This window comes from Thunnus maccoyii, chromosome 16, assembly GCF_910596095.1.
Source record: "Thunnus maccoyii chromosome 16, fThuMac1.1, whole genome shotgun sequence".
In the NCBI taxonomy this organism is placed as follows: Eukaryota; Metazoa; Chordata; class Actinopteri; order Scombriformes; family Scombridae; genus Thunnus; species Thunnus maccoyii.
Genome location: NC_056548.1, coordinates 1,628,429 through 1,764,314, shown reverse-complemented (window position 1 = coordinate 1,764,314; position 135,886 = coordinate 1,628,429). Strand labels below are relative to the sequence as shown.

The 135,886-nt window shown below is 39.9% G+C and overlaps 2 protein-coding genes and 1 long non-coding RNA gene across 4 annotated transcripts; all 3 read right to left on the bottom strand.

Moving 5' to 3' along the window:
* Nucleotides 1-18,232: 18,232 nt before the first annotated feature.
* Nucleotides 18,233-22,526, bottom strand: LOC121881090. Of its 2 annotated transcripts, none has more exons than XR_006091696.1 (3): nucleotides 19,554-22,526; nucleotides 18,773-18,897; nucleotides 18,233-18,488 (listed from the first exon to the last, which is right to left on the bottom strand). It is a non-coding gene; the product is annotated as an uncharacterized LOC121881090 (long non-coding RNA). The 2 variants fall into 2 exon arrangements; XR_006091697.1 differs by having other exon boundaries at nucleotides 18,773-18,869.
* A 33,646-nt stretch (nucleotides 22,527-56,172) lies between these two features.
* Nucleotides 56,173-57,921, bottom strand: foxg1a (forkhead box G1a). Its single transcript, XM_042388601.1, has one exon. It carries the CDS (start codon nucleotides 57,711-57,713, stop codon nucleotides 56,418-56,420), a length of 1,296 nt encoding a protein of 431 aa, XP_042244535.1. The 5' UTR covers nucleotides 57,714-57,921; the 3' UTR covers nucleotides 56,173-56,417.
* A 12,659-nt stretch (nucleotides 57,922-70,580) lies between these two features.
* Nucleotides 70,581-132,246, bottom strand: sptbn5 (spectrin, beta, non-erythrocytic 5). The gene is made up of 79 exons (XM_042387806.1): nucleotides 132,184-132,246; nucleotides 131,313-131,480; nucleotides 130,544-130,660; nucleotides 129,621-129,775; nucleotides 129,291-129,519; nucleotides 127,078-127,164; nucleotides 126,868-126,975; nucleotides 126,609-126,693; nucleotides 124,769-124,902; nucleotides 124,460-124,680; nucleotides 122,990-123,128; nucleotides 122,304-122,438; nucleotides 122,032-122,120; nucleotides 120,870-121,023; nucleotides 119,644-119,847; nucleotides 118,521-118,727; nucleotides 118,070-118,238; nucleotides 116,933-117,078; nucleotides 116,618-116,827; nucleotides 116,333-116,485; nucleotides 114,986-115,116; nucleotides 114,609-114,860; nucleotides 113,984-114,059; nucleotides 112,309-112,520; nucleotides 111,050-111,299; nucleotides 110,804-110,943; nucleotides 110,507-110,606; nucleotides 109,790-109,960; nucleotides 109,405-109,569; nucleotides 108,336-108,425; nucleotides 108,094-108,230; nucleotides 106,976-107,162; nucleotides 106,611-106,720; nucleotides 106,354-106,444; nucleotides 106,089-106,205; nucleotides 105,517-105,674; nucleotides 104,648-104,780; nucleotides 103,257-103,402; nucleotides 102,908-103,022; nucleotides 102,708-102,818; nucleotides 101,644-101,823; nucleotides 101,360-101,563; nucleotides 101,118-101,267; nucleotides 100,933-101,037; nucleotides 100,042-100,230; nucleotides 99,729-99,884; nucleotides 98,629-98,820; nucleotides 98,442-98,537; nucleotides 97,256-97,377; nucleotides 96,307-96,421; nucleotides 96,105-96,218; nucleotides 95,870-95,991; nucleotides 95,132-95,294; nucleotides 94,834-95,022; nucleotides 94,513-94,590; nucleotides 94,179-94,351; nucleotides 93,510-93,600; nucleotides 93,101-93,247; nucleotides 92,714-92,851; nucleotides 91,724-91,891; nucleotides 91,035-91,123; nucleotides 90,640-90,826; nucleotides 88,921-88,989; nucleotides 88,640-88,783; nucleotides 88,295-88,491; nucleotides 87,965-88,169; nucleotides 87,588-87,767; nucleotides 87,340-87,495; nucleotides 86,165-86,382; nucleotides 85,614-85,803; nucleotides 85,352-85,528; nucleotides 83,379-83,486; nucleotides 81,917-83,284; nucleotides 80,771-80,839; nucleotides 79,853-79,936; nucleotides 79,643-79,734; nucleotides 78,519-78,635; nucleotides 73,426-73,619; nucleotides 70,581-72,363 (listed from the first exon to the last, which is right to left on the bottom strand). Exons 1-79 carry the CDS (start codon nucleotides 132,229-132,231, stop codon nucleotides 72,203-72,205), a joined length of 12,747 nt encoding a protein of 4,248 aa, XP_042243740.1. The 5' UTR covers nucleotides 132,232-132,246; the 3' UTR covers nucleotides 70,581-72,202.
* Between the last annotated feature and the right edge of the window lie 3,640 nt (nucleotides 132,247-135,886).

The window sequence follows — 135,886 nt, the reverse complement described above, 5'->3', positions numbered from 1 at the left end:
TACGACCTTTAATAACGTTGTAGTTACTACCAGCCAATATTGTGCTGCAAGATTTGATCTTATGGTGGAGAAAAAAAAACAATCAGGTTTAACTTAAATATGTTCATGAACAACATTTTCTCATTATGTTGAGTGAAAACGTGATTCAGCAGCATCACGCTTCTAGCAAAATGTATTTGCTGTTGTAATTTAGTCGTATATGGACAGAAGTCGAGGAGACAGAGTTGGGGACCACACGTTTCTTCCAAAGGATAAAAGTATCATAACTAAATCTATTCTTCTATCTATCTACACCTCTTGTACTCTTGAATAGTGTAGACAACAAGGTTCAAGTTAGTCTAAATGAGCACATGATTATTGGGATTATGACCGAACTTGGTGCACTCTGTATTGAGGAAGACCTTTAGTCTGGAGGCCTAGCTTAGCACAAACTACTAGCTTAGCACAAACTACTAGTTTAGCTCCATCCTGCCTCCATCAACTACAAAGCGATTTGATTTAAATGTTGTATTTTGTTTCATGAAAAGCAAGTTTTAGACCACTAAAGACAGCAGTGGAAGAAATATTCAGATCCTTTACTGCAGTAAAAGTACCAACACAGCAACGTAAAAATACTCCATTACAAGTAAAAGTCCTGCATGAAACATCCTCCCACAGTTAAAGTACAAAAGTATTATGAGCTTGATGTAGTTAAAGTATTGCAGTAAAAGTACATAAGTATTATGAGCTTGATGTAGTTAAAGTATTGCAGTAAAAGTACATAAGTATTATGGGCTTGATGTAGTTAAAGTATTGCAGTAAAAGTACATAAGTATTATGAGCTTGATGTAGTTAAAGTATTGCAGTAAAAGTAGTGGTTTGGTCCCTCTGACTGATATATTATTATATATGACATCATTAGATTATTAATAGTGAAGCATCAGTGTTAGAGCAGCATGTTACTGTTGTAGCTGCTGGAGGTGGAGCTAGTTTACACTACTTTATATACAGTTAGCTAGTTTAGTCCAGTGGTTCCCAACCTAGGGGTCGGGCCCCTCCAAAGGGTCAGCAGATAAATCTGAGGGGTGGTGAGATGATTAATGGGAGAGGAAAGAAGAAAAAACAAAGTTCTGATACACAAATCTGTTTTCAGTCTCTAATCTTTGATTTTTGCTGAAATATTGGATCATTTGAACATTTATTGAAATGAAAGCATGTGAGAAGTTTAGAGGGAAAAATCACTATTTGGTGGAGCTGTTAACAACTCATAGACATGTGAAATGTGACCCCCGACTACACACTGCTTTTTTTTTGACTAAAGGTGTGTCAGTATGAGAAAAAAGAAAGACAGACAGATCTAAAAAATGAAGGGAGGAGGAAGTAAACAAAGAGACAAAGAGATAAACAGTGACAGACTGTTGGAGAGTTGCTGAATTCCCTCGACCACCGACACACTAACAGAGACACACAAAGTGAACACACAGTGACACAGTGACATGATGTTTAATAGGAGACACACACTCAGATAAACCCCGGAGGCTGCAGGAGCTGTGGGGATTTGTTGCAGAAGTCTTTGTGTCTGTAAACTCAGCGAGGCTGTTGGGAAAACAGAAAACCCAGAGCTGTGAGTGACACACACACACACACACACACACACACACACACAGTTGAATGGACTAGAGACAGTATAGTAATAGTAGAAAACAACAGGGATGACTTTCTGTCCTGCATTTAACTGTGAATACTATAAAACCAAAAGAAGCTGCAATTAACAATTATTATGCTCACATCTTTAAATATTGCTTTTTGTCCACCCGACACCTAATTGGAGAAGATGGAACAAGCAAACGTTTTGTCATTTTTGCAAAATGCTGTAGCTGCTGATTCATTTTCCTTGTATCAACTGATCTATTGACTGGGTAACACTCTACTTTAAAGCTGTAAAAAGCCGCTGTACACTACCTGCTCAGCACCAAACGGCAAACAGACACAGTTAGCTGTAGACTAGCCTGGTGAACATAGTGGAGCATTTAGCAGCTAAAGAGCCAGATATTTCCCTCAGGAGTTGGTGGAGAGCAAAAACAGAAGCTAAAAGAGAGTGAATATTGGACTCACATTCACCAGGTGGACAGAAACACGACTCCACATGAATGATAATGTTGCTCCGTAAGTCCGTCACGTTAGTTTGTTTAGAAACGGCTCCAAAGTCTAATAACAGCATCACGTTTTCAGTCTCTGGAGAGTAGTTCTGTGTCTCAAATCACATACTTCTGTTAGTTCATGTAGTACACTGTGTACACTATGTACTTATTGGCGTAATGCGTGAATTTCTGCAGGGTAGTGTCGTCTCAAATTAAACACAGCCGTTGTGCACTTACCGGAAAGGACGATCGCAAATTAGCATTAGCTAGCGTTAGCATTCGCGTTATCGCTTCCAAATCATTACAGACTGCTAAATTAACCCAAAGAACATACTGATGGCTTATATCCGACAACAGCATAGTGGTGCTTAATGCTAAAAAACACATGTATAACTTAAATTTGTGTCATGTGGTGATGTTCACCGTAGTTACAACGTATTCGGCGCCATCTCCAGTTTGAAAAGTGGTCCCTCCCCTTCCGCTACGTAGTCAAGATGGCGACCATTGAGGGCGAGAAGTGTCCATAGTTCCACACTCAACTTTTTGACTGTTTTGAGTTCATTTTTCCATACTTCTCAGTGTGAACGCACTTATGCACTCAAAATGTTAAGTGCAAGTACAGAAGGATGCGATTTGAGACGCAGCATAGTTCTGTGTACGGCAGACGCTACTGAGCATGTGCAGGAACGCGGTTCTGTTTACAGCTTCACTAGCTTGTTGCGCTGCAGATCACAACCTCTGGACTTTGTACTGAACTTATTTGAGAAATTTACGGTGTAGTTTTGACGTTTTGTTTGAAACCATGATGGTGAATCTGCGGCAGAGTTACACATTGTGTTTACTTCTCAACACTTCTGGTTTCCTCACAGTCACTGATATAGCTGTAAAAACTTTTACTGGAGAAATTCATAAATTTGATAAATTATAAACCAAGATCTGAAGTTATTAAGAGTTTCATTTTACTCTGATTTCACATCTTTGTAAAGAGGACGTTCTGCTGGTTTTTACAGTGTGTTTTCTGGTTTGACACAGTTATGATGCTGAGATTAAAAGGTATAATTTTGATGCAAATTGCCTCTCTCAGGTTTAGAGGGTTAAATATACAACCTGTCATTTTGTGCCCAATTTCATGTCCTGGATCTTTGTGACTAAAATCAGTCAGACCAACTCTGACCTGGAAGAAATTTGCTTAAATTTGATGGTGATGATGATGATGGTGGCCGCTGTTGTGCAAGTTCACGCTTCACAACAGCTCGGTCAAAGTTCAGTTCACAGAGATTAAACTAAAAATTAAAAATGAACTAGTTCACCTTCAGCTTATTTAAATGAGCTGCTCCGAGCTGTTCTTCCACCCGTTGTTAATGATTTCTTATGATCATCACTTGCAGATGTTTTCCAAAACTGGTCGGATGTTTCAACTCGATGTGTCGTTTCAGATCCGTCGCTGATGTGTCTGACGTTAGGATTTGTTGTTTCAGACCCAACAGGCACAATTTGCATAAATATTTGGCATTTTTTCCGTTGGAATCTGAACTGATTTGTTCATAAAACTCCTTCAAATATTCATATAAACTGGCTTCAGCAGCACCAGTAGCTGCATCTGAATCACCAGTTGCATCAACACATCGTTAACTCTTAACACTGGTTAAGGACGCAAACGGATACGTTCTGTTCACTGTTCACCAACAACAATAGCGTGTTGAATGAATACAGTCTGGTGGTGGCGGTGATGATGGTAGTAAAGATAGTGACGATATTACAGACATAAATAATGAATTATATGAACTATTCATTAATAATTAATATAATTCTAGTTTGGCAGCGGCTGATGTGCATGAACCCTGTCTGGTGACTGCTGGGTTCACCTGCAGGCAGGCAGGGAGGCATGAACACCTGACATAAAAAGAAAATATAAATGAATAAATACAACAAAATAAAAAGAGAAAAGACGAAGAAATTAAAGCTGCAAGCAGCGTTGGTCGGGACCTCGCACTCGGCCCGTCAGGATCAGATCATTTTGCTTTTTAAAAATGAGGGATATTTCTTACAAGTGTGGTGTGCTTTTATTTTGAAAGTTTAATTGACATGTGTACTGTCAGGTGTGTAGAGACAATAAGTAACTGCAGCTGGACACAGAAAAATACTCATATATTTGAATGGAGAGTGTGAGCGAACCCACACCTTTCTGAACATTTACTGCTTCCACATAGTTTTAGATACAAACTTCATTTGAACTTTAAATGAGTCACGAGACTTTGACCTACAAATCTTGAATTTACATGTGTTTTCTATCTTTTATTGTTTTTGAGATATTAGAGTGTGAGTTTTAAAGTCTTTTCTTGCTCCTCCTGTGATTTTATAATGAGTGTGTATTGCAGAATGTTTCACAGCACTGAGGGAGTGACATCACCAGGAGCAGTTGGAGAGGAGGATTTTAGAGTACGCTTCTTGTGAAATCTCCTCATAAATCCCATTACTTTGGCCAAATCTTACATTAAAAATCATATTTTAGTAGGAAATTTCGTTGTGAATCCATTGATACAGGTTTGAAAGTGGTCAGACTTATAGTTTAGACGTCAGCAGCCTCTGTTTGACACAAAGTTCATGCCCATAGATTGCCTCCCCATTGGTTTACATTGTAAGGGTGATGTGGCACTGCAACTTTCAGGACTTATAAAATCCAAACCATTCAAGTTATTACAAAGTAATAACAACTTTTTTTCAGCACAGTGTCATAAGTCATGTATTAAAGTTTGAAGCTGATACCATCAACGCCCTCGGATGTTTTACAGTAGTCCTAACTAAACAAAAAATAAACAAAACACCATTAACCAACATCAGACCAGCCACACAAAACACATAACTCCTTTTATTAATCTTTATTGATTTAAAAGATTACTGTTGTGAATGAATTATCGTTATTGTTGTTATGAATTATTTTATAATTATGCTTCCAGGATGGACCCTGCCGTCCTCTGGTCCCAGTCCCCCAAGTCTGCTGGCCAGGGACCTTACGCCTGCATCTTCCATTATTATTATTATTATTATTATTATTATTATAATTATGCATTACTCTTTTCTTCCTCTTTCTTGTTACTCATTATCATCCCTTTATAAACATACTTCATCCAACTCTACAGGTCACATCATCAATAATATCTCAACATGTTAAACAGCCTCCCGGTTTGTCTTATGTCTTTTTGTTATGTTGTATTTCACCAATAAAATAATAATAATAATGAAATAAAATGGATTAAATTATACTCTGGTCTTGGATAAAACCACTCAAATGTTTCTGTTATGACTAAAACATTCAGAGTTTTCATCGATTTAAATCTGATTAAAAGTAAGAAAGATTAATGTCACTAAATATGACAAAAACGCGGGTGAACTTTTGACCACAAAGCTAAAACTAAAACAACAACAGAGGCTGTTGAACGCCTCACGTTCAGATCCAGTGGAGCTTCTTCAGCATCAGACTGGTTTTACTGGGCAGCTCCCAGTTCTGAGCCAACCTTTACAGGATAAACAAAGGAGGACAAAAACAAAAACAATAATATTGATTTGAGGAAAGATGTCAGCTCTGAGCGTGATGCTGACAGCGATGCTGCTCTGTTTGTTTTCAGCTGAACAAAGCAGAGAGCAGCAGCAGCAGCCGGTTGATTAGCAGGGAAAACAAAAGCACACAGACTGCAGTCATCCTCTTTATTAACGTGCTGTTGTCTTGTTGTAATGACACCTAGACACAAACAGGAGGACGCTTCCTCACACTGTGACAATGACAGACAGCCACACACACACACACACACAGAGGATTACACTGATACACGAGGGCCGATAACGTTTCTTTACTCTGATATCGATCGGTCCGAGTGAGACGTCTCAACTAGAAAACTTCTGTTGTTTTTGTGGAGAATGACTCTTAATGAATCTGGTGACCTCTGACCTTTCCTCTACTGCCACCATCAGGACAGTTTACACAAAACATTCGGTTTTCATTTTGATGAAATAATTAGTTTTAGTCACAATTTCAATATTTGGTTATTGTTAGTTTTAATCCATTTTTTGTCAAGAAGAACATTTCAGTCTACTTTTACTGCATGAACATTTAATTCACTCACAAATTGAACTTATTTTAGCGTTCTCTAAGAATGGTTCAGACTCAAATATCTCAACAAATATCTGACATTCATGCTCCTCAGAGGATGAACCTGAAGGAGTTTGATGATCCTCTGACTTTTTCTCAAGCGTCACCATGAGGTTGACTTTCTACTCCTTTATTGAAATATCTCAACAACTATCAGATGGATTACTTTGAAATTAGTTTCACACATTCATGCTCCCCTGAGGATGAATTATAATAACTTATAATTTGTCAAATACTTTGTTATACGACCAAATACCTGCAGGACTAATGACGTTTCATGGTGAACAAACCTGCTAAACATTAACATGCTAGCATTATTATTAGTATTATTATGTCTTTTAACTATGCGTGCACATCATTGCTACCTGCTGCTTTCCTTGTGCACGTCCTCAGAAAATGAATGCCTGACCGCTCAGAGCAGATTTACAAAATAAGAGCAACAGCTGTGTCCTGTTACAACAACAACGATGGGAAGTTTCAAACTGTCTGCAACTACCCTCATCTACACGGCGGCGTCTCTGTGCTCGATGCTCGATGCCACTTCTTTCTCTGCTGTTATCTCAACATCAACAATATTGTAACCGCCTCAAGGGGTCACCGTGGTTTCTGTTTATGTTGTGCAAAAGTTCAAGGAAGATATCCTGGTGTTGACGAGGGATGATTAGGCTCCAATCTGCCCCCTAGTGGGTACAATGTTTAATCCTACATGTATACACAAAGTATGCAAGCAAGAACGTGAACAATACGCTGGAATGGCAGACGTTGTTTACATGTAGGTAAAAAGCAAATATATAAGTGGCTTTAGTCAAAAAAAAGCTCCTCCAATCATTTAAATCTTATATTTTAAAGTGAATCTCTGAGTTTTTTCCTTCTGCTGCTTTTTATCAGCTCAGTGTGAACCAATAATAAAAGCATCAGGAGAGAAAAGAGCCCATAAAAGCTCCTCAGATGTGTTGCTGCAGGTCGGTGCTGCTCGTCTCTTTCAGACACATTTTCTCACCAGATTTGTTTACATTTTGTCAAATAGTCTCCATTATTCAAATTCTAAGTGGATTTATGGAGCTTTATTGGTGATAGACATCAGAGACGTATGTGAGTGTGTTTCCATCCACGCTTTTTTATGCACCTTTTCAATTTATGCATAAAAAAATGTGAGTGAAAACGCTGGAAATTAAAAAAAAAACAAAAAACGAAATATCGCAAAAAAGTTACACCTGAATGAGGTGGAAAGGTTGACATATCAATAAAAGCAAAATGAAACAGATTTAGTGAATAAATGATGTCATACAGGAAACATGTGACTTAAACGTGTTTAAGAAGACCAAACATGGCGGCAGACGTTTTTCTCTTCTTCTTTGTCTCTGGGCGGCGCTCAGTACGTGTCTGTATAACTGACACAGAGCCGCTATCAAAATGCCTCCGACAGCAGGAAGCTGTGATGTCATCACACTCTCCGTCACCAGGATGTGATGTCACGTTTCCATGGCTTCAGCTCTGACCGTCGCTCTGTTCATCACGTCTTCTTCTGTTTCTGCTTTACTGCAGTCGACTGGAGAGTCAATGAGCTCAAATATTAATATTCACTACACAGTCGTGGATGGAAACAAACATTAATTCACATTTTCTTTTATCGATTTTCTGAAATTTTGGTTAAAATTTGCATTTGAATGGAACTCGAGAGCAGACGCCTACACGGACAGGAAGTTGTTCTGTTTATACTACTTCCTGGGATCTGCTAGGAGGATGTTTTCCACATGTACACAGTAGCTCGGCGTCTACAGGGAGACAATGTTGTGAGCGAGCAGATACAACAAATTGCAGGTATGCATCCTCTGATGACGAGATGACGTCACGCGGACCCTCATGGACGCGGAAAGTCTAATTTCAGCTTTATGTCACACTTTGAATAAATCACACGGAGGACGATGTTTAACTCTTCTTCACCTCACGCAGTATCTTGGCCTCCCCGTCAACTCTCCGGCGCCCCCCTGAGGAGGCTTTCAGGCGTTTTGTTCTGCTGAACGTCCATGTCTATTAACAGATCACATCCTGTCATTCCTCACCTCCACCTGTGATGTTCATCCTGTCTGAATGGAGCTTAAACTTTGCTAAAAATACTCCCAGGTTTCCACTCTATCACGACATGAAGATGGCAAGTTTCTGCAGGTTGATTTTCATAGAAATAAACTGAAAATGTTAAATCCACCTGCACAGGTCTTTAAAAAAATGAATATAAACATAAACAAACCGGCAGCTTCAGGGAGGAAAAGACTGAATCATGAATTAAAATGCAAAAGGAAAAAAAAGAAAATCCCTGATGTTGTTTCTGACGGTAAACGAGTGTTTTCCTCCAGTCATCACTTCAGAGAGACTCCTGCTGAGTGTGTGTGTGTGTGTGTGCATGTGTGTGTGTGTGTGTGTGTGTGTGTGAATGTAAATGACATAGCACCTCCACAACGTAAAGACACAACACTTGCATGGACTCTGATTACTGAGGTAAATACACAGCATGGGTGAGGCAACTCGCTGCAGCGTGTGTGTGTGTGTGTGCGTGTGTGTGTGTGTGTGTGTGTGTGTGAGTTGAGGGAGGGAGTAAAGACAATGACAAATCTATCTGAAATGTCTCTCGTAGTGGGGTTGTTTTAGCAGAGCAGGGGTTTGTGGGTAAACACGGTGATGCTGTTGGAAGTTAAACATATTGTTAAAAGCAGTGAGCTGAGAGCGGTAGAGCGAGGTCGACTTCCTTAGAGAGAGAGAGAGAGAGAGTAGCGTCAAACATATTGTTATTATATTTCTTTTGTTTTTAATACCACCGACCAATTTTTCAGTTGTGTCCCATATGAACAGCGAAAGAGGTTTTCCTCACTGCAATATAGTAAAATGTATAGTAACAAAAAGAGGCACTAAAAAGACGGTAACGTCGAGGTTCCTGTGGTTATTTTGCAACAGTCTGATGCTGTTTGCACAAAATTTTGGTGCACGGCGAGTCATCAAGATACCAAACCGGCACAATCGAAAAGGAAATAACCTCAGTGTGCTGCAGGAAAATATCAGTCTGCTGGTGCCAGGCCGTTTTAGCTCCTGTCTCTTTAAGGCCCCGCCTCCCGATGAGCCCGCTCTGTTCTGATTGGTCAGTTTCAGGAAGCTTCCTCCAAGGCTACGTAAACAAACTATAGTAGCAGGATTTCACTTCTTCTTCTCCTTCTTTACTCCAAATGTCAACTTCTCACATCCATCCGTACATGTTGGAGCTGAATCACATCTGAAATATGAGAGTGGACAACACATGGAAACACCTTAGCAACCACCTTAGCAACCACCTTAGCAACCGAGGATACAGAATGGACGGCTGTTCGGGCATGTGCAACGAGCCGACATTAGCTCATCAGCAAGGTAGAAAAAAAATGTCACAAACAAAGCGCTCAGAGCAGGTTGAAGCCCTGAATTTTGACTTGCAGGCAGCATTTCTACATACCTCAAGTTTTGGAACATTTGACCATGTTTAACATCAGACATCAGAACAGGAAATAAATAAATAAATAAGAAAGGAGGCTCTCATGCACTCACGTAGACATTTAAGATAATTCATAGAAACACTTAGAAAATGCTCCTAACTTCTAAGATCAGCCGTGATCGGGAAACGAGTCCTGGAGTTTAATTTGCAACATGTCAGATGAACCATGAGAGGAAAAAAGCTCTGAGGATTCCTGCACAGGAGCAGCCGTGATGCTATTTCAACTCTTCATTGAGAGCAGAAAAAAAATGTCATCGCCTGCTGTCCCATTACAGTTTCATTTAGCTGTAAATGTTGTGGAAATATTCTGTGTGTGGCGGTTGGGGGGCTGCCGGCGGGGGGGGGGGGGGGGGGGTTGTATCGGGGTGTTAATGAATCTGGTGGTACAGGAGACTCCTCCAGGGACCCGCTGCCTCTGTGGGTTTTTGTGTATTTCTGGTTTTACAGGAACATTGATGTGAAAATGCCGTCACATCATAATAATGACTTGATGTTAATGTGGCTCTCTGCAGAGACGTGATATTAATAAAAACCCCAACAGCAGCAGCCGCGTTCGTTCATCGTGATGTTTTCTCACTTTTCTTTCTGTAGAAACACAGATTATAAAGAAAAAAGACTCAACTGGAATTAATGTGTTGACGCATCTAAATGTGTTGTAACATTCATCAGTTGCAACTATGTTTGACGTTTCCTATTTGACAGATTATTGTCCCCAAAAATGTTTTTTTTTTGTTTGTTTGTTTGTTTTTGTTTTTAAGTTGTTGTTTTGTCTTTTATGGCAACAACAAAAAAAAAAAAAATTATGTTCAATGGTCTAAAATGGAAAGTTTCCGAATAAAGAAATCTTTTTAATTTTATACCACACGAGTAAATCAAGACAAAAACTGAATAAAAAAAAGTGAAAAAGTGAAAATATATATATATATATACATATATATATATATATATGTAATATCAAGAAGAAATGTTGTTAGCTTACTCACTTTAATGCTACACAGAATTACATTTATACACACACACACACACACACACACACATATAAAATTAAATTAAAAAAATACGTTTATTTAATTGTTTTATTTAAATTATTATTCAATTTATTTTAAAATAAAAATAGATATTTATTATTTATTAATTATGTAATTTTATTTAATTAATTTAAATTAATTGCATTTATTTGAATTCATTCACATAAGTAAACAAAATCACAAAAAGTAAAAAACAGAAAATTTAAATAATGATGAATGAATAAGAGTAAATAGAAAATCATAAACAATTTTAGATAATTTAATAATACATTGAATTTTTAAATTCATAGATTTAATATATTCAGCACTTGAAAATATATTTTAATACAAATGATAAAAACATATTTTTAAATAATCCTACAGTAAAATTTGAAAAAAAAAGTTTTATTTTTAATCCTTTTAAAAATTCAGTTATTAGATTAGTTTTACTAATATAATAAACTTTTTTCACAAACAGTTTCTATTTGCATCACTTAAATGTCAATTCAATCAATAACTTCCTAAATGATTCCTAAATGCATCGATTTTTCTATGAATGTATTTTTCTGGCCCTCTGAAGCTTCCATACATGAAAACTCAAATCTTTTGAAATGTAAACTTTGCTTAACACATTAATTCTGTAACAGTTTTGTCACCTGAAATTCATTAATTTTTCAAAGTAAAGCGTGTTTATATGTTATTTTATCAGCAAAAATCTTCAGAAAAGTTCTGACTTTAAAAGTGAGCAGAAATCAATTCTTTAACAAGTTTCCATTCATCAGATGGTTCAAAGTTTTAATCATCCTTCACTTTAAGAGTAAATGACCTTTAATTAAAAAACAGGAATCGTTTAATCAAAACAAGTTGTCAGTTTTCTTATCTAAATGATCCAAATCAGATTTTTGGAAGGAAATTCTTCGTCTTCGTCGTCCTGGTTTGTATGGAGGCCTGTAAGAGATTTCATACTGCAGCCAGGACTCAGTGTGTTTCCTGGCGTTCCTGGACCTTCCCCGTCCCGTCTCCCGCCCACCCACGCCTCCTCCCTCCCTCTCCTCTCCTCTCCTCTCCTCTCTCTCTGCTTCTCACCCAGATGAAAAGCTGGAGACGACGACAGCGATGGCGGTACGACACGTTCCCTCGCTGAGCAATAAATCTCTCAGCTGTGTAACACGATCCTGGCGGTGTGATACCTGCTCCGGCTAAGACACAGACCTGTTGTCAGAGACGAAGATGAAAACAGGAATAATTGACCTGCGCAGAGGCGAGGAGGGTCTTCATGCAAACTGCTGTCGACGTTTGTGTGAGAGTGTGACAGAGCGCTGAATCACACAGGAAGAAAAGAAAGACTGTCTGCTTCATACTTCATCTGAAGACGACTGCAAGCAGACAAGAAATAGAGTCAGACAACAAGCAATTAGCTTTAATTACATTCAAACTGATGAGAACTTCTTTGGTGGCCTATCACGTCCTAAACTGTACACACCGACCACAAATCACATCACCTCTGTTAACGTCTGCAGCACGGCTGAACGGTTATTTTAGAAACTTCTGGACGCAGAGGTCAAAGTCCCGTTAATTTTCTCCAAAGACAGAATCAGTCGTTTCATAAAATGTCCCAAAACAGCATCTGTTTACGTTCAATTAACGAAATATAACATGTACAAGTATTATGGCTGCTGTTAGGGGGGAAAGAAGTCGTAAAATTTTAGGTCGAGAAAAAAGTCTTAATGTTTTGAGGAAAAAAGGGGAGGAAGGGTATTAATTTGAGAGTTAAGTCTTAATCTTTCAGGGGGAAAATATTTTGAGAGAAATATATTATCAGAAAAATCATACTGGTTTGAAAATAACGTCTTTTTCGGGGGGAAAAAGTTGTAATTTTTTAGGAAAAGCACAAAATGAGGACTGTGGATTTTGTCATCTGTCACTTACTGTACATCAGACGCACATTAAAGGATCTTTAACGACTGTTCTGAACAGAATGACTGATTACAGCAAACCCGCCTCAGCGTTCATTCATCTGAATATTATTATATAATATAAGCGAGACTTGAAAAATTGCGGATCTGTCCTTTAAGCTGTGAGTTCTTCTGAGACCAGCGGTTCCAGGAATGAATCTCTGAGTACGAAGCTGTTTGTTTTCTTACAACAGCAGCTGTTATAAAACATTTATGACACGTTAATAATATATTAATAATACGTTTACAGAGAACGTTCACTCAACTCTCAACTTAAAGTTTGTGCTTCAACACAAAAGAAAATCTGTGCCGACCGACCGAACAGCGACCGGGACGGAGTGCCTGGTTAAGTGTGTGTGTGTGTGTGTGTGTGTGTACAGTTAAGTGTGTGTGTGTGTGTGTGGTTAAGTGTGTGTGTGTGTGTGTGTGTGTGTGTGTGTGTGTGTGTGTGTGTGTGTGGTGTTTGCAGGCTGCAGTCATCCAACAGGGTAGTTGGATCTAATCTTGATATGTTGAACAAGCAAACCGGAGCAGCAGCAGCATCAGCACTCCCCCCCCCCCCCCCCCCCCCCCCACCACCACCACCATCCTCCCCCCTCCTCCCCCCTCCTCCCCCACTCTGATAAATAATAAACGACCTTTGAGTGGCTCCAATTTATGAGCCGGTGAGAGCGGGGGCCCGATAATGGACTAATTAGTTGTATCTCACATTAACTGATATCGGACACTCGGCTCCTCACTGCTAACTTTTATGTCTGGGATCTGCCCCGGGGGCCCCGATTTTGGACACCCAAAATGGAGGAAGAAGGGGGGAGGAGGAGGAGGAGGATGAATGGGGTAATTTTCTGTTCCGGGGGGGGGGGGGGGGGGGGGGGGTGGAGGTATTTGGGAAAACAGCTACTAACAGGTATTTCTGTGTATCAAAGCTTCCACAATCCCCGACGGAAACAAAACCAGAGGAGAAAATGCACAAACTGACAAAGTGGAGTATTTCAGAGGTTGGTGGTGCAGCGGCGGCGGTGGTGGCAGTGGAGGAGGAGGAGGAGGAGGAGGTGGAGTTGGTGGATGAGGAACAAGGCAGGGTGGTGAAAACAGGTGAGGCTTTGTTTGGCTGAGTTTCTGAGGTAGATCCATATCAGGAATCCTCTCCCGCTCTGCCTTGCGCTCTCTGCGAGGCAGATCGGTTTACGGCGTGGAGACTTGCTGTCGCCTCTCCGTCGGCTGACAGACAGGCAGGAAGGCAGAGGAGGGAGAAGAAGAAGAAGAAGAAGAAGACAGAAGAAGGAGAAGGAAGAGAAGAAGTGCAGTACAAGGCTGCAGAGAAAAGATGAGATTAGATAAAAGTTTGATGATCCCTGAGGGGAAACTGGGACGAGAACTGGATCCTGATAAGACCTGAGAACAGAGCAAACAAAGGCTGTGGAAGATAATACAACATGTACAAACAATAATAAACAATATAAAAATAGAACAAGTGCAACAAAAGACCTGTATAATACTGCAAACATGATATGCAGATAAACTCAGATAATGAGACCCAGAGGTCAAAGATGAAGAGGATTTATTAAACATCCGTAGCAACGTTTCCAACCAAATACAGATCAAATTTTAACTGATTTATTAGATATTAGAACTACTGTTGTCTGAATATTAGGAAGTGTTTTTAATATTTTACAAAACTAAGTAGAAACCAATGACTGCCTGTGACAGTTTAAAATATACATTTAAATTTCTAAAATGCAGCAAATGATGGAAGAAGTATTCAGATGGTTTACTGCAGTAAAAGTAGTGTCGAAGTACTGTGTCCTACTACAATAAAAATACATAAGTATTATGAGCTTGATGTAGTTAAAGTATTGCAGTAAAAGTACATAAGTATTATGAGCTTGATGTAGTTAAAGTATTGCAGTAAAAGTACATAAGTATTATGAGCTTGATGTAGTTAAAGTATTGCAGTAAAAGTACATAAGTATTATGAGCTTGATGTAGTTAAAGTATTGCAGTAAAAGTACATAAGTATTATGAGCTTGATGTAGTTAAAGTATTGCAGTAAAAGTAGTGGTTTGGTCCCTCTGACTGATATATTATTATATATGACATCATTAGATTATTAATAGTGAAGCATCAGTGTTAGAGCAGCATGTTACTGTTGTAGCTGCTGGAGGTGGAGCTAGTTTACACTACTTTATATACAGTTAGCTAGTTTAGTCCAGTGGTTCCCAACCTAGGGGTGGGGCCCCTCCAAAGGGTCAGCAGATAAATCTGAGGGGTGGTGAGATGATTAATGGGAGAGGAAAGAAGAAAAAACAAAGTTCTGATACACAAATCTGTTTTCAGTTTTTGGACTTTTTCTCTAATCTTTGATTTTTGCTGAAATATTGGATCATTTGAACATTTATTGAAATGAAAGCATGTGAGAAGTTTAGAGGGAAAAATCACTATTTGGTGGAGCTGTTAACAACTCATAGACATGTGAAATGTGACCCCGACTACACACTGCTTTTTGTAAGACGTCAAAAGCCAAAAAGGTTGGAAACCACTGGTTTCATCTTTAACAATGTGTTGTATTTTAAAAGCTTGTTATATTATCCATTGTGTCAAATCTTCATCTGAAAAGTAACTAAAGCTGTCAAATAAATGTAGTGGAGTAGAAAGTACAATATTTCCCTCTGAGATGTAGAAAGTAGCATCACATGGAAATACTCAAGTAAAGTACAAATACCTCAAAACTGTACTTAAGTACAGTACTTGAGTAAATGTACATACATACATTCCAACACTGGTACTAACATATAGTGTTGGTCAACAACAAACTCTATAGGAGGTTAATCCAGTTGTGTTTTAGCTCCCAGAACCTGACATATTTCTGAATAAAATGTAAAAAGTTAAAAAGTATTTGATGTATAAATAGTAAATAAACATGAAAATATATTTGGCTCATATCAAGAGGTGCAGAAGGATTAACACATGGATTCAGGAGTAAAACTTGGAAAATCTAAGTGTTTAAAGTTAATATAATGAATAATAGGATGTCATGTAAACACCACACCTCTGTCCGTCTTCTTCTTCTCTCGCTGACTAAAGAATGTTTGTCCTGGAGTTAATCCCTGACATGACGCCTCGTTTCTGCTCCGACTCTGGAAGTAATCCTCTCCACCACAAAGACACACAAAAGAGAGAGAGAGAGAGAGGGGGAGAGAGGGGGGTGGGGGGTGGGGGGGTTTGAACCTGAACAGTAAGTGAGTGGTAGAGCAGGTTTGGATAATTAGTCATCTCATTTCCAGATAATTAACACAGAACCACAGAGCTCTGTAACCTGGGCTGCAGGTGTGTGTGTGTGTGTGTGTGTGTGTGTGTGTGTGTGTGTGTGTGTGTGTGTGTGTGTGTGTGTGTGTGTGTGTGTGTGTGTGTGTTATATGACACATTTGCTGAAGTGTTTAACAAATGACATTTCTGTTCAGACATGTCGCGGCCTCCTCGCTGCTGATACAGAAATCTGGTTCTTCTGTAGATCATATGTGTCCTTCAAACTCAGCAAGTTTTCATTTTTAAAGGATAATTCTGGTGATTTTTTTTAATGTTTTTTCTCCTCATCAGCAAATTTCTAGTAATTAGTAATTACTCAACAGCAGCTCCATCAACGGTGCCTTTAAAGGTCTGATCATCTTTCTTCTTGTCAACAAATCTCATGTTTGGATGAACTGATCTACTAACAAGATATATCTTATTCCTCCATTGTTGTTCCAAAAACTATTAAAAACACATCAGTGAGTCACACCGCTGCACTGGGTCACATGTTCCTTCATCATGAAGAGTTTGGTTGTGTTAGTTTGTTTAGAAACGGCTTCAAAGACTAATAACAGCATCATGTTTTCAGTCTCCGGAGAGTGTGAGTGTGAGTATGAATGAAGTTACATTAATATATCCCTCTGAAGTCACAGGGAGTCCTGTGTGTGTTCAGGTTTAGACGATAAAAGCACTTTGGTTCCGGTTGGTGAAAGATGGTGGTTTCACTCAAATGCTAATAAACATGTTGAGCTTCAAGTCACTGCAGAGTTTTTCTGTATTAAACAGTGACCAGGATCTTTATCTGACCTGAACCAAGAGCTGCCAGAGTCTGAACACGACCACAAACACTTGAATATTGCTCTGCAAAATCAGATATTTTGGTGGGGAAAAAAAGATCAAGGTCACTCATACGTTCAGTATCAACAAATACATTCATTAACAATATTTTCTCATTATGTTGAGAGAAAACAGCAGCATCACACTTCTAGCAAAACGCTGTTACAATTTAGCCGAATATGAAAGTAATTTCTAGCTTGTTATGCAACATATCACAAAGTGTTGACTTTGTGCTGGATTTCACAGCTTTTGTAAACTTCTCTTACATCCGTACATGTTGGAGCTGAATCAGATCCGAAATATGAGAGTGAACAACATCAACAACACATTCCAGTATTTAACTACATAAGTCTGGAAGCAGTTTTTATGTTGTTTGAAGAAAATCACATTTCATAACACAACAGGGTAGGGTTAGGGTTATGGTTAAGGTTAGGGTAAGGTTAGGGTAGGGTAGGTTAGGGTTAGGGTAGGTTAGGGTGGGTTAGGGTAGGGTTAGGGTTAAGGTCAGGGTTAGGGTAGGGTCAGGGTTATGGTTAAGGTTAGGTTAGGGTTAGGGTTAGGGTTATGGTTAAGGTTAGGGTTAGGGTTAGGGTTGGGGTAGGGTTAGGGTAGGGTTAAGGTTAGGGTAGGGTAGGGTTAGGTTAGGGTTAGGGTTAGGGTTAGGGTAGGGTTAAGGGTAGGGTAGGGTAGGGTTAGGGTTAGGGTTATGGTTAAGGTTAGGGTTGGGGTAGGGTTAGGGTTAAGGTCAGGGTTAGGGTAGGGTTAGGGTTATGGTTAAGGTTAGGGTTAGGGTTGGGGTAGGGTTAGGGTTAAGGTCAGGGTTAGGGTTAAGGTTAGGGTTGGGGTAGGGTTAGGGTAGGGTTAGGGTAGGGTTAAGGTTAGGGTAGGGTAGGGTAGGGTTAGGTTAGGGTTAGGGTTAGGGTTAGGGTTATGGTTAAGGTTAGGGTTGGGGTTGGGGTAGGGTTAGGGTTAAGGTCAGGGTTAGGGTAGGGTTAGGGTTAGGGTTAGGGTTATGGTTAAGGTTAGGGTTAGGGTTAGGGTTGGGGTAGGGTTAGGGTTAAGGTCAGGGTTAGGGTTAGGGTTAGGGTTATGGTTAAGGTTAAGGTTAGGGTTAGGGTTGGGGTAGGGTTAGGGTTAGGGTTAGGGGTTTTTTCTACTACAGGATGCAATGTGTTTTCACAATATACCAATATGTTGAATTATTGTTTCTATATTCTGTATTTTTAGAAAATTCCTATTATTGACAATGTGGTGAAATTAGTGAGCTTCATTCATTTTTAAATATCTCTTTGTTAAATCTCTTTTTTAACCTTTTAATGTTTCTGTTTTCATGTTTTGTGAGCACATATTATTGCATCTTTTTTGTATGAAATGTGCTACATAAATAAAGTTTTATTATCATTATTATTCTGATCTTGTATATCGAGCAGATACACGATGCACTCGGCCTCATGTTTGTTTATTCATCAGCTCCACAGTTACCCATCATCTCTGTTGTTTGAGGTCATAATCTGCTGCATCGATTATCTTGCGGCTTTGGAAATGGCTGACGGTGCTTCGGTCATCTCTTCCGCTGACAACACAACATCTGAAGCATCAATAGCAACAACAGAAACACATCTGAAAAAAACAAAAACATTACAAACATGAATCACTTATTCTCCATTACGTTAGCCCGGCTGGGCTGCGGGGAGGAGGAAGAAAACACAGCTGAGATCAGTTTACCAGCCTCTTTATTTACAACCACGACCACCAGCACCAACACAAATCAATGACATTCCCAGAAAACTACATTTTATATCAGTCCCTCCAGGAAACTGAGATTTTGTGATTGCAATAATTAACACAAATTCAAGAAATCTCTACAATATTTGTGGCAATTTTGCTAAATTACTGCAACTTACCAAATCAACAGACCGCTTGTGATGTGGACCAATTTTCCCATTTCGTGTCATAGTAATTTACGTCATCGCAGTGCGTATTCAGCAAGGATTCAGGCGCCTTCAGGTGGAAGATGGACAAATCTGAACTGTAGTTTCAAACATGAGTTATATACAATAATATAGGTGTAAGAGATTGCTTCAGAATACAAGTTGATTTTGTTCAGACAGCAAAGATGGACATAATCTACCTCTCAAATATAAAAATGAGCACTTTGGAAATGAAACTATATTTTTATGTTAATGGATTTATTTTAATGTCATTATTGACTGATTTTATTTGGTGTTAATGTTGAGGTGAAAGTTTATTTAATAAAGATTTATAAATAGAACTCAAGTATAGTATTTTCTTTTTTATATAAATTGGAGCCCATGGTTCTCATGTTCAGAAGTTCAATTAAAAAATAGCACTGAAATATCGTTTCAGTGATATCCAGTACATTTTTTATTGAAGGAAGTGGTTACATTTGACTCTTCCCTGGTGGTAGATTTTTATTATTTTCCTTTGCTTGGAATTTTTCCCAAATTGTATCACAATTTTTGAGAAAAGCTGCTGCAAAATCAAGCATTTTTGGTCGCAGTAATCACAAAAAAACTGTGAAATTCGCAAAGGTCTGATATATGTTAATCTCATTGTTTATACTTAAAACTCATGGAGCTCCATTTTAAATTCCAGTGAAGTTAGTCTTGTACCGAGTTCAACCTGTAAATCTAACCATCTGTGTGTGTTTTGGGCCCTGCTCACCGTCTGACAGGCCGTCACCTTGTCGACTCGTTTCTCTGTTGCTGTAAAATACTTGTCAGGACATCTTCCAGCTGCTAAAACCAGCATGTCCTCCAGCACTGGCACTGGTCCCAGTATGTCAGAGTGGCGAGGCCGGATGAAGAGAGCCGCTCCAGGCAGAGTGACACTGATACTGTGAGCTGCTCCTCTTTCAGGTCTGGTTAACTAGAGCAGAAACCTGCAGAGCAGCAGCTGTGTCTTTAAATCGCGCTGCTTCACCTTTAGGTATTTTACCTTCATCTCTTGTATGTCCTTCAGCTACTTTATCTTTAACCACCTAACGTCTTTCAGCTAAATTAGCATTAGTTACCTGATGTTCTTTAGCTACTTTAGCATCATCTCCTTTATGTCCTTTATCTACTTTAGCTGTAGCTCCTTTATGTCTTTTAGCTACTTTAGCTTTACTTACCTTATGTCCTTTAGCTTTTTTAGCTTTAATTACCAGATGTCCTTTAGCTACTTTAGCTTTAGCTCCTACATGTATTTTAGGTACTTAGATGAAGTAACCTAGCTACGTTAGCTTTATTGAACTGTATGTACTTTGGCATTAGCTATGTTTTTGAGCCACTTAATCTTTAGAGGCTAAAATCCTTTAGCCACCGGGATAGCTATCTGGTGTCCTTTAGCTACTTAAGCTTTAGCCACCTAATGCACTTGACATCTTTAAGCACTTGGTGTCCTTTATATTGCTCATGCTTAATGTCTTTTGGCTAATTAAACATCTAGTGTTCTCTATCTACTTTAGCATTAGCTATGTCTTTGAGCCACTTCATCTTTAGCAGCTAAAATCCTTTAGCCACCGAGACGTGGCCAACTGATGTTGTTTAGCTACCTGATGTATTTAGCTACATAACTCTTAGTTACCTTAGTTCTAGTTCCCTAATGTACTTTAGCGTCTCTAGCTTTAACTGCTTTAGCTACTATAGTTTTAGCCATCTTACCATTTTATCTACATATAGATCATATCTACATCTGTCTTTAGGCTTTTGGGGACCTTTATCTATTTCACCCTTAATGTCCTTTAACTACTTAAGCATTAGCTACAAATGTCCTTTACCTACTTTAGTATTTAATTTAGCTTTTAGTCCTTTAGATATCTTAGCTCCAGCTACCTACTTAGGTTTAACTGTCCTATTACCTTAGCTAGCTTATTAGCTCTAGGTACCTAAAGTCCTTCAGCTACTTTAGCTTTAGTTACCTGATGTTTTTTAGCAACTTTAGCTTAGCAACAATGCTATGTAACCTTTCCCCACTGTAGCTTTAGGTACATCCTTTAGCTACTTAAACATTTAGTGTCCTGTATCTACTTTAGCATTAGCTATGTCTTCGAACTGCTTCATCTTCAGCAGCTAAAATCCTTTAGCCACCTAGATGTAGCTTCCTGTTTTATTTAGCTATGTTACTTTTAGCTACCTGATGTCCTTTAGCTTCTTTAGCTTTAGCTATTTGATTTGTTATCCCGTTCAATGCTGTATTCTGAAATTTGTGTTCTATTCTGTACACACATCTATTGCACGATTGTCCTTCCAGGGAGAGAGATCTCTCCTCTGTTGCTCTTCCTGAGGTTTCTTCCATTTTTTCCCGTTAAAGGTTTTTTTTTTTTTTTTTGGAGTTTTTCCATATTAAAATTGAGGATCTAAGGACAGAGGATGTTGTATTGCTGTACAGACTGTAAAGTCTCTGAGGAAAATTTGTGATTTGTGATATTGAGCTTTACACATAAAATTGGTTTGATGTCCTTTAGCTTCTTCAGCTTTAGCTACTTGGTAACAAGCAGAGTTACGCACGTTGTACACCCGCTTATGTAGGCGCATACTGTCTTGATAATGCATCCTTGAAATAACAGTGAAACACTGCACTATTGACTTCAGACCAGGTTTTTGTTGGTCAATAGCGCAATCGCTTTCTGCTGCCTCAAGATAACAATGCACCAACCTTTGTCCTTTAGCTAGTTTAGCACAATATGTGTTTCAGTTTTAGCTACCCTGTTAGCTTTAGGTCCTTCAGCTACTCCAGCTTTACCTGGTGTCCTTTAGCAATATAGCATTTTGTGTCCTTTATCGCTTTAGTTACTTGAAGTCCTGTAGTTACTTTAGCTACTTTATGTCCTTTAGCTATTAGCTTTACAACCTCATGTCTTTGAGTTGAATCAGCTTAGATACCTAGCATCCTTTAGCTACTTTAGCTTGAGCAACCTGAGGTCCTTTAGTTGTTAAGCAACTTCAGTTTGAGCTACCTGCCAGATAGCATGTTTTTCCTTTTTATAGTTTTTTTGTGTGTTATATAAATCACAGCACCAGGTAAAACATGATACTTTCACAGTTGCCATAGCTGTAATCTAGATTTTTGTAGTTCACAAAGCCTTTCACCCTACTTCCTGTAAAATTCCAACACACACACTCATCATCAAGCAGGTATCATCACAGAAATCTACCTGTGTCCTTTCTCAAATGTCCTAAATGTTCAGAAGCGGAAATGTTTTGGGGCATTTTTAAACACTTTATTCAAAACGAACAATCTAAAAACAGCATTTTATTTACAGATATTAGGTCCTTTACCATGTAGATGAGGGCTGTTTTATTTCAGATTGGTTGCTGAGCTCTTCAGATAAGATCTAGTCTTCTAAAGGTTTTATTTACTGGACAAAAAGAAAGAGAGAGAAGATATCCCATCGTTCCGTCTTCTGTGTTAAGTGGAGGTCAAGCAAGGTTCATCTCCAGCTGATCATCTTACAGAGAGAGAGAAAGAGAGCCGACCACAGACCTGCACACTTTGAATTCAACACAATTAGCCTGTTAGCTGCTTTATCATCATTATTACAACACTGACTGTGTCATGAGTCAACTGAGAAAAATAAGATTGACCCAGAAAAAGACTGCAGCTGTAAATGTGTTGGAAGAAGTACTTAGATCCTTTACTTAAGTGCAAATAATAATACAGTAATGTAAAAATAAGTATTATGAGCTTGATGTAGTTAAAGTATTGCAGTAAAAGTACATAAGTATTATGAGCTTGATGTAGTTAAAGTATTGCAGTAAAAGTACATAAGTATTATGAGCTTGATGTAGTTAAAGTATTGCAGTAAAAGTACATAAGTATTATGAGCTTGATGTAGTTAAAGTATTGCAGTAAAAGTAGTGGTTTGGTCCCTCTGACTGATATATTATTATATATGACATCATTAGATTATTAATAGTGAAGCATCAGTGTTAGAGCAGCATGTTACTGTTGTAGCTGCTGGAGGTGGAGCTAGTTTACACTACTTTATATACAGTTAGCTAGTTTAGTCCAGTGGTTCCCAACCTAGGGGTCGGGCCCCTCCAAAGGGTCAGCAGATAAATCTGAGGGGTGGTGAGATGATTAATGGGAGAGGAAAGAAGAAAAAACAAAGTTCTGATACACAAATCTGTTTTCAGTTTTTGGACTTTTTCTCTAATCTTTGATTTTTGCTGAAATATTGGATCATTTGAACATTTATTGAAATGAAAGCATTCATTTCTCAAAGTGAGAAGTTTAGAGGGAAAAATCACTATTTGGTGGAGCTGTTAACAACTCATGACATGTGAAATGTGACCCCGACTACACACTGCTTTTTGTAAGACGTCAAAAGACAAAAAGGTTGGAAACCACTGGTTTCATCTTTAACAATGTGTTGTATTTTAAAAGCTTGTTATATTATCCATTGTGTCAAATCTTCATCTGAAAAGTAACTAAAGCTGTCAAATAAATGTAGTGGAGTAGAAAGTACAATATTTCCCTCTGAAATGTAGTGGAGTGGAAGTATAAAGTACCTCAGACTTGAATAAATGTACTTAGTTACTTTCCATCACTGACAACAGATGAACACAATTAAAACAAACACAACTTTAGGATTCATTCATAACAAAGTCTTTTGTTTATTTTTGTGTTTGATTCTCTATAACCAGCACCAGTGTAAATCACCTGTCATGTCAAGTGTGATTTTAAAACAGCAGATTTTTTTTTTCTCACTTTGGATCATTCAGTGCTCATGTGAACATGTTGGCATATTTAGGTTGTGAAACCCAAATCCAGCCTGAATAGAGCTGGTATGAATTAATGAACAGTGTATGCGGCGCTCCTTTCTGCACACGGACGACGGTTAAGTCGATTTTGACAGGCAATTAGGAAAAAGGCCCACAGAAATATTTTTCAAACAAAAGCTCTTGATAGCTTAATGGTTGGTAAATCCAGGCCTCCTGCGGGACGGAGCCAGGTGGGCGGTTCATGGAGGTGAAACACGGTCGCCGACGATCAGAAACAGACCTCTAAGAGTCAGGAATGTACATGTGAGCCGAGCTAAACCAGACCAGGCCAAACCAGGTCTCCACCCGGGGTCTTATGGGGTCCACAGAGCCTCCACTGATCCCAGAGAAGAGCTCTGTCATTGGTTGTGATTTTATACATAATGAATAACTTTTTACCTTCAAGACAACTTCCATGGTTTTGTTAGTATTGTTTAAAGGATTCCAATCAGCTGGAACCAGTTTACAGAGAGATATCAGCAATGGTGGAAAGTAACTAAGTACATTTACTTACGTCCAGTTTTTAGGTACTTGTACTTTACTTGAGTGTTTCCATGTGAAGCTACTTTCTACATTTCAGAGGGAAATATTGTACTTTCTACTCCACTACATTTATTTGACAGCTTTAGTTACTTTTCAGATGAAGATTTGACACAATGGATAATATAACAAGCTTTTAAAACCAGTGGTTTCCAACCTTTTTGGCTTTTGACGTCTTACAGAAAGCAGTGTGTAGTCGAACCTTTGGTGTTTCGAATCCAATGTCATATAGAAAACCAGATGTTGAGGTGACATCCTGGTCAGATAATCTGTCCTGTCCAACAGCACTGAAGGGATATATCAGTATTATGATATGAGGATATTTCCTGATATTTTCCTTTTTGAAATTATTGGGTCAGTGGAACACTTGTCTGAACTTTTCTGGGTGTTGAAGCTGAGTGAAATGAACACTGACTTCATGCTTTTTAGTCTTTTTTCAATGTTCATATCTCTTTAAAGCATCATTAGTCATCTTGCCTTGACTCCGTTGTTTGAAGAAAGGGATTTGTCAGAGGAAACACTGTCAGATTTTTGTTATTTTGGCACAATTTTAAAATCAAACTGTATCATAACTACATGTGCAGAGTGTTGACAAATGAGCCGCAGAAACTTCAAAATAACATCCGAAGGTGTTGAGAGTCAGACTCACTTCAGCTCCGTTCTTGTATTTTTTTTTTTGGAGTTCCTTTCCTTTTTCTTCTTCTTGGCTTTGACATTTCTGTGTTTGACCATGAACTGAAACAATTCAAGACAACAAAGAAAACACACAAGATAAAAAAAAGCACACTCACACTGATATTTTTCCTCCTTTGAAATAACATTCGTGTTGATTCTTGAGAATACTTTCTCACCTAAAGCCTCCAGAAACTCTAACGCAATCAGTCAGGAAGTGACTTTAAACTCTGACACAACAACCATCATCCCTGCAGCTCTGAATACCTGCACTCTGGGCTCAGTGCGCCAGATTAGAAAACACTCCTATGTGTCATTCTGGAGTCACATGGTCAAACCACGTATCTGCTCGTTTAATTTGGAAGACTTGTTGCCCAACATGGACGAGGACACGGACAGTAGATGCATGTTTACTTGCAGGAGCCAAGCAGTCACACAGAGATACATTTTGGGCTGCATATATACTTGCATGTGTCAGACAAGAGCAGATGACAAAACTTGACATGGAAAGTATGATTTTAGCTTCAGGGAGGACGTTACGGTGTGTGGTTGGGTCACCAACAGTCGTCATTAAGTGTGTTTCCATCCACCTGCTTTTATACATATTTTTCAATTTGTACATAAAAACCTGAGTGGAGACACAATACATTTGAAAAAAAATTGAAATATCTTTGTCTGAGGTGTAAAAGTAGTCGTGTGGAAGCAAATTTAAAAACAGACTGAGTGAATAAATGATGACGCACATGAATCATGTGACTTAAACGTCACTGAAGAGCAGAAAACATCAGATCAGTGTGGAGCGATGATGAGGAGACTGTAACCTTCGTCACGTCAACACATGAAACTAACAGAAATGTCATATTTCCATCATGTTTTCCATCGTTTGAGCTTTGACTGTCGCTCTTTTAATGACGTCATCTCGTTGTGTCTTCTTCTTCTGCGACAGTTTAATGGCTCTGACTGGAGGATTAGCGCCACCTGCTGTTTATCTGCTGATATTTATACAACAGCTGTGGATGGAAACGTGCTTTCACTACGTTTTCTTTTGATGATTTTCTGCAAATTTGATTAAAATTTGTGCTACATTTGGATGCAATGTATGGATGAAACTTGGCTGGATTATCGGTAGTATCTTAACCATGACCACATTCTTTCTGGTAACTTTCAGGGCAGAACAAGTTCTACATGTTTTACAACACAAGTATCATTGGTTGCATTTGTGTATTTCTTACTATAGTTGTTATTTACATCCTTACAGTCCATTTGTGAAAAATCTTTGCTCAAGTTTTAATGTAAACCATGAAAATGCTTTCAGTGGGGGAAAAAATATTTTTGTTAGACGGCTGGATTTGGCTTCCGTTGGCCTGAGACGATAAGAAAATACATCCAAAAATCTACAACTACTGTACGTAAAGGGCTGCAACTATGGCATCACATTTTTTCAGAGCCTAAAATGTTAGATTATACAATTTATTGTCATATATGACAAAGAAACAGCAAATGGTTATATTTGAGAAGCTGGAACCATTGAATGTTTGAGTTTTTTGCTTGAAAAGTGACTGAAATGATTAATCGATTATCTAATTAGCTGCACATTCATTTTCTGTTTGATTAATCAATTCATCAACTAATTGCTGCACCTCTGATATCGAATATATCTGACGGTGGTCATCATCCTCGGTCCTTTAACCAAACTTTAACCACAGATCAGATAATGAATCTTCATTGTTCTTTAGTTTGGAGGGTTTGTTGGAAAGGAAATCCCCGCTTGGCTTCCCATCGCCTCCTTTATTTTCATGTATCAGGACACCTCGCCATGTATTACCACTTTTACACACTCTGTGCAGCTTTTTGCTGTTCACACTGGGCAGGACAACATCAAATCTGGGCATCGCGGCAGAGAAAAGCAGGATTGTTGGAGTGTCAGCTGCAGCCTGACTGCTCTGTGGATCCACCAGCAGCCTGATCAGCACTCAGAGCTGTGGAGACGCCTGATGCCAAACAGATCAATGATGGTTCCTGTCTGGCCAGGCGGACGCTCCTTCTGGAGAACCAAGTCTTCCATCACAACATATTGAGGGCAACAAACCACCACCCATCACCCTCCCCCTCCCCTCTCATCGAGGCAGAGGGAAAATAGACTCAGACAAAGGCTGGCGGAGAAAACACTCGTCAGGAAAGATCTCAGTTGTGAATGGAGAAGTTCAGACGCAGCAACTGTCACCAAAACGTCCCATCAGAACCAGTTTTATTGAGAAAATGACTCAGACTCAAATGTTTCAGACGTCCGATCCACAATATAAGTTACATAAGAAAATCCAGCAGCGTGTTTCTGCAGCTGTGGACAGTTCGGATGATATCAGCTTTTCATGCATCAATCTAAACGTTTAAAGTTCTTTTACACCAGATTAAAGACAATCTTTTCTATATTGTACTATTTTTGTGATTAAACGATGATTGAATGGTTTCCTAAAGAAATGTGTAAAATCATTCTAATCAGTTTTATCATTTACTTGACATATTTGTTTGGTCTAATATCTAAAACACATAAACAACACTTTGCATCTCTAATAGTATAAATAGTTGGAGTAAACAAGGTTATGAACAACTATACTGACCCATTTAATACATTTTTAAACTTTATTAATTTACAGAAACATTTAAACATGCAAGAAATATTATAGGAACAGTAGCATAATGAACCTGAACCAAAACTGTTTATCTGAAAATAATATATATTGGACATATATGAAAATTGCTTTAAAATATATGCAGTATTTATGTCCATATATAATACAAGTATGTTGCAGTTGTTACAGTATATTACATGATTAATTTAGACATATGACGATATATCATATTTTTGTTTAGGATATTAAGAATATAAACATATTCTACTTATATTAGAGATAAAGTAGCCCATAATAATGTTACGTTATTATTGATTAAAAATGGTGTTGTTAGTATTTGATTATTATCTTTTTTTATTGATATAAAATTGATTGTAAAAAAAAAATGGCAGTTTTGGATTGGGTAAAGAATCCTGGAAACATGGCAGGTGTTTGTTTATTGATTTATCATTTATTTACATATTTGTGGTGTTTTTTTCCCCATGTGGTGTAAATGTAAGACTAAGACAGACACACACACATACACACACACAGAGTCCCGTTAATCTACCGTCGTGACATCAGAGTTTTTCACGCATGACAACATGATTTTTTTTTCTTCTTCTCCTAACACACACACACACACAGTCTTCAATATGTTAATATATATGGTTTTTTATTATTTAACTAATGTGTTTTCTAGTTTGAAAGAGAAAATGACATATTATTATTTTTATATATATAAACAAAACTTTATTGTCATATACACAGAGAACAGAATTAAATTCTTACTGTGTGCTCCCTTCCAGCCATCATAGATAATTAAACAGAGAATTAAATATAAAACTATGAAAATGCACAATATATACAAACTTTACAAGATCGAAATGCAAACATATTTTGTAGTGGTTCTGTCTGATTGCACATTAAGGTGCATTACATGTGTAAAAGAGTCCTCTTTTATATATTTGTATTTGTGTATTTATTGATTTAAGCTGGAAACAGCATAAAGCTCATTAATTACAACACACAGTGTTAATGCAGCAGTGGCTACTTAAAAGATAATATTAGGTTTATACAATATTACAGTAAATAGTAAATACATATTAGTACATATTAGTAACTATTATTATGGGAATGAGGTTACAACCAACATTCATTTAAAAAATGAGTAATTTTACTGTAGATGTATTTCATATAACAGAATAGTTTATTGAATAGGCTATAAACTGCAATATAAAGACTATAGGCTAATATTTACACAGTAAAATAATGCATATGTTTAAATTTCATTCCTTGATTTCTTATTTTGTTGTATTTTTTATTCCTTAGATTGTTTTTACTGCAAAATCTCACCTCTGTGGAGCAACAGTGTTATCTTATAAAGATTACTTTTAATAAATAGATTTGTTTAATCCAAACAATATAGTAAAAAACTGTTTTTTATAGTCTATATGTGGTGCAAATGCAGTACCATCATCACTGTCATAGTATGCTGTGTTACAGGATATAAAATACAGATTAATGATAGTATCAATGGCCTAATATATTCATACATTATGTAACATCAATAAAACTGGAGAGCAGAGCACATGTTCTTTATATTATGATCCATTCACAATGCTTTCACACTGTTATAATTATATTACATTACAGTAAAGAGAATACAACAGGAACTCTATAAGGGAGGAAAAGTGTCACTGCCATTAACCTGAAGGGCGACCACCTTCTTCTCTTTTCTTTTCTTTCCTGTTAACACCGGGGAAGCAGAAATGCACGAGAGACAGAAACAAAGCAAAATTGCCCTAAAATGTTCATTTGTGTCCATGTGGAGTCTGCAATACCGCTGATGGAGCTGGAAATTTGTCTACCTGCTGTTTGCATTTAGGAAATTTATTCTTTGTTTCACTCAGTAATCAGCGTCGTTTACAAAAGAACAAAAAGAAAACTATAAAAGGGGATTAAAAGAGTAAAATCCCCCAAAAATTGGACTGATTTCTGCTTTCTTCTGTGGTTGTTTTGTGACAGCTGCAGATGCATATTTTAGTGTGATGGATTATCAGCTGCAGCAACAAACAGATTCTGCTTTAACTTATATGATTATTTTATTTAAAAAATAAAGTTCTACAAAAATCAGATGCTGGTTGACTTTCCACAAAAGCACTTTGTGTGACTTCCTAAAATTTACAATTATGTACAACTATAAACACAGTTTCTCTGATTTAAATTTTTGCCTCATCTTTCACACACTCACATTCTCATCTTCCATTAAGATAGAGTTTAATTTTAGGGCTTAATTAACAAAAAATACGCAAACATACAATATAACCCTGCAGGTAAATTCACAACCGTTACAAAACACACATGTAAAATTCATGTTTTCATGTGAAATGTTTGAAGTCCATGTGCTAATAAATTCATCATATGTAAATTGCAGTTTCACATCATGAATCACATGTGTGTATTATGTTAATTTATCACATGATACAAATTGCTGTTTTACGTGTGATAAGTTACATTTCACATGTGGAATATCTGTAAAAAATGTGTAAAATGTCATGAAAATTACATGTGTCTGAATGTGTATTTTCACATGTAAAATGTTTTTTCACGTGTAATTTTGCATGTAAAAACTGTAGTTTCCACATGTAATGTCTTACATTTCAGTATCACATGCCTACATCATCAAATTTATCATGTTTATAATGACTGAAAATTACATATTCCTGTGTGTGTTTTATGTTTGACATGTGGAATATCTGAAAATCACATGTGCCTTTATTGCCAATCTAATATGTGTGTATCATGTTTCACGTGTTTCACATGTATATACACATATGTATACTGAGACTCTTACTACCCTCATTTTTTACTTAAAAAAAAAGTACATTTTTGATATGAGATGTTAAACCATGTGTAACAGCAGTTTTTAAGATGCTGAACACACTGTGTACTGTTTAAAATACCGTGAGTGTGTTTGTGTGTTGTCTGTAATACAGCGTGTACTCCAACATATTGGTCACAGGATACACACTGAGCCCTGCTTAGTTAAAAATACACACACACACACACACTTAAACACACCAGGCCTTGTTTAGCCATACAGTCGGCAAACACTACCACAACACAGAGACACATACAGACCAAACACACACACACACAGTCAGCAGATATAAAGTCGGCAGAGGCTGCTGCTGACAGATTTATAATACACCTCATTATATTTCTGTCACATCGACTGTCGTTTGCTGCTGAGTTTTCTTTTTGAAAATGCTCAGAAAGGCTTTGATGCTAATCTGATGTTGACTCTGTGGTCAGATTATGTCTGTTTCAAATGAGACAACAGTTAGCTTTTGGTTTCTAAATGAGAGCTGATGATTTGGTTTTACAGAAGACAGACAGAAGCTGCTGATTAATGATGTTTCCTGCCCAAACTGTAATCAGGATATAGTGTTTGCCTCTTTAATTCCTTTCAGGGTAACGATAAGCAACAGGATGCAAAAGTTTAGTTAAGATAGATGTGTTTTGATCAGCTAGTGGTTTGGTTTAGCTAAATAGTTTAGCTATTATGTTTATGGTATCCAAATAGTTTAAATATCAGCTCATATTAACAGCTAAAGCCGGTTAAATATTGGCTAATAGCTCAAGTTAGCAGCTAAAACAGTTGGATTCTGTCTAGTTCAGAGAAGCAGCTTAAACAGTTTGTTTATATGTTAGCTAACATGTTAGCTGATAGCCCAAGTTAGCAGCTAGGTTGCATTTAACAGTTTGGTTGTTTCTAGTTTAAAGAAGCAGCTAAAATGATAATAAATCAGTTTAGCAGCCAAACCAGTCTGGTTAAAAGTTAGCTAGCAGGTTAACTGCTAAGAGTCTGGGTTAGGGCATGGATGTATAAAGAGAACTGAATACAGGAAGAGCGCTGTGCTTTGAAGCAAATTTGACAAGGCGGCCAAACCAAACACTTTTTCCCATAGACTTACATTGTGAAAGAGACGTCTGTAAATCAGCGGATAATTTTTTTCGAGCGTCACAACTTCACTATCAGAATTTGATCCATTCGGTCAAATCACATTTCAAAAATCTAGAGGAGCCACACGATTTAATTGTTTTATCCCCATTCAAGTTAGCTGGAGGGCTAAACCGGAGGTTAGCTGTCTCAGCTGGTGGAAGTCCCTAGTGAGCATGCTCCATGGGTGCATGCAGCCCAAAGAGCATGTGCAGTATGTTTTCATCTGGGTATTTCTTTACAGCAGGAAGTGACTTTTTTGGCTTCCTGCGCCACTGAGCAACTATCATAGGAATGAACGGGGCTTCCGACGCTGTATGCAGTTCTCTTTATACATCCATGGGCGAGGGTAGCTGAAGGTTTTAGTTAATTTACTAACTGTTTTGTTCAAGTTAGCCAACAGTTTTAATTCAACGGCTTATAGTTGATTCAAGGTAGCTGACTAGGGTGTTCAAGTAGGTTGACAGTTTGGTGATTAGTTAACACTTTGGTTAATTTTAGTTGACAGTTTATTTATTAGCTAACAGTTTAGCTGAAGGTTAGTTAACAGTTTGGTTCAGGTTAGCTGACAGTTTTAGCTTAGCAGCTGAAAGTTTGATTTATTTTAGCTTGGTTCTGGTTCTGTATGATGGATTAAAACAGTTTTCTCAGCAGAAAGCTTGAATTCTTTGAATTAGGGATTAAACCAGGGTCAGAGTTGAAGGCAAATGTTGTCACCCACAACAACAGTTTTATTTACATAATAATTTAATTCCTGTTTTCATATACTTTTCCTGCTCTCCCCAAGAACAGAGCTTGTTATTCATTCATTATTTTGAGACATAAAACTAATTTTATTTATTTTTCTTCCTCAGAATCATGAGCACCAGTAATAAAAAAAAACTGAATACAGGAACCTTGAAGAAAATAACTTAAGCTACAAGACATAGTCCAAGTGTTGACAGGATGCCCCTATCTTTGCTGACACATTACATCACAGCTGAGAGGATATTTTTAGTTGGATATATATGATATACGGGCGTTGGTGGAGTGTGTATGTATGTTATGTGTATGGGGGTTATACGGGTATAGTATAAAGAGCAGGTCTATATTTGCACCTAACGTGTTGTTTTCATGCTGACAGAAAGTCCTTGAAATGAATGAGCTGTGACTAAAGATTTAAATTCTGGTTGTTGGATGTTTGAAATAATTAATGGTCGAAAAATGAAATGGTGCTCAAAACAGAAAAAAAGTTTTATCTGGTCATCTTTTAAATAAGAAAAGGTCGCCTACAAAGATAAACTACTGGTTTCCAGCCTTTTATGGCAGGTCACCCCCTAAAATGAAGGAGTGTTTACATGTGACCCCCGTCACTGGTGCATATGTCAACTGGTTGTGACCAGTTAAACCAAAGAGTAATTTTGTCCTTTGTTTATATGAATCATTTTAAAGTGATAATGAGTAATTCACACAAAAAAGAAAAGATTAGAGGAAGGTCTGAAAAAGGAACGTAATTTTGTGTAAAAGAAATATGTTTTTTTCTGCTTTCCTATCACTCTGGTTTATGTTGTAACCTCTCAGAGTCACAACCCCCAGTTTGGGAACCGCTGGTCTAAAAAGAAGACTGAAGGTGACCTTAACTGATTAAATGGTTAACTAGAGTCATAAAACAGATATTGAATCATGTATAAAGTTAAAATGCTGCTTAACAACAGAATTTGGCGTGGGTGTAAAACTGCAGCCAATTAAGACCTGAACCCAACCTGAGGTTATAGTTTTGCTTTATTTTTTTCATTATTGATAATTTACTTGACAGGCTAACACAGCACAACTACACTGGGTTTATTTCCCTTTGACCACTTGGTAATACGTATCTAGTTGCACCACATGGACTCAGACGATCAGCTCAGACAGAAAATTTCTTAATACATTACATTCAAAAATAACTAAACATGAGCCTAAAGCTTAAAAGAACAAGCTGAAGACTTGCTGAAACAAAACACTTTGTTTGGACACTGATAAAACTCTCTAGTGCTACTGCAAAAGTGCTACAAATCCTTTTGTGTCTCCAGAGGGAGATGTGTGAAATCTGATAAATTGCCTCAAGTGACGTCACCTCAGTCAGCACTGGTTGGGGCTGAAGATTACAAGTTCGAAAAGTAAAAAAAAAAATCTGGAGTTGTGGAGTTAAATGGAAGTGAGGTTATAAAAGCTCCTCATCTCTACTAGAGACTAGTAGCTCCAGGCTACATTAGCCACTATTATGACACACCACAATCTCCGACAAATAACACTACTTTGCATTTTGAAATTGCATGCAGTGCATACGTCAAAGTCCAGTTTTGCGTGCAGGTGATAATCCAGTCCTTCCCATTAACTTCTGTGGAGAGCAGATGTGCCCCCAGTCTCACATCAAAACATGTAATAACTACGTTGGTCTGCGTCTACGTCATGTGACTGTCAAGTTTCTTTCATTGCAGCAAAAACAAGTAAAAATTACAAAAATGACCTTTTATTCTCAGAGGAAAATGCAATATTTTAAGATAGTTTTAACATTAAAATGTGTTTTGATAATATTTCTAGCAAGAAATGTGCCTTTTATTTTCATAATCTTTGTTCAGTGAATGTATATGATGTTTAGTTTGTTGGTTATTACAAAGATGTTTTTCAGGCTTTCTATTGTTGCTATGGTGGTTTCTATGGACGCTGCTATTGTTGAAACTATGTAGTTGCATGTTGTTGGAATCACTGTCTTTGCATTGTGTAGTCTGTTATGTTATTTGTGTTATTTTATGTGACTGTTTGATGATGTTCTGTCAATGAAAAAATTTAGATTTTAGATTGTCGCCACAGGGATGAATTAAATTTGAAATCCAGAATTTGAAGCGTTGCGATTGGCTGAGCGGAGAGAACCCGCCACACTGTCACTGTGTTAAGGTTTTCTTTTAATGATACACATGCACACACACACACACACACACATATCATTGGATGACGTGGCTTAAACACAGTTTGAAACGCTGCATAATACCCACCAACACTGACCATCAACCGAAAACCCCATTTCTAGAATACTAGTTAAAATATCTGCAATAAACCAACATCTTTACTTTTTCTTAACATATATCATCTAGATGCATTATTAGTTTGACTGTACTAGATATTTGATATATTCAGTGGATATATCATTTTACGACCCTATATTTACAACCCTACTTTGCAAACCTGAAGAACTACAACTGTGGCAAATTGTAGTTTTCTAAAAAAAATATTTGTATTTTTCCTGGAATTGTAAGTTATAAACACTGAATTGAGAGTACACTGAGGAGTTTAAGGGGATAGTAAACACATTTGTGTAATTAGATGAAATATATGAAGGTGACAAGAGCAACAATTAAATGTGACATGTTCATAAATAATAAAATTATATAACAGTGGAGGTTGAACGCAACACACAATCTCAAGTCCAGTTTGATGAAATATATGAAAGTGACAAGTGCAGAGATTAAATGAAGGATGTGAACTGTAAAGTCCAGTTTGATAACCTCATCTTCATCCTGTTTACATACACACACACACACAAAATTAAACGAGCAACTTCACATTTTACAATCACAGGCTATAAAACGGCTTTTCATAGTGGCGTTTGGATTCAGGTTGCCGCCAACAATAGTCAAACGCACCACATCTACCAACAATACAATTCTCTTCTGTAGGCTACCGCTGTCACAAACTGACAAAAAAATGTTATTTCTCTGTGTCAAAGGATAAATAATTGAAACTGATGGTGTTAACATGAACCTATTGTATTGTTGAGGACACTTTCATGTTTGTGTTGAGAAATGTCAAAGATATCATTAAAAGAAAACCTTAACACCTTGACGTGGACACAGACCGACATAGCTATTACACGTTTTGATGTGAGACTGGGCTAAGTTAATGGGAAGGACTGGATTATTACCTGCACGTAAAACTGGATTTCAGCCTCATCCAACTGTCTAAGAGCATGACAGCTGACTCTAGGGTTAGCTGACAGTCTGTTTATTAGCTAAAAGTTCAGTTCACATTAGCTTATAGTTTTAGCTTTGGCGCTAAACAATTTACTACCTTTTTTCTGGAGATTTCAGCCTCATCCAACTGTCTAAGAGCATGAAAACTGAGCAAACTCTGGGGTTAGCTGACAGTTTTACTTTTAACAGCTAAAACACTTTGGTTTGTGTTAGCTTACTGTTGATTAGCCAAAAGGTTAGCTTATAGTTTAGCTTAAGCGCCAAACAATTTACTATCTTAAAACTGAGCAAAAAAAGCTTCAGTAATTCGTCACTTTTTGTTTTTCCAAAATAACTGATTCATCTTAACATGTTTAAAAGTACATATGTCTTTACCATGTAGCTTTCAGAAAAGTAGAGGAGTTTACCTCTAATGCATTGCATAAATATGCTAGTAAGCATATAGCTTTAGCATATTGCTGGAAAAATAAAGAAGAAATGGTTCCCTGGAGATTTCATGAGTGTAGTCATTATCTTAACAAGTCACAAGAAGTTCTGAAATGAGTCTTAAGAAAGTAAACATATTAATTGCTTGAAACAAAATTTCTGATTCTGACTGCAGCTGTAATTTTTTTTATAGTGTAAAACTGTAAAACAGCGCCACAGACAGAGAAAGCAGTGCTGTGGGGAGATAAAACGCTCTCTAATAAGATAGCTGTGTGCTGTGAAAAGATGAAATGGTGCTGTGAGCAGATAAAAAGGAAGTGCTCGCTGCTGATCCGTCCCTGTTGATGCTCCATTGACGGAGAGCAGCGGAGCGCACCGACATCAGCAGGCTTTTTAAAACAACAAAACCAAAGATCACACCAGGTTTAAGAAAATATTATTATGTCTCGTAATTGGCAGGACTGAGGCGGGTGAGGCGGGGGGGTTGGCTGAAGACAAGGAAGGAAGGAAGGAAGGAAGGGAGGAGGAAGGACGGGGGGGCAAATTGAAACGACACCACTTTGCACTTTGACAATCGGATTTAGTGAGTTTGTTTAACCCGACAGGCCCTCACCGAGCCGCCTGCTTTTACACACTCATTAAAACGATTATTCACGACCCGTCGAGTGTTTTCTTGCTCGTTCACATGAACCCCCCCCCCTCTAACCACCACCACCACCCACCCCAAAACCTACCAACACACACACAGTCTTACTTTTCATAGTAAAGTCCCACTTTCTGGTAGTTAATTCATATTTACATACACTTTAACACACTGTACATTACATCTTATGTAAAATATACAGTGTGCACATATTACATAAGAATCCCCCCAAATCATACTTAATATACTATTGAAAATAGACGGTTCACCCCTAATTTTAAGGGAAATTCATGAAAAATACTGTATTGTCGGACAACCCTGATTGTACGACTTCTTCCCCAGTTTTTAGGGGGGAAAAGTCTATAATAGAGTCAAACCTATTAATGTTTAAGTAAAACCTACTGCAAAATATATTACATGTGTTGTCACATTTAAATAAAAATACAGACATCAATTAAAACTAACAAATATGTCAAACATTTGAAACCTGCGTTTTCCAACAATAAAGTTTTCTCAAAATACATGAAGTTGCTGTTAAAGGCTTTTCTCTTGTAAAAGTGAAACATAAAATACTTTAACTGAAGTGTAGAAAAGATCAGACATTAGTGTAGCCTGTAAAAGCGTTTTCAGGTGCAGCTAACAGACATTATTTCACTTATTATCTGGGAGATGTATATTATAAAAAAGTATATCATCGACGAAAATGCTATTTTCTGTCACCACATTTATTAAAAATAGTGGAGCAGTCAGGCATTAATGTTAGTTAAACCAAGAGCAGACCTTAATCTAACATGAACCTGACAGAAACCTTGACAGCCACTAAGTTCAGACCCACTAAATGGACCTTGTGGTGATATTATTTTGTCAGCTGCTGTTTCCAAGTTCAAGAATTAACTTTCAATCAATACCGTCGATGGATGAGAAGCTCTTAAAGTGCACAGAGAACATTTTTAATTTGAACATGTTCAGTTTCAGGACAACCGGGCAACTCTCGTCTGCTGAGGAGGATCATGTGATATGAATGAAAGCTCCAGAAAAACTACAAAGTGGACCTTGTGGTCAGTTTGTTCTGTTAATTTATTGCCACAAGTTGCTTTTTTTTCTGGAGCTTTCAAGCAAATCTAACATTCTTCCTCACCTGAACAAACTGCATCCGCTGCTGAAGACGGAGATGTGATTGAAAGCTCAGGATAAAAGTGTTTTGTGGGGAATCAAACAACAGTTCCCAAAGGTCAAGAATGAACTTTCACACTGAATCTACAGGTTAACAACATGCTGTGACAAATAGTAGCCTGTTGCTATGACAACACCCAGTGAGTCATACAGTTACACAGTTTTATTTATATTAATACTTGTTTCCTAAAAATTACATTTATAGAAAGTTTCTTTGCCAAAAATGTTTTATGGAAACTCAAAATGATGTTCAGTAGCGTGTACACATCTGCGTGTAGTTGGTTTAGTTAGTTTGGTTAGAGCTGCAACGATTAGTTGATTAATCAATTAGCCAGTCTGAAATTTTATCTGTAGCAATTATTTTGATAATCGATTAATCGTTTTAGTCATTTTTTTAAGCAAATATGCCAAATATTTACTTCTCAAATGTGATGATTTAATGCTTTTCTTTGGACTGTTGATCTGACAAAATAAGACATTTACAGACGTGACCTTTGACTCTAAAATTATAACAAACATTTTCATAATTTTAGAGAAAACAAATTGATTAATTGAGAAAATAATCTGCAGCTTAATCGACAATGAATATAAGTTAGTTTCAGTTCTGGTTAAATGTTAAATACTTTGTGTCTCATCCAGCAAATTTGTAGATATGTTGATTAAAAAAGTTTTCTCATTATGTTGATGTTGCAAATTAGTGGTATATAAACTTAAAGGAGTACTCTATCATTTTTTTAGCATTTCACTCCTGTAACATTATCAGACTCATGTTGGGCAGTTTGTCTTTTTAAAGGATGAAAATCGATGCAGCGGAACAAAAGATATCGTCTTTTTAATTCCACACATTCTTCTTTCTTGTCAAAACCTGGTGCCTACATTACCCACAATGCACGTGGAGACTGGGACCGTGTTATGCTAGTTGCAGCTAATGTAGCCTGGAGCTGCTAGCCTCCAGCAGAGATGAGGAGCAGCTACAGACGTCTGCTAACCTCATTTCTTTTATAACTAAACTCCCCCAGATTTTTTTTTTTTTTTTAAACTTTTCAGACTTTTAGTCTTCAACCCCGACCGACGCTGCCTCAAATGACATCATTAGTGACATCATCAGCTCCCTGATACGACTTTGTACACCTAGAACATCTGGAAACACATGCATGTAGGAGGCAAGACTGGCTGGTATGTAAGACATTATATTATAATAATATAATTTTACACAAACTCTAGGCTGCAGCTGCTTTTTGAGAGCAGAATTTAATGTGTATTTTCCTCATTTTAACTTTAACTTGCAAAGATCACTCAAAAACCTTCATAACTTTCATATTTAGAGAAGTGATTGTTCTTCTTTTCACAGCACAAAGCATCTGTATTTTGTCATATTAATAAGTTTTGGTTCAAATTCTGTTGATTACAAGATGAAATAATAAGACATTCTGTATTTTCCCCTTAGAGATTTTTTCTTGCTCAGCACCAGACATATTTAGCAGCATCTGTACAATCATTCACACATAAAAAAAATACATTTTAAAAAGTACAAACACACAGAATTAGAAGAATCTGTATCTTCTTTGTGTGTAAGAATCTGGATAACTCGAAATATTTATATCTCACACACAACCACAAAGAATGTTAACTGAGCTCCTGCTGCTGCTGCTGCTGCTGTGTGTGTGTGTGTGTGTGTGTGTGTGTGTGTGTGTGTGTGTGTGTGTGTCCAGCGGTCAAACTGCTGCAGGAACCACAGGCCTCATCTGGACCAATCAAATCCAGATTAGCTGTTTAAAGCAGAAAGAAAAACGGACCGGTCGACATTCCGGATCTTAATCGTCGCTGATCGACAGCCGGCCCGACGAGGCTGAAGAAAATAATGGAGACCCGAACACTTTCTGAGAGACACACACACACACACACAGTCTCACTATACGCTAATCCTAATTATTTTTCGGTATTTATACTCTGCTCTTTGGCCTCAAATCAGCTTTTTTTCCACTCTGAGGTCACATGGCAGCAGCAGGCCCAGCAACACTTGTAGTATAAAGAACAAGTTTTTTTTTTATCCTTTTCAAACAGCAAAGATTCAATGAAACTTTATTGATCTTTGTGAAGGAGAAACTTGACAGTTTTAAAGCTGCAAATAGCAACAAGATTCAGAGAAGAAACAACAGCAAATCAGCACTAAAAGATCATTTTTGTTTTATTTTTATCTCCGTTTTTGCTGCTGAGCTCTGACATGTGAATTAGCTTCAGGATAAATAAAGTATCTTAATATCTTTTCATCTATTTTTGGCTGATTTCCAAACAATCAGAGCTTTAAAGGCGAGATTACAGGTCTTAAAACAATACTCACATGCACATATGTACATAGAAAGTGTTTCTGCTCGCTGTAAACATTCCTCCTCTTTCTCACATATGTTCAGTGGAAGTGATGGAGGACTTTAACAAATGTTATCACTTCCTGGATTATGTTCACAGGTACGAATGAAGCTACATTAATATATTGTATTGAAGTCGTAGGTCAGAGGTCGGGGTGGACGCTGGACGCTGACAGCAGAGACTGAGCTTCACATCCTGAGTCTGTGTGTGTCTTTGGTCAGTTATAGATGCTTTTTTTCAGTTAAATATTAATAAACACGTCTCGTCTTCAGCTTCAAGTCACTGACAGACTTTTTCTGTATTAAACTAAAAACCCTCTGATCTTTCTCTGACATCAACCGACTCGTTAAATATGTTGATTAACAACATTTTCTCATTATGTTGACAGGAAACGTGTTTCAGGCAGTATTATTTTCCCTGCAAAACATATTTGCTGTTGCAGTTTAGCCTCATATAATGTTTCTATAATGTCATTTCTAGGACACAGATCTGTAGGAGGCTTCAGCAGTCTGACTTACACACAAAGTCTTTATGTTTCTCAAGACTTAAATCTCAGTTTAACACACGAACCTACGAGCAGGATTTATGACATCACAAGTAGTTTGCAGCCAATCGTGGTCCGGTATGTAACTTACACAAGTGGTGATGTGGAAACTCTGAGAATGAACTTTACAGTGAAGGAGGAGACGTCTGGTGTCCAGCAGCAACAACATTTACAGGAAGTGACTGAACGTATTTATGGAAAAACCAAAGAGACGTTGAAACATGTGGATCTTTAACTAGAGAATCAATGAAATACTTCTTCCTCCACTGATTATCACTTTTAAATTTCCATCTTTTTGAAGTCATTCATTTTGTAGTTTGAGAAACAGAAAAAGCAAAGCAGACATTAAAGATCAACATTTTTAAAAATTTGCTTTAGATCCAAGTGATTGAAAAAAGTGTTTAAACGTTAAAAGTGAACAGAAGTGAAACGACTGCTTTGTTTCTGTTGATACGTGAGCGGTTTATATTGTTTGTCTCAACACAAACTGTACTAAAACCTCAGGGATTAAAGTTCTGCACTCCCACACAGTTTAAAAACTTCAGTTAAACAGATTAACTCACTTTTAGTCCCTTAATATGCGTCAAACTCCAAAAAACAAACAAAAACACTGGATCCTACATTTCCCACAATGCAACGTGATAGCATCTTTTTCCATAAAGAAGGAGACTCAAAGAAGAATTTCCTGGAGGCCACAGAGGAACTAAACGTACTCCAAAGATGATTTCCTTATCAAATAATCTGACAAATATTTTGTCAATTTAATGATTAATTGTTTGGTTAATAAAATGTCAAAAAAATAGTAAAACACGTCCGTCACAAGTTCCCAGAGAGAGAAAGAGAGTCCAAAAATATTGACTTCAGCATCTCAAGCCTGTAAGAAAAAGACAAGAAAAGCAGAAAAAAAGACATTTTGCGGCATTATAAAAAAAAAAAAATATTTATCAAAATAGTGAACAGCAGCCGTGTGATGGCGGAGCAGACAGGAAGTAGTTTAGTCGTACTGTCTGTTTGTGCTGAACAGGTGAACCTGTACAGTCAGTTTACACCTTTAGTATGATATATGTTTATATTATTTTTGTATATTATGTACTTAAACAGCAGAAGAAGAAGAATTTTATCACAGCATTGCTCTGTGACAATTAAGTTTTTGAATCTTTAAGCTTGAATCTTAAAATATTAAATCTGAAATAGAAAAAAGCAGATTGATTTTGTAGCCTCTCTAGAAAAAGAACAGATTATTCTAAAATAAAAATCGCAATGGGGAGAAAAATAAAATGTCACAATACATTTCAAACATGTCGGGGGTCTCCGGACCCTCAGAGGCCCCTCGAGGCTCCAGTACTACGATCTGTACTTCAGTTAAAGTAGTAATACAGCGATGCAGTAATACTCTGTTACAAGTGAAAGTAAAGTTCCAAAAGTCAAAGTTTTCATCACACAGAATAATAAATGTGTAACTTTAATGTTGCAGCTGGTGAAGGTGCAGCTACATAATAACTACTACTGTTATAATAACACAGCATAATGTATTTATTGATTATATTTTGTATTAATAATCTGAAGCAAAGTAATGGTCAAATAAATGTAGTGCAGTAAAAAGTACAATATTTCCCTCTGAGATGTAGAAGTATAAAGTAGCATAAAGTACAAATACCTCAAATTTTTACCTAAATGTAGCACTTTAGTAAATCACTGACTGTGTCACAAAACTCTGGTGTTATTCTAGATTTTCTTTATTGTCAATAAATCCCATTAAAGGTCAAACCAACAGTGTGTTAGTCCATCTTCACTTCTCTGTCTGTGTCTCTCTAATATACAAATATATTGTTTCATGTTTCACTCTAGTTTTCATAAAGCAAACAGGAGGAAATAGTGCATTTGTTGGGGACTATTTTCAGCGGCGGATGAATCCATGTTTGGTGCTGTAGTGAGTATTTCTGGCAGCAGGACGGTGTGTGTGTGTGTGTGTGTGTGTGTGTGTGTGTGTGTGTGTGTGTGTGTGTGTGTGTGTGTGTGTGTGGCATTGAGTCAAAATAAACTACAGTGTGTGTGTGTGTGTGTTCATGGTGATGAAGGAACATGTCACCCAGTGCAGCGGTTTGGTTCACTGACGTGTTTTTAATTGTTTTTTGGTTTTTTTTGGACAATAACGGAGATCTACGGCACAGAAGAAGAAGAAGATTTATGTGACTCAGGGGGCCAAAGTGTGTTTATTTGCCCTGAGGCCCGTCTGGCAGGTTAATCCAGCCATGTTCCTCATGATGAGTAAACTGATATTAATGTGTGTAAAATCTGTGGAGTCCTGCTTAAGCATCATTATTTGAGTTGTTTTGTTCTGCACAAACTCAATCAAAATATTGAAAATACTGTAAAAAAAAAAAAAAAAAATCTAAATCTGTAAACAAAACATAAATGCATCTTTCAAGAACATTAAAGCTGCCACAGGTGACCTGATCACCTGTGTTTATGTGATAAATATCAGTGCAATCATTGTGATATTTAGTTATTTAAGTTTTTTTTAATACAGAAAACTGGAATTCAGCCTCCAAAACACACTAATTTAATATATTATCATATATATTTTATATAATCTTTTATATAATAATGTTTAATTACGTGGCTATGACCAAATTAGATTTTTGTTTGTTTATTTATTGTGTTTATTATGTCTTTCTATAGTTATGTGTTGGTGTCATATTACCCCCGGGGGTCTTTGGAAACCCTGCAGGCCTTCATAACGCTCCAAACAAGCTTCTCCATCACTGATGAAACTGTCTTGGTGGATGTGACTATTTTAAATAGAGATACTGAATATGTTTACAGTTGATAATATTTCTGGAACAGATTTCTCGTGAATTTAAAACTGATTTTGTGCCGTTTTGACGGAAATAAAACGGATAATATGAAGTAAAGTCTTTGCTCGGGTAACATGAACGACTGTGTGTTGGAGAATCATTCTGATCCATTTTAACTGCATTATGATGACAAAAGAGGTGAAAAATAACAGAATAATGTGTCCACAGCTGCTTGGCTTCTGCGCCCTGCGGCCTTTTTTTATTTTATGTTGTTCCCGGGAACAAAAGATTTTATTTGTTCTGCTCTTCTTTGTGTAAAAACACCAGGAACACTGAAACAGCACAGTGAACACACACACAGGAAACATTTCACTGAGTTTCAATCGTGCGTAAAAGTGCACAAAATTGCTCTGAAAGAAGAAGAAAAAAATACACTGTGAATTTATCTGAATATCACGTGCTTCGTGATCATGACACACACACACACACACACACACACACACACACACACACACACACACACCTCCTCTCTGAGCACAGGTGTCACGGAACAACACGTGGTGCTCGAGTCGTCACGTCAGACTGTATTTATGCAAAAAAAAAAAAAGCCGGGAGCGCGAAATTACGGTAAAAATCTTTCAGACACACACACACACACACACACACACACACACACACTTTTCTGCCCAAACCCATCGCAGTCATTTTAAGGTGTGTGTCTGAATATTTTAACATTTATTGATGCTGTTTTTCGAAATAAATCATTAAAAATCAAACCTAAAATTCAGAGCCGGAAGGAGGATTTATCATTTGGAAATAAAAATGTGAATAAACGGCAACAACCTCAAAGAATTCAACCGTAACTCCGCGAGAAAAAACACTGAGCGAGATTTCATTGGACAGTGATAGACTTACTAAACAAACACATGCAGGAAAATAATAAATAAACACTAAAGTAATAATTATCTTTCAAGAATAAATGTCAACTTAACCTCCTTCTTGTTCAATAATGCAGGAAAAATCTGATGTGTAGCCTGTTGTTTATTCACTGTTGATTGTTGTAAAGTGCAGTGTGGTCTGTAGATTAACTGTAATCTGTCCCACACTGAGCAAACACATGAAATGTTTTATTGTGACGTGTAGAATAATAAAAATAGAATCATTAACTGAATGGAAGTATTGAGCTCAAACGGTTTTTAGCTTCCTGAAGAGGTTCAACTCTCCAGTAGTAAATAAAACAAAAGAAAAAGCAAAAAAGACAGAAAATAATAGAATAATGGTGGAGCAGAACTGTATTTTTTCCTCCTTTTTTTCCTTTTCTTTATCAAAATATATGGAAGCCCAATTCTGCCATGTATAGAAAAAAAACTAACATAAACATAAGCATGAGAAAAACTTAAAAAATATGCTATAAAACATCCAAATTATGTAAAAAATGTAAAAAAAAAAAAAAAAAAAAAAAAAAAATTGACGGTCGTGTGAGTTAAAATTATGACTTATGATAATCTGAAGACTGATTTAGACTTTAAAAGTTAAAAAAAATGACTTCGCTTGTATTCATTTTGTCTCCGTAAGTCTTTTTTTTTTAACATATTATGTTACAGTTTTGTCTGTTTAATAAGTTGAACTCACTATGAGGAGATTTTTGACTAAAGAAATTGAATCTTTGTCAGCAGTTTGCTCAGCTGCCAATTTAAAAAAAATTGACATTTCATTTATTTTTGCTTTTCCTGGCAGAAAAAGGCTTCCATAGACTATATTAATGGTCTTGTGGCCCACAAAGTATAAAAAAGAGCAAACACCACCATTCAATATATCTGCTTTTACACATTCACTCAAAAAAGAACCAATTAACTTTCACTTTGATACTGGATCACATGTTGCTGCTAATATTTATTTTGTATTTAAAACACGACGCATTCATCATATTTTAATAGGACTTTTTATTGTAATTAAGTATCAAAAGCTGAAGTGAAACTGTAATTTCCAGGTTCTGATCCAGAAGCAGGAAAACTTCATTCAAAATCGAATTTAAATTTGTACGTAAATGAGTGAAAATAGTCGTGAAACAGAACCGTCCTCAACACAGTATGTCGTGTTGTTCACTCAATATCTTTAGATAAGTGCGGTAATTTTTAAAAAAAAGATCTAATATTGTTTATTCAATATTTCTGTTTTTAGCAGCCTTTAACAAACAGCATTTCCCATAAACCCACAGACCATCATGGGTTAAATGTCACAGCTCGTCAGAAGAGGCGAGACGATTTCTGAGATTTCAGCTAAAAAGTTGGAAATTTTACATCAGAGGAAAGCGTTGGTGAGTTTTATGGACGTGGATGAAACTGAGTTACGATGACGTAGGTACTCATGCTGCTATGCTAGTAGATTTTAATGGGAATTGTAGTTTTTTGTTGTTTAACTTTGTTATAATTACGCAGGTTTCGATTTCAGACAGCAGCTGACAGACTGATGAAAGAAACGCTGGATGAGAGATTGTCTTGAGTTACAGAAGCCAGACAGGAAGTGATGTCATGACTTGAGCTCTCTATACTTGTTTATGATATTTATTTCCTAACCTTGATTTTATTGAGGTCAGTCAGAAGCTCCTTTACCAACCCAACAAGTAACACAAAGTACAAATACTGCAATTTACTTAATTTTTTAATACATTTAATACATCTATAATATTTATCTTTTTTACTTTAAACTGGTGCTGACATGATTCACTGACTGACAGAAAATTAATCGTCAACATTGCAGCTTCTCCAATGTGATGATTTGCTGTTTTTCTCTCTTTTATATCATTGTAAAGTGAATATTTTGTGTTGGTTGAAAAAATAAGACATTTGAAGACATCACTTTGGACATTTATCATTACATTCTGACATATTATAACTGATTAATGACAAAAATAATCAAAAGTTATTATTAATTGTATTAATTGATTAATTAATAATTATATGTTGGCTCATTCAGCTGTAGACTGTATAAAGTGCTCTGGAACGTGTCATATATGATAAACTGAAGTCTCTTTTAGAGTAACAGCTGCTCCAGGAAGTAGTCTGGTCCCACTCCCGCCCTGAATTGAACCAGACCTACAGAGGCGTGACCTGTGGGGCTCATCCAGCTGACCTTTGACCCAGAGGATTTAACCCGCCACACCAACAGCCAATCACTGCAGCCGCCTGAACACTCAACATCTGAACCAGTCTGACCTACAGACAGGGATTAAAGACCAGTAAACCAGCCAGTTAACCCGCCAGTAAACTCACCAGTAAACCAGCTGAACAGTCAGTCTACTGGTTGTTTCAAACTCAAAGTCAACGTTTTCCTCCTTTTTATGTCAAATAGTGGAAAAAGTGGCACATTTCTGTCAAATAACGACAATAACTTCCTCACCAAACTGATTTTTTGGTTCAGTTTTGGATGAAGTAGGTTGTGCTTTTGGGTTCTGACAGAACAGATGGTGGCAGTAACGTGGCGTTCCATAGGAAGAAGAAGACACACAACAATAACAACAATGGCGGACGGCTTCATGTGAGCGTTGTTCCGTTTATTATCTACTTTGACAGCGTGTGTAGAGTTAAACGTAGTTATTTACCACCTTTCTCTGCTCAAACTGTTGGAATCTGCTCATAATAAACTGAATGTCAGGAAGCCGCCAAGGAAACGGAAATAGTATACCGTTTCTTCTTCGTTGGTTTTCTGTGGCTGACTTGCTCATCTGTCCTTCACACATGCCCAGAATTACTTGTTTTGGCATTTTAATGTGGACGGAGGTATTTCCAGAAACAAGCTGAAACTTCTGCTGTAGACGCATGTTGTCTTTGCTCAAAAATGGCATTTTAGAATTTATCTGGCTTAACGTAGTCTGAGTCTGAGTCTCAGCTGTTTTCTGATAAGCCGACTGTACACAACCAAACAGCAGACTCAAAGTTAAGTATGAAAGTAGAACATCTAGTAGCTAAAGAGCCAAATATTAGCTGTTTGCTAACATGTTAGATACACAAAGGTTTAATTTTTTTAAGATTGTATGTCACATGTGTTTTTGTTTGCTTCTGCTGCCACCAAGCTGACAAACCATTTATTTGGCTTTAACCTAATAGAAAATATAAAGGACCAAGAATAGAACCCTGAGGAACTCCACAAGTACTTCTTAACACTGTAATGGGATAATCATGTTGCTCTGTTACTATCTACAGATACTTTATAAACTGATACTACATCAGTGTTGTCTTTACAGCTTGTTCTGCTGAAAACAAGTGGAGAAAAAATATATTTCTGTTGCTCTAAGATTCTCTGAATTTTGAGGAAATCACCCGAGAGTCACAGGACAGTTGTATTCCTGTATGTGGCGTTAAAATTTTGAATTGAATATGAGATTTTTTACCATAAAATAGTTTGGTTTGTGAATTTGTTTGTGGGTTTCAGTCAAACAGACAAAACAGAAAGCAAATGTAAGAAATGTAATTAAGTTTTTCAAGATATTTATGTGACTGTCGACTGATTTAAAGGAATTCCTGGAAATCAGAACAAAAGCTGAGAATTAAAGAAGAATCTCGGACCGGAAGATGATTCATAAAACCAGCCGCTTACAAACCAACCAGTCAAGAAGTCACCAAACAATTCAGACATTCAGTATAAACATGAAAACATCAGTTCAACACTGAACCAGAGAACCAGGAAACCAGGAAACCAGGAAACCAGGAAACCAGGAAACCAGCCAGTCAGGACGATGTTTTCTACAATAAACAACAGCAGCAGGAAAAACCATGACATGAAGCACGAAAACCAAAAAGTCTTGAGTCTGCACCGGACAGTAAAAATGTTTTCTGTACCAACTGATTCATTTAACTTTATTTTGAACTTCTGATGGCGATTTGTAAGAATTTCTAAAGATCCCAAATCTGTGAGGCTGAATTTTGGGGAAATGTGTCTAAAATGACATAAAATATACTGTATATGATTTCCTCTTGAACTTTAAATCTGCTTCAGATGAACCGTAAAAGTAAAATCTGTTACTTTGTTTTCTGACTAAAACCAATATTTTTAAGACAGAAGTCACAAAAAGTATTTAAATTTTGTTTGAAATTTCTAATTTGGTGCCAAAATTGGCCAATATGAGTTTTATTATTCTTCTCAAACATGAAGAAAAGCTTCTGAAACAACATTTAGAGCTCGATGAGACACAAAGTCGCCGCTGAAATCTGTTCGGAGCAGCTTCAGATGTAAATTTGGGGATCAGGAGGTTTATCACTGCAAAGGTAAAATCTTTGTTTTTTACCAAAATTGATATTTTTCAGACAGTTTATTGTTTGAATTTTCCAATTCGGTGCCAAAAATTTTGAAATAACTTGTATTTCCTGCAGAGCGTCTGGTTGTCAGGGAGGAAAAACTCTTAAGTTTCCCAAAAAGTCCAAAAACCTTTTTGTCTGATGTAGTAAAAATTTCAAAACAAAAGTCCCTGAGAGGATGCAATGTCTTTTTTTTCCAATTTTTCCAATTTAGAGCCAAAACTTGATCAGTATGAATGTTTCCCCAGTGATTTATCCTCAAATGTGCAGAAAAGCCTCTGAAACATTTTTATTCTGATGATATTGCTGCAAAATCTTTGTTGTTTTTTTTTACTACAACAGATATTTTAAAGCAGTTTATTGTCTGAAAATTTAAATAACTAAAATCACTGACATGTGTCTTCAGCTGGAGGAGAAATTTGATGTATTCATGTTTTATTGTAAGTTTATTGTGTAATAAGTGCAATTTTTTAACATTTTTATCATCGTTTTTACCAAAATAAATATTTCTAAGATGGTTCATTGTTTGAATTTTTCAATATGGAGCCACAAATGTTAAAATAATTTGTATTTCTCCCACAAGTTCCTCATTGTTGGATAGATCATAAAATACACATAATACTGCTTCACCTGAGGACAGTGGTTGTCTGTCCTGCTTCAGATTTGAATTTATGGGGAATTTTGGGGTTTCAGGAGGTTTCAGGAGGTTTCAGGAGGTTTCAGGAGGTTTCAGGAGGTTTCAGGAGGTTTCAGGAGGTTTCAGGACGTTTGTTGCTGCAAAAGTGAAATTTTAGAGTTAACTGTTGTTCAGTCTGTTTCAAAACGTAGAAACTTTATCAGAAGCTGCAGCTTGAAACAGAAACCAGAATCAACTCCAGATCAGAAATATTCCTTGTTGCAACAGAAAGAAAGAAAGAAAGAAAGAAAGAAAGAAAGAAAGAAAGAAAGAAAGAAAGAAAGAAAGAAAGGATGTCTCCACTTCCACCCCCTCCTCCCCCGTGTCCTTCTGTTGCTTCTTTTGTCTTTTGACTGCTGGTCACCCCATTTAACATGGGGCAGATAGCATCTAGCTGACAGATATTGGATTCCCCGGCAGCTCCATTGTTGGGGGGTTCTTGCGTTACAGTCGGACTCGTTTAACTCGCAGCCCTCCTTTAGGAAATGAACAAATTGCAGCTGAAAGTCTTTCTTTGTTGTTTTCGGCGGGCTGATCTCAGAGCAGCCGAGCCTCCGACAACAAACAGTCTACAGAGAGAAAATCACACCAGCGCAGCGTTGGGTTCAGACGATAAGAGCTGCTGGATGTTCACAAACTGAGACCGATCTCAACCGTCTGTCAACACTGATATCTGCTGCTGGGAGCCTTTAACACGCTGCAGCCCCAAAATATTCAATTTATCAAACATTTTCTTCTTGTTAGAGCCTCTAAAACTACAAAACTACACTAAAACTCACCACTGATCACTTGGTTTGGACTGATTCAGGTTTTTGAACCCCAGTATTGATACTTTCAAGATGATAATCACAAATAACATCCAATAATTTCTCTATTTTTCAATTTAGTGCTTATAAGAGCCTCAGAAACTGGATTTAGAGCATCTTTCCAGCACTAGAACTCACTCTTAATTCCCCGGTTTGGACGTATTTGCATCGCTGATGATGATAATCACCTTTAACATCCAATCATTTCTTTACATTTGCAAATGTTCAGAGTTTTTCTTCTTCTAAGAGCTATGAAACAGAACCTAACACTGATATCTGCTGCTGGGAGCCACAGTTAACATGTTGGTGCCAAAATATTCAATTCATCCAACGTTTATAAAAGTCTGTCGATCTTTAAACATCTGAAGACACTAAACGTCTCCACAAAAGTCCAAGTTTGGACTCATCTGGACTGTTTAACATGTTTAAGACCATAAAACAGAAACTTGAACAGTTTCATTCCAGTTACAGTTTGTTTAATTGGTCTGATTTAGTTTCTGAAGGCTGATTTTAAAGACTGTAATCACAAATATCTTTCAATCATTTGTAAAAAATATTTCAATTTGGTGGCAAAAAAATGTCAAATATGTCAATTTTCCTCCCAGAATTTTCTTTTCATCTGTGTAAAAAAAAAAGCTTGTTGAACACTTGAACTGTGCTGTAGTGAACAGATCAGAGACTCTGGAGGCTGATAAATTAATATTTTCATTATTAATATTGAAAGTTTTCTTCCTGTGGAAACAGATTTATAAAATACATTTTATTTATGGATTATTTGAGACAACAAATCACCAAACGTGATCAATTTTTGCTTAAATTTTCCAATTTAGAGCCACAAAATGTCAAATATTCAACATTTCCTTCTATGAGTTTCTTATTGTTTGTCTGAAGCAGCTTTAAATCTGATATGAAGTCGTTGAATTGAACGCAGCAGCAGCTGCTGGTCATGACGCAGGATTTAAAGCTTTGTGGGGAAAATAAAAGTGTCAAATGAAACTTTGATTGGACTGATTTGATTTTTTTTTTAAGCTGCACACACAAATAGCAGTCAGTCATCTTTTAACTATTTCAGTTTGGTGCCAAAATATTTTAGTTTTCAGTGTTTTCCCTTCGCAGAAGGTTGTGAAACTAAAACTGCACTGATTTATTGTTACTCATTTTAAGCTAATAAAACATCATGTCGAGCGTTTTGCAACAGTAAAAGTCTCAAATAGAACATAATCGCATCCTTTTCTTTCTTTTTTCTTCAGATTCTTTATTTATCTTTCATATTTCTAATTTGGTGCAAAGAAATATCAAGTATTCAGTGTTTCCTTTGTGTTTGGACTGATACAGATCTCTGAACACTCTGCAGCTTCTTCTTGTAAAAGTGGATTTAAAGCATCGTTGGACACTGAAATCTGATTCTGGACGCTTGTATCAGTGTTTTCTCTACATATGAGACACAAATCCGCCTCTGAAATCTGCTCTGGACTCTTTGAAAGCATGTTCAGCACGTTAACATCCATTATCTTCACAAATTCAAGCTACAAACTCAACAGGAACATGCAACAGTTTTCCTGCAGGAGGCTGAAAACAGGCCTCGGAGCATCATGGGAAACTGAAAGCGTCCTGATGTCATCAGCGGCTCTTTCAGCCTCCGCTCACAAACGACCACAAAGCAAAACAAAAGAGCTTCCCGCGAATGAAACGAGCAGAAATTCACAACATCAGGCTGATGTTATGCAGCTGCGATCAGACACAAGGTTTGATATCGGCCTCTGATATCGGTGGAAGCAAAACAAAGAGGAGAGATGATCGATCCTGAGAGGAGATCACACAAACATCTGAGTCATCTGTGAAATTCTGCAACAAATAAAAAACATAAAACAAACATCTGTTTTCTACTGAATTCAGCTTCTGCAAATCGATGAAAGACGTTTTTTCACGCGCGTCAAAACAAAACTCGGAGGAGCTTGAAGAATATTCACAGAGAAGCTGAATGATTCAGAGAGAAAATGAAAGATAGAATGACACATCATCACATCATTATTATCTTCTTACAGTCCGCTGCTTCCAGCGTCGCTTTCTCCAACTCAAAACTCCGCAAAACTGGAGAAAAGATCCGGGAAATTTGCGGTTTGCTGCTGCAGGGCAGGAGGTTTGACCTTTGACCTCCTCTATGAGCAGCCTGCTGTAGTTTAAAATATCTGGAACAATATGTGAAAGAAAGAAGGTGGATGTATGGAGGCTGATTTACAGCCACAGAAAAGCTCGTTTGTTGTATTTTTAGTGCAAAAAAAAAAAAAAACAACATAAATGTAAATATGACGAGAGTCTGACAGACAGACGCGCGCGAGCAACAGACATAAATACATGTAGGATTAAGGTTCGTTATATATGTCAATGCACGGACCAGTAAACATATCAGAGGAGACTAAATGTGCGTTTGTCTGCTTGTTTGTGGAGGTTTGACCTTTGACCTGCAGACAGATAGACAGTCACGCTGCAGCCAAAAAAAAAAGCTCCAAAAAAATGTTTCATCCAAGATTTCAAATAAAGCAAAGTTTCCATTTAATCCTCAACATTTTAGCCAAATAAGAAGCTCAGATTTAACCCCAAAAAATTACAATAATAGAAATAAAAGTCAGAGTGAAGCCTCTGTTCCCGCTTCGTTTATTTGAACGTCTTCACGAGCAGAAAACATCTTTACATTCATTATGAATTAATTTTCCAACATCCTGCAGATGAGACGATAAACCCGCTGAGAAGGTTTCATTAAGACAAAACAAAATCTTATCAGACAAAAGAAGAAAAAAACCTCCATCAGAGATCCGAGAGAGAGAAAAACCTGCAGCCACATCCGCCTGGAGAAGAACACGGCGGGAAAAACATCATTTCATTTGTCCAAGAAGGTGAAAAGAGTCAGTCTGCTTCCTCTGATAAAACCACTAAATGTTTCATCTTGGACTCAAAACAACAAATCATTTCTCATTTAGCATCAACAGCTTCTGGAGTGAAATTTAAACACGTCAAAATGTGCTTTAAACACATTTTTTCTGCAAACACAAAGAGAGAAAATGAGAGCAGGACGCGCAGCCTGCAGCGCCGCAGACTCACACACCGGAAGCAGTGAAGTGCAACACAGAAGCGGATCCGTTTACAGCCAAAACTCTCATATTATATTTATATTTGTTGGAGATTCTGCAGCAGAAAGAGACACAAAAGAAAGAAAAAAACCCAAAGCAGCTGCAACAACAAACATTCACATGATCACAGCAGCATCTCAAACACATGAAGTCAGGTGAGTCTCCTGCAGGTAAGACGAGACTCACAGACTCACCAGCGCCCACAATCAGCACTCAAATATGACTTTTCTTGACGAAAACACAAAGAAAGTCCAGCTGGAATGAAGCAGAATCAACAGAGATTAAGGCTCCTTTACGCTCTGTAAATATCAGGAATCTGAGCAAATAAATGAATCAGCAACGCTCAACTTCAGCCTGAAATCAGACTTTTCTCTAAGAAAAAAGCGAAAAAATGTGAAAGTTTAAGAGATTTTTTTCTGCTTTTCTCTGACACAGTTTAAGGTTTGAGGCTCAATAAGGCAAAACTACACCTGCTGCACCAAAACACCACCTCATTCACCTACAGATCACAACAGCATGTAACACGGATAAACGTCTCCTTTACGCACAGAGAAACCAAACAACAACAACAACAACAACAACACAACAACACAACACAACACAACACAACACAACACAACACAACACAACAACACAACACAACAACACATGGCACAAAGAACAACAATTCAGACTCCAAATCTGACTTTTCTTTAAGAAAATAAATAAATTAATCTGCAACTTAAAGGAGCAAAATGTCATCTGTTTGCATCACAGTTGAAGGTTTGAGGTGTAAAACAACAAAAACATCCAAACGAATGATTGAACACATGTGATGCACATGTGTTGATATTTTTTTGGGGATGATTTCTGGTTTCAGTGACAGTGAGGAGGCCGCAGCCTGCAGCGCCTCACATTTCACTGTTTCAAAAGGAGAAAAAAGTCACAAGCTGAAGCATAAAAACGCAGTGAGTCAGTCACAGCCTGAACGCGACCTCTGCTTGCATCATTTGACACAGTTTTACATCCAGATGCACGAAAAATCTTTATGCGTAAAAAAGCTTTACGCTTTTTTCTCTCTGTGTGCGTAAACAACAACAACAACAACAACAACAAAATCTCCCAAAACACAAACGCTCGTGTGGAGGAAGTGGATTATTGCGGAGCTGCAGGTCAAAATATCTCATTTAAATATAGTTCGCACCAATAAAACCACAAATTTCACTAAAAAGAGGTCATTTTACTCTAAAATTCTACAAAATAGTTTCAAAATAAGCAATAAATTTATGTTTTTTTATTATTGTTTTTGTACCTGGTGATAAAAACAGTGACAACACGGACGGGAGGAGTAAAAAAGACAAAAGGATTTGCGTTAGTTATGAATGTAACCTATTCTTTTATTTTTATTTTTTATGATTAAAACATTTTTTTTTCTCTTTTTTTTTGACTTTTGTAAGCGACAAACACGGGAATAAGAATAAGACCACAATAGTATCACAACCATGAAAAATCGTTTTTTAGAGACGACAATTAAAGGACAATCATTCCAAGTAGTATTATTAGATAATGAGGCTTTTTTTCTCTTCTGTCAAACAAACGGGTTTTTACATTGTTCTTCCTTTTTTAGAGAAAGTGAAACCCAAATTCAAATTACAAATAGACATTTTTTCTCTCTCTCTCTCTCTCTTTTACTAATTATACAAACAAAAAAAATAAAAGAAGAAGAAGAAGAAGAAGAAGAAGAAGAAGGAGCGTGAACGTCCGTTTTTTTTATCGGCGATCACGTTTACAGTCAAAGAAAAAAGCACATCACAGGCTGCCACTGCGGAAAACATCCATCAGGAAAACGAGACATTTACGCACAAATTCAACCTTAAAATCTCTTTTTTTCCTACAAAACAGAAGATTTAACTTCACGCTGCTTCTCTTCACTTATTCTAAAAGAAACCGAAGCGGAATAAAGCAGATTCCCTGCAGCTGCAACCACTAAAACATTCGTGGAGATTTTATTTTTTTCCGGAAATCGGCGCCACCAAACTCCAGTCAAATTTTCGCTAATTTAAGAAACAGAAAAGCGATAAAAAATCTCGTTTAAATGGACATTTTCTGCAGTGAAGGAGGCTTCAGTCACTCCTTCATTCACGCACTCACACACTCATTCATTCACTCGCTCCTTGTTTCCTACATCAGGCCTCTTGTTATGTTATGCAGCTGAATACTGACTCTAAATTTCCTAAAAATAAAAATAAACCGATTCTTTGGTCTATAAAAAAATGACATTAACAGTTTTGAAAACTGGAGAAATGAATGAGTGGAGAAACAGCCTCAGGACTTGAACGGCGGGAGCCAGAGTCGCTTTCTGCTTTAAAAAAAAACACATTTCACTTTATAGAAAATACAAATTAAAAATAAAAAAAAAATTAGTGTTTAAATTTTGTAAAATAAAATCATTCTCCGCCGCTTTGTTTTCTAACCCGCATGATACCTGATAATACTGCAAACATGCGGGCAAAAAAAAAACGGCTATTAGAGATATTATTATTATTATTATTTTTACCTTTTTTTTTTTAAATCTCAAAATTAGACAAAACTATTTTAAATACACATTCTATAAAAAGGTAAATGCCTCCTCCAACAACAACAAGAACAGAAAAATCAGCCTACAGCTCTCATCATTCTCAGATCACATTGCACGTCGCTGACTGACAGAACTATACAGAGACAAACCCCGGACACTTATAGTAACAGACATTATGTACACAGAAAGTAAAACTGCCAGAGAAGATGGAGCAGAAGAAGAAGAAGAAGCGATAATAATAATAATAATAATAATAATATTAATAATAATAATAATAATAATAATAATAATAATAAAAAATACCTGGAAACTTCAGGGCTGCTTTCTCTGTGCTGCTTTTTTTGTTTTGCAGTTTAAGTCTCTCCTCTTTTTTTCTATAGTTTATAATAATTTTTGTCATTTTTTTACAATGTAAATGTTCAGTGTAAAATGTTCAACTTACAGTTCCAGTCATTTTAAGATTTTTCACTCCTTGAGGGGTGGGATGGAGAGGGTGGATGGGTGGAGAGGTGAGGTAAGGTAAGGTGGAGGGGTGAGGGGGTTTTTGGGGGGTGTTAGTGTATAAGCGGGTTGGAGGTCGAACCCTGGTTCTGATGCGTAAAATAGTCAGACAAACCCCCGGAAAGTCCCGAGGAGAATGCCGGCAGAGAGCCGGACAGCGCCGGCCTCAGAGAGTCACAGGGCAGCGAGGAGGAGGACGGAGCCTGCGGGGAATTAGAGGCCGAAGCCCGGGCGGCCTGCAAGGAGCCGCCGCCGCCACCGCCGCCGCTCTGCGTGGTCATGGACGGGTGCGGGACGTGGGGGAAAAAGTAACTCGTCTGCCCGGCCAGCAGGTTGACCGAGCACGGGTTCAGGGAGTAAGTGGCCCCGGAACAAGGCACGGAGAGGCCGCAGGGCACCGCCGAGGCCGCCAGGGCCGCCGCCGTCAGGTGGTGCGTCGCGTAGGGGAGATCCCCGCCGACCAGCCGGTCCATGCTGAGCCCGTTGGAGGACGGGAACGACGAGTGGTTGTTGCCCATGTTCTGGGTGAGCATGGTGCTGTAGGACATGGGGTGACCCGGGTAGCCCGAGGAGGTCCCGTTGTAACCCAGGGCGCTGCTGGCCCGCGGGTGGTGCAGGGAGAGGAAGGGGGACATGGGCCAGTACAGGGAGCCGGCTCGGTCCATGAAGGTCAGCCCGGAGGTCAGCCGGGCCCCTCGTTTGAAGGCCAGCTTGGCCCGAGACGTGGTGGACCGCCGCCGGAGCTTCCCGGTGGTGCCGCCGATGAAGACGTCATCGCTGCTGGGGTCCAGCATCCAGTAGTTCCCCTTACCCGGGTCGTCGTAGTGCCGCGGCACCTTGACGAAGCATTTATTCAAGCTGAGGTTGTGCCGGATGGAGTTCTGCCAGCCCTGCTTGTTCTCCCGGTAGTACGGGAAGTTTTTCATGATGAACTCATAAATGCCGTTCAGCGTGAGCCGCTTCTCCGGGCTCTGCCGGATGGCCATCATGATCAGCGCGTTGTAACTAAAAGGAGGTTTTTCGTACTTGCCGCTTTTCTTCTCTCCGTCCTTCCCTCCGGCGCCGCCGTCCCCGTCTTTCCCGTCCTTCTTCTCCTCCTGTTTCTCCTTCTCGTCCGGGCAGCTCTCCTGGCTCGAGGAGTCACTTTTAGGATCCGCTTTTCCGTCCTGCTGCACCGCCGGGAGAGGAGCTTTCTGCTCGGCTTCGTCCGCGCCGCCGGGCCGGTGGTGGTTCTGGTGGTGATGCTGGTTCTGGTGGTCGCTTTGCACGGCCTCGGGCACCAAACTGTTTATACTGAACGACGATTTAGGAATCATTTTCACCTCTTTGCGCTCTCCCATATCCAACATCACCGGGCAATGAGGGGGGAAAATGGCAACGACCAAAAGCGACGAACACAGCTGGGTTTCAATCTGTCCTGTCTCTGCCCGCGAACCAGGACGGGAAGGAAGGAAGGGGGGATAGATAGGAAGAAAGAAAGTATAGCCCAACAAACTATTTCATGTTCGGTTTGGGGAGAAAAAAGGAAACACACACACACAACACACATGTACACACACATCGATAGGAGACAGATAGCTGCAATTAATTAGGGAGCCACAGCCACTAAAGCAAGTAAAAAACATTGGTTGGACCTTTCCAGTCCTCAGCCAACCAGGGGAACATTAGTATTAAATATTAAGGCGTCCTCTGCGCTTTCAGCCAATCATGACGCACAGGGAAACACACACATCCACCAATGCTGTGCACGCTGCAAAAAATGCCCACCCCGAGCAGTCTTTTCACGGCTTCTTGAGTCTTAAAAATGTTATTTTGATCAAAATAAGACTGAAAATCTGACAGCGGAGCTTTTAGTATTTTTATTGTTTTCAAAGCGAATCGTTTGATTGAACATTTGTTGATTTTTATTGGATCTTAGTGAAGAAACTAGTGGCTTTATCCGTCAGATTTAGTCTCATTTTAAAACTAAAACGCTTCATTTTTATAATAAATCAAACTTTATTTGAAAATGTGTCGTTTCTAACTCAGGTTGTTTATATTATGTGTGTTTTTTTTAAAAGGAAAATCAGACTTTCAGAGCGTTTTCACGCCCAAACGGCTCAACAGCGCGGACATTTTTTTGCAGCGTGGAAAACACACTCACCCATATCAACACCAGTCTGCCTTCCCTTCATCCCTCCCCTCCTCTCTCACTCTCTCTCCCCCACCTAAACTAAACCCGTAGCTGGAAAACACACACCGTGCATGTGTACACCCAAATCCCCGCCGCTCCTCATATTTACACTCCTCCGATTCAAATATTTCCCCCTTCGGCGTCTCCAAAACTGTTTACATCCCGACTCAGAGGGAAAATAAACAGAGGAGAGGGGATCCGGAGGGCACGCGGACACGGTCAGGACACGCGGAGGTGATTTGTGTGTCAGATCGCAGCAGACTGTTGAGCACAGAGAGGCTGTTTCTCCAAAAGCCGTTTGTCCTTCGTGCGTAAAATGCGCGTAAAATGTGCGCCGGGAGGGCGTAAACATGGTGTCATGTCAGCCTGCTGCTTCCAGGGAGGTTTCTGTAGTTAAGTTTCCTCCCGGCGGCTTCATGTTGGAGAATCTGACAACAACACGAAGTGAAGTGGAGACAGAAACAGACTGAGAGACTGAAACAGAGAGGCCGCCTGGCGAGACGCGCCGCTTCAAAACCAAATGTTACATTTAAAATATGTTTTATTTGAATCAAACTGACATCCAGGAAAACATTTTAGATTATTTAGAGCCTTTAAAGAAGGATTACAATTTATTATTATTAAATTGGAAAAAACATTCTCCAGCTCAGATTATCAGTCTGATTTAATAACTTTAATAATATAGTTATTAATATAAATACTTCTGTTATTATTAATACTGTTACTGGTACCGCAGTAATCAGCACTATTCAGTCTGTGTGATGGTTCAGAACACACTGAGATCAGGTTCTCGGTGTTTTTCGGAACATTTGGAAGATGTTTTATGAGCAGAGTTTCAGTATTTTTCCATTTGGAGATTCAGTTTATTTAAATGTGACGATCACAGTTATAATAATTATAATAATTCTGACAGTTTTGGGGGTAAAAGAGTTTAAAGTGAACATAAATGTATCAAATATTCATGTTGATCATTGAAGTTGACAGATAATATTACTGAACATATAAAGTACGAAGAATTCAAATAACCACAGAAACATATTAGTAGCTTATATTTGGTTATTGGTTATAGTTGGGGGGGGGGGGGGGGTCAAGACCTCAGTATTTATAAAATCTTTGCTACGGCCCTGCTGTTATTACTACAAGTACTACTGCTGTACTAGTACATGTAGTACTTCTACTGCTGTTCTAATACTAAACTAATATCACAGTTTTTAATGATATCTAACATCACTACTATCAATATTAACACTGTCGTTGCTATAGCTACAGATACTACTGACACTGTAGTACCACTTTCACTTCCTCTGCTGCTGTTTTTGTCTCCACACTGCAAATAAAACACAGATTAGACTCCGTGGAACATTTATTATTATATTTATAATGTGCAGTTACTGCTATAATATCTTCTACTGTCATATCTGTTACTAGTATTATACTACAAGTATGAATAAACATAAATAAATACATCACAGTTTTTCTTCAGAAACATCACCCAGCTGTGAATCAAATAAGAGCTCCAGGTTTGCTGATGTTATTCCACCTTAAAGCGTTTAGTGTGAAGCGCGTGCAGCTATGAATCAGTCAGAGTGAATTTGGCGTTTTTAAGGTGGTATCACAGTTAAATCACTGAATCTGAGACACACGAGAAGAAACTATTTATCACTTTTTTTTTTAGATTTTGCTGTGAGTCTTAAAACCACAATCATCTAAAAATAATCCCAAACATTGAAGGAAAGTGTTTCCATCCAGAGTTTAAACAAAGACTCAACATTTCCTCTCATATCATTATTCAACTAAAGAGTCTGTTTTTTTTTTCATGTTTTCGTTTGGAGACTTTCAGCCGCCGCAGGTCGCAGCAGCTCGGACACACTGAGGCTGAGCTGCGAGTCTGAGCTGCGAGTCTGAGCTGCGAGGAGCATCCAGAGTGACACTGTGAGTGAAATCACACACATTCTCTTCATTAAGGGAAGATGAAGGTGGAAGGAGACGAAGCACGCGACGAAAAGCTCTTTTAATATGTAAAAAAAATAAGAGAAATGATCTGGTCTCAGAGGTTTCTTTTGTTCTCGTTTAGAGGAAACTGAACATCAGTTTAAATGAAAAAAAAAAAAAAATGAAATAAATGTAGATTTGAAATCGTTTCATAGATGTTTGATCGTTTTTAAGTTGAATATTTGATCCGTTTGATCTTTTCAGTTTCATTTGTTGTTTGAAGGATTTATTCAACTTTGATGTCAGTTTTGTAAAAATAAAAACATTTATGAACAAACATTTGTATTATTGCGGAACAGATTAGTGTAGAAGCAGAGATGTGAGCTTTCATCTGACCTCTGATTCATAAAACATTTTGAAAAATATTTTTAAAAAATGTCTGAACTCAGATTTGATGTTTGGACGGTAAAATATTTTTAGAAAGTAAAAACGTGTTGAGTTTATTCTCATCAGGCTGATAACTAGAAACAACAGTAAATAATAATAATAACTGTATATTATCAGAAGGTCTCCTTCCCGGAGCTTTCAGTCACATCTTCTTCATCAGCAGATGGAATTTGTTCCGGCAGAACTAAGTGAGTGAATAAGATTTTCAAAATCAAGAACGAACCTTCACGATGAATAATAATTGTTGCTAAAGAGCACTCCGGCAGCAGAAAACAAACATGAACACGTTCGGTGCGTTTTTCCTCGTTTTTATGCGTAAAAACGCTCCGTGCGCGCGCTCTGCGGAGCTTAATACTGTATTTGCTGCGTTGATTTCATATTTATATGTGATGAAGTGATTTGAATTGTTTGTGTTTCAGCTTCTCTGTGACACCGAGTGACTGAACATCCTGGTTGTTTACTGTTGTTGTTTACTGTTAGTTGTTGTGACTCTGCTTATATGTTTCCTGTGTGTGTGTGTGTGTGTGTGTGTGTGTGTGTGTGTGTGTGTGTGTGTGTGTGTGTGTGTGTGTGTTGAGGTAAATTCCTGCTTGTGTCTGTCGGGCTGTGAGACATCCAAACAGACAACGAGGAGGAGGAGGAGGAGGAAGAGGAGGAGGAGGAGCTGCAGCAAAGAGAAAACATCCATCCAGCCTCAGAAAGACAAAAACCTGCATCAAACTCTGCTGATGTCGTTTATTTCACCTGCAGGTTTGTCAAAGAATCATCTGAGTGAAGTTTCATGTTTTAATAAAATATTTTCTTCATCGTGACACGTGAAGCAGCAGGTGAAGAGAAGTGACGTCAACAGAAAGACATGTTTGAAGGTTGAAATGAAACCAGACTCTCTTCATTTACTTCTACATTTTAAAACACATTTAAATCTTTACGTTTACAGATGAGAAAGATGTCGACTCTTGATTCTGTTTCTTCAACTATCAACTTTTTATTTTAAAATCAAACTTCATTCATTAAAGCGAACTCGTCTGCAGCAGTGTGACACATGACAGGACCGAGGAAGAATCTTTCCTCTTCTGTTGCTCTTCAAATCAAACTGAACCAGAGTTTTCAATAAGCAGTGAAATGTTTACTCTAAACTGTGTTGTTGCTTAACTGACAACTGAGAATTCAAGTCAAACTAAACCAGACTTCATTTTTACTTTTAGAACAAACTCACATAAATGAGAAGCTGAGCTGTGCAGAGTGAAGAGACGTCTGTTCTGTCTGTTCTGTTTGTCAGTTTATGTCAAATCAAACTAAACCAGACTCACTTCATTTTCTCCTGAAGTGTAAAAACACATTGAAATGTTCGATTTCCTCAGAACATTTTTGCTCTTTTCACAATTAAAAAGACAGAAATATGTGATGGCAAAAGAGTTTTTTTTAATATAAACTTTCTCATTCAAGTGATTAAAAAATAATCTCTATATTGTCACCAGCTGTTTTGGTTTGAACGCTGTCCAATATGTGCTGCTGTTAATTAAATCTGTAAAGAAACATTATACATTTACAGCCTCCAGCTGTCCATCAACACCATGCTTTTCATCCAATTTGTTAGCAGATCTAAACATTTTTATTTTATCCCACAAAGAAGAAAATATATACTTCTTGCTTCATGATCTTGATTGTGTTATATATCAATTTGTACGTTGTCTAAATGGGTTTATTTGAGTGTTGAAAATAATAAAAGTGTAATTATCACTGTGGAAACTTTTTACTAAACATGACATATTTGTGTTTGGGTGGAGTGGAAAGATGATTTTTACATGTAATAGAGGCTGCAGAGAGACAGAAACATTAGGGTGACCTTTGACCTCCAGCAGGATGATCATAATTAACATCTCAATTATCATCATAGGCAAAGATTAATTTGATTTTCATGGATTTTATTCCAACACCTGTTTTCGTTTTGCTTCCAAGGACCCTTCACTCATCCTGTCAGTTTTACACCAACCGGTGATAATTTTAGCCGAGATGTTTAATCAACCTGAGAATTGATTCACGTAATAAAAAAAGTGTTTAAAGTTGAAAGTTTTAGTGCGACTGAAATGTTTCATCCAGATGTGAAACAGGCGGTTAGTTTTTTTTTTTTTTTTACGTCTCTAGAGAATCTGCAGAACATCTGTTGTGTTTCTCTGCTAGTCAGGAGAAACACATCTGTGGGATCGATATCGATCAATGAAGCTGATCAGTGACCGATCAGGAGCGTTTTGATCAGAGGCTCTTTAGGGGGCATTTGAGGGTTCTTAAGAGGGTTACTAAGAAGGTTCTAGGAGTTCTTAACGGGTCTGTGGGTTATGAAATTGTTCCTGCAGCCCTTTGGGGGTTCCTTGGGTTCTACTGGGGTGTACCACTGATTCTTTATGGGGTTCATTAAGGGGTCTGTGGGTTATTAAGAGGTTCCAGCAGCCCTTTGTAGGGTCCTTGGGGTAAGAGGGGTAGTAAGGAGGTTCTAGGAGTTCTTAAGGGGTTCCTGGATTTTTTGAAATGAGATCTAGGGGTTCTAAGAAGTTCTATAGCTTCTTAAGGGATCTCCCCGCAGGCCGTAGGGGGTTCCTTGTGTTCCACTGATTGTTAACAAAGTTCATAAGTCAGTTTTAGGTGTTATTAAGTGGGTTCTAGGGGTTTAGGGGTAGGTAGGTTAGATCTGGGGCTTGTTAAAGGGTTTATGGGTTATTAAAGGGTTCCTGTATCCCTTATTAAATTGTTTGTGTTCTGCTGGGGTGTTCCATTGATTCTTAACAAGGTTCAAAAAGTGGTTCAGGGTATTCAAGGAAGTTCCAAAGTAAGTGTATGTGGTTATTTAAAGGTTCCTTGGGTTCTTAAGGGGGTTCCACTGGTTCTCAGCAGGGTCTGTTGGGGTTTTCTAGGGGTTCTTATGGGGCTCAATTGGTTTTAAGGATGGTCTAGTGCTTCCTTAAGAGGTCTATGGGTTATTAAGTGGTTCCTGCATCCCTGTGGGGATTGCTTGGGTTCTTAAGAGATTTATTGTAGCAAGGGGGCTCTAGGGGGTTTTAAGGGGTCCCAGTGTTCGTAAGTGGGATTGAGGGGTTTTAAGAAAGTTCTAGGGCCTCTTACAGGATGTTTCTGCAACCCTCAGAGGATTCCTTGTGTTCCAATGAATCTTAACAAGGTTTGTAAGTCAGTTCTTGGAGTTCCAGGTGTTTGAAGGAAGTTCCAGGGCTTCCTACATAAGAATCCAGGGAATATTGACAGAGTAGTTTTACAGATGTTGTTGGGCTCCATGGAGATGTTACGGGCTTCCTGTGGTTCATTAAGGGGATTCAGCAGGCCTTAAAGGGTTCCTTGGGTTCTTATTAAGAATCTTAACAGGGTTGGGAACCCCTTTATAGGGTTCGTTAGAGAGTTCTAGGAGTTTTCAAAGGCATTCAGAGGTTATTGGGTAATTTTCAGGGGTATTAATAGATTCCAGAGGGGTCCTTGGGTTTTAAGAAAAGTTCTAGAGCTTCTAATGCGGGTCTGTGGGTTCTTAAGGTGGTTCCAGTGGTTCGTAATGGGGTTCACAAGGGGGTTTTAGGAGTGCCTGAAAGGCTCTTGAGGAGTTCTGGGAGAATTTAAGAGTATTTATAGGTTCTAATCAGGTTCCAGTGGTTCTTAGGCATGTCTAATGGTTAATAAGGGGCTCCTGTGGTTCTTTAAAGGGATTCTAGAAGCCCTTAAGGGGTTTCAGTGGTTCTTATTGGACTCCGAGGATTGTTAAGGAGGTTCTGGGGGAGTTAAGAAAGCCACAAAGCTTCTTAAAAGGTTCTGTGGGGTTATTAAGTGGGTTCCTAGAGGGTCTGTCAGCCCTGGAGCCGTTTCAGGGGTTCCTCAGAGGGATCTTAAGTGGTTTGTGGTTGTTCTGGAGGTTTTTAAGGGGTAACTTATTAAACATAACCCTTTATTAATATTTTCATGTTTTACTGCAACAACAGACAGAATATTTTTCAGAACAGAAAAATCTGAACCTGCATCCAGTCCTCACCTGTGACCTTTGACCCCTGACCTGCCCTCTGAGGGGAACCACCCCTCAGTGTTCCCTCAGACCTGCAGCAGGAGAAGGAGGACCGAACTGACTGAAGGTGTTAATCTGCAGAATTTATTGACTTTAAGTCGGAGAATGTTTGAACACATCGACGCTGTGATTTCTCAACACGCCGGCTGCGTGTAAACAGCCTCAGTATTATTATTATTGGCTTTAAGGCTCAGAGGGAAAGTTGTGAGCAAATAAATCAGAGGGATCAACAGAGAGAAGCGGGAAGCTGTGAGGAGGACGGAGGGCGCCTCCCAGCGGCGGAGCGAGGATCCATGTTTGTGTTTCCAAATCAAACCATTAATTCTTCTGATTTGATCTAGAAAAATACAAACAGAAAATGAAACTGTAATAAGATATCAACTGAAACTCAACAATTAAGACAAACTTTTGACAAGTTTTACTGTCGCTACATCAGCTGTTTTTATCGAGTCTTTTATTCATCAACTCCTCCACGTTTTATAACCTAAAAAACACGTATTTAATTACAAATGTTGTGTTGTTTGTTTGGAGAAAAAACAGCGGAATAATGTCACGTAAAAACGTGACTGTGCGCGTGTGTCAGATGAACGTTTCTGTGGTCGTGAATGTGACAGAAAACAGACGGAAAACTTTAAAAGAAGAGAAATAAACGCTGAAATTCTCCATCTTCAAGTCGTTTCCTCTGTTTTAATCAAATATGTGTAATATTCTAATAACGTCCTGTGTCGTAGCTGATTACAGTGACCTTATTAACTACTTACTGTCGCATTTTACTTGTACAATATAATAATCTCATTATATAAACAAAAATAATCTGGTTAAAACTGCGGTAATATTTATCCGTGAATGCAAACCGTAACTTAAATTAGTATTTAAGCAAATAGCAAACATGTCTGCTTACAAAATAAAGTGTAAATAATTTAATAAATATTAAAATTAGAAACCAATGGCACTATTTCAGTTAATTTCCAGCATGTAAAGGGTTTAATGTGAGGTTTTCCCGGTTAAAAAGATCGATAAATCCTGCATATTGTAATAATCTGGACCACAACCCTCAATAAATGTTCATAAACTGGATTTTTTTTTTAAATCCCATGTCCTGTTAAATGTAAATGTTCCTTTATCCTGGTGTAAATACTGCTTTAAATTTGGTGAAGATATTAACCCCAAAATAGGCCAAAACCAGGATTAAAAACCCTTCCCGGTGTAATTTAGGGATTTAATGTCATCGTTCAAATGTTTGGGTTTGTTTAATCCCCCAAATTAGCAGAAAAATACGGAGGACATCCGAGACCTCAGTGTCTTTAATCCACATCCAGGAAACTTTTACTTTTTTATTAATCTCAGGAGAACAAAACACGTTGAGATTCTCCTTTAAAAAAGTGCAAAAATCTTTGTTTTTTTACATTTTTCTTTTGCCAGAGAGAGAAAGTTGCTCGTCTTTCTTCTCCCGCTGAAGAGAAACCAAATCATCTGCAGCTGAAACCTGCAGAAAAGAATCAGAGCTGCAGTCAGACAAGAGAAGAAAAAAACTGCAGAATAAAAACATCGATTTGTGATTTTCTTTCTTCTTGAACGAACTCGCCGTCTGTCCGCTGCTGTGCGTGTGCGTGTGTGTGTGTGTGTTTGTGCGTGTGTGTGTGTGTGTGTGTATGTGTGTGTGTGTGTGTGTGTGTGTGTGTGTGCGTGTATGTGTGTGTGTGTGTGTGTGTGTGTGTGTGTGCGTGTATGTGTGTGTGTGTGTGTGTGTGTGTGTGTGTGTGTGTGTGTGTGCATGTGTGTTGGGAAGTTAAACTGGTTAAACTGGGTTTTGAGCTGCAGACAGGTTTGCCTCTGATCTCCTGCTGTTTCTCGTCTCTCTGCTGGTTTCTGTCGCCGTGAGCTGAATGTTGAAGCGCGAATCAGACGGAGGCCTGGAGGGACAAAAATATTTCCAACAGAACAAACAATAACACACCGGCAACAGGAGGAAAGCTGATGGTCACTCAGATAGTTATATTCTGCCACTGAAATATAATAATAAAACATAATTTAAGACAGTTTCAGTTACCTGTTAATGTCCTTTAATTAAAGCTGAATTTAAAGACCAAAGAACGTCGATGTGGACTCGTTTCCGTCCTCATCAGTGGACACATGGTGCAGAGAGTCGAGCTTTAGTTCCGGGCTGTTTCATGGACTGTAAAGAAAGTAAACCTGAACAAAGATGTGCTGCAGCTCTGAAAGCATCCTCACGTACAGCGGTGGCCTACGGCAGCTGCAGCGGGTCATCAGCTGCGCGCAGACAGTCACCGCGGAGCTCAGCTGCCGCCTCTAGAAGAGCCGCCACCCGTCTGCAGCGACCCGGCACACCGCTGCCGCCGCCACCGCCTCCTCCATCACCACCACCACCACCTCCTCCACCCAGTCCGCTACAGGTGCATCACCGACCGAACAGTTTCTACCACAAAACAATAAATCTCCTGAAACAACCCGCCAAAACCCCTCAGATTCAGGACCGGAAGGCTGCGCTGACATGTTTTCACATCATAAACTGTTTACTGACCGCACAACTGCACACAAACCAGGACAAGACTGTGACCCCTGATACTTACAGCGCCTTACTTCCTTTTCCATGACTATTTATATTTATATTCATATTTATATTTATATATTATTCATCCTATATAACTCGGTGCAGCACAGTGAGTCTCGTGCAGTGACAATAAAGGTTCGTTAAAGGTTTAGTTTCCCTTTAAATGTAACTTTAAACATCTTAAACTAAATCAGAGGTTTATTAAATTATCTGAAACATTTATGACTTCATTTTCATCTAATTTAGGACCAAATGTAACTGATTTGCCGTCTAAAGGTTAATCAGAAATTCACATTTCATTCAAGGTGATATGAGGTGTAAAATAATTGATTTTCTTGTTTAATTGCTTCTTATTTTACTATTTTATGTGTAAATTGTATTTTGTTTCCTTTACGTATCTGTGTGAATTAAATCTAAACAGACACACCTCATATATAGTTCATGACATTTGTATTTATTTGAGATCATCTTCAAATTAAGTCTTTTGCAATTAATATAAAATATATAATAATAATCCTGATAATGTTCAGTAATAAACCTCAAACACTGAAATCGTCTCAGATGGATTTTGAAGTTCAGATTTTTAAATATTTTTGAACATTTTTTATTGAGATTTTGCACGTTTTTTTTATTCTTTGCATTAAATTCTTTCATGATATATTTATTTATTGTTCTCTGGTTAAATATTCAGCATGTTTAAGTGTTTACTGTGTTTAAATATTTTATAGAAACATGTTGATGAAACTTTGTGTTCAGACAGTTTTTGTCTGTGAATCTGTCGTGAAGCAGATGAACAAACATCTCCAGCGGTGAAAACATGAATTCATGAGGAAGGAAATGGCTCCACAGTTCCCGCCGCAGATTATCAAATAAAAAAAAGCAGGAAAAAGTGAGTGAAGTCGCAGCCAGAGAGGAGAAATCCTGCTGACCTGCTGCACGAAAACAAGCAGGAAAATCATTAGCTGTGTTGGCGCCGCAGGGTTAATGGTTCAATCAATGTCAAGCGCTGGAAATAAACTTCTGAACTGGACAATCTGCCGGCTGGAGCCCGCAGACTCAGACTGGGAACACCGGGAGGAGCGGGAGGCTCATTACTGCACCGACAGCGCCACCGTGAGGCGGACAGCTGCAACTACACACCGGAGCACCGATCATCATCATGGAAACAAGTTCAAATCACTTTAGATACAAATATAACTCAGTCATTCAAACTTTTATGTTTCAGTAATGAAATTATTAGTTGATTAGTGGATTGACAGAAAAATAATCAACAATTTTGATATTTTCTTAATCGTTTAAGTTATTTTTTGAAGAAAAACACAAAAATATTCTGGTTTCAGCTTCTCCAAAGTGAAGATATGATGTTCTTTTAGGTTTTATATCATATTAAACTACTGGTCAGTTTTTATTGAAATGTATGTAGTTTAATGTCTCAATGTACAAATAATTGGAGATTTAAAATTAAAACAAAAAAAGGTGGAATATCTTGATTAATAAAATTGAGCCTGTTGCAGATAAAACAGCCAAACTAACTTTCTCTCTACAACAGAAATTAAATATTTCAAAAAACAGACTTTAATGGAGCAAACAGACTAAAGTTTCATCACTACTGAGTCTTCATCAGTCAGAGCGGACGAAGACACGAGATGAACAACATGTGTAATCAACCTGGAGCAGGTGTGTAGTCGTCATTAGATAACTGATAATGAATCTGATAGATCCAGTTAATCAATATGAAGTCTGCTGTCCTCCACCTGAGAGGTTGATTCAGCTGCTTTTTGTTGGACGATGTGAAGAAACGTATTTCAACTAGAAACTAAATGTTGTTGGAAAGTTGTTCCAGCGTCTTTCTGTCCTGATCAGCTGGACGACCAAACGACTTTATGATAGAAAAGCAGAAAATCCTCATCTGAGAAACTAAGACTGTCAAATATTTGGTGCTTTTGGTTTTTTTTTTTTTTTTAAAAAGACTTGATTCATCGATGATCATCATGTAACAAAATAGTTGCCAATATGTTTTCTTCCCGTTAACTAACCGATTAATTGAATAAATAAACTCTGATCAGAGCTTCAGCAGCCACATGAAGACAAAAACAAAAAGACAGAATTAAAGTTCATATTCAGACGAGAGAATAAACTCTGATGTTTCCATCAAGAGTTCTAACAGGAACCAGTAACGTCCCAGTTACTGATGCTCTTTATCTGCTGCTGTCTGACAGCAGATTCTTCTTCTCGCTCTTTGGGAACTTTTTTTTTTGTGTGAATGAAACTAGAAACAGATCAGAACACGTCGCCTCATGTGGACATTTTAGGCAGAAAACGTTTCCTTTAACGTCCTCATGAACAGACGACGTTCATCAGACTGAAACCACAGATTCACTACGAGTCTGTGACGTTACAGGAAGTTGTGATCTGGAGCACAACAAGCTAGTAACTTGAGGTTTTGGTTTGTAATTGATCAAATGTATGAATTTCTCCAGTAAAAGTTTTTACAGCTACATCAGTGACTGTGAGGAAACCAGAAGTGTAGAGAAGTAAACACAGTGCAGCAGATTCACCATCATGTAAACAAACAAAATGTCAAAACTACACTGTTTCTCAAATAACTTCAGTACAAAGTCCAGATGTTGATGATCTGCAGCGCAACAAGCTGCAAACAGAAACCGTGTTCCTGCACATGCTCAGTAGCGTCTGCCTTACACAGAACTACTCTCCAGAGACTGAAAACATGATGCTGTTATTAGTCTTTGGAGCCGTTTCTGAATAAACTAACGTGACCAAACTCTTGATGATGAAGGAACATGTGACCCAGTGCAGCGCTGTGACTCACTGACGGGTTTTTAATCAGATATATCAGCTTTGATACAAACACGATACTCGTTAGTAGATCAGTTCATTGTTAGAAAATCAGCAGAATGATCCTTTAAGAGAGACTTTAAACTCTCAAATAAACAAACCTCACAGAATAAAGTCAGATATTTAGTAGAAAAAGCTTCAACACTGCAGCTCAGACAGTTGACCTTTGACCTCTGCATCACTGACAGGAAAATGAAAACATTTGATTAAACATTCGGTGCAGTTTATTAACTTGACTTTTGAACTGTATATTCCACAATCTGCTGCGTATGAACACAACATATAAATCTAACAGTAAATCGATAAAATAAATGAGATTATTGATGAATACAAACACATCAAAAGTGTTAATTTTCCCACCTTGAATATAAATAAGTTTCTGTTAAAGTGCAGAAACAGATCAATGATGAAGTTACATCACATGTTTATGATTCATAAACTGGAGACAGTTTGTGTGAATGAATCTCTTAAATTCACTTCAATTGACTTTAATTTCCCAAAACTGAACTGAAGTGTTTCAACTCCTGATTTCTCTCAAATGTCTTAATCGGACTCATTATTTTTAATGATTGGCTGATTGATCTGATTGAATGGCAGAGAGAGGATCGACTGGAGATGTTTGGATTTGTTGCTCGTTAATAAATAAACTCTGAATAATAAATCATTACCCTATGATACGGAGCTGCGTCTCTTCGGCTCTGCCTCCTAAAATGTGACAAACGTGTTTTAATTGATCTGCTGTCGATCACTTTGTGTGACTTTTCAAAAAGGTGGAGATCATGTTTATTCAAACGAAGTCACTTCAGACTGTTTTACAGCAGATTCTCATTAAAAGTCATATAAACAGACGATTAACAGTCGTTTAACGAGCAGACGTCCAACGAAGGCTTCACTTGGTTTTTATGATGCAGTGATGAAAGTTATTGATGATATGAACAGCTGGTTCGTGTGATGAAGATGTGTAAATAAATAAATACAGGTGAGTTTTGACTGACATTGTGTTGTTGTGCAGCTATTATTGATTTTGTTTGGATATTCACTAACTGATCAGCAACCAATCAAAGGTACAGATTAACAGATTAACAGATCAGACGTTAATGAACACGTGATGAGCTGATGTCATACGAAGCATCAGAGCAGGTTGAAGCCCTGACCTTTGACTTGCAGGCAGCATTTGAACACCTGAACTTGGACCATGTTTATCATCCGACATCAGAACAAGATAGAAATAACAGAAAACCACTAAAAGCTGAATATATAATAATAATTTAACTTACAGCGATAATTCTGTTCACTTGACCCCAGAAAGGTGTTAAAGACTGAAGATGTTTCTTAGTTAAGCTAATGTTTAGCATGTTGGCTTTGAATAGATTATTTGTGAAGGAGGATGAAGGTTCAAATGAAAACAGTCTTCTTCTATAGCTGTGTTGTTGTTTCTGTGATTCAAACTTCGTCTTTTTCTGACAGATTCTTAGTCATTACGTTACATTCAAAGTGCATTTAAACAGGAACAAGAGCTTTTAAATGCATCTTTAACAAACCACATGATTAAAAAAAACAACTAACTGGTTTCCTCTGAAGTCTTCTTCAGTGGAGAGATCTCTGCTGCTCTGGAAGAAGTTCTTGAAATGACCTTCAGTTAAATGTTTTAATCAGATTACACTCATATAAAAGCAGGTTGTGTTCTGTAAGGCAGAAGCAGTTTATCAGTAAATGATTGATGAAACTAGTAAACCTTAGATTCCAGTATTAACGTCCCAAACTGTACCAACAGGCGTCGGATGGATCGATGGTCGATGGAGCTCTACTTCTTTGTGAAAAACTTCCTGAAGGCGTTCCAACTCGACTTGTTGGTGGCGTCGTCTGTTACCTGCGCGGCGGCAGCGGGGGGGTCCTGGGAGTCCGGGGGGGGAGGAGGAGGAGGAGGAGGCACTGAAGGAGGCTGGTTTGGGCGACTCTGTTGGTCTGTAATGCAACAAAATACAATCACACCAAATAAATATCCACACAGATTCATTTATACGCTCAATGATAATCTGCTCATTAGCATGTTGGTTCCAACAAGCTGAATTTTATTTAACATGTGAGCTTTCTAGTCTCTATACAACTTTTATTAACTCTATTTATTTTTTATATTTGAGTTAATCAATTTAGTTATTGTTTATAATTTTTAATCTGTTGCTTTTATCTACCTCATTGTTTTTGTATTTTGATTTATGCTATTAACACTTTAATTTCCCTTTGGGATTAATAAAGTACTCTATTGATCTATCTATCCATCCATCCATCCATCCATCCATCTTGAAGAGTTGATATCATTATATCATAATGTAGCGATTCATACAAGAACTTTTGAAAGTTAAGGTTTATATGGATGCTGCTATCATGTGTATGATAACTAGAGCTGCAACGATTAGATGATTATCTAATCTATCTATCTAATCTAATCTATCTATCTATCTATCTATCTATCTATCTATCTATCTATCTATCTATCTATCTAATCTAATCTAATCTAATCTATCTATCCATCTATCTATCTATCTATCTATCTTAATCGATTAGTTGCCAACTATTAAATTAATTACCAACTATTTTGATAATCGATTATTCATTTTAAGTCATTTTTTAGGAGAAGAATATCCAGATTCTCTGATTTCAGCTTCTTAACTGTGAATATTTTCTGGTTTTAGTCTCTATGACAGTAAACTGAAGATCTTCAGGTTGTGGACAAAACAAGACATTTGAATTTGTCATCTTTGGCTTTTGGGAAACACATTTTTCAACATTTTCTGAACCAAACAACTGATCAGTTAATTAAGAAATATGATAATGAAGATAATCATTAGTTGCAGCGCTGCTGATAACATTGTAAGATTTAAGGTAATTCAGTGCTCCTGTTTTTGACCTCTGGATAGTTTGGGTTGATATGAATGTTGAATATTTTATTATAAGATTTATGATTAATTAGCATGTTTTTCTTCACTTACTAACCTGGATGGGAACGTGTGTGCTGTGTCCTCTCACCTGTCGTGGCCTCGCCGCCCTCCGGGTAGCGGTGTCTGTTGTAGTAGGTGTGGGGGGGTTTGGGAGGAGGTTGGCTCTCTGTGGACGATTGTCTCTCCAGGCTCTCAGCTCTCCCGTCGGACGGCTCGGCGGACACTGAATCATCCGCAGCGTCGGCTAACTTCTCCAAACTCAGGTTGACTGACGACGCTCTCCTGAACAAGATAATGTTCATTTTTTTGAACAAAATGTATCACGACTCTTCAGCTACTTTATATAATCCATCATCCCCGAACCAACGCTGGCTGCTATGAGCTGACTGTTTAGGTAGAGAGCTAACGTCATGTAGCTGAAATGTTAGCTTGCTATATGTCAGCTATTCCTCTTGATTATTACCTAACAAGCAATTCAAGATCAGATTTGTTTCTATGCTTCTAGCACAAAGAGAGGTCCAGGACATATGTAGCCTAGCTTAGCACAAACACTGGAAGTAGAGGGAAACTGCTAGCCAGCTCAATCAAAACAGAAAAAAGCTACTCCAGATGTTTTCATTTTCAGCTTAATTTAAGCTAATATTAGCATGCTAGTATTAATTCTAGTGTACCTATTGTGTAGACATTTTATTCTGACTATCAAAGCTATTTTAGATTCTCCAAACTACAAACTTCAGTTGCTAATGAGTTCAAATTTGTCACATAAAGAACTAACATTATCTAGCCTATTAGCTAACTAGCAGCTGAGGCAGATATTAAGAGACTTTGAGAAAGTTTGGGAAAGACGAGACAATAATTCATCTCAGATTCAGTTTTATCAGTTTCATCTGTCCACTGTGTGTTTAGCCGAGCTAAATCCATGTGGATCAACCGGTTTGTTATTCAGGTTAAAGTGGGAAGAAGCAGCTGGTCTGTCGGGCAGCTGAGTGAAGTGCAGCCTGCGGAGGAAACACCGGGACCGTCAGGGTGAAACAGTCCGTGGAGGAGCTGCTGTGTTCAGCTGCACAGATAGGAAACACTTCGGCTGACAGGATGTACCACTCTGTTTGAAAAAAAAAACTTCTTCTTCCTGGTTTATTCCGGCGGTTGGTAACCAGCGTATTAGGTGCATTACCGCCACCTTCTGGTCCGGAGTGTGGACCAGAGATTAAATCCTACACATTAATCCTGTCTGTCTAATAAACTCAATGAAAACTCTACTGCTGCTCCCACTTGGCAGGTTCATTAAAGTTTTAATGCTGAGCTCCTGAACTCCAGTCTTCCTCAGTTCTTCCTTCATATATTGTCTTTCTTGATCATATTTAGTATAATCTATGTTTGCATGTATAATAGTCTCCTCAGCCAGCTGGAGAAAAATATGCGCATATATCAGCATCAATCAGCCACAATGAGTTGGAAATATCTGCATATCGGATATCAGCAGAAAATCCACTATCATGCATCCTTAGTTAATATAATACATATTATTCCCAAATACATTTCAGAATAATGTCATTTGCATGCTGCATAATGAGTACTTTTACTTTTGCTACTTTAAGTATAATTTGATGTTTTTGTACTTTTACTTAAGTACAAATTTTGAATGCAAGACTTTTACTTGTATCAGAGTATTTCTACACTGTTGCATTCCTACTTTTACTTAAGAAACAGATGTGAATACTTCTTCCACTGGCTCAAACCAACCACCCCCGCTACGAGGGCAGAATGTTAAATAAACATATTTCTCCTGCAGAAATCCTTTGATCAGTGCATTTTATGAATGTTTAAGTCACGTTGCCTCTGCAGTATTTCATATTTTTATGTCCGTGCAGCAAACTAAACCAGACGTAATGCATGACAGCTGAATAGACCCGTGGCTGCTGTGTCCTTTGCCACCGTGTGCTTTTTCCACCATTGTGTGCCCGCTGAATGTAATTCACCTTGTCAAAGCATCTCATTAAAGAAAAACCCTGCTGGCGTAGAGTTTCATTTCTTTGGCCTCTCACCCACCTGAGAGGTGCCCGGTGTCCCCACAGCGCTCAGTGTGAACAGATAGATGTGAAAGTCAAAGTCAAATTACCTTCCTCTGTTTGTAGGAAACCACTTCGGTCTGAAACTCCATCCGACGTGATGACCCTACACGCGTCCCGTTTGACCCCAGAACCATCCACGCAATTCTTTTGTTTGATCGGCTTTCTGTTCACCGCAGGAAATCCTTTCAATAAAGTGAATTCTTAATAATCCGGGTCACAAATAAAAATGAAATCCAGAACAAATTATCGAGGTAACAAACCTTCATACTTTTTGGATGCTGACTGATTCGTGTTCGTCGCTCCGAGACTCTCCAGTAGTGAGTTTTAGTTTTGGTAACTTTTTGGGTTTTTTATGTTTCTTGATTTATTTTTTGTCACTTATTATTTCAATTTTATAAAGTCAAAGTAAGAAGCAGAAAATAAAGAAAATGAGTAAGTATAGAATAAGGATTTGTTCTCATATTGTCCTTTCATTTAACCAGGTCCAGATATGACGGCGTCCATGTTGTTTACAGTCCATTTCCTCCTTTTTTCTGGGAGGAAATGTTCTTCATATTTCTCGGGGAGAATGAATTTATATCACATATTCTTCACTATGTCCGTCATTGGTTAGAGGTTGGAGGCTCCTTTTAATAGCAGTTTGTACTTTGTACTCACTTTTTTGCAGAATTTTACAGAGATACTTCTTAAAGGAAAAGTTTACAGTTTGTCAACAGCAGTCAGGAGTCCATATGAGCACCTTTCCTCACTGTAATCACTCTGTTCTGTTCATTCTGGCTATTAAACACACAATATGTAATTTCAGCCGCTAGGCGTCTCAATCAAAACAATAGCAAAAGACGGAGTGTGATGACGGTGTGAAGTAGCAAGGGATCATGGGAGTTGTTGTCTTCGTTGTTAAATAACCAGCTTCAGCGGGATAGGATTACTCCAGTGTTCATCATCCGCAGAGGTCTCCTCCTCTCCAGAACAAACGGACCCGGAGATTACAGGTAAAAACACTGAATAAAGCTGTTTCACCTAAAAAAATCAAGTGTTTCTCCGACGATGTACGGCGACCACCAGACTTCCTGGAGGGGCTGTTAGCCGAGCTGCTGCTAACACTTGTTCGGTTTATTTCTCTGATAACTTAAGATCCAGACGTCCAATGACTAAAATCCTTCTTCTGGCTAAAAGATATAGTTAAAAACCACCTAAATTTATCATGAAAATGTGGCTTAAAACTGAATAAAAGTCCATTTATAACAGTTTGTGTGGAACAACCACAACGCTGATGTATTATCTTGTATGTGTGTAAGTTACTCTTTGGTAGACGCCATTGTAGCGGACAAACACAGCGCCGCCGTATGCATCTGGTGCGTATTTACTCTTTGGTAGAGGAGGTATGACGCCATCGACAGGCGACCAAATGAAACGGTCCGTTACTTTGATTAAATTACAGATTTCTGTTGGAAACATTTGGGATAATGTAAGAACACAACTCAACAACATATATAACATAGGTCTAGTTGTTTTTACACATTTTAATGTGGAATAATTACATATTATAGCTTTAAAAGATCCCCAAATCTTTCCCTTCCCTCTTTGTGTTTCCTCGGACAGTGTTTCCCTGTTGAGCTGCAGGTGGAAGTATAGTAACAAAAAGAGGAACTTTGGCACTAAAAAGACTGTAACGTTGAAAGATATCTACTTGATTTGACTCATTTGGACGCTGAAGCTTCATATTAGCTTCAGATAAACTTTTAAATACATTTTTTGCACAGAAGGAGGACTGTGGATTTTGTCCTCCATCACTTCCATTGTAAGGTCATTATGAAGGGATCTTCTAATGGTCAGTATGAACAGGAAGACTACAACTTCCTCTGTTATCAATCCAAGATACAATATCTTACAGTTTCATAACCTAAAATGTTTTATAAGGGTTAAAAGATGTTTTCTGACTTAAACAGACAACATTAAATACTGAAACATTTCAACAGTTTTTATGTGGAAAAATATTAATACTCTACAAACTTATATGTTTTGAAAAGACATATTGTGTTGGTGTTGTAATTGGTAACTGTTGAACAACATTTTTAACGCGAGAAACTGCTAATTATTCTTTTTAACGTTTGTCTTCGGGCTTTGACTTCCCAACAGCATCGTTTTCATCAGCTGGCTATTAAATCTGGATATCTGAGCCTCCTTAAACGCATCACCAAGTTTCTAAATCTTGAAAATGATATTTTATTATTTTTAGACCTGTTTCTTCACAAACTTATAATTCGTTTCTACAACTGAGATTAAAGTAAAAACTGATGGATTATTTGGACAAAGGACAGCAGGAATGAAACGTATGAGATTTGCAGTTATAGGTGTTAAAAAAGATGCAGTCATGGTCTTTCAAATCTGACAGATCAGACTTAAAGGACCACAGAAGATCTAACGACTTGCAGAGCGGTTTGAGCAATTTTCAGCAATATATAAAGTGGATGTGATTTGTATGTAATCAGGGTCTCTACAAGGTTTAACAAGCTAAATTTAAGACTTTGAAATACATTTTTAATACTACGTTGAACGCAATTTAATACTTTAATACGATAACAACGACCAAAGTATTAAAGTATGATTGAAAATATCTAATTTTTCTCAGTAGTTCCCAGCAGTGTATCACAATAACTGTAAGTTCTTTTGTATGTGTTTGCAGCTGTTGGGAAACGTTTTAAGATAATTGTTCCTGCAGAACAATCCACCGTCGCATCGTCTCACTGTAGTTTATAGATGTAAACGTCTCCCGACAGCCGCAAACACACAAATAAACTTACAACTAATGTTACTGCAGGTCTACAGCAGGAAAGAGACGATATTCAGTATATAAAAACACCTTTGGACAAGATGTTGAACACTTTTAACACCTTCTGAGGACATTTTTTTAAAGGGAAACTGAATTCAAAGCTTTTTAAGACCTGCAGTGGACAGTGGGAACCTTCTGAGGACCAATCAGAGCTTCAGTCCACAAAAGTGAGTCTGATCTTTATTCCTCAAAGGGCTGTTTAACAGTAAAGGGTCTGGATTACAGGTGTGTCTTATGCTAACGAGGGTCCTCGTCCAGACGTGTCTGTGTGCTCACCCCGAGTCGTCAGAGTCGCTGCTGGCTGATTCGTTGCAGTTCTGGAGCTTCTTCAACCAAAGCAGCTGCAGCTCTCTGCTGGACGCTGCAAACAGATACTGACTGCCGTCCTCCAGTCTGAGAGACACACACACACACACACACACACACACACACACAGACACACACACACACACACACACACACAGAGTCAACACAACAAAACAAAACACACAGCTGAGCAACACTAAAGAAACTACGGTACATTTATTTACAGAAACGCATCCTCTGCCACGTTTTTAAAAGTCTCATAAATCCTTGCTGATCAGTCCTGCACTAATATTTCAGGCTGAATTATGGGGAAATTTGTTCAAAATTATGCAAAAGATATTCACAATATTTCCATTTGGTGCAGCCATAAAAAAAAACACAAATTCTGTGGTTTCATTGTTCACTCAGCAGCTCCACTAACGCTTCATTTTACACTAATTTTCTGTATATTTTATGAGAAATTTGCAGCTAATTAACAGTTAATTTTAAGGACATTTGCTGCAATTTGTTACAAGTTATAAGAAAGAACAGAAACAATATGAAGTTGGTTTAGTTATTAAGTGCAAGTTCGTTATATTTGGGTCGTTGTTCATTTGCAGAGATTCTTAACAATTCTTTAAGTGACAAAATACTTCAGTGTGTAGTTTTGTGCATATTAAGTTGTTTCTTAAAAACTCTATAAAAAGCACATTTCTCATATAAAACCCTTTGAAAGAAATGTCCTGAAAATGAAGTTATGCAGCAGCTACTTTGAGAAAATTTCTGAAAAAATGTAATCTGATAATATATAGTTTCATATATAAAACTACACACTGAAAAAAAAAATTTACCATTAAATACTTACATTTAACTCAGGAAATTAGCATAAAATACCATATCCATATCCACCTGACTGTCACTAATGTACAGTGTATTTATATTATAGTAGTAAAGGTGAAATATATCAACATAATGTCCTGTTTTCAAATGTAATCTAAGACATCACTCAGCTGAGCACACAGTCAATAAACTGCTTAAATATACTGAATATCAGACGTTGTCATAATGTGCAAAAAGTGTTTAAGTCTAAACATGTAGTTGTGCAGCTCTCTTACATCACTTTGAACGTGTTCTCCTTCCTCCTGTAGTGGACGTTCTCTCTGCAAACAGCTCCAACCATGTTGATAGGAGGCCACCTAGAGGCCCTCTGTGGAAACACACACACACACACAGTTTTATAGTGTATTACACACGTCACCATCTGCCATCAGTTCAGTGTTTCCAGTGTTACAGTATCAGTGTTTTTTTTTATCAGATCTTCGTACCTCCGCAGCTGCAGCTCTGTCTTTAAACAGAGTGAGTGTGTCTCCTTCCAGAACAGCAAACACGTCGTCCCAGTGCTCCAGACCCTGCAGAGACACCAGCAGCCAATCACACACAGCGACAACTGTCAGCGACAGATTAACTGATGATCACATGCAGCCGTGATGGAGGCAAATGTCACGTTCACGGCATGAGATGATATAGATATAGATAATAATAATAATTAAATCTGGGTTTAATTACACTGAATAACAGACTTTGACTGATGTGAGGTTTCCATATTTGTTTGGTTTTCAGACACGTATGTTTTATATAATAATAATAATAAAACTTTATATTTATATAAAACAGTTTTAAAAAGTTACAAAGTTTTTCACAAGGCAATAAAAACAAGATAAATGAAGCAAAGTAAGAACAATGACAGAGCAGCACTAAAAAGATTAAGAACAAATATAATAATAAAATATTAAAACCAGACAGTAAAAATCAGGAGTCTATGAAGTCAGTAAAAATGACCTAAAATAAAAACATTTGTGTCGTCAGTCTAAATAACTGCTGCTGTTGTCTGTCTTTAAAGGTGGAGACAGTATGAGGCTGTAAACTAAATACCAGTGAATATCTGCTTCACATCTGAAGAAGACAGCACACAGAATGATCTTTCTACAGGTTTATTTCATCTAAAGATCCAAAGGCCTTCAGCTAAGGACAAAAAGGACATTTGGAGACCTGATTATGACAAAACTAACTAGAATAGAGAGGGAGCGCTGTGGTTGGATGATTACAGCACACACATCCCTGTCTGCTTCTCCACTATCAACTGTCAAATAAAGGCAAAAACATATCTCTAGAAAGAAAAGAAGAGAGGGACGACTGGCGGGACATGAATTTATTGACATCTGCTGAGACAAGAAGGTTCTCACCTTGTTTCCTCCTTGTTTCAGTTTGATCTCCAGCGTTCCCTCCATCCTGATCTGCTGCACTGCTCTTACCTAACAATACCAAAGGTGTGAGACAGTGGCCACCGATAATGTACAGTTTACAATAGGGATGCACGATATGCTGATATTTCCAACTCATTGTGTGATATATGCGAATGTTTTTTCCAGCTGGCTGAGGAGACTATTATACATGCAAGCATAGATTGTACTAAATATGATCAAGAAAGACAATATATGAAGGAAGAACTGAGGAAGACTGGAGTTCAGGAGCTCAGCATTAAAACTTTAATGAACCTGCCAAGTGGGAGCAGCAGTAGAGTTTTCATTGAGTTTATTAGTCAGACAGGATTAATGTGTAGGATTTAATCTCTGGTCCACACTCCGGACCAGAAGGTGGCGCTAATGCACCTAATACGCTGGTTACCAACCGCCGGAATAAACCAAAAAGAAGAAGTTTTTCTTCCAAACAGAGTGGTACATCCTGGCAGCCGAGGTGTTTCCTATCTGTGCAGCCGAACACAGCAGCTCCTCGATGGACTGTTTCACCCTGACAGTCCCACTGTTTCCTCCGCAGGCTGCACTTCACTCAGCTGCCCGTCAGATCCGCTGCACCGGGACTCGATGCTCCTGTTGGATCCACATGGAGAGCCGGGGCTAACATTAGCTGGGAGGCTAGAGGAGGCTAGCTGGCTGTGCTTCCCTCCAGACATGCTGCAGCTAACACTCCTCTAGCCTCCCAGCTAACGTTAGCCCCGGCTCTCCATGTGGATCCAACCGGAGCACCGAGTCCCGGTTTGTTATTCAGGTTAAAGTGGGAAGCAGCAGCTGGTCTGACGGGCAGCTGAGTGAAGTGCAGCCAGCGGAGGAAACACCGGGACCGTCGGCGTCAAACAGTCCATTGAGGGAAGCACAGTCAGGCAGCGGAGGGGAAGGCGTTATATCGGCCTCCATAATCGACAGAATTCGCAGATGTTGATATTTAATTTTACAGCTTTTATACCGATGATGTGCCGATAATATCGTGCATCCCTAGTTTTCAATAATTATATCGTCATGACAATTAATTTAACTACAGACAAGAGAACATAACATCAGGCTCCATCTTTAAACCTGAGTGACGTGTTTTACCTCCGGGGTGGAGTCTGGGAGACCGGCTTCTTCCTCTGGTAGATCCTCTGACTTCCTGTGTCGCTGTGGAGGGGACGGACGCAGCTCCCTTATTGGAGGAGGAAGGTCAGGTGACTCAGTAGGCTCTGTTGTGATTGGTGCAACAGCAAGCGGCGTAGCCAGATCAGCACCATGTGGAGCCGGAGCATCGGAAAGATCAGGCTGTTCAGTGATCGGTGAATCCAGGTCAAGAAGCTGTTTCCTTGTTGAAGGTGTTGGAGATTCAGGGGGAGTTTGTCTCTCTGGGACGGGTGGAGGTGGCGCTTCAGTGGGAGCCACAAGCTGTCTGATGAGTGGAGGTGAGTCGGGTGAGGTAGGAGGCTCCGCCTGTTGGTGTGGAAGCTCAGAGAGGCGTCCAGACATCTGCTCTGTAGAGGAGATTCTGGGCTTCGGAGCTAAAGGAGGTTTAGCTTTAGGACGAGCGTTTTCCTCTGGAGTCTCTTCAGATGAGATGGAGATGGAGGGTGGAGGAGATCGGGGAAGTCTGGGAGCTGAGGGTGGAGGTGATCGGGGAAGTCTGGGAGCTGTGGGTGGAGGAGATCGGGGAAGTCTGGGAGCTGTGGGTGGAGGAGATCGGGGAAGACTGGGAGCTGAGGGTGGAGGTGATCGGGGAAGACTGGGAGCTGTGGGTGGAGGAGATCGGGGAAGTCTGGGAGCTGTGGGTGGAGGAGATCGGGGAAGACTGGGAGCTGTGGGTGGAGGTGATCGGGGAAGTCTGGGAGCTGTGGGTGGAGGTGATCGGGGAAGACTGGGAGCTGAGGGTGGAGGTGATCGGGGAAGTCTGGGAGCTGTGGGTGGAGGAGATCGGGGAAGTCTGGGAGCTGTGGGTGGAGGAGATCGGGGAAGTCTGGGAGCTGTGGGTGGAGGTGATCGGGGAAGTCTGGGAGCTGAGGGTGGAGGTGATCGGGGAAGTCTGGGAGCTGTGGGTGGAGGGGATTGCGGTGTGTCGGGCTCTATGTTTGAGTGTCTGGATCGGCTCCTCCACGGTGCTGCAGCAGGGCTGGAGGGGGGACTAGCAGGATGACTGTTAGCTGCTTCCTCCGCCTCCCATTGCGGAGCTCTCCTGCTGCCACTGATGCGTCTTGAATCTGCGTGGACAGACGGGCTGCGAGGGGGACTAGCGGGGGTGTTGAGATCAGTAGCTACACGGAGGCTGTTTGGTCGGTCCGTCTGCCTGCTGCTGAGTCGGCGGACGATGTCTCTGGAGGAAGACATCCGCGGCGTCTTTGGATCGGACGGTTTACTCCGAAGGGATGAAACTCTGGCTGGAGGCCTTCGGTCCTGAAGGTCTTTGTCCTCGTTTCCGAAAAGACCGAGTCTCTCCTCTCTCTGCCAAGAAAATAATACAAAGAGTTTTTCAGAGTCAGATCCACCGTCCACACATCCACCTCCATTCCTTCTTTCGTTAAAGTTACCATCAGACCTGTGTTTTCTTCTTCTGCAGTGCGATGAAGCGGTCGCTCTGGGCCTGGATCATGGCCTCCAAGTCCTCCTGCCTCTTCAGGAGCTCCATAACATCAGACACAGAGTCCTGACAGAAGAACAAAACACATTTAATCAGCCTGCTGTGCTCTGAACGTCACTGAATTTAAACCTTGTTTTATGATGATTAATGGTTTCCATTTTGTCTGTAATGACCATTTAATGGATTTACATTCAGTAATTAACTCTCTAAATAGTAGTTTGTATTGGTAGTGGAATTCAATTCACAAGAAAACGATGCATCATATAATCCAGAGTAATTAAACTAATTGACATCAGCCTCACTGTTTACTGTTCTTCCTCTTTAAACCATATCAGAGCTGTATTAGCTTATTGCTAATGCTAACCCAACATTTCCTGCTGCTGCTTCACATTAAAAGACTTAAACTAGCAAAGCAAGAGTGGCTTTTATTGTGAAGCAGTCACAGGAAACACAATGGACAAACAACGAGGTCTACAAAACAAGACAACTGTCCTTTTGTTGTCAAAAACACAAAACTAATATTTCTTGGTTGAGTTGGCTCCAGTCTGAAGACAAGCAGGACTACTGGAGTGTTTATTGCAGCAACTAGAGTCTGCAAATTAAGTTAAAGCCACCGAGCTCCACGCGGTCAGCTGACTCCTTCGGTGCATTCAAGAAACGCCTGAAAACTCTCCGAACACTTGAGCCCTTTCTTAACCTTTTAGCCCTTAGTAAATCCTTGCATTTCCTTCTTGTCGTTTATGGTATTTCTTGTGCACTTGTCTTTCTCATTGCACTTATACCTGGTCAGCTACTTGAGAGTCACTGTCCTCTAACGTTTGATTATCTCACCTCGCTTGTAAGTCACTTTGGATAAAAGCGGCTCACAAGCTGAATATGTTTATATATTACAACCTATCAAATGTAAAATGGTTAAAAGGTTGAAATTTAGATTGGAATTTAAACATGTTAGAGCTGTGGTCCAGTACTATTGAGAGATCATCAGGCTGCAGTGCTGTGTGCTGTTGGTAATGATGGTGATGCTTTTGGTTTTCCTTCTTAGATCTTACAGTAGTTTCACGGTGTGTTCATGGTGCTACAGTACCGAGCTCATCAATAAAGCCACTGATCAGTTGAAGAGTTTGAGCGTTATTCAGCCGGAGATGCTACATCCACCTCTTCAATCTTACCCCCTAAATTCCACCGTGTTCCGGCTCCGACGCGGCTGCCGGAGCTGATCGCGGCCACTCTAGCCAATGTATCCGATTCCACCGGGCACGCCGCGGCGCGTTTCAGAAGCGTCACAAAGATAGACGCCTCGTCTATTGTTTACGGAGGCCGCGTCAAACAACACAGAGCAGATCGAGAGCTGGGCAGGAAGTCAGACACAGAAACAGCACTGAGCATCCGGTCAATTTTCAAAATAAAACACCCCGTGCAGACTCCTGGTCGTATATCAACAATAAACACAATTAAAACAGATGAATAAAGAAACCGTTTAACTACGTAGCCTAATTAACCACAGCAGAAGCACGAAGATCAAGGAAAATGACCAAATCAACAAACGCTGAGCAAGTTAACAAAATTGGGCAGTTTAGTTGCCCTGCTACTGCAGTAATTACGGTAGCCTTAAGGGACTTCATCAGCTTTGACCAGGCTGCTGTAATTACTGTAGTAGGAGTGCAACTGACTTTAAACGGCGGATGGTTTCCCCGCAGTGAAGACGCTCCGCTTCTGACACGCTCCCGGTGGAATAGGGCGCCGTGCAGAGGACGGAGCAAAACCGCGTCGGAGCCGGAACACGGTGCGCACGCGCCCGGTGGAATCCCGGGTTTAGTGTGATCTAAGTAGTCAGTGTGGTCTAGAGGTATCCTATATTCTGCAGTTAAATCTAAAGCTACAGATGGTCTTGGCAGCTCCACACAGTCCTCCTCAGTGAGGTCTAGACGTACCCCGTAGTCCTCAGCTGTCAGAGTGTTTTCATAGGAGCTCAGCCAGCGCTCCGCCTGCTCCAGCTCCCTCTGCAGGAGCGACATCTCCTGCTCCTCCTCGTACAGCAGCCTGGTTTCCTCCCAAACCTTCACCACCCGCACCTCCAGCTCCTCCAGCTCACAGACTCGCTCCTCCACCTGAGAGGAGGAAGATAATTATTCACACACAGGTCTATACATGGTCAGATTTTAAAAGTTTAGTAGTCTGTTGTGGCTCTCTTACCTCTTTGGACATGAAGTTTCCTCCCTCTAGCAGGCGCCTCCCGTCGTCTTTCACAGCCTGTGATTTGCTGAGCTGCCTGTCGATCTGGACTCGGTACTCGTCGTGTTTTTTAATGAGCTGCTCCAGGTCTGTTCCCTCTCCGCCCTGCAGCTCCCCTCTCACCAGGGACAGCATCTCCCTCAGCCAGGCCCTGAGACACAGACACACGTCCATTTTTATGAGCTCAGACTGCATCTGCAATAACGTCTCCCTGTTTATTATATAAAGACGTAAATGCGTGTAGATTTATGTTTTTGCAGCTTGTACACACTTAGAACAGGAAAAAAGGGAAATGTTTGTCCTTACTACAGTTATAATAGACAGAGATTGTGTCCACTAGTTGACTTTGAGGGCAGAAAAATGCTGAAAAGCCACAAAAACAACCACCAAATATCAATATTAGTGTCTGCTGTAAACATCCTGTATCGATCCTGCTCTAGACATCATCTGAGTGAGTACAGGTCTGCCGGTGAGTTTGTATAAACATAAAGTGAGATGTGGAGAGAACCTACATGAGTTCAGTCCAGTGGGATAAGTATTTCTGCACATCTTCAGCCTGGGTCAGTCTGGTGCGGCGCTGGGAGGCCTTGTCTTGGATGGTGGTCCAGCAGGCCTCCAGCTCCTCCAGCCTCTGAGTCACGGCGGGTCTGGCCTGAGGCTGCCGTCGGCTCAGAGCCCGGCTCTCCTCTCTGGTCTTGGTCACCTCCTCGGAGATCAGCACCAGGTCTCTCTGAGGGAAGACATCAACAACACGGCAGCAGTTAGATTTACTTTAAGCAGGAAAGTTGATCTCTGAGTTACAGTTTGAGCAGCGAGTTCTATCCATACAAGCTGTAAATATCTTTACAGTTATTTAATGGATCATCAAGAAATGTTGTTCATACATTGATGCTCCGCAGAGGATGAATCCTACTGACCTTTTCTTTCTTTCTTCTTTTATTCATTGAAATGTCTCAACTACTATTGGATGGATTGCTGTAGTTCATGTTCCCCTCAGGATGAGAATGTTATTTTATCTAATACTTTGTTATGTGACCAAATACCTGCAGAACTAATAACATTCCCATCACCCTCAGCTGAACTGTGTGTTTACTGCTAATTAGTAAATGTTAGCATGCAAACAGGATAAACTAAGATGCTGAACATGGTAAACATTATACCTGCTCAACATGTTGTTGGTCTGATGTTTGCTGCTGGTTTTATGTTCTTATTAAAAGTGTTAATACTCTGTGCTGTTTATTTATTAATTTATTGTGGAGCTTAAAAGCTTTAAACTTTAAAGGCCCAACTAGGGACGGACAACTAGCTTAGGCTTTAAATGCTGTGGTATGTGGCGTTAGCTCATGCTGGCTGTATAACTGTCTCTACACAAAATAAACATGAAATAAATAACTGCGGTGCAAAACAGATTTCCCCATGAGGACAAATAAAGTGTATCTTGATCTTGACGTTAGCATCATTCTGCACGTTAGCATGTTGATGATGGCATTTAGCTCAAAGCACTGTTTTGTCTAAGTGCAGCCTAATAGAGCCGCTAGCATGACTGCAGACTCTTTATTACAATTTGTTTTATGACTCTTATGACTCCATGGTGAAACGACCCTGCGACTCGTCGCTGTTCATGCTTTCATGCTTTCTACAGAGGTTTCAGTCAGTGTCTTAAGGTCAGTCCTGGGGTGTTTCTTACCTCCAGCGCCTCGTGTTGTCTCAGCAGAGTCTGGACGGACTGCAGGTCGTGGTCTTGGTCCTCTGAGTCCAGCACAGCCTCCTTCTCAGCCATCCAGCCCTTCAGCTCGTCCACATCGTGATGAAACTGATGAATCTCCCTCGCCAGCTGCAGATTCTGGAGGAATAAACAGGACAAACTAAAATCCTTCAACAGCTCTTTGCTCTCACATCCGAGCCTCCATCGTTACACCGGTGACGGTGTTGTACCTGCTCTCTGGTCCTGATGGTGCTGTTCAGGTCGTCCCACAGCGTGCTCAGTGCGTCGTCCCTCCTCCGGGCCTGGCTGTTCTGCTGCAGCCCTCGGCCCAGCTGCTGCACCGAGGTCAGCCGGCTGCGACCCAGACCGGACACCTCCGACACCAGGACCTCCAGCTTCTTCTGAAGAACCTGCGGATGGAGGGAAGAGGAGTTTTGAAAGAGGAAGTTGGCATGACCGGGGACGGAGCTATCCTTCTAACTTGTTCAATTGTATATAGATTTTATCTGTCAGAATAATAAATATAAAAAATTGGAATTTGCAGTTCGACTGCTGAAATCTCCACATTATAGTCTTCAACAAAGTTCCCCTCGTTCTTGTGACTCACCTCGACATCCTCCAGGTCCTGTCCGCTGTCCTCGGACTCTGCCACACTCTTCTTGGAGGTCAGCCATGTTTGTAGTTCTTTGGCCTCCCTCTCAAACACGTAGAGGCGGAGCTGGTCTTCCAGAGCGGCGCGACGCGAGGTAGAAAGTCTGAGGAGAGTCTCGAAGTGTTCGAAGACAGCCGGGAGGGACTGACTGACCAGGTGGCTGAGACAGAGACAAGAGAGACAAGCTGAGTCCAACTTCACAGCTTTATTACATATTTAAAATAAAACTTAATGAGCCGCACTTCCAGTTTTCAGCTAACAGCACTAGAACTCCTGCCTGTTTACCTGTTGGGATGTCTGAGGTGCTGCAGTGATGCTCCGCTCTCCTGCAGCCTCTCCACCGTCCTCCTCTGGTTCTCCAGCTCCACGTCCACAGAGTCCAGCTTCCTCAGCAGAGCCTCCGTCGCCTCCTCGCTCCTCCCACAGTCCCGAGACTCCAACCCCGCCTGCTGCTCCTCCAACCACAGCTCCAGCTCCGACACCTCGTTATAAAGAATGCTTTCCTGAGACTTGGTGTCTGATTTATACTTACTCAGCAAACAAATAAATCCTCCGACAGAGAAACTGAATGAACAGTACTGAACTTTATATATTTATCTGTTTATTTTGTCTCATGTCAGGGAGCCTTACCTCTGTGAGGAAGGTGTGGATGCTGAGCGCCTCCTGCAGGAGCTTTCCCTTCTTCTCCGCCTCCATCATCAGCTCCTCGTGGAGACTCTTCAGCTCGTCCAGACGCTCCCGGATGTCATGAGACGCAAAGTGACGACCTCTGACCTGAGAGGTTCATATTCAAATTACAAAGAGATGAAAAATGACCTCTTATCTCCTCATATTATACAGTAACGTCCAAGCCAAAGACTTTTAACAATGCTTGAATATGGCACCAAAGAGGGAAGTGATTGGTTCCTCACCAGGCTATGCCCCGCCTCCTGAACGGCTTGGACCAATGGGGCGCGGCTTGAGATCTCCTGCATCACAGCCTGGAAAAACAAATTCTTTATTTTAAAATTTTTACAAAGATAGAAAGAATTTTTATTTGACATTCTGAAACTAAGGAATTTTGGAGATTACTTTCTGATCTGGATAAGATTTTTTTTATTTACAGAGGTGGTCTCATACAACAAGAGAAGATGCAAGACTGATCCTTTTATCGCCTCTTTTATTTGCTCTGAGCCGTTAAGCCTTTGTCTCAAATATAAGTTGTATCAAAATAGGAAAACTACAGTTTAAAGTTTCACTATATGCAGATGATCTTTTAATATACATTACTTGTCCAACTTTAATGCTTATTCCCTGTTTGTTAAAGTCAAGTGGCAACCTCCAAGGCTGCATTCTCTCTAACGGCCAGCAGGGGGCGACTCCACTGGCTGCAAAAAGAAGTCTGATTGTATGGAAGTCTATGAGAAAATGACGCTACTTCTCTCTTGATTTATTACCTCAGTAAACTGTTTCCTGATGAGTTTATGGTCTCAATCGCTAGTTTTAAGTCTTCTTCAATACAGCATGATGTTCATTTTGTAAATTATGGTCCCATTTAGAGTAAACTAGATGATAAAGCAGGGTATGCTTTAGGGTGTGGCTACGTTGTGATTGACAAGTCGCTACCACGGCGACAACGTTGCCTACGTAACGTAACCACTGCGTACGGGCGTAGCTGCTGCTATTTCACAGCGTGTTTTCAAGTCACTAAAGTTAATTGTAACATTTTAGTCGCCTTAAAACAGCGTTTCTTCTTCAGCGTTTGGTTGCAATAAAAGACCCATCAATGAGTCAGATGATCAGTTTTTCCGGTGAGTACATTTTGTTTTAACGGTTTTAGGCCTGTTTTTTGCTAGCGAAAATCAGCATTAGCATTATCACTGTTAACCCTGGCTTGTAAATGCATCGTGCTAACCAAGCTAGCAGCTAGCGCTATGGTCAGCTCCACCCTCTCCTCCAAATATGGTCACTTCTGGCTCCAAAAATCAAACATGGCGACGGCCAAATCCAAGATGGCGACGGTCAAATCGCTACACTCGAGGCTTCAAAGCGGCAGTTTGCAAACTAATGGGTGACGTCACGGTGACAACGTCCATATTTTTTTACAGTCTATGGTTAAAGTTATACAAGTATTTCTTGGATCAAACAAAATATTTAATGTCAAGTTCTGAATGTTGTTCAGCTGGCTTAAAATATTTAAGTAATCGTGTTTGTAGTGAATTGATAAAAAATATTTGAACCGTTCGCTAAGCCCAAACCTCCCATTACTGTTACTACGCCTGTCACACTTCCTGCTATTGCACAGCACATGTGTGCAGTTTGCAACAACAGTTGCAGATTTATTATTGAAATTCATAGAACATTTTGTAGCTACAGGTTATTAATTTCAGACAGAAGTAGACAAAAGCAGCTTCTCATTTCTAGCTGTTGATTTTGCTGACAGCTGTGATGGAGCAGATTTTTATTAATTAGTAACTCTGTGAGTCTGGCTGACTTTTTAATGTTTCCAGATGCCTTGGTTTAAAATGAAGGAGGAGAATTAGCTCCACCAACTGTTTATCAAGATGAATCAACTCCTAATATTCAAGGTAAGGGTTAGTGGATGGAAACATTCACTACATTTTCTTTTGCAGCAGTGGGTCAGTCGGTACCTGGTGTTTGTGCAGCAGCTGCTGAGTGTTGTTCAGGGAGCTCCCCAAGTCTTTAGCGGTGATGGAGGGCAGTCTGTCGCTCAGCCAGGCCACCTCCTCCTCCAGGTCTCTGTAGAACTGGAACAGCACCTGCCAGGCCTCCAGGGTCTCCCTGCGACTCTGCAGGGGCTCCGACAGACTGTTGTACCTGACAGAGACGAGACCATCACACACGTCTGTTATTAAAGTGGAACACCAATCATTTTAGGATGCTATCAAGTTGCATTATGGGAAATGTAGGTTCCAATGTTTTAAAGCCTGCTTCTCTGCTGGATATAAACTGAGTATGAAGAACTTGGATTTTGTTTTCATACAGACATAGCAAGAATATTTCAATAACTTTGCTGCTGTCAGACCTGTTGATGGTGTGTGCCACTCTGGTTTGGATCTCCTCAGCCAGGAAGTTCCCCTGCGAGTGGAAACTCTTCGCCGTGTCCACCAGACCCTGATAGATTCAAAAATATGATCTGTAAGCTTCCATATGTTCACCAAGTTAAATTTCAGACTTAATACCACATAGAATGCAGTTTTATACCAGTTACGATATGACCTACTAATATTTATTATATCATGTTTTTTCAGTACTTCCCAGCACTATATAATAATAATTATTAATGCTATAATTAATTAAATTGATGTGATTTGAACCCAGATAAGCAGCAGTAAATGGAACCAATGAAAAATAATTAATTAATGAAAGTTTTCTCTGATCTCTCCTCATGCCCACAGTGAGTGGATGAGCTTCCTGTAGCTGCAGTAGTGACAGTGTTCACTGCTGCCTGAAACTCCACAAAAAAGCTTCCTGCAGCAGAATCCACCGTCTCACCGTCTCACTGTTAGTTTATAGATCGTCTCCCGAAAGAAAGAAAGACTTAGAAAAAAAACTAATGTTACTGTCTACAGCAGGAAAGAGACGATATTCAAGACTTTTGTAGGTTAAATTTAAGACATTTTAATACTTTCTAAGGCCTTTTTTTAAAAAAAAGACCCTTTTCTAACCTCCTTCTTGCAGCAGCAGTGAAACAGTGAGCCGACGTCGTGTTACCTGGATTCTGTCTCGGTGTCCGTCCACCTCCTCCTCCAGACCCTGCAGAGTCTTCAGCAGCCTGTTGACGGACGGCAGGTCGCTTCCACAGTCCTCATTGGCCAGCTCCCTCTCCACTGACCCCACCCACTGCTCCATGTCGTCCAATGAACGCTGGAACTGTAGCGCCTAAAAACACACACAAATACAAAATACACAGGCTATACTTCCAGCAGCTTGGAGTCTTTTATTCAGGAAAATTTTATTGTATTTTATGATAGTTTGTGAAGTTTATAATGATAATATATCATAATATGTCTGAATCTGAATCAGTCACTTTTTCGACTAATGAATTAATTGTTTATTCTGTAAAATGTTAGAAAATAGTAAAAAATGACAATCACAAGTTTCCAGCCTAATGTCATGTCTTTATATGTCCTGTTTTGTCAGATCAGCAGTTTAAAACCCAAATATATCAACACAGATATTCAGTGTACTATGATACAAAACTGAAAAATAAGGAAATTATCCCACCGGAGAAACTGACAGCAGAGACAGTTTAGTGTTGTTGCTTCATAAACGACTTAAACTACGCTATTAATCAATTAATCAATTATCAAAATAGTTGGTTATTTACTTTCTGTGTGTGTGTGCACGTGTACGTGCATGTGTGTGTGTGTGTGCATGTGTGTGAGAGTGTGTGTCTGTGTGTGTGTGTATGTATGTGTGTGCGTGAGTTTGTGTGTGTCTGTGTGTGTGTGTGTGTGTACGTGTGTTTGTGAGTGTGTGAGTGTGTGTGTGTGTGTGCGTGTGTGTGTATGTGTGTACGTGTGTTTGTGAGTGTGTGAGTGTGTGTGTGTGTGTAATGTGTGTGTGTGTGCATGTGTGTGAGAGAGAGTGTGTGTGTGTGTGTAATGTGTGTGTGTGTGCGTGTGTGTGTGTGTGTGTGTGTGTGTAATGTGTGTGTGTGTGCGTGTGTGTGTGTGTGTGTGTGTGTGTGTGTGTGTGTACCTGGTAGGCCTCCTGCAGTCTGGTCTTCTTCTCCTTACAGTTGTGGATCAGAGCGTCCCAGCTGTCCGTCAGCTCTCTGAGTCGAGGTCGAACCTTCGTTTCAGCCGAGCGACAGTCAGACAGCAGCTTCTCTCCTTCCTGCAAAACACACACACACACGCACGCACGCACGCACACACACACACACATACAATGTCAAAATCAGGCCAAACACACTTCCTGTCAGTCCACCTAAAATGTTACTGTTCCAAAAAAATAAATAGTGAGGACTTGCCAAAATGTAAATGGCCACATTCATATATCAATGCATGTCCTCACTATGGTTCACTACCTGAGTCCACACACACACACACACACACACACACACACACACAGACACAGACTCACCTTGCTGAGTGTGTCCACTCTGTATCGGTTGGCGAGGATTTCGGCCTCAAAGCTCTGATGTTTCAGCAGTTTGGCCTGAAGGTTGGTTGGTTCCCTCCAGCTCTCATCCAGCGCCACCGCGTTACGCTCGTTCAGCCACACACACACCTGAATACACACATACGCATGTTTAGTACACACACCTGAATACACACATATGCATGTTTAGTACACACACCTGGAAAAACACACCCACACATTAAAAGAGTACAGAAGATCCCAAAACAGTCAGTAGAGCATGACAAAGTGTTTGAGTACTACTAAACCACAGAAGTGTGGAGTCCCCAACAGTCCAGAACAAGAATCAGCAGAATCCAGTGAGGTGAAAATATAAATATAATATAACGATGATACTGGAGTTCACTGGTACCTGGTAGCTGCTGGACAGGAACTGCTGCAGCTGCAGGGATTGATCCAGAGCTTTGTGACGAGACCTGCTCTGCTGCTGCAGCTGACTCCGCCTACACACACACACACACACACACACACACACACACACACACACACACACACACACACACAGACACAGACACAGACACAGACACAGACACACACACACACACACACACACACACACACACACACACACACACACACAGATGATCAGACAGACAGGTGGACAATATAAAGTTTAGATTTTGTCTGTTAAACACTGTGTTATCTTAGTCACTGAACTGTGTTTAAATACTAACAATATAATTCAACATTATGTTCTGTTGATTTGAGAACAATCAATTTTAACACACTTTTAATGACATAATACAATATGTTTCTCTGGCTCTGTGCTTTACAGACCTCTGGCTTTTTATTTTTATTTTGACAATCAACAACCAATAATTCCTGTAACTTTTCCCAACCTGAAGAGATCAACACTGATGATGAGTCATTAACAGTTTAACCCCTGGTGGGGACTGTGGGTTGAACATGTTTATGTGCATCATCTGATCACTTCAAGACATTTTACTTTCCTTGCATCTGAACTTGGTCACAGCAACCATTAAAACAGTCTTCAGATATCCCTGTTAGCGGATGTTGTTACCTGGTAGCGAGCGCTCTGCTCTTGGCTCTGATGTTGTCGGCGTCGTAGTGCTTCTGTTGGATCATCTTCTGGGCCAGTTTCTCCACCTGCTCCAGCTGGTCCACCTGAGCCTCCAGAGCCTCCTCAAACTGAGTCTGCTTCCTCTGCAGAGTCTCCACCTCCGTCACGGAGCTCTGCACCGACACGGCAGAACAGAAGAGGCTGACATTTACACAGATACTGAAATATTCCCGAAAAACAGCTCAGACATTTTTGCTCAAGTTCAAATATCCTCATACTGGACAATTTTTAAAACACAGTGTCCCCATAAGGAAGGCGGTCAGGTGGATCTTACCCCGAGGTCCTGATTGGCCAGGAAGGCCTCCTTGTTGCTGAGCCAACTCTCACACTGCTCTACAGAGACCAGGAAGACCTGAAGAGACCACGTTAGTTTAACTACTGAAGCTGTGACACATTAACACCCAGTTAGACCAGTTAGACCAGTTAGACCACAGGCAGAAAGGAGATGATATATATAAGATATAATATAGTATTGGCTTATTATTTCTTCTTATTAAGGAGCTAATTTGAACTATTTTTTATACTGTTTGCTACTTAAATCTATGACATGCATTGCCCATGAGGATTTGGGGAACCACACATATGCGATCATCACCTGCAGCGTGCGAGCCTGCTCCAGCGTCGTGTCGCGGTTCAGCCAGGCTCGGTCCAGACCAGATTTAGCCTCCTCCAGCTGGTTCAGACACTTCTGGATCTCTGCCTTCGAGCTGTGACCAGACCGGATCAGACCCAGACCGAAGTCGTGAACAGAGTCGATGCGCTCGGCGCGAGCATCGATCTCCGTCTGGAAACACACAAACAGATTCAGAAGATATCAGTGAGTTGAATGTTACATCTGATCGACTGTATGAACAAAGTGAAGTAAAGTACTCCAGAACACCGAGCTGGTTCACCTTCCAGTCCTGGTGCTCCACGATGAGCCGGTCGGCCTCGGCTCTGGTCTTGGGAAGACCTTTCTCTGCCATCTCACCGCTCTGTTTGACACTCCACTCCAGCAGGAGGCGCTGGTTAGCTTTGAACAGCTGCAGCTGATGAGCCTCCTGCAGCTTCTCCTTCCTAAACAAACACCGTTTCCCATGAGTCCATCTGCTAACTCGCACCATCAGGGTCCAGTAACGCCAGCTAATTACTGCCTATAACTGCAGTACACTCACCAAGACAGTTTCCTTTGACAAATTTATTTAGTCAGACGTCAGTTATTAACTGTATGTGCAGGAATGTTTCCACTCTGTTTGGTACTATTAGTACTGTATCTGGTACCTCTAGTATTGCTGTTATTACTGCATCCAATTGGAACAGAGGAATCTATGGAAGTCCATTTCCGCCAATAAGACAAAAAAAGAAGTCATGATTTTAAAAAATGCTCATGAGTCAAAATTATCACAAAATGTCAACATTTTGAAATACAAAGTCAAACTTTTGACTTACTGAATTAAAATTATGAGATAAAAAAATCAAATTTTGACTTAGTAAGACAAAGTTATGAGATAAAAAGGCAAAATTATGACTTTTTTTTTTTACTGGCAGAAATGGACTTCCATAGACGTCACAACTGTTATAAACATGATAATATTACAGAATTGCATCTAATTTAATTAAAACTGCTGCTAATAAGAAAACGATCGCTTCACCTGAGTTTCACGTCCTCGTCCAGAGTCTTCAGAGCTTTCTGCACCTCTTTCTGTTTGTTCTTCAGCTTGTCGCTCATCACTGATCGAGCCTTCAGGTGATCAGTCACCTCCTTCTCCAGAGCCTGAGAGGACGAGAGGAGGAAACATCTCTTTAGCTCCTCTACACCTTCGCTTTCATCTTCAAACAGGCTCCTTTAAAAGTCTCGTAGATGTTTAAACAGACCCTCAGACTCACCTTTGACCTCTCCTGAATGACCCCGGCCTCTCTCTCCGTCTCCTCGTGTCGTCGGATCAGGTTCTCTACGCTCTCCACGTCAAACCCGCAGTCCTGACCCTGCAGCAGCAGCATCTGCAGAGAAATAACAGGCGTCATCGTGTATTTAGGTCTCAGCAGGAGATCTGACGTGAGGTCTGAAGGTAGAAAACAGATGACCGACCTTCTCGTTGGCTCTGTCTCGGACCTCCTCCAGCTCTCTGATGAGGGCGTGGACCACCAGCGCCCCCTCCAGCTTCTTCTTGTAATTGCTGAGATCTCCGTGAAACTTACTCCACCTGGAGGAGATGAAGGACGAAGCTTTTAGTGTCTGTGTTACCGATTCACCTACTGTGAGACCCTGAGGAAAGATTAATTGATCGGTTGAATGACAGAAAGTTAATTGGCAACAATTACGATAATTGATTGATAATTTAAGTCAGTTTTTAAAAGCAAAAAGGCCCAAAAATGATCTGGTAGCAGCTTCTTAAATGTGAATATTTGCCAGTTTTCCATGATAGTAAGTCAACATTTTTGCATTTCTGATAAAACAAGTCATCTGGATATGATCACCTGGGCTTCAGGGAATAATAATAATCAACATTTTTCACCATTTTAAACACTGAACAATCAACAGATTATTGCAGAAAGTAATATTCCTCCTATGATGGAACTGTCAGAGTTCAGACTGAACTTCAGGGCTGCTAATCTATAAATAATCTGTAGTTAATCGGATTATGTCGACCCCACCGATGCGTAGTAAACCTGAGGCTGCTTTGCCAGGTGTGTAATGCAGGTGTGTAATCCAGGTGTGTAATCCAGGTGTGTAATGCAGGTGTGTAATGCAGGTGTGTAATCCAGGTGTGTAATGCAGGTGTGTAATCCAGGTGTGTAATCCAGGTGTGTAATGCAGGTGTGTAATGCAGGTGTGTAATGCAGGTGTGTAATCCAGGTGTGTAATCCAGGTGTGTAATGCAGGTGTGTAATGCAGGTGTGTAATGCAGGTGTGTAATGCAGGTGTGTAATCCAGGTGTGTAATCCAGGTGTGTAATGCAGGTGTGTAATGCAGGTGTGTAATGCAGGTGTGTAATCCAGGTGTGTAATGCAGGTGTGTAATCCAGGTGTGATGCTACCTGTCGTTGAGCTGCTGTCTCCTCTGTCTGACAGTCAGCAGTTCGTCGGCGCTCTGTCTCTTCTCCAGTCTGGCTGCCAGTCTGTTGATGGCTGTGATGTGAGCGTCGTCCACCGTCACTTCCTGCAGATTAAATAAACCGTCACTATCATCATCATCATCATCATCATCATCATCATCATCATCATCATCATCATCATCATCGTCATCATCATCATCAGACGGTCAATATTGCATCACAGTATTTCTCAAACTTTTTTTCTGTTCTGGCATCAAAGGGAGCCACATGAACCACATTAACCAGTCACAGTATCAATTAGCAAAAAGAGTCCAGTTTAATTTAATTTAACGGCCTTTAGTCAGGCTGAAACCCGCCACACACACACACACACACACACACACACACACACACACACTAATGCTGTCATTATTATGTATTTTTTAACCTCAAATATAGATTAATAAGTCATATTAAATGAGCAATATTCTTTCAGAATAAACAAATATAACAACCACTGCCAGACTTCCAGCACCTGCTTTACTGCCCCCGCTGAGAATAACTGATCCAGACCGTTAATCTCATTTTTCTTCTCATGCATATATGAGTTATTGTTGTGCAAACATAAAGCACGGGTTAAACTTTGCCTGAACTTTTTCAGTTTTTACACACAAAAGCCACAAAGCTCTGCCACCACACAGGAGTGCTTTATTATAATATTATTATAAATATATTATATAAATGCTTTTGTTTCTTTTCTGTCCGTCGTTTACTTTCCATGTTGTTTTGCTTCGCTCTCTGAATAAATATCTACTAATCTTTACAGCTTTATTTGCACAAAAGCACTCTTGTTTGTTGCTTTATCATTTATTGCACTGATTCCGTGTGCCTCCCTGCAAAAGGTTCAAAGCCTACATGTCTGTCTGTATATTCAGATAATTTACTGATCGCTATCAGCTTTATCAAAACTTTACTTCTGATGCAAACATTTCCTGCTGCTTCACATTAAAGGTTTCATTGTGAAGCAGCCACAGGAAATGCAACATGTTTGTCACAGAGTTAGTAGTGATATGTGTTCTATATATATATCATGTGTTCATATTATGTGCTTTCTGGTCAGTGGATCCGTTTTAAATACTGCAGGGAGGAACAGTATCCCTCCTCTATCGAAGCATCGCAGCTGTCTCACCCCATCTCCAGTCCCTCTGAACTCGCTGAGTTTCTTCAGCAGCTGAACTCCGTGTTCATAGTCCTTCCCGACATCTCCCACGTTGATCATCACCTCCTGAGACACAGACAGGTCAGAGAGGACAGACGTAAACATGATGTAAACACGATGTAAACACCCTCCCTCCCTCCCTCCTTCCATCTCCAACCTTGTGTCGGATCCAGGCCTCCACCTCTTCGACCTTCTGTAGGAACTCCAGGAAGTCTCTGTTATCTTCCAGAGCTTTCCCTCGGGTGGCCACCGCCTTCTTCAGCTCCTCCCAGTGGAGCTCCAGCATGGCTGCGCTCCTCCTCACCTCCTTGGACCTGGCGTGGTGAAGGGAGACCAGCTCCTTTCCAGCCTGGAGGCACAAAAAAAACAAGTTGGACGTCTGCACAGTGACAGAACATCTCATATACTGTAACTTTAATAATATTTATTCATTCCAGAGTCTGTTACATTTATCTAATATCATGTTAATTAACATAATTTTCTATCATCTATTCTATGACCTCATCTCTCTGGACTGAACTGAATTAATCCCACCGGAGATATCTCATACATCTCATGTCATATCTCATTTATTTCATCTTTTATCATCTCTTCATGGATCATCTAATCGCTTAATGTGTCTCATCTCATGTCTCATCTGATCTAATTTAATTGATCTAAGGTTTTATCTTTTTTTCTTCATGTCTCATCTAAATCGCTTTAATGTTTCATCTTATTTCTTCTTCTCACGTCTCTCATTTCATCACTTCATGTTGTCTCATTGCTTTTTACATCTCATCATGTCTCATCCATATTCCTTATATCTCATCTAATGTCTTATCTCATCATGTCTCATTTCACTCATATATTACATCTCATGTCATATCATCATGTCTCATCTGATCTCTTCATGTGTCTGTGAGGATTCTCAGTCATCCAGGTGATGGTTTATCCAGAAGTACAAAGTCAAAAGTAACTGGACTTGTTTTACTTTCTTGGCACATCTCGTTTTCTCATCCCGTCTCTTTATTTCTCATCTAATTATCCAGTTTTATTTCATCTCATCATATCTCATGTATTCACATCTCACCCTATGACATCTTCTCCATCATTACATCATGTCTCATCTCATCCTCCTGTCAGCGTCTTTCACCTAATTTCATTTTTATCACACCTTCATCTAATCTACTTTAACCTCATCTCACTTCCTCTGTTTACCTCATCTTATCTCTCATCTCTCTCTCTCATCTCATCTCAGGTCACTTCTTCGTGTCTTACCTGCAGCACAGTGCCGATGATCTCGCTGTGAGCCAGGATCTCGGCCTCGAACACCTGATGTTTCTGGAGGAGCTTCATCTTGGTCTGCAGGTTGCTGAAGTCGGCTTTACCGTCTTCCGCCATCTTCTGCATCCGCTCAGACACCCACTCCTCAGCCTGACAGACAGGTGACAGGTGGGTGAAAGGAAACAGACAGACTTCCTGAATGTCGCTATGTCAAAAAAACCCTTTTAAACACATATTTAAAGACTGAATGAAAATGAACTTGAGTGGAAAGTCCAAAGTCTGTTTGTCCGATTAGTCTGTCGGTTACCTCGGCGACGTCTCGGTTGAAGATGCACAGCATCCTGGAGAGCTCCAGCTCCTCCCTGCGTTTGACGGACAGGTCGTTGATCCTCTCACGTCGCTGGAGGAGGGCTTTGAGCTTCGTTTGGACGCGGCTGCTCTTCTCTCTGCTCAGCTGCTTCTTCAGTCGCTGGGCGAGTTCCTTCAGAGACGACAGCTGGACCGAACAGAGGCAGGAGGAACACTAAGCACTTCTACATGCTCGTGTCAAACCGTCTAAATTTCAGAGGAGTGACCTTTGTACGCAATGAATTTTATTTTATTGATTATTAACTGTCCAGGCAGTCCTGAACCTCTGATGAAATGTGTTTGATTCGTACTAATTTGGTTCTTCATGGAGCTGCAGATTTTATTTGACCTTCATGCTAGTTGTGCTGAAACTGTTAATCAGTTAGTAAACTGACAAAACATTAATTAATAACACTTTAAAGTTATTAAAACTGTGTTTTACTATGTTGTCATTCATTATCTGTTTATACAGCAGCAAACACTCCTGGGTGTCTGCAGGAGGAATTAATGTATAGTTGTTGACAAATACATTAATAAACACTTATATCTGCTTATAAAGACATTATAGTGACTAAACAGGAGTCATTCATGAAGCAAAAATGAAAAACATTCTGTGCAGCTTCTTCAGTGTGTGAATATTGAGCTTTTCTCTGTTTCACATCATCGTAAACTGAAGATGTTTTTGATTTTTAGACTGTTAGTTGAACAAAACAAGACATATGAACACTCACCTGGACTCTGGACTTGAGACGGGACTTTTTTCTTTACAATTTTTAAGAATCTTAAGAATAAAGAATCATTCCTACATCGCAGTAGCAGGAAAGAATTAAAACACAGAAACAGAGCAGACCTTGTCCTCCTGAGAGCTGAGCAGCTTCTCAAAAGCTTCATGGCGTTTGATCAAACCCTCCGTCTCGTCCACCGTGTTTCCCAGAGTGCTGTTCTTCAACAGGATCTGTGGAGACGCAGCAGAGGTTTAAAAACTGAACCTGGAGTTTTTCATTTCTTTGCCTGGAATTATTTTATCAGTCGTACCTCCTGTGAGCTGGAAGTCTTGTCCATGCTGTTGACGTCTCTGTAGAAGACCTGCTCCAGGTGGACGCTCTCTAACCACTGTTGTTTTGTGTTCCACTGCTCCTCCAGTTTCTCTCGCTCTGCCTGCAGCGCGTCCAGCTTCTCCAACACCTGCAGGAACCACGAGGAAACACAGTTAAACAACACCTGACTGGTGCATAACAATACACAGAGTAATATAAATCTCACTCGCTCCTCCTCACCTCCTTCCTGTGAGCTTTGTCCTGCTCCTGCAGCTCCTCTCCCATGTCCACAGCCTGTTGGTAGGTCTCCTGTCTGGCCTCCATCTCGGCCCACAGCTGCTGGTGATGAGCCAGCTGGAGGTCGGCGGTCGACACGTCGCTGATGCTCTCCTCGGCAGCCATGGCACCGATCAGCTGGCTGCACCAGAGGAAGTAGTCCTGCGCCTGCAGAGCACATAGACACACGGGTGATGAATGTTATGTTAATGAATTTCTCTTTTATTCATCCGTCCGTCTGTCCTCACCGTGTTCAGGAACAGGTATCTCTGACACGCTAGTTTTAGCTCCGCCTCCCTCTGCTCTGTGTGAAGTCGTAGCTCCTCCCACCGCTCCACCACTTCCTGCTGCACTTCCTGTAGGCGGAGCTTCAGCTGAGGCGTGCAGAGGACCAGGATGGATTCAACAGCATCAAGCTGCTCCTGCAACTGCAACACACACACACACACACACACAAAAACACACACACACACACACAAACACACACACACACACACACACACACACACACACAAAAACACACACACACACACACATACACACACACACACACACACACACAAACACACACACACACACACACACAAAAACACACAAAAACACACACACACACACACACAAAAACACACACACACACACACACACACACACACACACAAACACACAAAAACACACACACACACACACACACAAACACACAAAAACACACACACACACACACACAAAAACACACACACACACACACACAAAAACACACACACACACACACAAACACACACACACACACAAACACACACACACACACACACACACAAACACACACACACAAAAACACACACACACACACAAAAACACACACACACACACAAAAACACACAAACAAACACAAACAAACACACACAAACAAACAAACAAAAACACACACACACAAACACACACACAAACACACACACACAAACACAAACAAACACACACACACACAAAAACACACACACAAAAACACACACACACAAACACAAACAAACACACACACACAAACAAACACAAACAAACACACACACACAAACACAAACAAACACACACACACACACAAAAACACACACACACACAAACACAAACAAACACACACACACACAAAAACACACACACACACACACACAAAAACACACACACAAACAACAAATTACAACAGATAAAATTTGACCTCTTCTTCTTCTTATTATTATTATTATTATTATTTAGTAATTTAGTGCCAGGATGAAGACTCATTTTTGCTTAATTAATTATTAATTAATTAATTGTGTCTCTGTACCTGTTGCTCTGTGGCGGCCAGCTCGTGCAGCAGAGCCTCGTGTTTCCTCAGCTGTGACATCACGCCTCGCAAATCCTTCGCCACGTCGTCAGGGATGCTCTTCTGTCGCTCCTACAGAGAGAAAGAGAGACATGAAGAGTTCAACAGGAATCCTGATGAAAGAAACAAAAAAAGAGACAGACGGATAAACGGATGGATACCTGGATGAGTGTCAGCGCGTCGCTCAGGTCTCGGTAGAAGCGGTGACATTCCTCCGCTCTCTGCAGCTGATCCTGACGCTCTCTGGCCACGCCCCTCAAGTCCTCCCAGCATGCACTGCAGACGCACAAATAACAAAATTAACATAAAGAAAGAAAACAAAAAATTAATTGAAAATGATCTAAAAGTACTAATGCGTGGGTAAAGTTTTCAACAAGTAAACATCTGCATTAGTGCGGGAAAGGCTGAGGGACTCAGTCATTTCCTGTCTGTGTGTGTGTACTGGTACGTCTGTCTTTGTGAGGACCAGTGTGAGATGTAGATGTCGGGAGTGAGGACGTTTTCGTGTACCTGAGCTCCTGCAGCACGTCTCTGACAGCGGAGCTCTGTGGATGTTTCTTGCGGATCAGTCGAGCAGCCAGATCGCCGCAGCTCTGCAGTCTCTCCTCTCCGACCTCCAGCTGCTTCAGGAAACCTTCAAACTTCCCACGAAGCAACTGAAACGTCCACAAACAAACACGACGACCCTTCACTTTACTGTGATCTTTACTCCCATTAAAAATATATATTTCTTAAGTCATGATATCATGAGAAAACAGAACATTAAATAGCTGTTCGTTAGCAGCTCCTGTTTGCAGTGTAACATGATGTACAGACAACGATCACTGGATTACTGTGATACTGAAGAAAACTTAAAAACATGATGATTCTCAAGACCAAAACGCACTGGAAGCGTCATGACGCGCATCAAACTGCCTTGACGTGTCTACTCCGACCTTGTTTCGATTTTTGGAGCGTCAAATGAGGACCAAAGCTGTTTTCTCAGCAAGCCAGCTGAGCACGGGCGAGAGAGAGAGACAGCGTGGCGGTGGTCGAGTAAGGAGAGCGAGCGGTAGTGAGAACAAAACCTCTGAATGAGAGAAGTTAAACGTTATATTCTGATTATTTCACAGCAGTCACGTTTTAACGCACAAATAAATAACCATCAAACAGTCAACAGATGATTTACAGACGCTCTTAATTTGTTTCATTTCCCTCCTCTACGTTTCTCCTTTTCATTCATTACATCCAACTAGCGGTTAATACGAGGACAAAATGACAAATTTGTGTTGGTTCTGTGTTGTCAGTTATCGCTTCCGGTGCGTTTAGGCCTTCAGGCACATTCTGGAGTTACAAGCAGTGTCTTATTTTTATGATTTGTAAGTGGAATTTTGAAACATCCAAGATAAAAAATAATATCCTAAAAATATGTTTATCATGTCTGTGTGTTCAGATTTGACTGAGTTTTGACTGAGAAGGAGAACAAATTTTGCCTGAAGGGTTTTACAGAATATTAACTGCTGCAGCTCCGATAACAAAATTCCTGTTGTTTTTAAAACAGCTGTATGTACTGTACGTCTCTCCCTCTAACACCTCACAGTTCCAAAACCTCTAGTTTGGTTATAATATGTTGTCAGATTTTTCATTTTTTGCATGGAATAATAATACAGATCCTTAAATTTGTTTCTTAAAGAGACTATGATATACAGTGAGCTGGACATTTTACAGTAAGTAAACCTGTCAGGACTCTCTGGTTTCTAAATAACCTCAAATATATCTTTGCTATTTCTACTCTGACACTTCCTGTTAGTTATCAGCCAACATATATCCACTGATACTGATAAATCTGATATAAGCTAATATCAGTCAGTGTTATCAGCCTGTCCGATACATCGGTGGGGCAGTAGGAAATGAGATGTAACCTGAACATGTTGGTAGTCGTTGCCCAGGTCCTGAGACTCTGCCGTCTGTCTCTGCTGGTTCATCCAGTCCTCCAACTCTGACGACTCCCGTATGAACTCGTGCAGGTGGAGAACTTCTCTTAACCTTTGACCCCTGACAGGAGAGACACAGACAGTTCATAGAAAGATCCAAACCAGCGTTCACAAGGGCTTTACTCTGTCTCTTACTTATATCCTCTGATGACACAACAACTAACAATTAGTTTAATTATCGATTAATCTAATTATTTTCTCAATTAACTGTTTGGTCTATAAAATATTAGAAAACTGTGAAAAAAATCATCACAGTTTCCCAGACTCCAAAGATATATCTTCATGTCTTGTTTTGTCCAACCAACAGTCCAAAACCCAAACATATTCAATTTATTATAATGGAAGGTCAAGCAGAAGCAGCAAAGTCTCACATTTGAGAACCTGTTTCTTTGAAAATTTCTAAAACGATTAATCAATTACCAAAATAGTTGTTGATTAACTTTTTCAATCGAATAATCGATTAATTGACTAATCATTTCAGCTCTAGGTGACACACAGCCAACCCTAAATTAGAATTAATAAATTTAACATGGTCAGTGATGGTATAAACACCAGGACAGAAAAAGTTACACAGACTGGAATCACATCTGTTTTGGTCAACGGTAAAATAAAATGACATTTCAAATGCTTTCATGACTTGGTTCAGTGTTTACACTCTGAACAGTGAAACTGGGACTTCTTCATGACTTCAGTTTTAACTGCTTGCTGCTAAATTTCAGCAGCGAGCAAACGTACATTTTCTCCAGAAAAAGGAGTAATTTCTAGTTTCCTTTTCAATAGTATGAGTCTGTTTGTACCTGAGAGCAGCCTGGTGCTGCAGCTGCTGGTTCAGGCTGCTCAGGCGGCTGTAGGGCCTGCTGAGCTCCTCCAGGCTCCAGTTCTGGAGCGCCTGCTCCACCTGGTCTCCCAACTGCTCCACCTCCGCCTCCAGCACCTCCAGCTGCCCCTCCAACACCTGGAAACAGTTTAGTACCGTTCACAGATAACCATGTTTCCATATTTTACATTTAGCTGTAAGAGTAAATGTTTTGTTAACAGACAAAAAGTTGGCCATGTTTTGAAGAATTTAAAGTTTTAAATTTGAGGATTTTATCTCCAATGCAAAGAGAAATGTGGAGAATAAGTACCTTTGTGTTTATCAATACAAAAATATCCCTACAGTGAAATATATATATATAATACCCTGTATGTAAGAGATTCATGGGAGTATTTTTAGTGTCACTTTGATAAGGAGTTCCTCAGGGAACAATTCTAGGTCCTCTATAGATCGGACAAAGTGCAGAGTTCTCAGAGAATGGTTTGTACCTGGTGTTTAGTAATGAGAGTCTGCACATTTAGAGATGATTTGACCTCTCACAGTATGTTGTACCTGGTGTTTAGTGATGAGACTCTGTGTTGCCAGCTGGTCTTTGCCGTAGTCGTCAGTGTTCACCAGACTGAGCATCTCAGTCAGTCTGGACTCCAGCTCTGAACAGTCCAACAGCAGCTGGAGACACAGAGAGAAAATTCAGCACTTTTTCAGCACAAAATGCTTCTAAAACAAACATTTTCTCAAATCTACACTGGGACCTGCCCAGTAGAACCATTCTCCCACTGTTGACCAGTGAGGTGACTGTGGTGAGTGTCTTGCTCACCTGTTCTCTGGTTATGGCCTTGCTCAGGTGAGCTGCTCTCCTGTTGCAGGCCTCCTCGAGCTCCTCCCACTCTGCACTCAGGTGGCTGCACCTGTAAAAACAGCAGCAGCAGGTCAGTCCACTGAGAGCATAATCTTTCAGGTCTCTTTTTACACATATTCAATGAATTGAAGACTGCAATCAGAACTTCTGGTATGAAATTCAAATGAGGAAATGTACAATCAACCATGGAAAAACAAAAGAGAAAAGAACTGCACCTTTGGAGCATTTCTTCCCCGTCTGATTGGCTGGATTTGGCCAGGCTCCGTCCCTTCTCTAGAACATGGTTCAGGTGTTTACAGTGAGCGTTCACTTCAGCCTGCAGCTCCTGGGTGAACACACAACCGTAACATTTTGTTAAAGGGGAACTCTGTTGGGGGGCAACTATCCATCGGTGGAGTATTCCTACTGGAAACAAAAACCGTCCCCAAATTGTTGATGATTTCAAAGTGGATTTGCTGATCCTTAACAACCAGGTCTGGAGATAACTAACTCAGGTTTAAACTGTGATGTCATGTCCTGTATATGAAACAGAGTCAGTCAGCAGATAAAGATAAGCAGTGACCTCTAATCCAGCTGGTACCTTGTGTTTCTGCATGAGGCTGATGGCTCCAGCCAGAGACTTGTCATATCCTGTAGATCCAGATGCAGGAATGTGTTCGGAGATCCAGCTGAGCTCCAGATCCACGTCATGATAAAACCCAAACAGCAGCACTGAGGCCTCCAGCTGAGCGCGACGCAGGTCCAGAGGCTTCTGCAGGGACTTAAACCTGCAGCACAGAATTCAACAAGTCAGTATCATCGTACTTCATCTAACAGCAGAGTTTTAGTGTTCACTTGATTAGAGCTGCAACCAACGGTTATTTTCATGAGTGACTGACCTCTAATGAGTGAAAAATGCTTGTTATAATCTTCATTGTGACGTCTTCAAATGTTTTTTTTTTGTCCAACCAACAAAGAAAAACATTAAAATTCTCACATTTGAAAAGTTGGAACCAGCAAATGTTTGATATTTATTCTTTAAAAATAACTAAAATGATTATTTGATTATTAAAATGGTTGCCAATCAATTTTCTGTTGATGAGTGATCATTTAATTGACCAATCGTTTCAGTTCTACACTGCTACTCTGCTTTATGTAAAGCATTTTGTAATCACCGATCTTGATAAGTGCAGTAAACAAAACTTTATTTTTTATTATAACAGTATCATCAGGATATATTTAAAAACCTGCGCCGTGCCGTGATTCTGGTAAATAATTAATATATAAACTAAAGAGAAGAGGATCAAAGACGGAACCCTGTGGAACTCCTGTTTTAATCTCCAAGAAAGATAATTTCTCAGTGGTCGAGATAACACACTGTTCATGGTTATAAAAGGTAAGTTTTGAACCACAGTAGCATTTTATCAGAAGGTAGATTTGTAAGGTGAGCTATTAAATAAATATACTATTAAAATGTACGATTAAAAAGAAGATTATTATGGTTTAAAACCTTCCGATTCAGAAAAACTGCCACCATCTCATCACCTTTATCAATCAAGGATTTAAATTAATAAAAAGAAAAAGCAATCAGCACTCTCTGTAGAATAATTGACTGAAACAAAATATAATGGATGCAAAAAAGATATATTAACAACACTTTTTTCCAGAATCTTAATTGGTAGAATACTAATTGGCCTGACTGATTATACAGAGACTCACAGATTGAGGTAAGTGTCGGTCTCCTGGAGGATCCTGTGCGAGTCGAAGTGGTTGGAGGCGAGGTGTTTGGCCCTGCTCACAATGGAGTTGATCTTCTCCGCCAGCTCTTTGGCCTCCTGCTCCAGCTGCTGGTGTTCCTGTTGCACAAAAACAAAACAGTTATTGATCACTAACTGGCATCCAACATGCATGGATCCCATATAAAAAAGTAACAGGTGTTATATGAGCCTCAGTCATCTCACCTTCAGCAGCTGTCGGCTGGAACGGAGGTCATGACCTTTGGCAGCGTTGTTCAGCATCCACTGAATAGCCTCGATCTTCAGCTTGGCGTCCTGAAGAGGGAAGAACGACTTTACCGAACTGACTCAGATACTTCCTGTTTCTGTGATTTTCATGTTTTATCATCAAATCATCAGAACAGTCATCTGGAGAAACTCTGAATACATTTCTCATTAAGAAATCTGAATATTTTTACAATATTTAATGACATACAGTTCAGGTTATGTTGTTTATTTGCTTATTTGGTCACTAGTTTACCTTGGTAGTTACTTTATTTACCAAATTATTTAGCTGTTAGTGGGTTAATGAGTTTGCTAATTGACCGGTCAGTCATTTAACCAGGAAATCAGTCTTGTGGTTAATTTATCAAGCTGAATACCAGCGGGTCAGTCAGTCACTCAGTCGTTCAGTTTTGTTAGTCAGTTAGGTAGTTAGAGCTGATTAGTTGCTAAATTAGTCAGTCAGTTGGTTAGTTAACTAGTCATTCTTGGTTAGTTAGTCAGTCAATTAGTTTTGTTAGTTAACCAGTTGGTTTGCCAGTTTATTAGCCAGTCAACCAGGTGAGGTAAGTTAGTAAGGTAGCTAAATTAGTCAGTTATCCAGTTATCAGTCAGTTGGTGAGTCAGCTAGTTTTAGTTAGCAAGTTGTTTAGCCAGTGTGTTTGCTTGTCCGTCAGTTCGCTAGTGGTTTAGTTAGCTGGTTAGTTAACTAAATTAGTCAGCACATTTTCAGTCAGTTGGTGGGTTAGCTAGTAGTTCTAGTAGCAAGTCAGCAAATATTGGTTAGTTAGCTAGTTTGTCAGCTGCTTTGTTAGCCTGTCAGTCTACTGGGTGGTTAGCATTCTGATCAGTTAGCTAAATTAATCAATTTCAGCCACTCACTGAGTCTGTTTTTCTGGCCTTTCAGACAGTCAGTCAGTTTATGTGTTAACTGTTAGATCACTAAGTTAGTCAGACAGACATGTTGACCGGTCAGTTAGTCAGTTATTTTTCTAACTAATCATTGACTCAGTTTGACATGTCAGCGACTGACCTGCAGCAGCTCCATCAGCTGCTCCTGCTGTCCCGCCTGTCTCAGTTTGTCTCCTCTGTCGGCCATCTTGTCCTGTAGTCTCCTCCACCGGCTGCTGAGCTGAGAGGACTTCCTGCTGATGCTCTGACTGCTGTAGTGCTCTTCAGCAAGCATCTCCTGCCCCAACTGCACACACACGCACACACACACACACACACACACACACACATAAACATACACATTTAGGGTATATGTTCACAAAGTGACAGGTCAGTAGTTTAAATGTTCTGTTAGTATGTGTGATTCTTAACATAAAGACTTCCTATTTGTTGCCATAAAGTAGGAAATAACATGAACTACCAGAGAAACAGCTACTATAACTGGGAACCAGTGAGCAGGAGTTTACCTGAACCAGTCGGTCCAGCCAGACCTGGTTGGCCTGCATCTCTTTCTCGGCCGCTTCGTGTCTCTTCAGCTTTTGCAGGATGTTGGTCGGGTCGCGGTACGACTCGTCCTCCGCCACCTTGAACTTCTCCTCCATCCACAGCAGCAGCTCGTCTGCGTCTCTCTGGAACTCCTGCAGCACAAAACATACAGTCTGGTTCACATGTGTGACATGTGTATGTCCATAACAGCTCAAATGTATTAAATATTGTTTAATAAATTACAAATTTGTATTATTTGATTTATCTATTTATGCATGTTTCACCCGCCGCGTTATACGTAGCTTTTTGAATTTATTTTTAGTAAGTTTTGCTTAATTGCATGAGTTTCATGCTCTTGTAGGGATCAAATCTACCACGTCTATGCTGAGAAAGGAAGTTTTATATGTATAAGTGATAGTCTATGTATGCAGGGTCTGCTGGTGAGATTCACACTGAGGTCCAGAGTGATGTTAGCAACATTTCCATCCAAATGTAGCACAGATTTTAAACAAATTTTCAGAAAATCATCAAAAGAAAATGTTGAGAATTAACCTTTTTTTCAGAATTTCTGGTGTTTCCACTCTCTTTTTTTATAGGCCAATTGAAAATGCACATAAAACAGGAGGATGAATTTGTACTTATTGGTCTGCTAGTAAGATACAGGAATCTTTTTAGGAATGATGGTCATGTTGTGATACCTGGTATTTCTTGGAGGCCAGCAGCAGACTCCTCCTCTGTCTGCTGCTCTCGTTCAGCCTCTTGTTGGCCTTCTGGATGCTCCTGCTCCTCTCCTGGATGCTGAAAGATAAACTCAGTATTTTCAAAACAGCATTACCCCAGCGTAAGGCGAAGAGGGCTTATACGTATCAGGTATTATGTGTAAACTTCATTCCTCTAATTATGATTTTCATGTTTTTATTTGCGGTGGTTTTTCTGGTCCTACTGTGAGCTCTGAGTCATATTTCCACATGACTGGACTTTTTCTATTCTCTTACTGTTTTGCAGCGTAATGTTGTTGGCTGATGAGCTCCTCGCTGCGCTCAGTGAAATGATCGACTCGTTGTTCTAAAGCCTTCAGGAGACCTTCCAGCTCTTCCTGTCGACCCAGCAGACTGTGGACGCCGTCCACCGAGTCCTGGATCAATAAACACAAATTATTCATATGTTCTGTGCACTGCTTTCATGTCTTTGTTTAATAATATTGATTGATCAGGAAACATATCAGTGTGAGACGTCCTCACCCCGACGTCTTTGACCCTCAGTCGGGCTTCGTGTCCGGACACCGCCGCCTCGATCCGGTCTCCCTCCTGGTTCAGTTTCTGGAGCTCCACCTCCTGCTCCAAATGCTGCTTCCTACTGGCCCACATCCTGTCCAGCTTGGACCAATCAGCATTGAGATTGTCCAGGGTTTGTTGGATGTCGATGACGCCTGCCTTCCCATTGGAGGAGCCCTGCTGAAGAGATTTCCCCAACGTCTCCATCTCCTTCAGTCTGAGGAAACACAGTGGACATATTCAGCCTGTACAGGTCATTCACACTGTGATCATTACTTTATACTTTTAATTTATAGGAGTAATGAAATAATGGTAATTATATCAATTACAATAATAATTACAGTTAGAGCTGCAATGATTAGACAGAAATAACTGTTTTAGTGTTTTTTAAGCAAAAATACCGAAAATTTACTGGTTCCAGCTTCTCAAATGTGAGATTTTAATCCTTTTCTTGGTCATACATGAAGGTAAAGTGAATATCTTTGGGTTTTGGACTGTTGATCGGACAAAACAAGACATTTAAATATGTAACTTTGGTTGGTGGCAAAGTACCATTTACTGCATTTTATAGACAAAACAATTAATCGTGGAAACAATCATCAGATTAATCGATAATGAAAATAATCATTGGTTGCAGCCCTCATTAAAGCTCAATCTTAATTATTATGATATTGAGCTTGAACATCATATTTGGCTCTTTTAGCTTCACGTTATGGAAGTCCATGGCTGCCAATACTGAAATTTAAAAAAATGTATCAGGTTGAAATTTTGTTTTCCACTTCTTTGCACAAGACATTTGACAAAATTAAAGTTTGAAAACTTCATTAACAAGTTATTATTTTGCAGTGTACTCCTGAACACTGAAGCACTGCTGAAGTAGATGTGAAATGGACTTTTCATTTTCATACATACATACATATATATATATATAAAAAACACCAAAAACAAATTTAAGATTGATTAAATGATTCCAATTTAATATTGGCAGCTATAGACTTCCATATCACCTAAGAAATTGGCCAAATTTGCTTCAACTTTTAGTTTTATATCTTACAAAGTCACTTATTCACAAACATGTTCCTTCTCGTACAGAAGAGTAACAGATATCTTGAGAAAAAAATAAAATTCATAATATTTTCTGTATCTACCAAACATTCAGTCTATAGCTGAAAACCCAGTGTTGTATCATAACATGTGAGCAGCACCTCCTGTCACCTCCTGTTTACCTGCTCCTCTGCTCCTCCATCTCCAGCCGGAGCTCCTGGTGTTGCTCCAGCAGGGCGACGGCGGAGGCCACGTCAGCGGCCGCCTCCTCCTGCAGGAGGCGGTCCTGGACCGAACCCGCCCAGCGCTGCAGCTCCTTGGCCTGCTGCTGGAAGCTCTGCAGCCTGCGGGCCTCCTCCAGGAGGCGCTGTCTCTCTGCAGCCTGATGCTTCACCTGAGTGACAACAGAACAGGAGGACAGTATGACAGTTTGTCCTTTACTGTATTTTGTTTTCAAATAATATCTAAATGTCCAAAACTTGTGACAACAGTGACTAAACTAGTTTGTTCTGTATTTTAAGATCCTTTTAACTTGTTGTGTAAATTCCTTTAAGTATCTTGAAACGTGCTCTATAAATTAAATTATTAAAAGTATTATTATTATTATTATTTAAGTTATTTGACATTTTAAACGCACAATATGTAATTTCAGCCGCTAGGCGTCTCAATCAAAACAACAACAACAGACGGAGTGTGATGACGGTGTGAAGTAGCAAGGGATCATGGGAGTTGTTGTCTTTGTTGTTAAATAACCAGCTTCACCAGGATAGGATTACTCCAGTGTTCATCATTCAGGATGTTTTTACCTGCAGAGGTCTCCTCCTCTCCAGAACAAACGCACACGCAGATTACAGGTAAAAACACTGAATAAAACTGTTTCACCTAAAAAATCAATGTTTCTCCGACGATGTACGGCGACCACCGGACGTCCAGTACGGGCTGTTAGCCGAGCTGCTGCTAACACTTGTTCGGTTTATTTCTCTGATAACTTTAGATCCAGACGTTCGGCCAGTTTCTCCCGGGAGCCGAATTATCCGCAGAGGTCTCCTCCTCTCCAGAAACAAACGTACACGCAGATTAAAATAGTTAAAATACTAATTAAAGCTGTTTCATCTGAAAAATCAATATTCCTCTGACAATGTTTGGTGACCACCGGACTTCCTGGAGGGGCTGTTAGCCGAGCTGCTGCTAACGTTTGTCCAGTTTATTTCTCTGATAACTTAAGATCCAGACGTCCAATGACTAAAATCCTTCTTCCGGTTAAAAGATATAGTTAAAAACCACCTAAATTTATCATGAAAATGTGTCTTAGAACTGAATAAAAGTCCATTTATAACAGTTTGTGTGGAACAACCACAACGCCGATGTATTATCTTGTATGTGTGTAAGTTACTCTTTGGTAGACGCCATTGTAGCGGACAAACACAGCGCCGCCGTATGGATCTGGTGCGTGTTTACTCTTTGGTAGAGGAGGTATGACGCCATCGACAGGCGACCAAATGAAACGGTCCGTTACTTTGATTAAATTACAGATTTCTCTGAGTTTGAAAAGGTTGGAAACATTTGGGATAATGTAAGAACACAACTCAACAACATATATAACACAGGTCTAGTTGTTTTTACACATTTTAATGTGGAATAATTACATATTATAGCTTTAAGGCCAATTTTAGCCTTAAATGATGCAGCTCAGGACATGGTGAGCTCTAATGGGAACACAACGGTAAACAGAGCATGTATACAGGGTCCTGGAGTCGAGGCAGGCTAATGGCCTTCAAGATTTTAGTTTCATTGGTAGAAATATGTATAAGAAAGCACTACAGTGACTCAGTCTGTGATGGTGAAGTGAATCCTCACCTGCTTCAACAGAGCCTCCAGACCCCGAACCTCCTCCATGATGGCTGCGCTCTCCGCTGGACTGCAGTCCTGCTTCCTGTAACGCAGGAAGTGACAAGACTGACTATGATTGACAACTATATTACTCTGTCGTCACTTCATATGGTGAAAATAATAAATATGTTAATTTCAGAGTCGAATCATCAAAGAAGCCAAACAAGTCTGCTGCTTTGAATTTTATAATTCTTCTAAAACTTTTGCTGTTTATCTGTTTTTGGCCCAAAACAGTGAAATTTTTAAACTCACACTGAGAAATTGATGTCATAATATTTACAAGAGAAAATATTTACAGTTTTCTCAGTGAACCTTGTTGGTCGTCTTTTAGATCTTAAATAAAAACTTAGCAGCAAGAATATCTGCCATCAGGTAAAAAAGTTCAACAACCAACAGACACTAAGAAACACAGAATTGATATTAGAAAGAATAATCTATCATTACATTTGGTTCTGAACGAATTTTTCCTATGACATAAAGTTCTTGCATTTAACTTTTATACTTTCACAACACTCTTCAGTTTCCTCCTCTTGGTGCCAACTTTTACAACAACTAATAAACATTGTTTCTACAGTTTAAATCGGACGCCTACATCTTGGCGACGCTCTTCAGGTAGGCGATCTTGCCCTCCAGGGTGTGGATGTCTCTGAGGGCCTGAGCCTGGTTCTTCTCCTCGGCCAGCAGGGTGAAGGAGCTGCAGCCGACGTCCACCGTGTCTAACTGGGACAGCTGACCCTGCAGCTGCGCTTTGGCCTCCTCGCAGCTCTGCAGGAAAGACTGCACGTCTGCCGTACTCAGCAGCTCGTGGCCCTTCTCATCCTTCAACTGCTGGATCCGATCCCACCTGCGGACACGAGAACAGGAGGCATGACCAGACCGGTGGATTCTCGCTAAATTCATCAAAGACGTTTTAATCTCGTAGGTTTTGATGATTTATTTTGATATATTGTTATCTGGTTCTGTTTGTACCTGTTGGAGACCTTCTTCTGTCTGGCCTGGATCTCTCTCTGTTTACTGTGACGGCTCTTCACCAACTCCTCCGCCATTCGGATGATGTCATCCAACTGGCCACGCCCACTCGCCAACTCAGTTAGGAAGTTCTGGATCAGGAAGTCAAAGTCAGTAAAGGATAAATACAACATCCTGACTGTACAAGGTTTCCCATAAAAAGACATAAATCATCAACGTGTTATAGTCCGTCTTTCAAGTTTCCACATCACACTCATGTAAGTTACAAACTGGCTACAAACTAGCTGTGATGTCACAAATCCTGTTCGTAGGTACACGTGTTGAACTGAGATTTAAGGTGAACTCAGAAACGTCTGAGTCCAACTGAAATCAAATTTAGTCTTTTTTGCATTTTTTTATTATTAAAAATGAAGAAAAAAGGTCTTCAAAAATTACATATATGTTCCTTTTTGTCTCAGCTGGCTTTGGGGGGGCGTGTCGGTGTCTGTGTTTGATTGACAGCAGCTGGGGGGGCGTGTCGGTGTCTGTGTTTGATTGACAGCAGCTGGGGGGGCGTGTTGGTGTCTGTGTTTGATTGACAGCAGCTGGGGGGGCGTGTTGGTGTCTGTGTTTGATTGACAGCAGCTGGGGGGGCGTGTTGGTGTCTGTGTTTGATTGACAGCAGCTGGGGGGGCGTGTCGGTGTCTGTGTTTGATTGACAGCAGCTGGGGGGGCGTGTCGGTGTCTGTGTTTGATTGACAGCAGCTAGGGGGCATGTTGATGTCTGTGTTTGATTGACAGTAGCTGGGGGGGCGTGTTGGTGTCTGTGTTTGATTGACAGCAGCTGGGGGGGCGTGTCGGTGTCTGTGTTTGATTGACAGCAGCTGGGGGGGCGTGTCGGTGTCTGTGTTTGATTGACAGCAGCTGGGGGGGGGGGGTGTCGGTGTCTGTGTTTGATTGACAGAAGCTGGGGGGGCATGTCGGTGTCTGTGTTTGATTGACAGCAGCTGGGGGGCGTGTTGGTGTCTGTGTTTGATTGACAGCAGCTGGGGGGCGTGTTGGTGTCTGTGTTTGATTGACAACAACTAGGGGAGCGTGCCAGTGTACAGAGCAGATATGTTGCTGTAGCAGACAAAAAAAAGTTTAATTTCAGTTTTTCAGACTTTAATACATGAGGTGTTTCATGTATCATGCTGGATGAAGTTTTCTTTTTTATATAATTTTATTTGTTGACATATTTCATCCATGCATGTGCTTTGTTCTCCATGATACAAACTAATTTCATCATATAATGTAAATGACACAAAACACCCCATAATGTAAGCATCATATATAAATCTAATATCAATAACTGGATGAAGTTTTCACCTCGTATTTAGCCTGCACTACTCCCAGGTTGTCGGCGTCGGTGCTGAAGGTGTTCAGGACGTTCTCCTTGTCCTCCATCCACGATTCGAACTCCTGGCAGCTGTTGTAGAATCGATGCAGACGCAGCGTCTCCTCCAGACTCCTCGACTTCGACTACAAACACAAACCTGACATGAATCTCAGACAGAAGCTTTTTATTTGTTATAGAAGCTGGTTGAAGTCCATCTTCATCATCACATAGACTCCAGTATTATCAGACTACATTTCCCATGCTGCCCCTCTCACCTTCACCAGGTTGTACAGGGAGTTGTAGTCCTGGTCCAGGCTGGCCTGCGTGTTCTCCACAGTGTCCCTCTGGTACTGCGGGTCCTGCAGCGATGTTGTCTGGATCTCAGACGTGCTGCGACGCATCGAGTGGCTTCGCCTCGGACGACTCACCTTCCTGCTCGGGCTTTCTGGCACACCATTGGTCGAGGCAGGCGAGGTGGGAGGAGTCTACATGAGGGGTTGTTTTAGTGATTAGATTTATTATTGATCTAAAATGACTTTTGAATTTAAAGATGTATGTGTCATTGATCTAATCCAAAGGTTATTGATTACTGATGGTGCGGTGGCTGGCAGCAGGGTCAGGTAGGTCTTGGGGATGAGCTGCTGGTTTCCTCGGTTGTCTCTGGCCTGAACTTGGTCGCCGTCGGGGTCAGTGCTGATGATGGTTACAATCTCATGACGATCCCATGGAAACTGACCTGAAATCAGTTAAAAATCACAATTAACATTTTTCATTTTAAGGATATTCCTGATATTTTAATTAATTTTCTCTACCTGAAGTTAGAGTAGTTCTCTTACTGAACTAAATAAATTTCAACATTCTCAATCAAAAAATTGTCTAAATCCATTAAAAACATGAGCCAAGACATCAAAGGAAATCTCATGTAGAGCCCAAAATAAGGATTATTTTCATTATCGATCGATCTGCTGATTATTTTCTCGATTAACTAATCACATGGTCTATAAAACATTATCATTATAATATCCTGGATGTCATCAAATCTTATTTAATATTTTATCCAATAGTCCAAAACCTCCAAATACTAAATTTACAATCATGTCAAACTAAGAAAAGCAACAAATTCTCGCATTCGAGAGTCTTGAACCAGCAAATATTCAGCATTTTTGATTATCAAAATAGTTGCAGATTAATTTTGTCAATAAACTAATCGATTAATCAAATAATTGTTGTAGGTATAATGTCATAAACTTAGTTATTGTCAGATAGACATAAATTTAACTTTAAGAAATTAAATTTAAATTAAGTTTAAGCTCATATTATCACTGTTGTTATATCGAGCCCTGCTGCTAGCGGCTGGTTATCTTCACCACAACGAGCGTTTACTGACATTTCATATTGTGTTTTGTCATGTCGGAGGACGCGCTGTGCTGTCAGTGGTAACTGTGCGCGCTTATTATTATTATGTGGACAGATCATCAAATACAAACTCAAAGGCTTCGAAAGACGTGGCGTCGCTTCAGAGGAAAGGACGCCTCATCTCACTAAAACCATATTTCCTAAATTTCCCTCGCGTCCTACGTGGGAGGGACTACGACGTGAAGATAACAAGGAAGGAAACAAGGACACACTGAAGACAAATGAGAATCAGCCTTTGAACACAGCTGCAGTATTTCCCATCATCCTCTGCTGCTGCATCAAAGTGACACAGAGCAGACCTCCGTTAGTACCTCGGCTGTATCTGAAGCGGATCTTGGCCTTCTTCTCGTCACTCTTGGGGGGAGGGCTCACAAGGCCCCTCCCACCCCTGGCGCTGGGTGGTGATGTCATCGCCCCTGGTCCCTCCTCCTCGCCAGATGAGTCGCTGTACTGGATCATATTACTCTGCTGAGGTTCCGCCTACACAGGAAGAGGAAACAACAGCCGAGTTTGAGTTTTGTTATCGATCGAATGCTCACAGAATCAGTCCAGAGTTTCAAAAGAAGAAACAAACACGTGACTTTAAACCTTGAAGGACAGTTCCCAGTGTTCCCAGTGTGTTAAACCAGCAGTCAGGTGTCCGTATGAGCAGTGAAAGAGGTTTTCCACGCTGTAATCATTCCTCCTGTTCATACTGGATATTAAAGATCCCTGATGACGTCTTGATAAAGAATAAACAGGATGTAAAGTCTGTATACTCACCGTCAGAGCTGTTAGCTGCGCCGCGCTCCTCGCCTGCTCCGACAGTCTCTTTATCTCGGAGGCGTAGGCCGCCATCTCTTTCTCCAACCGCAGGTGGCGCTGCAGCAGCGCCGCCGTGCTCGACTCATTCTTCCCATGATCCTCGCTGGTCAGCAGCGGCTTCCTGTCGCCCAGCCAGGAGTTTGCCTCCGCCACATCTGCAAAGTACTGGAAGAGGAAACGTCGTTACCGAGTCGTCTAAACTGTCTCAAACTAAGATCTGAAGAAACCACAACAAAGACCTGAGTGTGGATGTGATTTATGGAAGAAACGTGGAGAAAAACATTAGTATAATCATTGAGGACACTTTCCTAATAAAACATGACAGAATAAATCCTCACTGAGCCAACGGAAGTTCTGATCAATGTGTTTATTTCGTAAGAATATTTCTGAAAGGAAGTGAAACACTAAACTTTTTGTTTTTCTGTCGAAGAGGAAGTTGAGATCAATAGTTTAGCTACAATGATAAGCTATTGATCCCAATGCTTTAATTTTCTAATTAAACTGGAGTTATTGTATTGTTACTGTAGTAAAATATTAAAGGAACTATAGTCAACAAGGTTTTAATTACAGTAAATTACAGTTAATATTAAGTATTGACTGGCCTGTTTGTTTCTTCTTCTTTGGTTCCTCTTTCCTTCCTGTTTTGTTGCTCTTTATGGACCTGCTTGTACCTGGCATTTGTCCTTGTTTACCTGTTTGATATTGTTTACCTGTTTGATATCGTTTACCTGTTGGGTATTGTCTCGTTGTTTACCTGTTTGATATTGTTTACCTGTTTGATATTTTTACCTGTTGGGTATTGTTTACCTGTTTGATATTGTTTACCTGTTGGGTATTGTTTACCTGTTGGGTATTGTCTCGTTGTTTACCTGTTTGATATTGTTTACCTGTTGGGTATTGTTTACCTGTTTGATATTGTTTACCTGTTGGGTATTGTTTACCTGTTGGGTATTGTCTCCTTGTTTACCTGTTGGGTATTGTTTACCTGTTGGGTATTGTCTCGTTGTTTACCTGTTTGATATTGTCTCGTTGTTTACCTGTTGGGTATTGTTTACCTGTTGGGTATTGTCTCGTTGTTTACCTGTTTGATGGCGGCGGCAGCCTGCAGTCTGTCGCGGCGTCCCGTCACCTGCTCGGTCAGGTGGTTCCACTGCTTCTTCAGGGTTCTGATCCACTTGTTGACGGCTCGCTGGTCCACCTGACTCTGCTTCGACAGCAGATCCTGACCTCGACCCAGAACTCCCCGGTACAGAGACTCCTGGGCCTGGAGCTCCGCCTCCAGCGCCTGCAATCAGATTCATTCATTAACTTTACAGGTTTCTAAAATCATTTCACAGCATCCATCTGCATGTATATAGATCCTGTTAGTTATCACGGGACAATGATATGAAATGATAAATCATTCATTTCAATTACTAATTTGTGTGTTTATAATACCTCGTCTGTTCTCTCAATTTAGTCATTTGTACTCTTGAATTCCTTAATTTGGCCTGTTAACATGAAATATCACCTCCTTCACGTAGCTTCATACTTACTGTAAATGAATGGCGTCAATCAAAACATCCAACTACTAAACTAAGTGTTTTTACTTAAAGTCAAACTAAATTTGTCATATCTGAACTTATATAAATGTATCTTTTCTAAACATGTCTTGACTTACATTAAGTCTTCTTTATCTGTTTTTTTGTCTTAACTACTTCTTTTACCTCATCTTAACTTGTTCCATCTTAACTTACAGTAAAAATTATAAATTATCTTGACTTTAATTAAACTTATCTGAGCTTACCGTATATTATCTTTGCCTCATTTTTTCCTGAAGACGTTTTATAGTTTAAAGGACCAGTGTGTAAGATTTTGTGACATCTAGCACTCTCCCCTTCCAAGCGTGGAGGAGAACCTACGCTGGCCGTGAAACTCACGAAAATGAAAACTCTCTAGAGCCAGTGTTTAGTTTGTCCGTTCTAGGCTACTGTAGAAATATGGTGATGCAACATGGCGGGCTCTGTGGAAGAGGACCTGCTCTTTATGTAGATATAAAGGGTTCATTCTAAGCTAACGAAAACACAATGATTCTTATTTTCAATTAATTATAGACTAATTAAAACATACTTTATATATTATATTTCATTTCTTCTAGTATTTCTGCCACTAGATCCCCCTAAATCTTACACACTGGTTCTTTAAAGCAATAAATCATTTTTTTGATTTATCAAAAATCTTCCCAACATGGCCTCCACAGTGTGTGTGTGTGTGTGTGTGTGTGTGTGTGTGTGTGTGTGTGTGTGTGTGTGTACTTGTGAGGTTCACCTTGTGTTTGTGTTGAGCCAGCTGGATGTGGTTGAGGTCTCGTCCCAGTCCGGCCGTCTGCAGCCTCAGCCAGCGTTCATACAGCCAGGCCTCCAACTCCTCACAGTCATGGAAGAACTCAAACAGCCTCAACTGAGACTCCAGCTGTCTCCTCCTGACAGAGGAGAGGAGGAGGAGAAACAGGAGAGGAGAGGAGGAGGAGAAACAGGAGAGAAGAGGAGAGGAGAGGAGAGAGGAGGAGAGGAGAGGAGAAGAAGAACCAGGAGAGGAGAGGAGAGGAGGGGAGAAGAAGAACCAGGAGAGGAGAGGAGAGGAGAAGAAGAAACAGAAGAGAGGAGAGGAGAAGAAGAACCAGGAGAGGAGAGGAGAAGAAGAAACAGAAGAGAGGAGAAGAAGAAACAGGAGAGGAGAGGAGAGGAGAGAAGAGGAGAAGAAACAGGAGAGGAGAGGAGAGGAGAGGAGAGGAGAGGAGAGGAGAGGAGAGGAGAGGAGAGGAGAGGAGAGGAGAGGAGAGGAGAGAAGAGGAGAAGAAACAGGAGAGGAGAGGAGAGGAGAGGAGAGGAGAGGAGAGGAGAGGAGAAGAAGAAACAGGAGAGGAGAGGAGAGGAGAAGAAGAAACAGAAGAGAGGAGAAGAAGAAACAGGAGAGGAGAGGAGAGGAGAGAAGAGGAGAAGAAGAAACAGGAGAGGAGAGGAGAGGAGAAGAAGAAACAGAAGAAGAGAGGAGAAGAAGAAACAGGAGAGGAGAGGAGAGACGAGGAAACAAGAGAGGAGATGAAGAAAAGGAGAAGAGGATGACAAATTGATGGAAACAAGGAGGGAGAGAACAGTAAAGAGAACGAGTGAGAGTGACGGGGAAGGAGAAGAAGGAGATGAGAAGAAGAGCACAACAAAGAAAGAAAGAGAGAAGGAGTTAGAGAGACAGTGACGAGGAGAGAGGGAGTAAGACAGAGAAACAGAGATGATAAAAGAAGAGAAATGGAGGAGGAGACGATGAAAGGAGAACAGGCAGAGGTGGTAAAGTAGAGAGAGGTAGAATCAAAAAAATGGAAAGAAAGATGGGAAGGAGAAAGATGGAGGTGTAAAGGAGTTATATATTCATATCTGTTGTTTGGTAAATAACTTCCATCAGCAGCTATAAAAAGGTGAAATCAGAAACTCACCTGTTGCTGCTGAGGGACACCAGAGATTTGTACTGAGCGTCCAGAGCTCTCACTCTGCTCTGAATCTGCTGACCGTCCCTCACTTTTCCCTGACAGAGGACAGAGAGAGAGAGAGAGAGAGAGAGAGAGAGAGAGAGAGAGAGAGAGAGAGAGAGAGAGAGAGAGAGAGAGAGAGAGAGAGAGAGAGAGAGAGAGAGAGAGAGAGAGAGTCAGCTCACCCATGATGTATATCTTAAATTCCCCTGTGGGACGATCATTACTAAATATCGTACCTTCAGCGCGGTGCTGCTGATGGTGTTGATCGTTTCACCGTGAGCTGAGATCTGAGCTTCCAGGAGATCCTGTTTCTGGAGGAGAGACTCCACCTCGGCCAGCTGTTTCCCCAGCTCAGAAGCACCGGCCTGGGACTGGAGACAGAGCGAGGGGGGGGAACGGATGGAAGGATAGAGGACAGCTAGTAAGATGAATCATCGTTGTATTGCAAGTGCTGAAAACTAATGTACAGGATGAGCACACGCATCATAACCTTAAGAGGGTCTCTGCAGGGTCCAGGATTAAATTTCAGACCTTTTTAACACCACATAAAATGCATTTTAATATAATTTCCCCTTTTTTGTGGACATTAGCCAGGTTTCCATTCGCATGTAGCACAAATTTTAACCAAACGTTTGTTTCCATCCACTGCTGTTGTGTGAATATCAGCAGATAAACAGCAGGTGGCGCTAATTCTCCAGTTGGTGCCATTAAACCGTTGCAGAAGAAGAAGAGACACAACGAGACAACGTAATTAAAAGAGCAGCAAAGTTCAAACGATGGAAAACATGATGGAAATATGACGTTTCCGTTTGTCTCATGTATTCATTTGAGGAAGGTTACAGTCTCCTCATCATCATCACGCTGCACACAGATCTGAACGTTTAATCAGAGTTTCAGTGTAAACACACAGGTGTAAACTCACCTGTAGTTCCTTCAGTTCCTGGGAAACAAGCTCAATGTCTCGGAGGATGCTGAGAGTTTCAACTACATTTCCCAGCAGCCCCCTCTGCTCCTGCAGCTGGTGCAGCACGTCTTTCCATCGCTGGCTAATACTCTCCTCCCTTCAATACACAAAACACACATAAACACACAAATATATACCAGTATTTATAGTGAACACACTGTTCATACAATCTTCAACATACATTTTAGGGCTGTAGTCTGCTGGTCGATTAGTTGGTCGATATGCTCTCGTCCGACTAAATTCTCATTGGTCGAATAACCTCTGTGTTATTTTCATAAGGAGAAAAGTGCTACATCAACAGCTTTCCAGGATTAATCCATTATTTCCTGCGGCGGGAGGGACAGACTAACAAATTACCTGTTTTCACAACTTTGAACTCGCCCAACCTGATGGAGCCTGCTGGGTCTGACTGTACTCAACGTTTACTGAATCTGTGTTTCTCCATAACAACGAGAACTGGTCGCGCGGCTCCGTTAAGGAGTATGTTTGCGTAGCGAGCGGGAAAGAGCGAGGGGCGGAGAAGTGACGGTGGATGTGAGCGGAGCAGAGGAAAAGGTTAGTAGTAAGTTGTCAGTCTGGCAGTAAATGTACAGTACAGACTACAGTGTGTCAGTTAATAAATGCTAAAAAGTCACGTCTGTTGTTTCCCCAAATGCTGGAAAAGTGAAGGGGGTTAGCTCCAGAGTTAGCAACCCCCCGACTAATCGATTAGTTGAAGATTATGTACGATTTTAGTCGACCAAGATTTTCTTTGGTTGACTACAGCCCTAATATATTTAGTTGTGTCTTTGTTTGAAACAAGTTTGGATTTGAAAAGAGCTCATTATAGAGAGTTAGACAGATTCAGAACTACACAGCAACCACTGCCATCAATTCTCAAAGTGCCAGAGTTTTATTGACGGTGGGTCTGTGTTGAAAAATTTCAAAGTGCAACAACTAGAAATAATCAGTAAATGAGAACAGGATTAGTGGTTGAGTATGAAATGACTCTGTTGTTGTACTGATTAAATTAGTGCTGTAGAAATGGACATTATACTGAATTTATCAAGAAAACAGGTCAACAGGAAGTGTTGAGTTTGCATCAACAGCAGATTAATACAGGAGCAAATCAGATATCTGGGAGGCTCCTTACTAAAAAATAAACCCTTAAAGAACAGGGTTTTATAAGCAGTTCCAGTAAAAAAAAAGCCCCGGCCTTAACCGATAATTTGTGGAATATCACACTGTATCATCAGCAAAGAGTCAGACGCTGCCACTCCCTAAGAGAATATTATTATAATTTATTTATCTATCGTCTTAAAACTACTACAGTTGCCTCCTATAGTTCCTGCTGACTGACTCTAACCCAGGTCACACCTCCAGGTCCCACGCCTTCATTTCTCCAGCTCATGGAGGTCATAGCGGCTCATTCTGAAGGCGCTCTCTCACCTCCTGATGACCTGCTGTTTGCTGTGGTAGTTTCCTCTTTCGATGGTCTTGGCCATGTCTCTGAGAGCGGAGAAGCGCGGCTCTCTGGCCAGAGCGTCGGTGGCCAGGGCCTCCAGACGCCGGCCGGCGGCCTGAGCTTCCTCCAGCGTGGACAGACCTCTGACGTCCTGCCTCCGGATCAGACGCAGCGTGTCCTCCAGATACCCCTCCCTCAGGGCGGCCTGGGAAACCCCGGAGCAAAGTTGATTGAATTCTGGACACAGGAAATACAATCTCTGCCTCTGTTTTTGAAGTGTTTGATGTGGTTACCTTTCTCCCAAACTTCTGGGCGAGCTGCTCCAGGTTCTCCAGGCGAAGCAGCGCCTCCTGCAGGGCTCGTTCTCGCTCGTGTTCGGCTCTCTCCAGCAAAACCCAACTCTTCTCTATGTCGCTGAGAGTTTTACCTTCACAAAAACACACAAAACACCACGTTACAAAATGTAGAAAATGTGTTATTATTAGGGATGCACAATATTATTGGCACGTCATCGGTATCAATAAAAGCTCTAAAATGAAATATCGGCATCGGCAAATTCTGCCGATTATGAGAGGCCGATATGTCGCCAATCTGCTCCGCCGCCTGACTGCGCTTCCCTCGGTGGACTGTATCATCCCGACGGTCCCGGTGTTTCCTCCGCAGGCTCCACTTCACTCAAGCTGCCCGCAGAGGCTAGCTGGCTGCAATTCCCTCCGGTCATTCTGCGGCTAACGCTCCGCTAGCCTCCCAGCTAACGTTAGCCTCGGCTCTCCATGTGGATCCAACCGGAGCACCGAGCCCCGGTTTGTTATTCAGGTTAAAGTGGGAAGCAGCAGCAGCTGGTCTGACGGGCGGCTGAGTGAAGTGGAGCCTGCGGAGGAAACACCGGGACCATCAGGGTGAAACAGTCCATCGAGGAGCTGCTGTGTTCGGCTGCACAGATAAGAAACACCTCGGCTGACAGGATGTACCACTCTGTTTGGAAGAAAAACTTCTTCTTCTTTTTGGTTTATTCCGGCGGTTGGCAACCAGCGTATTAGGTGCATTACCGCCACCTTCTGGTCCGGAGTGTGGACCAGAGATTAAATCCTACACATTAATCCTGTCTGTCTAATAAACTCAATGAAAACTCTACTGCTGCTCCCACTTGGCAGGTTCATTAAAGTTTTAATGCTGAGCTCCTGAACTCCAGTCTTCCTCAGTTCTTCCTTCATATATTGTCTTTATTGATCATACTTAGTACAATCTATGCTTGCATAATAGTCTCCACAGCCAGCTGGAAAAAAATATGCGCATATATTGGTATCGGCATTAATCGGCCACAATGAGTTGGAAATATCGGCAAAAAATCCAATATCATGCATCCCTAGTTCTTACAGAAGGCAACAGAAGTTCTCCTGTGATCCCAAAGTCACTTTCTATGATTATAGAAAATTAGCTTTTTAAAAACATCTGATTCATGCCGTCCTCATGTACGTGTATTAGCAGATGTATTATTTTGAAAGTTCTTTTTTAAATCTTACGAGCGTCAGTCACATCACTCTCATGGAGGATGTTGGTGATGATGATGATGGTGAAAATGGTCAAGTCAATTTTTATTTGTATAGCCCAGTATGACCAATCCTAAATTTGACTCAGAGGGTTTATTTGATATTGATGACTGTTGTTGTTGTTATATATACAAATGTATTCATATATATTCATTATTAGTGTTTTACTTTAACCTGTTCAGTGACATTTTCCCCCCTGTGGGACACTTCAGCCTTGGATGCATTATTTTCAGGACCACTTATACTTATTCTGACTTTTTGATTTATCTTTCAAATGAGATGAGGGTTATGACTGTAATCCAAAGGGTTGAAGAACAGTAAACTTCTTATTTTCGTGCTTGTGCACAAAAACATGGTGCCTGATAAGAGGTTTGTTTAAATTGTCTGTTCTTTTCTGTCTTTGAGCAACCTTTGTATGAAAGCTTCTATAAAAAATAAAGTTTATTATCATATCATTATAATTATTAAGTTCAATTTTATACAAGTCAAACCCACAAATGACCACATAGAGGGGAAAAAGCAATGTGAGAGTAAAAAGAGTTTTTTTCTGTTAGATTGTGATTGATTAAATTGTGTTCTCTACCTTCTGGAGGATTGTAAGCCCATTGGTTGTTGGCTGCCAGCTGAGTCTTCAGACTGAACAGGTGAGCTTCGATCGCCCCACGCTCCTGGAAAGAAACGGAGAGAAAGAGAGAGACGCTGACATCTCCATGAGCAGAAATCTGTCAGGTTATTTTATCCACACAGCAAGAGTGCTTCAAAAACAAGGTTTAACCTGAACTCCTGGGAGATCAATCAAGTTGAATAAATGAATCAAGTTGAATAAATAAGTGACGTCTCACCTGGTATTTGGGAGGTTTCTCCACAGTTCTGTAGGTCTTGAAAGCCGTAACCAGCGTCTGCATCTCCCTCAGAGAGTTTGGGAATCTTCTGTCATTCAGCTGCACCACCTTCAATCAATCAATCAATCATGAGTCAGTCAATAATCAATGAGTTTAAACTTTATTTCACTGATGACATCAGATCAGGACTTTGTTTGTTGTTTTTATTACCTTGGTTTTGATCCAGTGAAGCAGATCTGAGACCATTCTGTCATACTGGACTTTCATGTCATCCAGTTCCTTCAGCATCCCGACAATCTGAGGAGACAATGTGGAAAACAGAGAGAAAGATTCTGCATTATTCTGCTGCCTCGATACTGTGCAGCTCACTACTGTTATATATATAGACACACACACTAGAGAGAGAGAGAGAGAGAGAGAGAGAGAGAGAGAGAGAGAGAGAGAGAGAGAGAGAAAGAGAGCACACACACATATATATATATATAACACTTCCCCATATTTAGCATTTATATGCCGTATATAAACTTTTAATAAATGTTGATTCATTTTTTATATTGTCTTTTTATACATGTTGCTTTGTTTTTCTTTTATCTTGTGTTTAAGTATCCATGATATGAATATAAACACTTTTTTAAGGCAGTTATTTCAACTTGCTTATAAGTAAAGTCCCCCGCAGTTGTGTGTGTTGTAACTCTGTGAGCAGGTGACTTCCTGTCAGTGTAATCCAGCTGACTGACTGACACAGAGTGCAGAGGCTGCTGGATTAAACTATATAGACCAACAGATGGACAGCAAAGAGCCAATCATCAGAGAGGAGGCTCCTCTTCAGTCATCTGTTAGTGTGAACTGTCTGTGGATGAGGAAATGTAAACACTACCAGCAGGCTGTTGCTGCACTTCTCACTCAGGCCTGCAGGGGGCAGAACAGCCCACAGTTTGGACTAAAATGAAATGTGAGTTTGTGCATTTCTATTTTAAAGTCGACCAAATTCAATCTTAGACTTTGGGATCAGGGACATTTGTCTTTTCAAAGGGTTGTTGAAGTGTTAAAACTTGATTTTACAGTTAATAAATTAGTTGTATTATAAGATTGGATGCACTTTAATACCTTTTTCATTATCGCCAAAGAATGATGGAAAACCAGCAGGAGCAACAATTATTTAATAAGCACATGTATTGACATTTTGTCAGCACTTCTCAGCTCTATATAACAATAATTCCTTAAGTAATTAATCAATTAATGTGATCTTGACCCAGATAAGAAGCAGATAGATGGATGGATGGATTGGCCAATTACAAAATATAATAACGTTTAAAGCATCCATGCAGCTCCTCTCGGCTTTACGGAGCTTTATAGTGAGTTTCAGTTCATTGTTTATCTGTCCGGCTGCAACTTTTACTGTTCTGGTTCACTCTCAGCGTCTCTCATAGCGTCGTTTTCAGAGAGAAAAAGCTGTAAAAAGCCGCTGTACACTACCTGCTCAGCAGCAAACAGACACAGTTAGCTGTAGACTAGCTGGTGAACATAGTGGAGCATTTAGCAGCTAAAGAGCCAGATATTTCCCTCAGGAGCTGGTAGAGATCACTATTCACTGTTTCTGATGAAAACTAGTGGACAAAACATCAGTTAACGCAGGTTTAAGTTGTTAAGTTTCTCCTTCTTATGTGTCTGTGCAGCATATTATAACCTGTTTTTTCATGTGTGATATATAAACAGGAAATATAATATGAAATATAACACATTAATGACATTTTCAGTCTATAAATTGTAATAAAATAGTGACCAATTTTGTCTGACCAGTTCAAAACCCAAATAAAGGTGAATAGTTTACTATCATAGAAGACAGTAAATATTCAAATATGACACCAGGAACGAAGTTTGAAGGCGTCTATTTTCTGTTAATCAACTAATTGATTAATTGTCTCAGCTTTAGAGAAGTGCTGGTACACTGTTTCTACCAGCTACACACCGCGGTGAAACTTTCTGTTCATCACCGTGAACACAGAACAGCTCTTCTGTTTAGCCACAAGAGGCCTGTAAGAGTCTTACTTAATATATATGTTGCCTTTTAAAAATGAATTTAACTGTTAACAGCCAGCAGATAATATTTACTACAAAGTTCTTGCACTCCAGAAATCAACTGATCAATTTCATCAATAAAAAGATCAGGAACTTCCAGAATATGAATGTGTTTTGTAGAATCTGAGCTGCATTTAAACTTTGAACAACCTGCTTTTGTTTTCAGAGTTTAAACTATTTTTAAAGTTATTTCTGATGCAGCGTCCAACAAAACTGCAACATACAGACCAAAGTTCAGTCGATAAAATCCACAGTGATCATGTTGTGAAGTAATTGAACTGTATTTGAGCACTGATGTGTCGTTGTGGAGGAGTATCTGAGGGGTGTAACTGAGTGTCTCAGACCTTGGCGATCCTCTTCTGGACCGTCTGTCCCTGCTTCATCTTGGAGAAGTAGTGGTAGTACAGCGACACGTAGGTCATGATGGACTTCTCGTCCGGGTGAGGGACCACCATGTCCTCCACCTCCAGCAGCTGCATGATGCCGAACTCCCGCTCCGCCAGCTGGAAGGCGTGCTCCAGGTTACGCCCGGGCTCGTCGCCATGGAGACGGCGGTAGTCAAACAGGTCGGGGCTGGGATGGAGAAGGAGAGTGAGGCAGAGGATGCAGAGGATGGAGAGGATTGGATGAAGGATAGGAATAAGTGTGTGTGTGTGTGTGTGTGTGTGTGTTACCGGTGTGCGTGGATGAGGGCGTTGAAGGCAAGTCCGTCCCTCCAGCTGGAGGAGAAGTCCTGCACGCTGACGCCGTCGTAGCCCGCCGTTTTCCTCTGACACCAGATCAGCAGAGCTTCCTTCGCCGAGCGATGAGCCACGCTGCCTCCGCCAGCCTGAGAGGAAGGAGGAGGAAGAGGAGGAGGGAAACAGGAGGAGACGGGGAAGGAGACAAGAGAAGGTGAAGAAGTAACAAACAAATCAGAAGAAAGGAAAAGGAGCAGAAAAAGGAACAGATAAAGAGAGGAGAGGAGAGGAAAGGAAAGGAAAGGAAAGGAAAGGAAAGGAAAGGAAAGGAAAGGAAAGGAAAGAGGAGAGGAGGAGAGGAGAGGAAAGGAAAGAAGAGGAAAGGAAAGGAAAGGAAAGGAAAGGAAAGGAAAGGAAAGAAAAGGAAAGAAAAGGAAAGGAAAGAGGAGAGGAGGAGGGGAGAGGAGAGGAAAGGAAAGAAAAGGAAAGAAAAGGAAAGAAGAGAAAATGAAAGGAAAGGAAAGAATCAGAAAGAAGTGGAAAAATAAGGAAAGGAGAGAGGGAAAGGACAGAGAAGAGGAGGAGAAGACAGGAGAGGAGACAAGAGGACAGAAAAGAAAACAAAAAGGTTGGAAAGAAAGAAAAGTGAGCAGAATAAAAGCAGAGTGAGGAAGGAAGGAAGGAAGGGGAAATGAAGAGAAGACAGAAAGAGGGAAAGAAGACAAGAAGAGGAGAAACAGACGACCAGCAAAGAAAGAGGAAAGAAAGAAGAGAGGTGAACATGATGTTGGATTCATTTCATTAAATAAAATTTACATTTGTCATTTAATTTCAGCTCACATGTTTTTTAATCACATAAAGACAACAGTAAGATTAAAATCTTTATATTTGTGCAGGTTGTGGGTTTGATTCCCGACCTCTTCCAGGTTGATGGGTCCGATCTGGAACCTGAGGATGATGATCCACAGCAGACCCAGAATCAGCGTCCGGTCCCCGTCCACCACATTCTCTGGACCAATCAGATCCACCCGAATCTGACGGGGTAGAGCAGTGAGCAGTGATTGGTTAGTCGACTCTGAACATCACTCCACTAAAAAACTCAACAGAGAAAAGAAAACCTGCCAGACATCGTCTTATATTTATGTTAGTGTGTGTTTTAACTGTGACCTGCCAGTAAAAAGGAGCTTTAACTAAAATTTAAAAGGATGGTTCACAATCTTTAAAGTCTGTCTTAAACCAGCAGTCAGGTGTCCATATGAACAGTGTAAGTTGAATACTGGACCACAATTGGCTCCAAACTATTTGTGATGTCACAAATCCTGCTGCTGGTACGTCCAGGTGTTAAACTAAGATTTAAAATGAACTCAGAGAAACTTTCCAACTTTAACAGATTAATGTAAAAACAAACTCTGCACGTACATCATTCTGTACAGAGAAGAGAACAAACATCCAACTGAAGGAACAAGAGGAAACAGGAGGAGCAGAAAGAAAGATGTAACACACAGATGTCAACACAAGATGGAGCCATATACAGTCTATTAAATACAGACACTCCTCCTTTATCAGGAGTTTATTTAGCCGCACATGTCTGATAACAGTTATCAGGGTGTTGGCCCTGACACACCTGCAGCTCAATAAACTGTTATGAGATAACAGCTGACTGGACTCTCTGACACAGTAAGTTACCTTGGTTTTGAGGAAGCTGATGGCGATGCTGTTGTTCTCCAGGCAGTGGACCCTCAGCTTTCGTCGGCTGGGCGGCGGCAGCGTGTGGTTGGAGATGAGCTCCAGCAGACGGATTAGAACAACCCCGGTCTTCAGCTCCGTGTAGACGTCAGTCAGATCCAGCTTCTCCTGCAGGACACCAGGACAGTTTAGGACAGACAGCTCATCACCCCAAACCAGCCTTTTAACCACAGAGCTGTGTCCAACTTCTGCTGTCATGAATCTCATTTAAGAAAATCATAGACTGTATAAAAGTAATATACGAAGCCACCGCGACGTCGCCCGTTGGTTTGTGGACTCCCATTGTGAAGCATGGATGTATAAAGAGAACTTTCTACATTCTTTGTTCTCTTTATACATCCATGTTTTGAAGCCTCAGTTTGGAATTTTGACCGTCGTCATCTTGGATTTTTGGAGCCGGAAGTGAGGGTGGAGCTGACGCTAATGCTAGCTGCTAGCAAGCCTGGATAGAACAGTGCATTCACAGTCTATCTTAAGTGTGATAATGCTAATGCTAATTTTCGCTAGCGAGAAACGGGCTTAAGACCATTAAAAGAAAATGTACTCACCGGGAAAAACAGAACATCTGACCCCTCAGAGGGTCTTTTAGTACAACCAAACACTGGACAAGACTTTTCAGACAACCAAAATGTTACAATTAACGTTCATGAGCTGAAAACACACTGAAATAACGACGGCTACGCCTCATGAATGTATAAGAGTGCTCTTATAATACATCCATGCTACGCCTATACTCTGTGAATCTGGGGTTACTTCATGGTTACGTTCATAGACTGTATATAAATATGGACGACGCGTCGCCGCTTCCTACCGCTGTGCAAAAGTGAAGCCAAAATATCTCCTTTCCGGGAGCTGCCATCTTGCTTGTGTGACGTCATTTGGAGCAAGAGAGCGCGCAGTAGAGTCGGGCGGCGGGATAACGGCCCACGGAACACGCCCCCTCAGCCGTCCCGCTGCCTGACGGAGGTTTGAGAGCGGCTGTCACAGCTGTCAATCATGACTTAACCCCCCCACCCCCTTCTATATCGTCAAATAACTAATTACAAACAAATTTACAAGAAAAATTAGCACTTGAACAAACATCAGCATGATAAGAACTACCTGAAATGACAGAAACCATCTTTGAGAAAAATGTATTTGATGTATACTTTGATGTTTTAGTTTGGCTCATGTCCCATCCACTAACATGGAGGGGGCGGGACTTATGACCTATACTGCAGCCAGCCACTAGGGGGCGATCGAGATGCTTTGGCTTCACTTTTGGGGAGCTGTCATGATAGTTCATCTTTTTATACAGTCTATGGTTACGTTACGTAATCAACATTGTCGGCGTGGTAGCGACTTGTCGATCACAATGTAGCTGCTTTATACGCTGCTTTATAGTCAAATTTAAATTGAATGGGACCATAATTTACAAAATAAACATCATGCTGTATTGAAGAAGACTTGAAACTAGTGACTGAGACCATAAACTCGTCAGGAAACAGTTTACTGAGGTAATAAATCATAGACTTCCATACAATCAGACTTCTTTTTGCAGCCAGTTGAGTCGCCCCCTGCTGGCCAGTAGAGAGAATGCAGGTTTAAGGCACTTCCGCATTGGCTTCACTTTTCAGACCCGGAACTTCCTGTTTTGAATAAAACTGAGGTTACTGCTCATTGTTTACTAGAGCTGCAACCGTCGGATAACCATTTTGATAATTGATTCATTGTTTTTAGTCATATTTAAGAGAAAATACTAAAATTCTCTGATTCCAGCTTCTTAAAAGTGACAATGAACTGAATATCTTTGGGTTAATCGATTAATAGATAAAATAATGTAAAAGTTGCAGCTCTAATTATGACAATCATACATATATCACATCATATCCTCTGGATTCAATGAGCAGCACAACGATCCTGGTTAAACAACAGTATAGACTGTTGTTTAAGAGAGTTTCAGTTGACTCTAAATGGCCTATTAGAAGTTGGTATTCTCCATTTAAAACATGCAAGGAGTCAGAAGAGATACTGTTGTTGTTGTTGTTGTGAGCTACTTGAAAGGAGTGTGCCAATCTTCCAACAAATTCAGATTTCATTACATGCCTAATCCCCCTAACCCTGAACCAGGCGGTACTGCAGCACAGCATGACACCGAATAACTGAATTAAAACACTAAAATGATCTGTCTTCAATCATGGCCAGTGGTATCATGTGTTCTGCTTCAGTACAGGCTGTGTTGTCATATGCCAGTAAACTATGAGACTGAATGGTGTTAGCATGTTCTCTGTTAAGCTTCGCTGCTGTTTCTGTTTAGATCATATGTGAGGAATATGAATTATTGGTGTTAATGGCTTCCACATGTTTCCAGTTTGCTATTATGAAACTCTGTTGCAATAATATGCAATGTGTGTGTATTCATGTGCATGTGAATTCATTTGCAAGTATTAAACAAATCAAAGTCATGTAGCAGTTGAGCTCATTTCTTGCGACGCGTCTGGCTTGTGCTCGCCTTATTGCTAATGTACAAGTGATAAATTATGAATACTGTATTGGCTGAATTGGTTTTAGGCACATTCTTCCTGGCAGCTGCAGTTATTTTGGGGGTTTTCTACCAGCTCATGTATGCTATTTAGCTGATCACAGAGGATACTTCACTCGACTTGGTTTGTGGTTGTCCATTTGGGCCTAGCTGATCTCCTGCTCATTGCTAATATGTTTAGCTTTAAGAGATGGCAGGTCTGGCTGCATAAGTACAACACATGTTTCTTTTTATCGTCCAAGGTCATTTCAGTTGTAGAATATTTCCCCTGTCTCAAGATACTGTTACTATCGTGCCATATGCTCATCTGAGGGTAATCAATAATGAGTTACATCTCAGACCAGAAGGGCTTTGCCTGCATTCAACAGGAATTGCAACATGCTCTTGCTTCACATTGGTTAGGAACATTTTACACATCTGGATACTGTTAGTATAAAAGTATAGTAAAGAGCTCTAGACAGAAGTTTGACATTATAATTAAAGTGAAAAATGACTGGAAGTAGACAAGTACGTAGGATATACCTGAATCATCTCCTTCAAACAGTAAAGCCTTTTCTGCCAAATCTTACTAACCGTTTACTATAAATGGTCATTCCTTCACACAAGTGTCTATCATGTATGATAAAAACAAGCAGCAAATCCTCATATTTCAGAATCTTGAGCCAGCAAATATTTGGCATTTTTACTTGAAAAAAGACAGAGACAATTAATAAATTGTCAAAATAGTTTCTTCTTTCCATTGACTAATCAATAAATTGGCTAATTGTTGCAGCTCTAATACACAGAAATCACTTACACAGGTGTTTATAGTTTCAGTGTCAAATAAACAGAAAAGTTTCTGAGTTACAGCGATGGTTCAAACTCAACTAGAGCTGCAACTAATGATAATTTTTCGTTATCAATTAATCTGTTCATTGTTTTCTTGATAAATCGATTAGTTGTTTGGTCCAGAAAACGGGGAGAAATGTAGATCAGTGTTTCCTCAAATGTCTTGTTTTGTCCACAACTCAAAGATATTCAGTTTACTGTCATAGAGACTAAAGAAACCAGAAAATATTCACATTTAAGAAGCTGGAATCAGAGAATTTGGACTTTTTATAGTAATAAGTGACTCAAGACAATTAATCAATTATCTAAATAGCTGCAGTGATTAATTGACGAATCGTTGCAGCTCTAGTAAACGAGCAGTTATCTCAGTAATCCATCAATTAATCGTCTATTTGTTGCAGCTCTAAGCTCAACATTTATTCCTTTAGACGTAAGGAAACATGTTTACAGCTCCGTGAGCTGGCAGGAAGTTTTAACGTGAAATTTCTTCTCAATCATCCTCCGAGTCGAGTGCTGCTTCCCCTGAAGTGTGTTATGTAAGAGCCGGGTCCATCTGGGTCAGGACATCCTGGTTATCTGCAGGTCAGACGCCCAGTTCACTCAACTTCTTACAGCTAAAAGGAGCTCGAGGCAGATTTACTGCAGGAGAAACGCCTACAAATAAAGGCAGTGTCTGTCTCCACTTTAGATTTTGGACTAAGAATAATTCCTAAAGGATCTCAGCACTCAGACGGGTCGTGTCCAGACCTAAACTCCACCATGACCTCCAAGAACTCCTCCCACCCCTGAGTTCTTACGTCTGGGACGTCAGTCAATTGTTTTCTCAATTAATTGATTAGTCGTTTGGTCTATGAAATGTCAGAAAATGGTGAAAAATGTGGATCAGTGTTTCCCAAAAATGACGTCCTCAAATGTCTTGTTTTGTTCACAACCCAAAGATATTTGAGTTACTGTCATAGAGACTAAAGAAACCAGAAAATATTCACATTTTAGAAGCTGGAAACAGAGAATTTGGACATTTATTGTTATCAAAATAGTTAATTTGTTAGCAGCTAATTGATTGATTGACCAATTGTTGCAGCTCTACACCTGTGCACTCTGATATAATCCATGGATTCTACTTTTATGACGCTTATAAAAAGGTGGTCAGAAAGGTGATTTCTGT

What these genes read in the sequence shown, in the direction of transcription:
- sptbn5 (XM_042387806.1), bottom strand. Translation starts at nt 132,231, where the DNA reads ATGGCAGCTCCCGGAAAGGAGATATTTTGGCTTCACTTTTGCACAGCG. An exon ending in CCAGCCGACAGCTGCTGAAG is followed by an intron (nt 108,231 to 108,335) that starts GTGAGATGACTG and finishes TTTGTGCAACAG; the next exon opens with GAACACCAGCAGCTGGAGCA. An exon ending in GAGACAGAGCCAACGAGAAG is followed by an intron (nt 96,219 to 96,306) that starts GTCGGTCATCTG and finishes ATTTCTCTGCAG; the next exon opens with ATGCTGCTGCTGCAGGGTCA.
- foxg1a (XM_042388601.1), bottom strand. Translation starts at nt 57,713, where the DNA reads ATGTTGGATATGGGAGAGCGCAAAGAGGTGAAAATGATTCCTAAATCG.